Source organism: Lacerta agilis, chromosome 7 (assembly GCF_009819535.1).
Source record: "Lacerta agilis isolate rLacAgi1 chromosome 7, rLacAgi1.pri, whole genome shotgun sequence".
Lineage (NCBI taxonomy): Eukaryota > Metazoa > Chordata > Lepidosauria > Squamata > Lacertidae > Lacerta > Lacerta agilis.
This window is the reverse complement of record NC_046318.1, coordinates 43,911,035-44,055,213: the sequence shown is the minus strand read 5'-3', so window position 1 is coordinate 44,055,213 and position 144,179 is coordinate 43,911,035. Positions and strand designations below refer to the sequence as shown.

At 42.2% G+C, this 144,179-nt stretch overlaps 1 protein-coding gene across 6 annotated transcripts; it reads left to right on the top strand.

Moving 5' to 3' along the window:
- The first annotated feature begins 51,625 nt into the window (after positions 1-51,625).
- KCTD1 (potassium channel tetramerization domain containing 1) lies at positions 51,626-126,660 on the top strand. 6 transcript variants are annotated; one of them, XM_033155078.1, is made up of 6 exons: positions 79,570-80,410; positions 80,546-81,930; positions 105,803-105,981; positions 117,322-117,466; positions 122,411-122,716; positions 125,463-126,660. In XM_033155078.1, exons 1-6 carry the CDS (start codon positions 79,960-79,962, stop codon positions 125,619-125,621), a joined length of 2,625 nt encoding a protein of 874 aa, XP_033010969.1. In that variant the 5' UTR covers positions 79,570-79,959; the 3' UTR covers positions 125,622-126,660. The 6 variants fall into 6 exon arrangements, with proteins under 6 accessions (XP_033010966.1, XP_033010968.1, XP_033010967.1 ...); XM_033155075.1 differs by lacking the exons at positions 79,570-80,410; positions 80,546-81,930 and adding an exon at positions 51,626-51,772; XM_033155077.1 differs by lacking the exons at positions 79,570-80,410; positions 80,546-81,930 and adding an exon at positions 78,621-79,051.
- The last annotated feature ends 17,519 nt before the right edge of the window (positions 126,661-144,179 follow it).

Here is a 144,179-nt window from a genome sequence, read left to right as displayed (position 1 = left end):
GTGTTTTTTGTGGATGCTGGAAGAATGTAAATATGTATAGAAGTCAGTGAGTTTACTATATAAGGTGATGTTTAAATGTCCATTACGGAGTTGCACAGTAGCATCCAGAAACTGAACTTTTTGTGTGGGCTGGTCTAGGCTGAGGTTGATGGTGGGACGAATATTCTTGCAGTCTTGGTGGAACTACACAAGCATTTCTGTCTGAGTACAGATGTTAGAGATGTCATCAGTGTGTCTTGGACAGAAAAAAAGGGTTTGGGGGTTAGGAACTGGGAAAGCATTGTTCCGAGTAAGTGATGAAGATGTTGGAGTGATGTGGAGCCATGGAAATACATGTACTATCTGTTGTAAAGAATGTACATTATGTGAATAAAAAAAATTGGTAATTTACACTATAAAAATATAATAATAAAGTGTTCTAGATCTTGCTATAAAAAAGGGAAGTGCATGTACTACCCAAAACTGAATTAATTATGGATAATTACAAAGTGACAGAGTTTGAAGCCAGATGCACTGTATAGTTCCATCAGGGATGATATTTCTGAATACTTGTAATCCATCCTTGTGGACCTCAAAGTCTCTAACACAGACAGTTATCTATTAGTTAAAACAAACAAACCACAATCATATGCCAACATCAATAATGCAAAACATTAGAGGCTCTCTGTTCCCACAAAATGGCTTCCCAACTCCAGAACAATCAAACATGAGTGCCTACCCTTATAATGAGCAAACTCTTGAGCTTCATGAGGGTTGAGTCTTCCATAGTGACCTGCTCATCACATATTTTCCCAGAGTAATATCAGCCCTGTTTTTGTTTTTAATTGTGTTCTGTGACCATGTCATTGATTCTGTGACTGAGTCAAGGTGACCTCCCCCAGGGTTTCTCTCCTTCATTTAGACTAAACATGGAAATCACATATCCTTGCTCCTTGCTTTGCTTATTTTAACCCTGCTGTGACTATGAATTTGAGGCATCCAATTCCACTCTTGACCCCAGAATAGCTCAAGTAAGATCAGGGTAAAGATATCACTAACATCAATAAATATTTCTGTGACCTTTAAGATACTCAAGGGAAATTAGATATTGATTTCTTTGAGAATGGGTGTGAAGATGGCTCAGGGGGCTGGCAATGGAAGATGGGTGGTGGTTGCTCTTTGTCATCAGTCCAAATACCTGTCTGGTCAGGAGTGAATGACCAAAATCCATGTCTGAATGCTGTTTTGTTAAGGCACTGTTTGAAAAGACGACACTCCATTTGGTCTCAATAAGGAACGCAAGTTTGTTTAAACTGTATGTTGCGTGTATTTGTGCAGCTGACAACTGGGTTAATCGGTTGGGTTTTTTTGCTATTAGTTCCTTTGTCCATGTTACATATAGAACCACAACATGTCAAAACAGAAACGCCTGCAAATGAATTTGAAAACTTTATTTTGAAAATCTGAGCTTTAAGTGTTAATTGAAGTCATGAGACATTTTTCTTCCATGCAGCTGAGTTTTACAGACATGTTCTATAGAACGGCACTGAGGTTTGGGAAATACAAATCACTCAGCAAGTACAGTGGTACCTCAAGTTACAAATGCCTCAGGTTACAAATGCCTCAGGTTACAAACTCCGCTAACCTAGAAGACTCACCTCGAGTTGAGAACTTTGCCCCAGGATGAGAATGGAAATTGTGTGCCGGCGGCGCAGCAACAGCAAGAGGCCCCATTAGTGAAAGCACACCTCTAGTTAAGAACAGTTTCAGATTAAGAACGGACCTCCGGAATGAATTAATTTCATACCTAGAGATACAACTGTACATTCAAGTGCATAACCTCAGCGTATCTGCACCATGTGTGCTGCTTTCTATCATGCAAATCACATGTAAGATCTTTGAAGCTTACAGCTGCTTGTTTCTGATGACTTACATTTGGCAGAAATTAGTTTGGAAATTTTATTGCCTTTAAAAATGTACAATGAAGAGAATAGAATCTTTGAACTGTTGCATTCTGCACGGAATTGTCTGGATTAAGAAACACACAAGTTTTCCTTTCGTTACATCAAATACCAGGTCTTGGAATGCTGTAGACTTGCATTATTTTAATTGTGCTGGATCAGACCACAAGTCCAACTAGTCCAACATTCTCTTCTCACAATGAACAACTAGATGCCAATGGGAATCCTGCAAGCAGGACATGAGCACAAGAACATTCTGAAGTGGGTTATTATATTAGTATATAATATAAGCTCCACAGATGGGGTTAAAGCATGTTAGCTATTACAGTCTTTCTTAGAGCTTTGTGCTCCTTTAAAGTTTTTGAAGAAATATTTAACATTCAGCTACCACTACACATACAGCAATCACAAACAGTAAAATGCATATTGTACCGAGATAGGATACTAAAAACAAAAGGAAACAATTGTTTTTAAGGTGACAAACAACAGTTCACCTCCCTGACCAGCAGGAGGAGGAAGAGCTCATTTAATGTTCCGTTCTGTACCTCTTCAGCTGAAGTTGTACACTTTATTAGCACTCGGACAAGCTCAGACTGTTCCACTGAAACTCTGTACTCTACTCAAATTGTAATTGAGAAATCAAACGTTGCTTCACGCATTAAACTGTTCTGACTCAGAGCTTAGAGCCTGCAAAGTGTGCAGTGCAATCGTCGTCTTGTCACAATGCCACATGAGCAAAATAAACCTTGTTGCCCTCACCCAACTAATCAGAAGTTCTGGTATACCAATGCAAGACAAGTTCTGCCTATCATCCTGCTCTTAAACACACAGGAGCCTTGCCAGAATAATAGGTGGTAGGATAGGTAATGGTATTATTAGAGAACAAGGTGGAAATATGGGGTAATTTGGAAGCCAAAAGGGAACAGATGTGTTGCCAAATGACCCCTGACCCTTGTGGTTTTCATCAGGGTTGCCATATTTCAAGAAGTAGAAAACCAGGACACCCTGAAAGTTTTTTTAGGAAACCCCCAAAATTCTTGAAGAACAAAAGGCTGCCTTTCGGAAATTCCCCCAGATGTCAATTCTGCCTTTGAAATCCTGATGTTGACTTTATTCCATTTTTTTTAAAAAAAAGCAAAATCCAAAGCCTTCTCATTGCTACCAAAGTCAACTGAGGCCCTCCCCATGCACACAGCTGCATTTCCTCAATCTGGAATAGCAAGTGTAATATGTGGATGTCCTGTAACGCGTTGAAGTGACTGAGGATACACCCCTCTGCATACCTATTGGGGGAGTAACCCCATTGAGCATAGTGAGATGACTTTTTAGTAAACATGTATAGGATTGGACTGCAGGAGCTGGGCTGGCCACTGTTACCAGTTCCAAAGTCAATGGTCTTTGTTTTTCTGTTGACATCAGAATCTTTATTGTATTTGTATACAGAACAGCAGGCAGGTGCCCAAGGGCTGGTTTGCGTCAGTAGACACAGCTCTGAGCAAAGCGGGTGGTATGCAAGCTATGCAACCAAGAGGTATTCTGCCTGAGAGGCAACTTCCCTCCTGCTCTCTGTCTCCTGATCTATGATACTATCACTTGGCATTATAACTTTGTCTGCAAGAGCAGTAAATTACCAAAACATCCCACTTTGCGAGCTCGGCTAATTTAAGCCATTCACCTTCACTGACCTCAGACGATCTTCAGGTTTGCAGTGTGAATCTTTTCAGCTTCATACACAACACCCATGCAGTAAAACATACAGTTGGATCCTGACAGGCAGAGCAGTCCTAAGAGGGGGCAGGGAGTTCCTGCTGATGAGGGTAGATGGTGGTCTTCTTCTTTGCTGTATCACCTCCAGGCTGCTACAGCAGATCAGATTAGGATTCAGTAGATTCATGCACCCACACCTGTAATTCCCCTCTGCAGCACTCTCTAGGTAACTTCTCAACCACTTGTTTCTGGTGGGTGCAGCAGGGACCTCTGCAGTGGTAGATCTCCCCCAGTGGAGAGACACCCACACCTAATCATTTCTCCCTCCATCAGAGGAACTTCTTGAGTTAGTGATGATTAATGTTTCCCATTGACTTCAGTGGGACTTAAGTGTGGCTAAGAGTACAATCCTACATGCGTCTACTTGGAAGTAAGTCCCATTGCACTCAGAGCAACCTACTTCCAAGGTTAGTGTGCAAAGAACTGCAGCCTTAGCCTTGTTGTTATTGTTTAGGCATTTAGTCATGTCCAACTCTTCGTGACCCCATGGACGCCAGGCACTCCTGTCTTCCACTGCCTCCTGCAGTTTGGTCAAACTCATGTTGGTAGCTTTGAGAACATTGTCCAACCATCTCATCCTCTGTTGTCCCCTTCTTCTTCTGCCCTCAATCTTTCCCAACGTCAGGGTCTTTTCCAGGGAATCTTCTCTTTTCATGAGGTCGCCAAAGTATTGGCCTTAGCCTTAGCCAGGATCCAGTCCATAACTGGTAAGTAATGAGGAATACCTATCAATGTCCTCTAAAGGCCTGCTCTTGGACTGACTCTACCTTGAGCCATTTTTACAACACTTTGCAAATTCTAGACTTCTCTCATTCCTTGGCTTGTTTATCTACAATAGATCACAGGCACCTCATGATCCATAACCAGTCGTTGTTTCATCCTGGCCGGTTCAGCATCAAAAGACATTTCTTTCCATGTTGAGGTAGTGGTGTCATGATCATTCTTGCCTGGACGTGCCCAACCTCATTTTGGTGTACTTGCACAGGGTTTGACATGCTGCTGCCCCTGTATAAATGTTAAGCAGTTAAATGTTGCATCGCTATGTGGTACATGCATATTGATCATATACATAAATTGTACTACAGAAATGTTGTGAGGTGTCTCTGTTTATACACATATATTTAAGTCTACATGGGATAGCCCATAGCTCATTGGTGGAGCAGACAGCTGCATATTCCTGCATTGCAGAGGGTTGGACTAGATGATCCTCAGGATCTTTTCCAACTCTACAATTCTATGATTCTGCAAGTGGAAGGTCTCTGATTCAGTTTCTACTAGCATTACCTATTGAAGGATCTTGGCCAGCAGGGCTGAAGAAGACTCTTCTGAGGGGCAGAGATGAAAGTCACAGGTAGAGACCATGCTAGGCTACTTGGACCAGCAGCCTGACACAGTATAAAGCATATGTACGTATGATTTGCCCCTTCGTTTGCCCCTTCAGATTCTCTAGTGGCTTTGGACAGGTGGCAACACAATGTTTAGGTGCAGGGTCGCAGTGCTACACCCCCATGCTTTATGCATGCTGTGAGGAGTTGCCCAATCACGCAAAAGAGACTGATGGTAACTTTATATATTTCCCCCTAAACAAGACTGGAACAAAAACTACCCAAAAATATCCCTGCTTATTTCTCTTAAAATGTGGGCATCCCTGAACCTAACAGTTTGTGGCTCATTCTTTATGGAAGGTTTTATGCTTCATTATTTACAACATACAACAAAATACAACTGTTAACAGTGTTAAATAATAGCAGGGAGAGGGGAAATTAAGAGCTATAGGCAAGGGAGAAAAGATGCATTTTCTGATGAGATTTGAAAAGAAGTGGAAAGTCAATGAGGCAGGGAGATACAGAGAAGGCGATTCCGAAGGGGGAGGAAAGTAAAAGTCTCCAGTACCACCGTAGCCAGATGGTGCAAGTAGACTTAGAACAAATATATAGAGTTCATTTGAAAATCTGTCTGTGAATTTCATTCAGACAGTGTTTCATCCAGTGGACCATATCCTCTTCCCCATTAGCATACAATCCATTCATTCAGTGCCACAAACAAGGAGTCTAAAGTAAGCTGCTGCTTCAAAACTGAAGGACTCTGTATCTCTGTGATGTACTTTCTGTGAAGTTCTACAGAAACTTGCATTTAGAGGCACCATGCATTTGAATCTGAAGGTTTAATTTATCTATGATGCCTAATAGCTATTGATCCTCCATGAATTTGCCTTCCCCCCTTTAAAGCTATCTAGATTAATGGGCATCAACTTATTTGGTGGTGGCAAATTCTATACATTAATGGTGCATTGTGTGGGAAAGTGCATTCTTTTCTCCATCCTGAGCCTATTCCAAACAATCTCAATGAGTTCCAATGCTCTGAATCATCTTCTAACCACCACACCATGCATAATTTTCTAAACCCCAGTTACATTTTTCCTAAACCAGAAAGCCCCTAATGATTTCCTCATATAGATGTCCCAGCCCTTTAATCAATTTGGCTAACCCTTTTGGCATCTCTATCCATTTTTAGGTGGGGCAACTAGAACTGTACACAGCATTCCAAATATAGACATTCCATAAGCTTATATGATATGTGCATTGAGATACTGGCTATTTTATTTTCAACTGCTTTTCTAATAATTGCTTGCACTGAACTTGCCTTTATACACCCCTGCCACACCGCTGACTTGATGTTTCCTTGATCCCAAGCTCTCTTTGTAGGTTAATCTGCACCATCTCTGATCCTATCTGTTTATATGTCTTTCTCCCCTAAATTAATCATTACCGTTACTTAGATTGGGCTTTGTATGCTATTTTGCTGTACAGTTGGGATCTTGGGGGGGGGGAATCCTATTGGAGTTCTTTATAGTCCATTTGGCTTTTCACTATGCAACATAATTGGGTACCTTTTAATAACTTGGCCACTTCACTAGTCACTTAACTCCAGATTTATGAATATATCCAATAGCACTTGTCTCAGTGCGTTTCTTTGACAGACCCTGCTGCTTACTTCCTCCATTGGGTGAACTGCCCAATTTACTGGTATCTTCTGCTTCCAATGTTTTTACCAGTCTGCAAGACCACAGTCATCTTGTTCCATGATTGCTAAGTTTACTCAACAGCAGTGGGTGAGGGATATTTTCAAAAGTATATAATATGTACTGGATCATTCCTCTCTGCATACTGTTGACATTCTCTCAAGAATTCCCAAAGTCTGGTGAAGTGGGACCTCCCTTGGTAGAAACCATTTTGATTCCTCATCAGCTGAGCCAAGGCTGAATATATGAAGCATTCAAGGATAATTTATAGCCAGCCAGTCTTGTGACCATACTTAGAATTTCACACCAGTATGTTATGACTTTGGGGCAGTTCAGCCACATATGCAAATAGGTGTCTTTCAAGACATAGTTTTGCCAGCAGCAACCACAGCTAAGACCTGTGATTTTTCTCAGTCGCCAGGGGGTAAGATACCATTTAGACATCACTTTAAAGCAAGCTTTTCTCAAAGTTTCACAGGTGGAAAATATTAACCCTTCCTTCCTCACAAACATTGTAACAATCATCATCACCGAGTCTGTCTCTGAGCTCCCTCTCCTACTGAATGACTTAAAACTGACTTATTTGCCCCCATCTTACAGATTCTCAAAATGTCTCCCTCCCCTTCATCAAATCTTCTTCCAGAACCTGCTCATTAAAGGCTGTAGAATCTCTTAAGTCGTTTTTTAAAAAAACCAACTAAAAAAAAGTGCAATTGTCCATCTCATTTGCATTCCTATTTGGACATATAAGTTCATACAGGCAGGCCATACGCCAAACTAAGGACAGATGGTATATTTCAATTGTTAATGTCAGCTGACAATGTGGGTTTTTTCCTTCTCTGTTGTAATACACACACACACCTTTGATTATGATCAATGATCATACCTGCCATTTTGAAAAATGCTAAATGTTGCCTTCATTCAAATCTTTTATATAAATAACTCCCGCTGAAGGGAATGTAACATATAGAGTTTTGCATCTACATGAAAGTGCTCAGAAGATTGGAGTTTGATGTTATCTGTATGCCAATGACACTCAGATCTCTTATCTCCTTTTCCATCTCAGCCTAGGGAAGTCAAGGAAGATCAGGTTCACAATTGGGTCATTCTATAGAACCAAGTCTTGATGCTGGATTCTAACGTGACAGCTATGGCTAAGAGTATATTTGCCCAGCTTAAGCTGCTACACTAACAGTGCCCATTTCTGTACCTGCTGTGGGGAGAGGGCTGATGGACAATCAAACTAAGTGATGGTGAAATAGAAATACTGTAACAGTGATTTTAAAAAAAAAACATTTACACAAGCAATAGAGCAATGCATCTGTACTAAATTCTTTATCTGGTTTGGCTATTTAGATAAAACATGTGTGAATCTGAATAACTGATTTTGAGGGAAATCAATCAAGTTCCTACAACCCAAACAAGTCATTCAAGTAATGTTGTGATTCTGGCTGGATAGAAGCAATACTTTAAATAATTGACTTAGAGGACTGTATCCAACTAACATGTTCCATCAGCTCAAGAATTTCCTTGTGCACAGCGGAGCTTCTGCCCCACTATTCTCCCCATGTGCATTCCATACCCTCTCCAAATCTACTCCAAAGGGTTGGGGGAACCCCTAGAACAGATGTAGGGGTCCCAGGGGGCAGGGCAGGGGGCAGAGTTCCTTTGAGCAAGTGAAAATCCTCCCACTGATTGAACACATTATCTGGATATCAACCAAAGGCTATGTGATAGTTACATACTGAGCATACATACATTCCTCTCCCCTGCCCACCCAGTAATAAACTGATTGTGGAAGCACTGTACATAATGGGACAGAAAAGAAAACGAGTTTCTTTACCCACTTTCAATAACAGAACAGAGAAACAGCCCAGAAAACAGGCGCACAGAGGAAAAGAATAAATATGCTGTTAAGATTTTGCACTTGTTACAGATTCATGCAAAAATAATGTTAAGAGATATTCTACTGATGCTGGAACAACTTCCACCCAGCGTTTAAACAAAACCAGTTTCCATATTTCTGCTTGAGTGAAAAAGAGCTACATGTGGGTTTGCCATGCATCACATTTGCCACTTCCCCCACCCCGTCTCTCTGGCTCACATGTGTATTCGAATTCCTTATAAAGCAGGCAGTGTGTATTACTCTAACAAGTCTCAGAGCATGGATCTGTTCTAAAGATGTATTGCAGCAATACCCCAGCAAAGTGAGATGCCAATAACTGAGTGGGAGGACTCGGTGATCAACTTTATTATTCACAGCCAGATGCTCAAGAGAAAAGAGTGCAGGTGCAGCTGCAGTGGATATGATTTGGAGATGGAACTCTGGAATAATGCTTTGTCAGTAAACCATAGAAAACTGATATAAATAGGGAAACAGGACTTGGGGGGGGGGGCGTGCATCTGGCACATTGCTGCCAGAGCTTCCCTTTGTGTAATAAGGCTGGTGAAATAAAAAGCGTTAACTGTTACTTATACTATATTGCATTTATTAGTTGTTATTGAAAAACGATTCAGTTTCCTCACAACTGGGTTGTATATTAGACGCCTATTAAAATGGGCACCAGGACTAAATTCACAGATGTGGGCAAGGCAACTCTTCCACTCCTATTTCAAGGAACTTTGCTGAGTAGTTCCTGGGTTCTGCAACATTTTTAATTATGAGATCTTCACTTGCCACAGATTTGGGGCCAAACTGGACATGAGGTTATTCATGCAATTCTTAATGGCATGCATGCTTGTTCATTTTTTTTTAAAAAAATGTATAAAGTAAATAGCAGGCCTTGTCCCAAACCAGACTGGGACTGTAGGAGGGAGAAGAGGGCTTGTTGAAGCTTTTGTCCCTCCCATGAGATTGGGAGCCTCTGCAGCTGGTGTTTGAATGGGAAAGAAAACTCCCATTTGTACAAACTGCAGGCAGCGGGTGGGTGATCTTGGTTGGCACTGCAGCGTTGGCAGGGCAAAGAGTTAAAGCTCGCCCTCTCACCTTTGTGGTCCCAAGTTGGATCAAAGGACTGCATGGCTACTATTTACTTTAAAATAAACATTTGCCATAATTGCACAAAGAGAGCCAAAGGTTCTCTAGCCCTGCAATAGGTTCTTGAGAGATGTCAGCTGGGTTGTCTGCAAATACAGGAATCCTGGCAGCATGTTTCAGCAGCTGGGCATTTTGTTTCTGCCAGATCAATGTCAGGAGACGAGTGAAGAAAGGGAGTGAGTTTGTGAGATCCAAATGGGGATTGGTAAGATCTGGCAATTTTGGGTCTCTCAATTTCTCTTCTTTCCAATCTTATATTCGGTTATCTACCTTTCTGCAGCGATATGTGATGGTTTTTTATTTTTAAAAAAATCATGAAAATTCATAAGCATTTTAGTGCAAATTTCTACTAATAAACACATCTTTGAATGCATTTTAAACTAATGCACACATCAGAATCAAGCAACACAAATTTTGGATAAGGGAATTTTGAAGAATGGCCACGTATTTGTTCTCATATTGTTTCAGAAAATGAAAAACAGGAGATTCACCTTTGAATGCAAACTGAATTGAATTATTTGCCCGTCCCTAGCTGTGGAGGATATAAAGGATGCAGTTAGTTAGATAGGAGGAGGAGGAGCAGGAGGAAGCAGCAGGAAGTAGTGAGGGGTTGAAGAAGAGGCACAAATTGCCTTCCCCCCCCCCAGTAATTTCTTTTAGCACCTCACTTGTACAACCCTATTTGGAATATATAGATGTTGAGATCTGGCTCTTAGGAACCAATGCTGTCAGCTGCCTCTTTATTGCCTCCCTGAAGCAGGCATGTGTGAAGAAGCAAGGAATGGGCCAAATGAGCTGAGCCAGCATCACTGGGGGATGTTAGTAATTTACTGCTGGCAATTACTAAACCTTCCACACCCATAAGCAGGGAGATGGCTGAGCAGAAGTTGCCTTTGAGGCAACATGCCTCCCAGAGCAATTCCTGAGGTGGTATAAATTACACCCCACCTTCTCCTACAGCCTGTACCTTTACTCACCAACTCCCCAGCCCTTAGTAGAGTTTCTGCTGTTTACTCTCTCTCTCTCTTCCTCCCTCTCTCTCTCTCTCTCTCTCTCTTAAAAAAGGGCTATATCATCCATTTTTTCCCCAAAGGAAAAGAAGTATACTGTTTGTGTTTTCTCCTCCTTCGCTTGTGAAGAAAATGCGTGTTTCCAGTTTTAGCTGGAGCTTTGCGGCAAAAACACCACAGGTCACTCACACTGATGGAAGGATTCCTATCTGAAATGAAAGTATCCAAAATGGAGCGAGCCTGAGGGGTGTTTCTCTTATTCTTTTGAAGATGGAAACTTCCTCTTGGGTTAGCTTGTTAAAGTGAGGAGTATTTCTATTTTATTGTGTCCTTTAAGAAATCCAGTCTTGGGGCACATTCTGGTTTGTGCCCTCTACACCTCTGATGTAGCATGCCAGAAGCCTATGGCTACCCAACAGGGTCAGGCAAGGATTTTCTCCCAATGGATGTGTCTCTCTGTGTCTTGCCTTCTGAAGCCTCCAGCTTTAGGATCTAGAGGGTACGTGGAATATTTTAGAAGTTGCAGGCAGCGGTGAGTTATTCAGTTCAGTATCCCAGCTGAAAACTGTAGCCTATATAAATGGCGTGTGCTTGTCAGGGTCAAACAAGACATCACATGGGCAGATGGTGGGTAATGTTATCCTGACCAGCCTTTGTATAAGCAAAAAAATAAAATAAAAAATACTTCTGAAGAGGTGCTCAGGGTCAAAGAAGTAGCAGGGACAGGATTCCATGAGGAATGGCTTGAAGCAATCAGGGCTAGGCAGGCCCAGCCCAAGACATTTTGCTGCCTGAGGCAAAGGACAAAATGGCTCCCCCTCTCAGTTCCACATGCAGAAGCTTGACTGACTGGTAGTTGCGTTCAACACTGGTGATGGAATAGCACCCTCCACCACACCTAAGGCAGCAAGCCATATTAGAGGGGCCAGGAGAGCGTGTATGACAACAGAGTAGTCAGGAAGAATGGCCAGGAGATGCTACTCAGGAGATGCTACTACTTCACCTAAGCATCAGTGCTTGAGGCAGTTGCCTCAATCTGTCTAATGGTAGGGCCAGCCCAGGGGGTGGAGTGTTGACAGTAGTGGCACTCACGCTGTGGCAACCAATATATGAAAGAGTTCCATTGCTGCAGCACTTTAGGCAGCAAGTAAAAATGTAGGTGTTTGAAAAGTCCTTCAGTTGAATAGTTTCTTTTTTCTTGTTTATCCCAATAATTTCTTTCTAATGGCTGTTTGGAATTAGTTGTGGTGGATTTGGAATGGGTTTCTTATGTCAACATTTTGATCTTATGAATGGGGTTGGAGTGTGGTTGCTACATATCGTAATACTTTTGCGATGGTTGGAATTGTTAGCCACCTTGATTTTCTTTGGAAAATTAGGAAGGCTATAAAGATAATAAATGAATATTCCTTAATCCTTTTGCTGCATGCCACTTCTCAACTCCAGATCATTCCTTTCCTCTATTTTTCCATATTTGTAGTTCCACAGGAGCAAGTGAGTAGAGGATGCTGCCGGGGAGGGGGGGAGCAATTTGGAATACGAAAGTGAGCAAGTGGCGAAAGGCTTAAGCACCCACTTCCTCTCCCCCAGTTATTACAATTTCTAGAAATTGGACATGAAAACGGTGATACCATGGGCTTAATTTTATCATAACAGGCATATTATTCTACAATTTGCTTAAGTAGATGGTTCTTGAAGCACAACTTTCTAGGCATTCAGATTCAGGAAAGAGGCTATAAATCGAATGACACTTTCTAATAAGACATTTTCATCAATACGTGAGAATTAGGCCAAGTTCTCAATTTAATATACATTTAAGTAAGTGTGTGTTGGATTGTTGTGCAATTTTCACTTAAATTGGAGCCAAAATATGATGCCAGTAAATTACCCATATTTTATTTCGTTCAGTAGAATGTGTTATTGATTTCACCTAGAAAAGGCTGTGGTGTGTAATGTGACTATATCTTGAGACTGCTATGATTAGTGGCAGATCTCTAAGTGGAGACTGCTTCAGATCCAGGCTGTGCAATTTAACCCCACCTCCCGTGTTGTTGCCATCACTCAATGACGCTTCATTTGCTTGAGGACTGAGCAACACTTATTGCTTTTGACCTTCTGACCTTTCTCCCAGTCTCTCTGTTGTTGAGGATTACACACACACACACACACACACACACACACACACACACTTTCCAGTTGCTGAGACTCTATTACTGTGTTTGGTAAACATTATAACTTTATCAACAAGAAATAAATAGAAAAATTCCAAAAGTGACAGATAGTGTCTTATTGTATCTGTCATCTCCTGTTACTCTTGGTGACATGAGAGGAGAACACAATCCGACTGTGATGCATTGTGACATGACACATAACACTAGTTACTCAATTTGTACCTCATTAGAGGAAAACAGTAAAAGCAGGAGCCAGCAGTAAACCTCCTTTTACTGATCTCCTTGTTCCTTTTGCTATTGTCATTAAGCTCCCATGTAGACTATTTTTAACAGCGTCATTTTTATCATGTCATGAAGAAGATGATCTCGTGGCTTGAGCAGGCCACTTGCTCTTTCCTTTGTGGTTACAGCAGATGTTTGTTATATTTCTTGTACCCACTGAAAGACACCTGTTTTACCTGCTACTTTTACCATTAATTAAAAATAAATAAATCAAAATGCTTTGCCTAACTATGATTATGCCATTTCTTCAGACTTAGAAGTTTTTCCAGACTGAGAGGTTCCTTCTGGTTCCAGAAATGCAAATCAATGGGGACTGAATGGAAACCCTCTTAGTAGTGTCACCTTCCATTGAAATTGCATCTTGACATACTTCACTTCTTGATTTTCTAATAGGTTTCCCATAATTATTGGGTCACCACCTGATGTTTTAACATGCTGACTCCTATTAAAGGGATCTCGGTGGATGTCTCTGTCCAGAAGCCAGCATGGGCTGATGGCCCATAGGGCTTCCAGTGGATGCCTTAGTACGGCCACCTCAGTAGATGTTGGGGAGGCTGTAATCCTTGGCACAACCCAGAAGCAGTTCCAGCCTTTTGGCAGGAGGCTGGAATGGATATACACCCAATGCCTCAGCCAAAGTTCCACCTACACCGGCAATCAATACAGTTGTGGCCAATTTAATTCCAGATTGTTGTCTGCCTCAGTTTGTACTCTCACACTTCACCACAGAATTAGAGCAGGGGAAGTAAGCACTGCAACTGGCACCACCACAACAGGCCAGGCAAGGTCAAGTAATATATCCTGTTCTGTTCCCTATAAAGGCTTCCTCGTTGGTTTAAACAACTTGGGGGTGGCAGTTCTCTTACAACCCAGAGACCAGCTGCTTTATTTTGGACACTTCTCAATTCTCTCCTCAGTTCTACCTCCAATTACTTTAGAACAGTTGGAGGTGAGCTAGAAAGTGCTGCTGTGAGAAATTTCACCTTGTCAGTTTATTGTTTTTTTTTAATGTTTTACTATTAGCTAGAGATCATAGTTTACTGGGGAAATTGTTTGCATTTTGCGCACAGTGGAGTAAGGGAAATCACCTCTATTTCATTTCCAAGATATTTGCTTTCTGTGAAAATCTGCTTCCAGTTATGGATGTTCTGATACATATATATGTGCTTTTTGTCTTTAAAAATGTTTAGGGGTACTCTTTTTCCTACTCATATTGAAATACTGCCCCTCAATGAGGCCAAACTTATATTCACAAAATGTTTAGGGGTATGCGTACCCCTGTGTTCTCCCAGAAGAAGGCACTGCGCAATCACACACACACACACACACACACACACACACACACAGTGCAGACAGAGGTATCTGATATTGTAGCAACATATTCCCTGTTTCAGTATGAATGAATATTGCAGACAGCAGCCACAAGAAGAATTGCTGGGTTTTAGTTTACTTTTTGTTTTTTGTTGTTGTGCAGAAGTCTGATAATCAAGTATGCAGCATTTGAAAAAGTTTCAAACCGTGGCCAGGGGTCTTTGCTCTGGAGGCTCAATAGAGGTCCAAAAGATTTCACAACAATAGCACGTTAACAGCAGCTGAGGAAAGCAGGGAAGACGTGGTCAAGGCATTGTGCTTAAAGGATGTCCATGAGATACAGCTGTACAGTAACCAAGAGTGACATTCTTCATGTTGTATCAGTTTAAAAATCCAGATAGATCTAGATATAGATGTCAGCTACTAGGACAACCAGGCTTCCATCGCCCATGGACATCCACACAGCCAGCACCTGTCTACTCAGCAGGTTGTGTGCCTTGTAGTGAAGGAATCGGCATGATCTGCTTCCCCCAGCCCCCTCCTTCCTCTCCCTAGGCAGATGCACCAGCAACTCACAGCGGAAGGTGCACCTCCTACCAGTCTGCACTGGCACATGGAATTCAGTCAAGGAAGGCAATGGATAATTATTTGCTATGGATTGCAGATGGTCACTTCGTCTGCATTGCATTGGCTGGGTTTTTAATGTCCCTTCTTTGCTTTATAAGGTGGGGAGGGCAGAGAGAGGAATACACCAGCTCACAAGGAAAATGAATTTTAGGCTGTAGTCCTCAGAGGAGCCCCACTGAACACAGGGATGTTTACCTCTGAGTAAGCACAAATCAGGTTGTGCTGTTAATCGTGTCCATAAAAGTTATGCTTTAAGGTCTGATCTTGCAGATCATTGCTTTCCCCCCCGGACAATCTGTGGAGAAAGGTGCTAAAACAGGAACAGCACTTTCACACTGAAACAGCAACCAAAAATAAAAGAAGCCCCATCAGGAGCAAGTGAGACTATAGGAGATTTTCAGTTTGAGCCACCATGTATTAAAATGGCTATAAACAGTGACAGAGGCAGTCTTTTTCACTGTCTGTTCTGTTAATTGTTTTAACTAGACAAGATGGGTGTTTCTTTGGGAAGGGGGGGATAAGCTATTCATTTCAAAAGCGCAGCAGCTTTAAATGCCTTAGAATTAAGAGGCTGTGTGAATGTCCCCAAAAGAAATGATCAAAAAATAACAATAATGGAGTTAACTGGGGAAGCATTATGTTCACAGCCCAGCATTTATTTACTTATTAATTTCCTGTCTTCTTATTCATTGCTGCCTCCTGCATTTTTTCACCAGTCAAGTCAACATTACTGTCTTTTTAAAACAGCTGTAAATCTCTTTGATTGGGACTGGAGGCTGGAATCATTCATGTTGTGTTAAACTAAACTGTCTTATCTCCTTGAGTGCCATGAAGCCACTGGCATGTCCAGAGCTGCATCTGTACATGGCCTAGGGATGCCAACATTTGAAAGCTATTAGGAAAGACATTTGGGGAGGAAACAGAGACATGACTGCATCTCCTTCACTCTCTGTCTCTCTGACACACACACACACACACACACACACACACACACACACACACAATGCATTTCTAAGATACATCCTATACTAATAGAAAACCTGTTCTCCAAGTGCTGGTCCTCATGTAGCCAAAATTACACTATCCATGCATATGAGGGAGATATAAGCAGGGTTAGGGGAGCCCCAAGGTTTATAGAACTACAAAATATTTGGGCGGGGAAAGCCCTAAGAGGTGAGGAGAACAGCACAACAGCTCAATAAGGACTGAGCATGCTCAGTGGGCACAGAATACTGCCTGACAGTATGAGAAGAGGATGGAAAAGCAAAGGCAGGGGAAATGGAATGAAGCATTCTGGGAAAAGGCATAACTGGTAGGAACCCTTACAGGAGCACACCATACTGTCACATTTTGTTGCATTTCCTTTCTTGATCTATAGCTAGGCCTTCTCTCTTTCATATGAGCATTAGCCATGTAGGTCCTCTTGAGCTATTACACTTTTAACTGGTAGGAGTGTGGAAGGAAGACCTGTTAGAAAACTTTGGACCTCAGAGAGGCAGAGTCAAAGCCATCACATCACCACCACGGGATTCTGATGTTGATTCACTCCAGATGTTTCCAGTTCAGGACAACTTGAGAGAGCCGATTTGGAGGGAGGAATGTAGGGAAGTTGCCTCATATCAAGTCAGATGAATGTTCCATTGAGAGCATGATGATCCCACTGTTTTTAATACCTGCTTTGAAAGACAATGAAAGGGGGAATGTCAAGGATACAGAAGGCAACAATATACAGCCTGCTAACTTGTGACCAATCCAAATGCTTTCCACCAGCTTTGTGTTGTGGCCTTCCAGATCCTTGACATCTCCCTTGTTCTTGCCATTCCAAGTGGCAAAAACTGTAGGATTTTCAACTACTAGTGAGAAGTACAGTACATTTTATTTGCTTGGTGTTGCTCTACACCCAACCACTTGGCTGTTATTTCAGCTAGAGCAGGGTTGCCCAAATTCTCCAGTGGACAGAAGGCCTGTGATCAACACATCAGTTAAACTAAATTTATGGACAATTGAGATGATGTCTATAGCCATCCTAAACACATTTACTTGGAATCCCTATTGTTTTCAATTGGTCGTTATTCTCTGTCAATCACTTCAGGCACCTGAACATCATTGTGGTCAAAATGAGTAAAGAAATGGAGCTGGAACATGTGAGCTCATCCCACTTCTGTTCTGGAATTATGGGTGTAGTGTTTAGCTAGTCACTTTTTCTCTGTCTCTGTTCTCTACCGGTAAAATAAGAATAATGGTGACCTGTTTGATGGGGCTATCGAAAGAATATAAGAAGAACACTGCTGGATCAGGCCTATCCAGCACCCAATGTAACCAGTTGGATGCCTATAGGAATCCCAGAACAGGATATAAGCATAATAGTCCTCTCCTGTGCCTGATCCAAAGTATCTAGCATTCAGAAGCATGGTACTTCTGATCCAGGAGGTAATGCACAGCCATAACAACAACAACAACAACAATAAATTTATTATTTATACCCCAGCCACTCTGGGCGGCTTCCAACAGAATGTTAAAATACAATAATATATTAAACATTAAAAGCTTCCCTAAACATTAAAAATCTTCTAAAAGTCTGGTAGTTGGTTTCCTCTTTGACATCCGGTGGGAGGGTGTTCCATAGGGCGGGTGCCACTACCGCGAAGGCCACTTCCCTGTAACTTGGCTTCTCACAGCAAGGGAACCACCAGAAGGCCCTCGGCACTGGACCTCAGTGTCCGGGCAGAACGATGGGGGTGGAGACGCTCCTTCGGGTATACTGGACCGAGGGCATTTAGGGCTTTAAAGGTCAGCACCAACACTTTGAATTGTGCTTGGAAACATACTAGTTAGATATTACTAGTAGATATTGAATGCCTTATCCTCCAAGACTTTTTCCAATCCCCTTTGAAAGCCATATAAGATGGTGGCCATGACCATCTGTCCTGAATCTCCCACTCTTCATCTGTCCTGAATCTCCCACTCTTCAGCTTTGTTCAGTGATCTTGGGTTCTAGTATTATGGAAAAAAATGGGAAAACTTATATTGACTTTCTCCACACCAAGGTTGTAAGCAGCCTTGCAGCAGTTCTTTAAAGTGTTCTGTCAGATACACGTAGAGTGGACACTTATCCATCACCCCCCCCCCCAAAAAAGAGAGAAACTACATAGCAAAAAAAGAGAACATAACAGTGAAGAGGGCAGGACAGAGCAAGTTAGATAGATACTACTTTACAGACATGCATCTCACCATAGTAAGGAAGACTGTAAATGGGTTACTTGTGTGCCTGTTCTTCTGCCCAGTTGCTTACTGCGGGTGCACAGTTTCAAGGCCTCTGCTCTCCCTTGGGCTGCACATTCTTTCAATAGAGGATACCTTCAAATAGAAGATTGTCTCCTCAAAGCCCTTTAACCAGAGAACAGTGCTCTGTCAGTTAGGGGACAAGGCTACCCCATGTTTAAAAGGAAATAAAACCTTTATGCCATTCGGCTTCAGTGGAACTGAATTGGGTATAATCCAAATACACAGGCTCAAGTGATCTGTGGATTGTGTTGTGAAATGTTACAAATCCAAGATGCTCACTATTAATGGCAGGGTAATCCTTCTGTCCGAACATCTCAGCAATCTCAAAACAAGGGGAAATACATCCTTTGACAGATGAAAATGAAGTAGGGAAAACAAGATAATGTCATATATGTTTTTTTTCACCCTTCTCTTTCCAATTTATATTTCAAAAGAAAAACTTGAACATGTACTGTAAACAACCTCAGGGCCAATTCCTGCAGTCAGACAAAACTCCTTTTATAGGTCAGGTAGTTGGTGCTTTCACATAGGAAGCTGCTCAGAAAGGCTTTAGCTTTGATATAAAAACAGATACTCTAAATCAAAGGGGGAGAAACAGATGGCCTTCATTTTTAAGTCAAGGTATGGAATTATTTTGTTGTTGCTGCTACAGTCCAAGCACCATGTAAATCAAAGGCAAAGCCAAAACACACTTGCTTGGAAGTAGGAGCCATCAATTTCAGCAGAACAAAATTTAAAGTAAGGATGTTTGGATTGGGGAGGGGGCATGTTTTTTAATCAACAGTTTGGACTGTTACCCATTTTACAGATTCTCCATAATAAACAAACAACTTAGTAAGAGTGGACAGAGTGTGTACGTGTGCTTCATGAGGAAAGGGGTTTCCGGGGGGGGGGGATTTAAGGGGAAAGAATTCATAATGTGACAACTTACCATTTTTTCTCCACGCAGGGCACCTCCTGGTTCCTTCAGCATGCTAGAAACCTAAAGGATCTAGAAGACTTGTGGGGGGTGGATATCTGAAAGCAGGTAGCATTGACTATATCATCAACATTGTGTATATTGGAAAAAGTGTTCCCTATTAATTGTGGGTTGATTAAATTTAAGTCGGCTCTGGATACAGATTGAGATATTGTATTTTAACTGCATTCTGTTCTTATTAACTACTTCATTTGTTCTGATGAATTATTTAGAGGCATCCATTAAATATTTTTGAGCGCTTTCCGATAGTGTGAGTTCACCACCCACACTCACAGTTGTGGCAACAATAATGACAAGGCACACGGAGGAATGTGCAGAAATGGTAGCAAGCACTGGTCTTCTGGTTGCACAGTGGTGTGTGTGTGTGTGCTGCCTTCTTCTGCATAAGTAAATTCAGCAGCAAATGCCTGAGGGCACGTAACACATGTTCAGGTTTTGTGGCACACTAGAGGATAAAAGCAAGGATGGTAATATCCACTAATAGAACATTACAACCCATGAGGGACTTTCGTTTCTTTTGTGTCTCCTTTCCAGTATGTGGTCTGATCCTTTCACTGAAGAGAAAAAGCTCATTTCTGTAAGGTATAAACTTACCAGGGCACAGTCTGTGTCAGGTTGAAAATATTTCCTTCCCAATTAGCTGGCAGTTGGGTGCAGAGCCATGCTGCGTTCCGCTTTCAGTTGACACTCAAGGTCGTCTGCAGTGCAATCTGGTTAAAACACAAAGCACACCGCAGCAATCTGGTGCTGGCAGCCCAGCGCACAGTTAATAGGACTAGTTAAGGCAGAGTCCTTTGATTGTAAGCTGTAAGGCATGCTCAGTTGATGGATATTAGTCACTTAGATATTTACCCATTCACAAGAATTTGAAGAAAACGATGGAGCACTGATAAACTTGGAGATTCCATGGATGTATTCTTTTTCGGCTAACCTACTGCTCTAAAAGAGAACTTGAGCACCCAAGTCTTCCAGAGGCACAAGAACTACACTATTATCTGAGGCCTGAAAGCATTTGTGTTCTCATTATGCTGAGGGACTGCTGCCACTCAGGGACGAGCAACACATTACAGACTAACCCATGTGAAGTGCCTTGGCAACTTCTTTTTTAATTAATAATTTAAAAAAATTGTCAGGAGGAGAAAAATGATATTGGTTTGGTGGCAGAGGTAGATAAGCAGTTCCTCTCTATTTACCCAATACAATACATCCTCTGAGGCAGCCACATTGGGCAGCTGATTTTTTATTTTTATTTTTGGTGTCATGGAAGGGCAGCGAATTGTTTGTTTGTTGTTTTCATTGCTGCCAAGGGCAGAATAGCTGTTTGTTCAATTTTATTCTTGACCCCCCCCCCTTTAAGTGTCTTGGGTACCATGGACCTTAACCTGGGGAATTGCCATTTGCTGTTTTGCCTCAGGCAGAAAAAATGTCTGGGGTCCAACCCTGTTTAAAATGCGTGATTTGAAAACCAGTGTGGGGACCTGCTGGGGAAGATGGTGATTTGGAATGAAGAAACATCAGAGGTTTAACACCCCTCCCAGCCCCACCTCGCTCTAAATTTCTTCTTCCTTAAGTGTTTAAAAATGGTGTTAGGGCACTGGCAAACACTAGCATGTAAAATGTGTGTGGTAAAGGCACTCTGCACATAATGGAGGTTTCTCTCCAAAGTACTTGCAGGATAGTGGGGTTTAGCTGGGTGTTGCTAGAAAGATAGTACAGCAACTGCTAAAGTACTTTTGCATATCTTGCATGTTTTTTATTGAAATCATATTTTCCCTCTTCTGTTTATCTATATCGGTTGAGAATGTGGCAAATCAAACAAAGATGCTATGTAGAAATGTGTGTCTTGTAGCTTTTTGTAAATGTAGTCATGCTCTTCCATGCCAGTATTCAATATCTGACAGTGTATCGTCTTATTCATGAAGTTCCAGCATTCCAGAGGGATACACAAAAAGCCAGTGTTTGTAAAATGTTCTTAAAGTAAAACATTTCTTTGGGTGTCACCTAAGAGATGCATGTTTGGAGATAATTTGGAGAGCGAGTTCTTGGTTGCTAAGAGACCAAAATGGAGCCAAAATTTGCCTAAGGCTCTTTAAACCTCTTATGGGAGCTTTTCCCCCACCCTACGTGGAAAACTAAAGCGCAAGCCTCAGATTTTTTTTTGGGGGGGGGGAGATGTCACCTGCTTAGTAGGAAGTTTTGGGCCAAGTTCAGAAACTAGCGAGTCAAAAAGAAAGCAAACTGGAGGATGGTATTCCTGTAATATTGCACTTTGAAAATGGAATGATCTAAAATGTTGCATTCCTTTCTAAAGACACTCTGGTGACATAGTAATAGATTAGGGTGGTGCTTACCAGCCAGCAAATGCTAAAGAAAGGAACAAGGACAGCTGGCGAGAAGCCTGAAGCTGAGGACAAAGAATGTGTGTAAAATAAGAGAAAACTGTTCTCTACTAAAATAAAATACTTGGGAGGACAAAAAAAAATTCAAAAGGCCTACTATAGCTGAGATGTTTCAATAATAGTAGCCTATGTTCAGTGCTGCCACTACTGCTCAGGGCTAAGCAACTTATGAGCAATAGTATGTATTGAACCCAATGGAAAACTATATGCTTTGCTTTTGAAATGTATCTGTGGCCCCTGCCAGCAAATGTCCATTTGGGTGGGTAACGAATGCTGCACCAATAAACACTCACGCAGCCTATGTGAATAACAGGCTTCTCAACAGCTGCTAGTCACGATATCTAAATAAAACCCACCTCTTCAAGAGATGTCTACCTTTGACTATCACAGCAGGAAGCAGCAACCTTCACAACCAAGTTTGCAAGCTGCTGAGATCATGTGACTGGCCAACCAGAATATCTGTAGACTCTTACTTTTTCTCAGTTTTACTATAATAAGGTAAAAGGTAAAGTACCCCTGGATGGTTAAGTCCAGTCAAAGGCAACTATGGGGTTGCAGCGCTCATCTTGCTTTCAGACCAAGACAGTTGGTGTTTGTCCACAGACAGCTTTCTGGATCATGTGGCCAGCATGACTAAACCACTTCTGGCACAACAGAACACCGTGATGGAAACCAGAATGCACAGAAACTCCATTTACCTTCCCACCGCAGCAGTACCTATTTATCTACTTGCACTGACGTGCTTTCAAACTGCTAGGTTGGCAGGAGCTGGGAAAGAGCAACGGGAGCTCACCCCGTCGTGAGGATTTGAACCACCAACCTTCTGATCAGCAAACCCAAGAGGCCAAGTGGTTTAGACCACAGTGCCACCCGTGTCCCTATTTTACTATAATACTTTTTTGTGGGTTCAGGACACATTTTACAACAAAGCTCTACATAGAACCTAGGTGGAAATGAATTCAATGTGCTTCTTGGTTTACCAGGACTAACAACCAGGATAAACTAAAAAATAAGATGATCTGTCATCTGGCTGGCTAGCTGGCTAGCTGAATTCATATTCAGCAAATTTCAAAGAGCATGTCTCATTTGGGTCTATACTTCAGGGAGGTCACCTGACTCAATTTGTGCTGGAAAGGCTGATCATGCCCCTCCACCCTAAGAGGATAAAATATCTGCTGTGTGAATGAGAAGCTATTGTCCTGTTATACTCTCCCTATTACATCCAATACGTTCATTACTTTGTGAGGTAAGTGACATTAGATACTGCCTTTTCAATATTTTTATGTAGCCTTTCATTCTTTTCTGCTGCATAAACAACCCTCTCTTCTAGTCCAGGCTCACCAGCACTTCCACGGCGACACCCAAATTGTGGGAACGCTATACAAAATGGTACTCTCTTTCTTCTCAAAACTCGCCTTATGTGAAGAGAACTCTGTGTACCACACATAGATGAAAAGCTTCCCTTCCTTTGTGTCAGTGCTACAAAACCTTGTAGAAAATCTGGCATCATAGTAGCAGCAGCAGCTAATGCTGAGCCTTAGAAGTTAGCCCTTAATTCATAGGAAGAAAACCACCAGGATATGTGTGTTCTGTCTGAGTGCTGTGGAAGCTGGCTGCTATCTTAAAGGACACAGGTATTAATAAATGAGGCTGGAAATAATCAGCAGTTCCACAAATGTGCTCTGCCAAGCTTTCAACAGCAACACCATTATCAGATTTGCTGTTTGCTGAGAAAATGTCCCTAGTGCTTTCTCATTCATAGTAACCAGTACAGTGAAACCTCTAACTTTTGTCTCTTTGGGGAGGATTTGCTTAGAATAGCTCTTTTCTCTACCTCTTGTCTTTGTTTCCCATCAGGATCATGTGTCTGGCTTCCCGGTGGTTTGGGACCAGTTTAGGATGCTGACAATGTGCAAAGTGATTGCTGGTAGTCAACAAAGCTTCAGGGAAGCATTTATGGCTATGGTATACAAGTAGAGGGGGAAATTCGCTGCACTTGGAATCATAACACTGGGAGGGAACTCAAAATAAATTCTAGCCGATGAATTGTCATATCATCATCATCACTGGAAGACCACAAAAGGTGAAGCAACAAACATGTACAAATCAGGATAAGGCTAAAGAAAGACCTTCTGGAAATGTCTGTCAACCAGACCAGTTGCAAAAGTTGTTGCCTTTTTAATGAGGAATTAATTCCTATGTGGGGGGAAACCAGAACTGTGACAGAACATTGGATGGGATGGAGCTTCTGCACCCGCAGGTTCAAGTGTGTTCTGGATGAGAAGCAGCTAGTACAGACATACCCAAAGGGCGTCCAATTAATTAAGGACCTTTGATTTCTTTCAGGTCCAATAGATATTACAGTGGTACCTTGGTTTACGAACTTAATCCGTTCTGGAAGTCTGTTCTTAAACCAAAGCATTCTTAAACCAAGGCGTGCTTTCCCATAGCAACGGGAGACTCGATTTACAAATGGAACATACTCAACAAGGAAGCGAAACATGTTCTGCTTCCAAGGTGAAGTTCACAAACCAAAACACCTACTTCTGGGTTTGCAGCGTTCTTAATCCAAGTTGTTCAAAAACTAAGTTGTTCTTAAACCAAGGTACCACTGTATTCTAATGAGATCAGGACACCATACAATGAGTCCACTGAAACAACCTTCCTCCTGTGAAAAAACACCTTGAGGCCCACTTGTTGTACAAGTCCCATTGTGGAAGCTGCAGAGCACTCTGGGTTTCCTCCTTGGCAGGCTCTCTCTTGGGATTTGATTAGAATTTATATACAAGTGTGCAAAAAAGGATGAAGTGCACCAGCTTAGTGTTCCAGTTAGTCGACCCTCTTATAGAATACTCCAGGGGTGGCCAACTCCCAAGAGACTGCGATCTACTTACAGAGTTAAAAACTGGCAGTGATCTACCCCCTTTTTTGGAGTTCAGGTCAAAGTTGTTCAGTTTTTTGGGAGAGGAGGAAGGTCCGTTTTTTAGGCATTCAGATCAAAGCTGTTCACCTTTTTTTTTAGGGAGAAGGAAAGCCCCATTTTTTGGAGGTACAGGGCAAAAATATTGAGCTTTTTTGGGGGGGAGCCATAGTTGTTGAGCTTCTTTGTGGGGAGCCAGTGATCTACCACAGATGCCCAATGATCTACCAGTAGATCACGATCTACCTGTTGGACGTGCCTGGAATACTCCATTACTTTCCATACCACAGTTCCATACTCATTAAACTGCTTTTGGTATTCCCTCCCCACATTTAAGGTCTTCCCCAAAAAAGTTGTTTTGTACTTCTGCAAAACTTGGGTTTTTCCTAGTATTTCTGATACCTTCTCTTTTGTGTGGATGGCTACATAAGCACATAGGTGCATGACTTTTAGGGCAGAAATCCATGGCAGAATGAGCAGGAGGGCTCCCATATGCAGCGAGGCTGGCATACCACTTCTTGAAATAAAGTAATATGCATTACCATCTAAAGTGGTATGGAGGGTGGCGCATAAGAACATTAAGTCCAGAGTACAAAATTACTTAACTGCACTACTGCAAAAGCAGTGGCACTCTCCCCAAAACATCAGAAACAGAGAGGCTGATTATTTCCCACCCACCTTTTCAAAGCAAGGTTTTGCATTTTGCGATGTGATGCTGCAGAATGAGGCTTTGTGCTTTATTAAATGGACCTCAAATTAATCTGGGGCATGATAGCTTGAAGCTTTTGCTGCTTACACATAGACCATAAAGTGTCACAGACAAGATCAAGTAACTGAATCCCAAGACAAAGAGAAAAGAGAAGAAATGCTTTTGGTCCTGCCCTCCAGCTGCCAAGGAAAAGGAACCAGCACTTTCCTTCTCAGCCAAAGCTGTGGACTGTGTTCCATTTTGAAAATGCTCTTTTCTGTTGCTGTGGCACCTTAAAGACTAGCAGATTTCCTGTGGCACAAACATTCATTGGTTAGAGCTCATCAGATGCTATAATACGTCTGGTAGACTTTCAAGTACCACAAGATGAATACTGCTGCTACTACTTGTCAGATCATCATCATCATTGATTCAGGATGGTTCAGAGATAGAATTATTGTATGTGCAGTTGATACCCCACTGTTAAGCAGGATCATCTGCTTTCTTTCTATAGTGGGTATCTGTTTCGGGGATATATGTCTCCTAATCTTGGTCAACATATCAGAAGCCTCGGTACACCTGTACTAGTTTTTCAAACTGGAAACCAACAGGCTAAGTGAGAATTGTGTGTGTCTGTGCACATGAGAGAGTCTCATTAATAACATGTGAACCAGGTCATTATTACTTGAAGTAATATGTTATTAAATATAACTTACATTTGTTTGCTCCCACTGTTTTGCAAAAAACAACAACACCACAACAATGGAGGCTGAGATGACACCCTCCCCTCCAAATCAACATTTCACCCATTGCTGAAATGCACCAGCCTCTAGGCTGGAATGCAGCTGCTAATATTATTACACAGCAGAACTGTTGGAGAGGAACTGAAGACTCCTTTATCCAGCTGAGATTGCCAGGGGGATTTTCAGAAGGTATTACTTTTATTTCTTTCAGTTTGTTTCCCAAGTCTGATTGACTTTTCTATAAGATTACCAGGTAGAAAGTCTATTTTCTGTTGTGCTGGGCTGGCCCTTTATTTCACTTGATTTTTAGTTAGCTCTTGCCTAGCCAGTCAAGGTTCAATAAACTATTTATTACTTACATAAATTACGAGATACAGAAGATGTCATAGTTAAAGCTGTGTCTCTATTAGCTATTTGGCTATTTTTTCAGTGGGATTAACTGAAGCTCATCCAACACACGAGGACTAGACAGTGCTTTGGACACCTCTTGAGATTCAACTACTATAACAGTGGAGTCAAGGTCCTGGCAGATGCAAGTGCTTTTATCCTCAAAATGTTTTCTTGGTAATGGACTGGATGAAGGCCAGTAAACTGAAGCTTAATCCAAACAAGACTGAGGCACTGTTAGTAGGTGGTTCTCCCTAGACTGGATGGGTAGGGCATGGCCTGCTCTGGATGGGGTTACACTCCCTCTGAAGGTGCAGGTGTATCGTTTGGGCTGAGGCGGGGAAGAATTCTGGATTCCTGATTCTGGAGGGATTCTATAGGTGCTGCAAAATGCCTTCCATCAGCTTTGGCTGGTGGCCCAGCTATGCCCCTATCTAGACAAGAATAGCCTAACTTCTGTTGTTTGTGCTTTGGTATATATTACTACAATGTATTATATGTGGGACTACCTTTGAAAACTGTTCTTAAACTGCAGTTGGTGTAGAATTCAGAGGCCATATTGTTGACTGGAGTGAGATGGTCCGAATATATAACACCAATTTTAGCCTGGCTGCAGTGGCTACAATTTAGTTTCCAGGTCCAATTCAAGGTCCATTTCAGAGTTCTGGTTTTGACCTATAAAGCATCACCTTTGACTGGACTTAATAGTCCAGGGGTCCTTTAACTTTAACTTTTATCTTTATCTTTACCTCTACCTCTACCTCACAGATAACCTCTTCCCTCATGAATCAACCAAAATTGTATTGTTTTGATGAATTTATTGTTATTTGCTTTATGTTACTAGGTTTGATATTGTGATTATTAAGAGCCACTTTGAGTTCAGTATTTGTTGTTGTAAAAGTGAAATGGAAATATTAAACCAAAAACAAATTAAAAAAACTGTGTTCTTCATCTGAGGCCCTTATCTATGTGGCTTCTCCCAGGAAGATGAAGAGAGGTGGCAACACATGAATAGACCCTCTCAGGATTCTGTTTTAAGGTGCCAGATTAATACATTTTTATTCATTCAGACCTTGGGTTTAATTCTCTACATATTTTAGGAACAGGGGGTTAAATTGGACTTGTTCTTTTATTCTTATTAGCATGAATATTTTAGGTTGATTTTATTCTTGCTTAGTATCTTTGTTTTTTTAAGTCACATCTTTTTTTAGTGCATCTTTTGAAAAAGAAAAAAGTGACATAATAAGAATAAGAAATGTTTGGATTAAAAAGACCTCCATATTTCTTTAGTTTAGCTGCTTCAGGTTCAGATTCTCTTTTACTTTTAATAACTTTCATACATTGGTAAAGCATAGCTGCTAGAGGTGAGCCAGGAAAAACAGCCTTCCTTAATGAGAACCTCCTACTAAGGATCAATTAAGCGAACTCTCTGTTGACATTGCATCTCCAGCAGTTCTATAGCAAAAATTAAACAGTGGTAGGTTTCTCATCCTGCCTCTCAGTTTGTCAATCACATTTTCTGACTGAAGAGTGGATTCATCTCGGAGAATACCAGTGGTGGCATATAGTTACATGAGAGTCTAATTCTGTCCAGAATGGATTGTGGGACTGTTGTTTCATTAATACCATAGACTTCCAATACCGCCCTTTGTTGCCCTCAGGGACCCACTCAGAGTTTATGAAGAACTGCTCAGTCCCTCAGTTACATCCATGCAGAGAAATTGAAGCAGCCTTTCCTGGATGCTTTCTTTTCATTTGAGCTGCATGATCCGGAGACAGGCATGAAACGGAATGAAGCTGCTAAAGGCAGCCACATGTTGCAGTTATAAATGCCTCAATATTAATTACTTTCCCTACACTGAAATTTACTGTTAGGCCTATACATTTTGAGCAAGGGAGATGAATTTCATTTGAGTTTACTATTGAAACCTGGGTATTGAATTTACTTTGACCAGTATTACATCTTTAGATTCTCCTCTGGCTCTGCACAGTCACTGCCTCACCATGAGTTCTGGCACATGTTCAGGCAAGCAAACATTAGGGCTTGTTGATGGAAATGGTCCAAATGATTTTTAATACGCTTCAAAGTAGTAGGCTGTTATTAAAATATGCTCTGTGGGGAATCCACAACAAGCTAGCGTTCTAGGTCACAGACTGAACATTCTGATCTGGTTTATCGACAAAGAATGTAAGGCGTGAGCAAAGGAGCTTGCCTTGCCACAGATGAAGTGTGATCCTGTGCTTCAAAAGTAAAGCACAATTGGCTGGTGCCCTTCCTTTAAGATGAATGAGGAACCTGTGGCCCTCTAGATGTTTCTAGACTGCAACTCCCACCATCCCTGGCCATTGGCCATGCTGCCGGCTGGGGTTGGAGTCTAACAGCATGGAGAACACAGGTTCCTCAGTGCAGAACTTGACCTGAGAGGACCTGGAAAGCCTGGCAGAGTAGATTATACTGGACTAGATGTCAGTTGTAAATAAAAAATTAAAAAATGGCATGTACATCTCCATGGTTGAGTGATAACAGGGCTTGGAAGGAAGCATCAGAAAAACATTGCCAAAGCATGCTTTTGTGCCAGAATTAGATCCTCCTGCTAGTACGAAAGGATGAGTTCCTCTCTTGAGCTGGAGTTCACATGATAGATAGTAGGTCCTATAAATTGCTCTCTCAGTTAAGACTGGGCTTTAGGAGCCTCTAACCTCTTACATTTGGCCCCATCAAATGTTCATCCAACGCACAGTGGGGCACATCAGAGCTAGGCAGTTGTCTGATGCACAGTGTAGTAAGGAGCAGCCAGGAGTGGTGTCGGAGTAGGGATGTCTTCTGACACATCCCTTCCTATTTAGAGATGTACCCTTTGCATTGTATACTGTGAAGAATGAACATGCAAGACACTCTCTGGAGGCGATCCATTTTTCAAAGGGATGCATGAGAATTTGATATATGAATCCTATTATTTGTTAGGCTGTGTTCATATGGCCAGGCTATCCCTTGGGTTGTTGAGGACATGAGAGCTGCCATAGTGTATCAGGCTGCTGGTTCATTTAGCCAGCATCCTGTCATCTGCGGTGCCTAGCTACAGCCAGAAAAGAGGAGGCAATTACAGAAAGGAAGCTATCCTCGGCCCTGCACTCCCAACTTGTGGCTGCCAGCAGTTAGGAATTTGCACCAGCAGGGAAGAATTGCCCTCTATGTAAAAGCATGGATAAGTATAATTTCGACATCAAGGCTTCAATCCTGTGCATCAGGGATGATGTACCTGTTGCCCTAAAACATCCGGCGGGCCACAATTCCCATCATCCCAGAACATTGGCCATGCTAGGGTGGGCTGATGGGAGTTGGAGTCTAACAGTCGTTGGAGGATCACAGACGACTCATCCTTGCTATGCACCTAAGAGGCAGTTCAGTTACACTCACTGGAGATTACATCGGAGTAGACACAAATAAGATTTCACTGCACATACACAAAAATACAGAAATGAGTTGTGGGGAGACATTTCACTTCGCTCTGAGAACAGAGAGAACGCAGAACTGGAATTTGTTAAGAAACTTGAGTGTTTGTCAGGGTTTGAATGAGGACTATGAATGGCTTTTGTCATTTGGTGGTGTAGTATTGGCATCTTCAGTGCTTCGGTTATCAAGTATGTAGCTTTGTATTCCTCTTATTCTTCATTTTCCTGCCCTTTTAACTTAGTTTATTCTCCCATAACCATGTATACATTATATTAACCTATTTTACTTTTCTAATAAAAAATGAAACCAGTAAGAAGAATTTTAGAAACCAGGCCCCCACCCCACCCCCAAAAATGGAAACATAAGAAAAGCCCGTCTGGTTAAGTATCCTGTCCTAGACAGGCAGAACCTATGGGGGGATCAAGTCCCCCCCCAAAAAAAAATAGTGAAGGGGCTGAGCCCCCTCAAAGTTCCACGACTCTATATTTTAATGTCATATGGCAGGCATCCCCAACCTTCGGCCCTCCAGATGTTTTGGACTACAATTCCCATCATCCCTGACCACTGGTCCTGTTAGCTAGGGATCATGGGAGTTGTAGGCCAAAACACCTGGAGGGCCGCAAGTTGGGGGTGCCTGTCATATGGCATACCTAACACACACTGAAATGCTCATTGTTCGTTTGTGTTTAAGTCCCAGTGATACGTATGTCAACTCTTAGCATGCAACTACCTTGCCCTGAACTTAACCAGCCTGTCTGTGGCCAGAGGGGGTCACAATCCTACCACTGTGACACCAGGAAGATTAGCTACTCATTTCTGGACGGCACTTTCAGCCCCCTTTAAACAAGCCCATAGGGCTAGGTGGACAAAGGACCATAGCATCCATCATGTTTATGGGAGAATAAAATAAATACAGCTTGTCATACAGATGAACCCTTCACCGGTGTATAATAAACAGAGTCATTCTCTTGAACTCAGCCCTTTATGTGTTTACTTACAACTATCCTCTGTGGATGTGTGAAATGCCGCCTAGTTAGTAGAGCCCACTTCCTTTGTACAGGAGTAAATAACTGTGCCCAAGGCAGATTGAAATAAGGTTCAGCAATTCCTGCCTCACACAGCTCCATTAAAAACATCATATAACCCAGCACTGCTTGCAGATATTGCCCTAGCTGGCTTGCTCTGGAGGGCTTTTGTTTTGTTGAGATGGGGCGAGAGGGAGACAATGTGGATGCACAGAGTTAATGCTTTAACCTTGTGTATAATTTATACAATAAACAAAGTCACATGTTTCTCTAATAATTTAGATGTAAGCAAATGCTGATTTATTCAGCAAGGCTACTGCCAAGAGCCAAGCCTGCAGCAGTGAAATTTGAATTAAAGTAGGACAGAAGCAGGCTAGTCTATAATAACATTTGTATAATTTTATTTTTGCCCATGGCTCAGTTCATTTCCTTCTACAGTAGATGCATGAAATTGGTTCTTCAGCCACCTTTAGCTGATGCTCATTGATATCAGGAGTAGGCAGAGAAGCAAGAGAATGTAACCCTTTTTAGACTTTGTTTCTAATAGGAAAGCCATGAATTCCTAGGTCATTTTTAACAATGATTCCCACCCCCACCCCCACCGCCTGCACCGGTGAATCATGCTCTGTACAAGTATCTAACTAGGAAATATAGATTCTCCTCCCTCCCTCTCTCTCACTCCTCTTCTCAGTTTTTCCATGTGGGGGCTTAGACCCAAGACAGCTAAACAGATGCAAATACAGTGTTGTTATTTTATTTCTTTATTCAGCCCTCGGGGCATGAAATCTGACTTCTCCTACTCTGCTCTCAACACCAAGAAAGTTAAGGAGCAAATGCAGCACGCGGGGGGGGGGGCAATTAAGTGATGGTGAACAATAAGCACTAGTATAAAATTTGTGGAAATGCTGCTGAAACCAATCTGAACTTTAGGTTCCCATGCTGAGAGAAAAGAATGTTGACAGTTTCCATCACACACGACATCCAAGTAAGTTTCCAAATCATCCGTATCACTAGAATTCCACAATGAAATGCGTCTGTACCCTTTTTGTGTGCAAGTTGAGAGGGCACCATGGAGTACCAGGTGAAATATGTGTAAAAATCATATCCATTTTCTTAGCTTCCAGGGGCTGTGTGTGTGTGTGTTTTTAAAATATTCATTTGATAATTATTTATCATGCATAAATTAGACATCAGACAAAAAATAACCATCAACAATAATAACATTTCGTAATTACATCAAGAACTTAAAATTTATTTGCTGTATTTTTCTGAAAACATGTATCCCAGGAGTATTATTATTTTTTAATCCAACTTAAATCTGTTTTTTTTTAAATATATATATATCAACCAACCTTCCTTGCCCTTCTTGGCAATCATAGCAGAAGTGTGAGTTTTACCAAATGCAATTAGTTCCAAACCACAATCAGCCAAGGAAATGGGTGATGCTTTGCCCCCCAGTACGCATTGGGATTCAGGTATTATTCTTCAGTGTCACCCCACCCCTCCCTTCTGGCAAGGCAGCTTTCTGTTCTCATGAGAGGGGCCTCAAGCCATAGACCGGCCATTGTGATAGGACCCTCAGGGCCAGACTGGGAATGAAAGCTTAAACTGGGAGGGCTGGATGGGAGGAGGGGGCTCTTAATTGGTAGGCCTGGCAGTCTGATCTATGGAGCACAGTCTGCAGGATGCAGCAAGGGGACTATGGGCAACCAGTATGACAGAAAGCTGACTGAGTCAGAGACATACCCCTGGCTCCAATACAAGGCAGTACGAATTCCTCACATAAAAAGGAAAACACTTAGAAGGAAGTGTAAGCATCTCCTGGGGGAAACTGCAGGGAATCGGCTGATGGATTTTTTCGCTCTTTTCCTGTGAATTGATTGTCTAAACCCCACCCATCGTCAAACAGCCAACTGCTAGCTTGCTGTACATTTACAGCTGCACGTGTACCAAAAAGAACCAGGCTTGCCTTTGCATGGGAGGGACCTGGTTTTAAGCATTTGCAGGAAATCTGTTATTGTGTGTTTTATGGGATTGTGGCTGAAAACTATTTTACATTTCAGAACTCTACAAACCTTCTAAAAGCAAAGCTGCAATTGAACAGAGTTCTCATCCTCATTCTTCTCCAGTCAATATATGTTCTGACCTAGTAAGCCCTCTTAGGTGAGGGACCTTCAAGAAGGACTTAAGAGTTCTCTTCTGTTCCAGGGCTTTCCCTTGCATTGTAATAAAAGAGACAGAGGTTCGTGCATGGAGAAAACATCATTATCTGGAGCATAGAATGCAGGTAAACATCAGAGGGTACAGACTCTACAGATGACCTCTGGTCATTGTAGACATCCAGTTAGTGGTGAGCTGAGTGTTTCTAAGCTCAGGCAACCTCAGCTCCCAAACCAGAGACTACAAACTAGTAGGTCTCTGTGGCTAGAAGTGGCAGGTGGGATTTGCCACAGTTGTGACAACAGAAGGGCCATTTGTTTCAGGTTTGACAGGAATCATTCTTGCTTACTTTTAGATGTCTTTTAAAATTCACTGTTGGCAGTGAAGGACATTCCATTAGGAAGTGCATGTTTGAACCTCATTCCCTTTCTCCTTCTGGGCCTATTTCCCTATATCAGCTTGTGCTTGCTGGTGACACTGTACCACCAGTGCTCTGCTCCACGAGGAGGGAGGACCGCAAGGGATGGCAGCCTCCATTTTCTTCCCGTTCCTCCAACCCATGGGTAGGCAAACTAAGGCCTGGACCCTGGATCCAGCCCAATCGCCTTCTAAATGTGGGCTACGGACGGTCTGGGAATCAGCGTGTTTTTACATGAGTAGAATGTGTCCTTTTATTTAAAATGCATCTATGGGTTATTTGTGGGGCCTGCCTGGTGTTTTTACATGAGTAGAATGTGTGCCTTTATTTAAAATGCATCTCTAGGTTATTTGTGGGGCATAGGAATTCATTCATTATTTTTTTCAAAATATAGTCCGCCGCCCCATCCCCCACAAGGTCTATGGGACAGTGGACCGGCCCTCCGCTGAAAACGTTTGCTGACCCCTGCTCCAACCCATTTTTCTAACTACAGGGTTTTTCTTCTTATAGCCCTCAAGGGAGTTGCCAGGTGGGTGTGCACCCTCCAAAAGTGGAGGGGCACCCTTCTGCTGCTCCAATTTTGTCATTGATTGAAAGCAAAGAAACCTGTGTTGTAAATGAATTCAGTTGGTTTTAAAGGGAGAGAGTAACAGTTAACTTTAGCTGGGGGGGGTGCTATTGTCCTATCTTGAAAAACCTTCAGATGTTACTAAGCATGTTTGGAGTGAGGGGATTCAAAAAAGACTAGGAGGAAAGGGTTGGTAGGGGAGAACCATGATTGGGAAGAGCATTTTCGCCATCCACTAATTCTCGCCTTCAAGTGCTAACCACCTACCATATTAGCTATGTGAAGGAAGGTACATGTTTGAGGCACCCATGTTTCCCTTATCTAGTCTTGCTTTGCCCTGAGAACAGCCCTCTGTTAATCCAATCACTATTTTTTTATTATTATTATTATTTTATTTTACTATCATCATCATTAACAATGCCTTCCATCTTTATTTTTTTCCTCCTCCTTCGTCTTCCTTTTCTTAAAAGGCTCATAACTGAAGCATTCAAAGTCATAATCCATCACTCTGACATCAAATCAGCGGACTGTAACTTTTGTGACATCGGAGCAATTGATTATGACTCTTTTTATGTGACTCACCATGCAATTATTGCTCTCATCCATTTATTACCCACTAACCTCCTCAAACAGCTCTGAAGATTTTAAAGAAGGAAATTCTACAACCATGGAGGATAGTAGTTGCAAGACTGCCATAAAACTGTCATAAAAACTGTAAAATAAAAATGCCTTTGTGTATTGCCAGCTGTTTATTAATGATGCCTAGCAGACTGCCTTTAAGTGCATGTGTGTGTGGGGGGGGGGGGTGGAGATATCGTACACTCTTTAGGCAGATCCAGCTTCCATGAGCTTCAGTGTAATCCTCTAAGGTGCCACACAACTTTTTCTGCTGCTTTTGCTGAACAGCCATATTCTGAGCCCACGCCTGTTGTCCCTCCCATCCACACTGCTGGTAAGTGGGATCCTGAAGCCACTATAGGGGTAGCTATCTGCACACCAAGCATTCTAGCACAAGTGATGGTGACGTGGGTTCCTCAAACTGAGTTTATACCTTCCATCTTCAGGGTTATTGTGCTAAAACAGGAAATTCTAGGCAAATAGATGTGCCTGTTGATAGCATCCTGCTGTTTCTATATTTAGCTAATCCTAAATTAGCTCTTCCAAGAAGTCTGTGTGGTTTACAAGAGCAATAGGCCTTCTAGAATGTAATTTCAATGGTTGTTTAATGTGCTTTGTATAAGTCTAGCTTTCTTTCAAATAGAAGCAGCTCACCAAATAGGATGGTGCCACTATGCTAGCTGCAAATGGAATGCTGTTCCAGTATTGTTGTCTACAATCAGTATTGTCTACTACACTGGCTTGTCTACTACACTGACTGATGGAGCCAATCAGTATTGTCTACTACACTATTGTTGTCTACCAATCAGTATTGTCTATTACACTGACTGACCAATAGTTATCCAGGGTTTGAGACAGGAGTCTTTCCCAGGTTTACCTGCAAACATCAGAGATTGAACCTGGGATCTATAATTGCACTGAGTTGCAGCCCTTTCTGAAGAAGTGTGCATGCACGCGAAAGCTCATACCAAGAACAAACTTACCGGTAGTTGGTCCCTAAGGTGCTACTGGAAGGAATTTTTTATTTTTTATTTTGTTTAGCCCTTTCTCAAGTAAATCCTACTGAGTTCAGTGGGGCTACATTCAAGTAAGGGTGCAGAGGATAATGGCAGTAGCCATTAAGGTACATCAAAATAATAATAATAATAATAATAATAATAATAATAATAATAATAATATGCCACTCATCTGACTGGGTTGCCCCAGCCACTCTGGGAGGCTCCCAACAAAATATTTTAAACACAATAAAACTTCATACATTAAAAACTTCCCTATACAGAGCTGCCTTCAGTTGTCTTCTAAAGGTCATACAGTTCTTTACATCCTTGATATCTGATAGGAGGGTATACCACAGGGTGGGCACCACTACTGAGAAGGCCCTCTGCCTGGTTTCCTGTACCTTCACTTCTTGCAGTGAGGGAACTGCCAGAAAGCCCTTGGAGCTGGACCTCAGTGTCCAGGGTGAACGATGGGGGTGGAGATGCTCCTTCAGGTATACACGGCCAAGGCAGTTTAGGGCTTTCAAGGGCTATGTTCCACCAGCATGAACTTTCCTCACCTCCAAAAATATAGGCTTTCCCTCATAATTTAAAGGATTTAACTTTATGCACCAATGATAATAAGCTGAACCTACCCCTACTGTAAGGATGGGTATTTGTTAGCTAGAAAGAAGCCCCCCTTTCCAGCTCAAGGTTAGTTGTTGGATAATAGTAAAACACAATACTAAGGCACAATAACAGAGCCTAGCTTTGAAACCCACCTTTAACTTAGTCTCATTCATATGCAGTCCAAGCAGCACCATTATTGTTCAGCTGGGGGCATATTTAATTGCTGAATATTCTGCAGATGTCTTGCAGGCTGTACAGATAAAGGCAGTGAACTTGCTGGCTTACGACAACATGTCTTTCTTTTTGTAACAACATTCCTCTCTATTTAAGGACCTGTAATTTTTAGGCTGAAAAGTGCAGTGTTGTTTGTTCCAGGTATTTAAAGAGAATTTTAACAGTGTGGGACCTGTGAATATCACAATGACTTTTCATTTCAAAGATTAGCTTTGTTCATGCAGTTAAGCGGCATTTTTTTTCCCATTATTTAAAAATGAAAGAAAGAAAGAGAAAGAGAAGGTGACCCATTATTAAATGTTTCCATTCAGCATGTCCACACAAAATTGTATACAGATATTTTATAATAGTGTGCAGGTCCACTTAGGTAGGATTCTTATTCTGTGTCTTCTGCTATTGCAAAGTATCCAAGTATGTAATACTCCTGCAAGCGTTGCTTTTGGAGGGAATATAAAATCTGGACTGGGAAGTGGAAAGAGAGGTAGGGCTCATTTTATACTGATGACCATAGCTTCGTGTAACGTTAGGAACCAGAAAATGGGATCCATAGAAGATGTGGAACTGAATAGTAAAGGTATATTCTACCTTAGCTCCTTTGCATTTCATCTGGAAAATGTTCTGAAGTTTGAACAACCACGTTGTTTCACTGGATCCTACCCCATGGGGCACAAGATGATTTAGTCCAGTTGTTTTCAACTTTCTCAAGTTCAGGACTCACCTTAAACATGCATTTGGGGACCCATTTATTATTATTATTTACCATTTATTTGCATGGTGGTAGCACAGCTATTGTGACCCAATCTAGATCAAGCCATTGATTTAGTCCATCATGGTCTATTATTATTATTATTATTATTATTATTATTATTATTACTACTACTACTACTATTACTACTACTACTATCATCATCATCATCATCTTACAACTTGCCCTTTAGGCAACTCTTTACAAGTTGGCTTAAAGAATGGATAAGGAATAAAAAATACCACAAGCAGAGATGATCATAGGGTCAGCATGAGTTGCCAAATCTGCACAACTGTCCTCCCATGAGTATACAGGTGTCCCTGGTGCCATAAAGTGGCTGCCTTTCTCTGGGACACACCTTCATTCCCTTTTATGGTCTACTGCATTTAATCAAGAATACAAGAGGGGGAAATCAGGACCACTGAAAATCTTGCAATCACTGAAGATCACAAATGATTTGGCACCACAATGCCTAGCATTGGAAGACGTAAGGTAGGGATGTCTCACTTCAAATTTTATCTCAGCTGTGAGCTGACTGGGTGACCTTAGAGTCTACAAGCCACATTTTTCTCCGCTTCAGACCGACCCCTTCCTGAAATTTAGAGATGGCAATATAGGGATGTCTAACCTAGATGTCGTAAATATTCAGGAAGAGATTTGCCATTTGCTATATCATTCAAAACAATGCATTGTTATCACTTCTTTACTTTGCAGTTTTCCCATTAGGAATTTTCTATTGTCTCTTAACTTTAAAAAGGCATTTCCGCTCTGATCAGGTTTTGACAAATAAAGAGTAGCAACAGTAAATATTCACGGTAGTAGCAAGAGAACACCATTATTTCGGAGAACTGGCTTTGGTTTAAGGACACATAGCTGATGGCAATGTTTCTCTTTTCCCTTTATTTCCTTCCTTTCCATCCATCACATTCACATCAGGAGACTCCCATTATGGCGACTTAGGTGTCTGGAGATTTGTCAGAATGCTGGCCATATCTTAGGCAGAAAACTGGACTCCATTAAACAAAAAAAAAAGCACACATAAAAAGCTGGAAGGGAGACAACTTGATGTGGCATGGCTCCTGGCAATGAGGAAGCATGAGTGCATGCTGAAGCTTCGAAATAGAAAGTGATGTCCTCATAAAAATATGGCTCTAGGCTGGTGTGCCACTAGAAATTCTTCTGTCAGTTTAGAATATTTAGCTCTAAGGGATCTCTACTTTCAAATGTATCTTTTGATGCAAAATAGGCTGCACAGAGTGAGATAGTGTTCAAGATGGAAGAGAGGCATTTGCTCTCAATTGCCATTTGGTAAACTGAAAGGTATTTCTGTTTGGATCAAGAAGTGTCGAGAAGGCAGGTGGATTACCTTACTGGTGTTATATAGGTCTCCGGGCCTTTGCTGTATAGTAAAGTGTTACTGATATCAGGGCAGCTAAGTAATATCGAAAGCCTCAACACTGCTGGTTATCAGGGGAGCCTCTTAGCCTAATTTGAAAGCTCAGAGCTTCAGGCAATTTCACCCCCCCATCCTAGACTGTGTGTATGCGTGTGTGCCATTTCCATGCAGTATATCCAATCAATGTTGCAATATCACACACCGTGCCTCTTGCGTGGGTGTTTATCTCTCTTCCCCCCCCTTCCCTTTCCCCTTCTGCCACGTGTTTTATATTTGACTTGTTAAACTGCAAAAAGAGTTGGGGGAACCAAAAAGAAACAGAGAAGAAGAAGAAGAGAGGAGGTGGGGATGGGGGGGGTAGGAAAAACACCTCAGGTCCCTTGCTGCCAAAATTTCAAACAAGCAAACACACAAGCTTCAGCGCTCAGAGAGAAATGAAAACAGCGGAAAGCAGAAATGCATACATATGTATAGACTTTAACAAAAACACGAGCTGCCGTCATGGCAATCTGGGCTCTGATGTGCCAAACAAAAGGGGTTATTACTGCGAGCAATCTTTGTGCCGTAAATTTAGGGCATAACAAGGCTGAATTCTGATCATATTTGCAGATTTTGCTATAAAGCTGTACAGTAGCAGTCTAGTAGATTCAACTAGAGATTAGAACCAGGGCTTAAACAGTACACTTTCTCGTTTGGCCAGCAGTACAAAGGATGGAGTCTTTTGTTTTCAAATGAAAGCCATATATATATAAAACTGGCTGTTTTGCTCCTCTCTGGTTCCTCAAGAGTGAGGAATGAGTTCATTTACTACAGAGTATCCCCACTGAGTGTAAATAAGATCCTTCTGATCTTTCACTCAGATTCTGCTGAACATCGGGGCTTCTGCTATATCTCTCCAGACTCAAAATAAAGACATCCTGAAGGGACAAAATGAATATATATATAAAATTATTTGATGAGAACTCTTCTCCACTTCCAATGCTGAAATTGGCAGTGCGTTTTCTTTAAAGATTTGAGTCTTCCATTGAATTTATCACCAATATAAATGATCTGGCAAGTTTAAAAGAGAGGGGGAAAGTAAATGCCCATGGGTGACATACACAGCTGGCATAGACCAGCCTGTCTGAACTAATAATACCCATCAACTTCATGTTAATTATTGGTGGAAAAGGTGTTCTTCAGAATCTGCTCAGCCTGAGGATCAAGCAATGGGATGAATTAACCCTACATCCTAAATTCAGAAACAATAATCATTTGATATTTTGAGCGTAGGTGATCACGGCTCTAGCTTTGAGATTCTCCATCAAATTCATAAGCAGTAGATAAATGTAAAAGGTAATTTGGGGCTAAATTGTATTCTTGGTAGGAAACCACTTGTAGCAAGGAACTGCATCCCACTGCAAAGTCGAGAGATACAAATTGCTTCAGGCTGCAATCCTGTGTACTTGTCTCTGAATGCAGTGGGGCTTTCTTCTGAGTAGACACATATGGGATTGCAGTCCATCCTTATTTTTCTTGCCTCCATATTCTGCACAACATTGGTGCAATCCTATACATGTCTTCTTAGAAGTGTCACACAATAGTTTAGTAACAGTGGTAGTCATAGTGGTGACCTTACATTTTCAAATAATGTAAGCTGCTTCTGCAGGTGGGATTCAAGAGTAAATGTAGCCAGCCAGGTTGCATTTTTACATAAGATTGCCATGCTTTCAAACAATACCTGGCCAGCCCAATGAAAATAATGCAATACAGACTTTGGTAAAGAGAACAACAAAAAGCTCTCTATGATACTGTGTTACTGACAATTACAGATCATTTTTGTACCCCAAGGCCATTGCACTGCCTGGCAGATCACCATGGTATGGTTTCAATGATTACTTTTTTCTTTACAACTTTTCAAGCACCTCTGTTTTTGAAGAACGTTGGAATTTCTGGCATTTCGCCTGCAGGCTATATTCTTCCTGATGTTTGTTCACTACAACCACTGCAGTCCAGGAGGAATTAATATGTAAGCATTTTCACAGGGTTTGCCGCTATCCTCTTCATTATCTTTCATACAAGGAGCCATACTTGAATGGAATCCTTTGTGATAGCGACAAATGTAAGCTTCAGCTTTGATGGTGGTTATGTACAGGAAGGGGGAGAAATGGAAGGGCAGTACAATTAAGTCTACAGGAAATCAAGCAAGGCAATCAGCAACAGATCCCAAGAGCCATGAGAGTGAAAATAGATATGCCTAGGTCAGGGGTCAGCAAACTTTTTCAGCAGGGGTCTGGTCCACTGTCCCTCAGACCTTGTGGGGGGCTGGACTATATTTTTTTTTTGGGGGGGGGAATGAACGAATTCCTATGCCCCACAAATAACCCAGAGTTGCATTTTAAATAAAAGGACACATTCTACTCATGTAAAAACACACTGATTCCCAGACCATCCACGTGCCAGATTTAGAAGGTGATTGGGCCGGATCTGGCCCCCGGGCCTTAGTTTGTCTAGCCATGGCTTAGGACTTGGGGAGAGCTCAGTCCACAAACAAAAGGTAGTGTAGATGAAAAATGACCCCCTGAGCATGTCATAAAAGTCTCATCAAATTTCAGAAACAGGGGAGATGGAGAAGTAAAACCTACCTTATACCAAGTCCGACCATTGATCCATTTATTGTCTATCCTGATGGGCAGCAGCTCTCCGGAGTTTCATGCAGCAGCCTTTGCCAGCTCTATCTAGACAGCCAGTGTGGTGCAGTGGTTAGAGTGTTGGACTAGGACCCAAGAGACCAGGATTCAAATCCTACTCAGCCATGAAACTCACTGGGTGACCCTGGGCCAATCACAGCCTAACATACCTCACAGGGTTGTTGGGGGGAATAAAATGGGAAGAGAACTAGGTATGCCACCATGGGCCTACTGCTTCCTTCCCCGGGTCATCCTCCAGCACCCACACCTTGGCACCCTGTGAGTTCCTGACAGGTACCTGCAAAAGTAGGTGCTGTATTACTGAGCTATGACTGCTCCCTGTTTTTTCACCACCCATCTTCATTCTTGGTTTTCATTCTACTTACTTTGTGGAAAGTCTAAGTGGCTTGCAAAAGAAAAAGAAAAAGAATCATCAAATTGGAAAATACAGTTGAGCCTAAAGAGTGATATTCCAATGAGAAACCACTAACAACCAGACAGTCAGATCTCACTAAATGCCTGCTTGAATGAAAAAAACCCACACAGACCATCTGGAAGAGCAGCAAAGTTGGATTCTGGCAGTTTCGTGAGCAAATAATGGCAGCATTTAGCGTTTTTGCAGTACTTCTGATTTCCCAAACATGATATCGGCATATAGAATAGAATAGAATAGAATAGAATAGAATAGAACAGAACAGAATAGATCTTTATTGTCATTGTCCCCTTGCGGGAAACAACGAAATTCCTCGGTTGCTATATCAACTCAAATAAGGCACTCCACATAATTTAAAAATACTAATAAACACAGTACAATACAGGACAATGTAACAAATAAAATAAGATGACTTCAGAGTCCAGAGTTTCCATTTAAGGCCAAAATTGCTCTAAGAAAGAAACTGTTCTTGAGATAGCTCATTCTCGCCTTCATTGTTCTGTATCTCCGTCCCAATGGCAGAAGCTCAAAGAAACGGTGACCAGGTTGCGATGGGTCTCTTGATATGTCTAATGCCTTTCTGTGGCACCTGATGGTATAGATACGTTCTAAGGTAGAGAGTGAACAGCCAATAATACACTCTGCTGTTTTGATAATTCTTCACAACACAATCCTATCCTGAGAAGTGCAGCTTGCATACCACACACATAGATCATAAGTGAGCACGCTCTCAATGGCACAGTGATAGAAGGCAAGCAGCAGCTTTTGCGGAAGATTATTTTTCCTTAGAATTCTCAAAAAAAATACAGTCTGTGCTGCACCTTCTTCGCAATCCCCCCTATGGTGACACTCTAGGACAGATCCTCCTGTAACTCAGTGCCCAGAAATCTGAACGTTGTCACCCACTCCACACAGGTTCCATCAATCAAAAGCGGCTGGACATCGCTTTTCTGCTTCCTAAAGGTAAGGTATGTTATCTTGCACATGGAGTAGTGAGGCTTAGGGCAATTGGTTGGGAGTGGCTAGGAGTGCCCATCTCCAGCTCTGGCTGGTTCACCAACTACGACTCCTAAAATATACTGTTTTTCTATTTAAACTTTAGCTCTATTATCTATGCTTAATATATATCAATCTATGTAAATGTTTTTTTTTTTTCAAATTTCTATCCTCTTTAGTCCTCTCTTTTGGTGACACGTTTCATCTTATTTTTGAGAATAAGGGACACCAACCACAATATCACAACAAGGCTATTTTGCCCAGGACCTTACTACTAGACCACCACCAAGGCTTATGGGATGGCAAACCTCAAGTGCTACTGATCAGTTTATCACACCAGCGGTAACCAGGGAAGGGCATCAGGAGGACATTTCTGCTGTTTGTTCTCCACAGGGGGGAAAAATATGGCTACACTAACTTGGATAGGTAATTTTGAGAGGAAAAGCATCCAGAGAGGAAAAGGTTGGGCTCTGCCCCCCCCCCCAAACCTACACTCACATAACCAGCTTTTTGTTTTCAAAAGAAGTGAGCTTAAAAATACAGCATCGCTGTATAAAAACTGCTGAGGGGAAAAAATCGTCACTGATCTTACGGGGTTGAATGCAGGAATAAACTTTCATTAGCATCCAGAGGAATTTTGCCATGGAGCTCACAGAGTGAGTTCTGTGCCCTTAAAGATCAAGCTGTAGAAAGAACCAAATTAGTTAACAATCTCAAGGGCAAAGTTTTCTTGGGTGTTTTTTTTAAAAAAAAAAGTTAAATCCACACATTCTGCCCCCAGCTATTTAAGTGCACCATATTAAAGGAGCAGATGGTTGGTATACCTCTGCACAAAATAAAATATAACTAAAGAGTAAATCCCAAACTATAAATAGGGGGGGAGTCAGTTTATGTGAGAAATAAGAAAAATGCTTTACAAAATAGAGTAATAGCTTTGAGCAAAAAAAACCCAAAGGGTTATGGTTCAGTGTGTGCTTTATATGTTCCAGGATCATTTCTCAGCATCTCCAGTTAAATCAACTAGAGTAGCAGGACTGGTAAAGGCCACTGCCAGTCAGAAATATCACAATGGGATAGTTGGACCAATGGCATGAGCATATTTTTCTAGCTACTTCTGTTTTAATGCAATGGACCAAAGTCTGTCCATCCTGCCTTGTCCACATAAAGGACCATCAGATATATATGAACTTGGATTATAGGTGGTTTCAGTTTCCTGACTTGAATCAATATAGTTTGAACTTGAGCTGCCTCACTCCTCTTTCATTTATTCTATTGAGCTGTGTCCTCAGGTACAACAGAATGTTCTTTATTGGGATTCATATTGCCTAATCACTGCATTTGTGGCTAATTGTTCTGATGTCTCATGTTGGCTGCAGGAAGGGGGGGAAACAGTATTCCTTTCCATCCTTCCCATTGCTATATTTAAGAACATTAACAATGAAGTTACAATCTAATCAGGACTATGTTTTTAAATTTGTGGGTGGGTTTTATTCTGCACCGATATAAGATATTACATGGCAGTCGTTTTTATAGTAAGCTAAGCTGAGAGGTTCTAACACCCAAAGGATGCACAAAGAGATACACTTACATAAATTTATATAGTGCCCTGAAGGCACCTCTGGTGCATTATTGGGTATATCATGAACAGTTCTGGTTCAGGCAATAGGACAGTGAAGCAAAGCTAAGTGGTTCTATACCAGATGAACTGCAAACAAGACAGATTGTACTACAAATAGAACTGCCTTCAGATACAATATAGTTTCTTTTAATGCACTGGAATATGAAAAGGAGGGCACCAATAAAATATATAAATTACACACCCAGTCCTCTTTATTCACAATTATGCACACTCCTTTTTAGATTGCTGTAAATAGAGTTGGTGCTAATAGGAGAAAAAAGACCACTACTCCATGTTGTGAGCCTCTTAAGACTTTTTAGACCAAATCCATCATCATCGCCATCATTTCCAGGGCTGGGTTTTGGAACTAACAGGGGCCTAGCTCATAGCCTTTCTCCCAGGACTCACCCGTTTCTTCATTTCTCCTCCTTTTCCTGAAAAATAAGACTAGATCCTCCTTCCATTTGTTTTTGTTTTTTTTTAAAGCAAGAGGAAACTTCTGTTAGTGGTTATTTTGGGGGAAGTGACTTGTTAACTGAAGACACTCGGTGCATGGGGTCACCACTGCCAAGAGAAGCCATTTGAGTGTTGCTCCCTGGGAGGCCTCGGGGCAGCAGCAAAATTTATGTTGTCTGTAGTGCCAACTTCAAGAAGGCCGGCCCTGATTGCAGCCTCTAATTAGAACCATCTGTCACATAAATCCAAACTATGTATGTGCCTTTGAACCAGGCTTGAGACACACTAAACTCACACAGAATAGGGAGGTTAGGATTTCAATAAAGACCAGATTTTTCAAGGGTGGGTGGGGGAGGCCTGCTGTTTGGCAACATATACACATAAAATTGTCACCTGGCCAATTTTAAGCGAGCCTAACCAAGATTCATTTGGGATGGTTGTTTTAGGTTTTAATATTACCTTGGATAATTTGCTTACATTTACTTTAAAGTATTTTAAATGTACTTGAAAAGATGGAGCAACATCTTCCCCAGCTCCTAATGTGATAGAAAAATGCAATGAAATATTTACTGGTGTGTGTAGTGATGCACACCCCAAATTACAAGGTGACCCAGGTACTTGCATTTCTGAGCTGCATCTCATGGTTGACAAGGTGTCTCAAGGACCCTTCACAGCATTTTTTTTTCCTGAGGGGAAAAAAGCAAGGGAAATGACATGGGAAATGACCAGGGCTTGAGAGAGGGAAGAAGTTTCATTTTGACCTACAAGTCTAGCTTTTAATCGCAACAAATTATTTTCCAAGGCTATTCCAATCACAGTGTTGGGAATGTTGAACTAAATAATCAGAGTTGTTCTTCATGTGAGTTGTCATTCTCCTCCAAATTTTGGCTGTGAGAGCAGAGACAATTGAAATCACAGCTCGCTTGTGCTCTTTGTTTTCCCAGAGGGTACTTCCAGTTGGGGGGGGGGGCAAGGGAGCACCAAGAAAAATATTGTGATTTTCCCCAGGGTATTATTATTATTATTATTATTATTATTATTATAGCTAAGGTAACATCACCAAGCACAATAGTCCTGAGCTTTGTCTGAGCTTCGGCAGTTTTCTTACCCCAAGTTCCTGATTTTCAAACAGATTGCGTACAAAAACTAGGGGAGGGGAACCTGATTTCTGTCTTTCCATCCCAAAACAGTAAAATCTGCCTTTGCAGAAGAACAGCTGTAACTATCTTTCTGAAATTTGGCAGGCTCTGGTCACTTTGAAGGAGTGACCACACCATCCAATTCAGACAGCTAATTTAAAGACTAAATTAGGGAAATAAAATAAAATTGAAAGATCACCTGATTGAAAACCCCCCAGTGGCTCTGCCTGAAATTTGGCAGCCTTCATCCAGTCGGGAGGGATTCTGTTGTCAGCAAATTCCGTGTGAAATCACAGCTTTTTAAGAATCCCCCTTATAATCAATGGAGTGAAGCGCACTTTCAAATTGAGCAGATCAGATGGGGCTTCTCCTTCAGGGTATAACCTTTGATCTGGGCACTTCAGCTGGTGCAGAATATGGAAGCATGAGTCCAAACTGGCATCATGAATGCATTATGACAGTTCTTTCTTTCTTTCTTTCTTTCTTTCTTTCTTTCTTTCTTTCTTTCTTTCTTTCTTTCTTTCTTTCTTTTTTGGCTTCTGATCTGAACCTGGGCCCAAGTGCTGGTTTGGCTTGGGATCTAAAGGGACATCTCTTCCCAGAAGTATCTACCCAAAACTAAAGACTTTTCAGAAGCCTCTCCACCCGATTTTAACCACAGAGTGTGCCTATGAGAGGCCAGGCCTTTTCAGAGATGGCCCCCCCTCCCCAATTGCACAATGCAACCTAGAGAGACTGGCCCAGTGCTTACACTAATGTGCTTTTTGTGCCAAAGACTTTTATTCTCACAGTACTTGTTAACACCTCTTAACATAATTTAATGATTAACATTAATATTATTACCTCTGCTTTTTATGGGGGTGGTGGTTTTTGGCCCTCATGAAGTTGTTTTAGGCCTCTGCATTTGGGATATTTGACTGTGGTTGGCAGTGGAGGGTTTTTCAGGGGGTACTCAAAGGGTACGCAGTACAAGCACCTATTTTTGTTGTTGTTAAAAAGTGTGGCACTTACTGTAACAACTTCATAGTGAGTACCAACACCTATTTTTCTAGAAATAAAAGCACTGGTGGTTGGTATTATGTTTCACTCTCTTTACTGGTGCCGGATTGTAGGACTGTATTTGATTGTAGAATGCATAACTTATGTTTAAATTTGCTTTAAACTTCCATATTTTACATCGCCCTGAGATGTCCAATATGTTAGGGTGCAGCTAGCAAATACAAAAAACAACTGGTCCTCTTGCTTGCTAAAAGGCTTAGAGATAATTCAAAACACCCTTCAGTAAGTGGACTTCTGTGATCAGCATCCCTTGGACTATTTTCTTTTTCAAAAATCTGCCATTTTCCTGAATGTTAGCATTGACAATGATATGAGGGCACGGGAGGGGGGAGGGGAAGCAGCTGTCTTAGTTTTCCAGGAGCTAATTATAAACATATGAAGTTTGAGCAAAAGCTCAAAATCTGAATACCCCTCTCAGTCGGAACTCATTAAAGCCACTCTTCACTTTCCATCACATTCTGATTCTTCACAAGCACGATCCAGGATTACCGGTATATAAAAAATGTATTCCTCCCCCTACCAAGATAATTTTAAATAAAGTGTAATATAATGTAGTTCCAGTGAGTCACCCAAATAGAAAGTGTCCCTGCAACAACCTGAGAAAGTAATAAAGTGAAAGCACTGAGGTACAAAGTGGCCAAAAGTGAACCACTTCACTCTTCAGCAACAGCTCCTGTCTACTCAAGAAGCAGTCCAGGTACCCAACCAATTGTTTAAAAAAAAACACCAAAAACATATTTATTAAAACTATTTCCATGGGAGAAAAGCAATGACAAACCTAGACAGCATCTTAAAAAGCAAAGACATCACCTTGCCGACATAGGTCTGTTTAGTTAAAGCTATGGTTTTCCCAGTACAGTGGTACCTCGGGTTAAGAACTTAATTCGTTCTGGAGGTCTGTTCTTAACCTGAAACTGCTCTTAACCTGAAGCACCACTTTAGCTAATGGGACCTCCCGCTGCCGCTGCGCCACCAGAGCACAATTTCTGTTCTTATCCTGAAGCAAAGTTCTTAACCTGAAGCGTTATTTCTTGGTTAGCGGAGTATGTAACCTGAAGCGTATGTAACCTGAAGCGTATGTAAACCCGAGGTACCACTGTAGTGATGTATGGAAGTGAGAGCTGGACCATAAAGAAGGCTGATCGCCGAAGAATTGATGCTTTTGAATTATGGTGCTGGAGGAGACTCTTGAGAGTCCCATGGACTGCAAGAAGATCAAACCTATCCATTCTGAAGGAAATCAGCTCTGAGTGCTCACTGGAAGGACAGATCCTGAAGCTGAGGCTCCAATACTTTGGCCACCTCATGAGGAGAGAAAACTCCCTGGAAAAGACCCTGATGTTGGGAAAGATTGAGGGCACAAGGAGAAGGAGATGAAAGAGGATGAGATGGTTGGACAGTGTTCTCGAAGCTACCAACATGTCTGACCAAACTGCGGAAGGCAGTGGAAGACAGGAGTGCCTGGCGTGTTCTGGTCCATGGGGTCTCGAAGAGTCGAACACGACTAAATGACTAAACAACAACATTTCCATACTGCCTTTCATGTAATTACAATTACATCTTACAGAAGAAAATAAAGAAGCGGCTAACATTAGATCAAAGCGCACATACTAAGTTATTAGAGTCAAGTGGTCTCAATGTCCAACAAAGGTGAGAATAAATTCAGCAAACACAGAAATGCCATCAGTGTTGGCACCTGCCTTAATCTGAGAGGAGAAGTCAAATGGCTACCTGAAAGACTCTCTCCCTGGTTGCCACCAAATGGATTTCTACAGGTCATGGCACAATAAAAAAGGGCCTCATCAGGTGATCTTAGCAAACCTGACAGGTTGATACAGAAGAATCCTTTGAAAAAGAAAGTCTCTGGACCACCCTCGGGGTGATAAGTACCAGCTCATAATAGAACCAAAACATTTCTGCTTCCAAGTGCTGCTGGTTACAACAGGAACAAAAGAAGTTGCCTGACAGTAAGTCAGCCCCTTGGTCCTCAAGTTTAGTATTGTCTGCAGGTTGGCAGCAGCTCTGCAGAGCTTCAGGCAAGGCTCTAACTTTCCTAGCCCTTCCTAGAGATGCTGAGGGGTTAAACTTGGGACCTTTTGCATACAAGGCATGTGCCACTGAGCGGCAACAGCCCTCTCCTTACAATGGAATTTGCCACTCAATTGCTTTGAATGGGAATACAGTAAATCCTCTCCCTAATTCTTTTCTGGATATTTTGGTGAGCAGCTCTGCTGCTGAAAGCTGGTCCGTGTTACAAGAAATAGCAGTTTTTGTGTGGGTTTCTTACAAAGAGAGGCTATTGAAAAAGCAAAAGTAAGTTGCAATTCTTACATGCTGTGGGCTTTGGATTTGGTCAAATTTCACATTGTATCAAAGTTTAATATGGCCCCATTTGTAATGTCAACATGCATACAGTACATTGTATAAAATGGTAGGGAAAACAAGATACACTGTACACAAATGGATCAGGATTTTAAAAATGTAAATATCAATAGAGGATGGTGAAAGGGTATATGTGAATCATCAGCTTTTAACACCAGTATTGTTCAAATGGAGTTGGTGGTGTGGATTTATTGTATTGTTGTTGCATTATTACATTTATACCCCATCTTTCCTCCAAGGCATCAGGGTGGGCTACGTGGTTCCTTGTTCCCATTTTACCCTCACAACCACCTGTGAGGTAGGAGATGAAGACTGGCCCAATGTCATCCAGTGAGCTTAATGGCTCAGTAGGGATTTGAATGTGGGTCACCCAAGTCCCTCTCAGCTTCAGATTATAAACATATGGTGCCTGATTCTTTCGGGATTCCTGCTCCAACTCTTAATCTCATTATTTTAAAATAAAGATTGCATCCCTCCCTAAGCATACTGACCATGAGAAAATTCCAGTGAAATTAATTATATGAAATTCGAAGTAAATGCAGCTATGGACCCATTCATCTTAATTACTCATACTTTAGCTTCACTGGTTTGTTGGACAGCACCATCAATGGAGTAGGTTAACATATTATTGAGGCTGGGGGGGGGGGATCAGGTCCAACCATTCTGACAGCTTCTTGTTGATCACGCATCTCCTGTAATAGTTGAAGGGGAGAAGCATGTATGAAAACAGACAAGGAACATGCACCCTGGTGTCTCATGACAAGGTGCATGTTTCCCAAGACCACATAACACAATTTTCTCTTTCAGACATTACTGAAGGCATGTGATCAACAGGCTGTGAAAAGACTAGCATCCATTTTCCCCTGTGATGTGTGAAAACAGCAAGTCCATTTTCACATTTATTTGTGCCACATGTGAATGCTGTTAATGTAGGACAGAATGCAGCAGGGAACCATTTTTAATCAAAGATGTATATTCAAGCCACTGTGTGTTTAACATTCACCTACACACCTACAAACCCTTCCTGTCAAAACACATTAAAACTATTAGCACTGGAGTAGTCCTACTGAGATTAATAAGATTACTCCCGAGCAATAAGTGGAGGCTCCTGAGACAGAAAGCAGTTACAGACATACTGGTCTAGTAGCTTTGGTGCACACAGGAAAGGGCGATTTCATTTGGGAAAGTTAGCCACAATTGCAGACAGGGTCACATGATCCCCCATGGTAAATTCCTGGGTAGGTTTACAGGGATTTTTGTTTTCTTTTAATTTTGCTGTTTTAAAATAAAATAAAAAATGCTGTGGAACTCCTTCAATCTTTTTGCAATTCTGCATGGTTGAACATTTGAAATGAGTTTGTGTATCACCCCCAGGCACTGATTCAGACTTGATTGGGGCAAAGCAGACTCCATGTGCTTATTTTTATACACGTCATTTGGGAAGTTATATAGCCAAAGGAACAGAAAATGTGTTGGCTCCCTTGCCAAATTATCACGTATCCCTCGCTCAGAACAGATCAGGAGGGCATCCTAATCAACAAGTTGGGCGACCTTAGTGCATTGACAATGTCAGGTCAACTTGGGAAAGTGTAGAGGCAGATCTGAATACCATTTTTTAAAAGGAAAAGGAAACAACCAACAATCCTTATAATTATCATCATCTGCTGCTTTTCCCTCTTCTGGCAAAGAAACACGCCATCCATTTGCAGAAATCGCCTGCGGAAACGTTACATCAAAACTAATCACAACGATTAAAATCAGCTTTTCTGTGCAAGAGGAGAGTAAAAAGCAAGTTGGAGGCTGGAATGAGACTGTTTTTTCCACACACAAAAAATCTGGAAAAAAATTACATGCTATATAGATATATATTTGTATGAACGTTTTGAAGGAGATCAATTTTATGCCCGTGTGATCGGTTAATTTAATTTAACTTTTATTTTGGAGATTGATTTAGACTGGAGGTAGAGACATGAGCTAATTGTATCCTGATCCTTGCCTTGAGGGGTTTCAAAGCCCCTGGAGCAACTATTCTCTGTATTTTGTTCTGTCTACCTTAGCCAAGCTATTGCATTTCTCTCTGGTATAGCGAAGAGAGCAGATCGCTGCTGGGAGAGAGAAAAATCGGAAGTGGGGAGGCAAAAAAGAGAGAGTGGGAGCAAGAAAGAGAAAGGGACTTGGGGGGAAAAAGAGAGAGATACACGCACACTTTCCGGCTTCAATGTTTCAGGTAAGATCTGACTGGGTTTGTTATTATTTGCTAAGGAGGGGATGGCTGGGACTCTGGGCGCAACTCGCTTTTACGCATGTGCCAGGCAATGGGCGAGAGCGCGGCACACTCCGAGGAGCCCAGACAAGGCGATGCACGGGCGCTGGCAAATCTCCGGTCTCCCTGCAACTGGGGTGACTCGAGTTTGCAAGGCGAGGGAAAGGAGAGAGGGCTGGGCTGCAACCGGAACGTTCCTCCTGGCAAAGGCTCTCGAACCAAGCTTTGCGCGCAACCTCCTTGCCGACCGAGCGCGCAGCGTCCAAGCGGCTACTGATTTGGAAGCGATCCCTCCTTCCCTCCCCCCCCCACCCCGTCCCTCCTCGCCGCCCCTTTCCAAAGGGTGCAGCCAATCCACCCCGCCGCGCTGCGCCGCCATGAGCTGCCGCTTTCGCAATTAGCCAGGCTGCCGCGCGCCCGCCAATGGGCCCGGCCCCGACGACGCTATTTGTCCCCCCCCCCCCCGCCGCCGCCGGGCTGGGGGTTGTGTCTGCTTCTCTTTCTCTCTTTTCGCGCCTCGCTTCCCACATTCGTTTGTTTCCGAAGAGGGTGGGGAAAGAGGGGTCGCGAGTGGAGCCTGGGTTCGTGTATTGTTCGGCGCCTCTCGCTCTGCGTCCCCCCACCCTCACCCCCGCTGGCTGCGCAAGAGAGAGACGCCATTATTTGTGTGAGGGCGCGCGCGCCCGGGCTCCGCTTTTGCCCCGGGGGTCGTTCGCTCTCCCTGTTGCAGAAAGAGGCACCTTCCCCAGTGGGCGGGCTGGCGGGGGCGCGCCGGCGCCGACGCACGAGCAAGAGGGGGCTGCCCCCGCCCTAGCCGCTGGCCCCGCCCCCTCCACAAACACGCCCGCCCGCCGCGTCCCTTCCTGTGACTCTTCAGAGTTTGAAGCGGCAATGTCCGTCACTTTTAGGCTACTGAGAACTAGCTCGCAATGGCTGAAGAGTTCGCGCAGACGCTGGCTGCCTTGGAGGGACCACTGAGGCGCCTGCTGCTCCCCGCGCAGGATCCTGAAAGGCGCCAATTCGCGCTTCCCCCTTGGCGGGCTGCTCGCGGTCGCCCTCCCCTGGCCAGCTGCCTCTAAGCGCCGGCGGGCGCCATGGTACTCGAGCCCCTCGTGGGTCTGCCGTTGTCTGGCCTTAAAGGGCCAGAGCCTCCCCTTTGGAAACCGCGCGCCTGTCTTCCCAAATACTGAAATACTCGAGTGGCTTCGCTGCCGGGTCCTGCAGCTAGTAATGGGTTGTTGCCCTGTTCTCGTCGCTCCCTAAGGCAGGCATAGGCAAACTCGCCCGCCAGATGTTTTGGGACTACAACTCCCATCATCTCTAGCTAACAGGACCAAGGCGTCTCTGCTTACCGTAATATGCGAGGCCGAGACTGTCCAAATTCACGAAACCCTCGTTCGTGGGTGGAACTCGACCGGCTCGAGCACTTAAGGGATGAATACACCCAAGTAAAAGTGTTCAAAAGTTCATCTGTTTGTGAGCCAGGCTAGGTGAAGTGGTAATAGCAAAGTGAAGTGCTAATATGCAAAGTTGTCCCCACCAAGGTGGAGTTGTGTTTGTGCTCACGTCCTGTTGACAGGCTTCCCATCTGCTTAGCCACTGTGAGAACAGATGAGTAGGGCCCACCTGAGGTATTTTGCTACCTGATGCAAAGGACAAGAAGCCATCCCCTGCACAAGAGGCAGCTGGAGTGGCAGCCGACTGTTACCTGAAATCTGGTAATGAGACAGGCTCCTCCACTGCCTCTGAGGACAGCAGGCTACCTTAGGTCCTAAGCCAGAGGGGGCATATGCACAGAGAAAACGCTGCTATCCACTGCCACTCTGATGTTAGGGCCAGATTTCCTGATGCAGCAGGACTCTTCCTGTGTTCTTAAATCACCACCCCAGAAATGTGAGGTTGCAGGTAGGATTTAAGGATACAGGTGAGGCACCATGCAATTTGAGGCATGTGCCCCATGACGCCTTGCAGTGTCTCAAATGATGCCTAGAGGGATCAAGCTGGGCTGCCACTTGGGGCCATAAAATGACCTAGATTGGTCTCATCTGATTTGAGGTTTGCAGGTCCTCAAATTGAAAATGGAGGTTGTTGGATGGAGAAAGTAGAAGAGTAAAAAGTAAACAGAGCATCCTGTATCCCAGGGACAGAGAACATCAAGCCCAGAGATCAAATGCAGCTCTTCAAGCTTCTGTATCCAGCCCTCAGAACCACACTCCTCTCTGGATTTGCTTTGCATCCAGAGTATTTTGCCTAGTTGGAATATGTCCTTGAATGCTTATAATGCCCCTTACTTGAATGGATAAGGGGGAGAGATGTCTGAGGGTGTATAAATTTGCCTACTGTGCAAAAGGCAAATCTTACTTCCATTGCTCTCCCCACTTTGTTCTCTTGCTCTGCCCATTGCTGACATGTGGCCCTCAGAAGGTTGCCTAGAAGGAAGTATGGCCCTCAGGCTGAAAATGGTTCACTATCCCTGCTCTGTCTCTTGGCATTGGCTTCTCATTGCTCTCAGCAGCTCAGCACAGTTGCCAAGAAGTTAATTGATGTAAATACTGGTATAGCTGAAATGCTCTGCAACACTCTCTCTCCTCTGAATGTATGCAAACCAGCTACTTTCAAATAAGACTTTGCTTGTTTGACTTTTTTCCCCATTAGCTTCTCCTTTTCTGTTGAAAGAAAGAGAACAGTTTTAACATCACCATTCTCTAAGAAATGTTCGCCTTCTGGTTTCAATCAACGAAGCTGGCAGACACATACAAGTTTATTTGAGCATACCCTCTGGGTACCAAGCATGCTTGGATTGTTTGAGCAAATTAAAAATGAGGAAAATGGCTTTTACCTTCTCAGCAGTTAGACTCCTTAAGAGTCCTCCTACTTTGAAAGTGGAAAAACAAACAAAACATGGTGTGGGGGAGGAAAAGAGAAGGGGATTTCTTAATGTGCCCTAACTAAGCTTTTTCATAAATGAGTAACAAGCATTTGTCTACATTACTCTTATCCATGCCATGTATGATGGAGTAACTTTCAGCTGCATGATTAATTTAAAGTTGCAAACGTACCTAAAAGTAATCCCTATTAAGCTTAGTAGGACCTACTTCTGAGAAAATGTGCTTGGACTCAAACTGTGACTGCTACTCCACTAAAGCTGGCGGTTCGAATCCCTGCGGCGGGGTGAGCTCCTGTTGCTCCTGCTCCTGCCAACCTAGCAGTTCGAAAGCACGTCAAAGTGGAAGTAGATAAATAGGTACCACTCTGGTGGGAAGGTAAACGATGTTTCTGTGCACTGAAGCGGCTTAGTCATGCTGGCCACATGACCCGGAAGCTGTCTGTGGACAAACGCCGGCTCCCTTGGCCAGTAAAGCAAGATGAGCGCCACAACCCCACAGTCGTCCGCAATTGGACCTAACGGTCAGGGGTCCCTTTACCTTTACCTTTAAGCCTCAATAAATTCAATTGGACATGGGTAGGTTTGCCCTGTAAGAAGCTCAGCTCAGTTCTGCCATTTGTAACAGTGCTTGATTATAGGCCATTAATCTCTATTCCTATCTTAACTGTATGTTAAGTTTGTCTGTGTTGAGATGAAGTATTGGTTCATAAGCTAGAGCAAGTGACAGATGTATCTTATTTTACTTTAAAGCATTGGTGAGCAAATGCCATTTAATCAGGGTCAGGATTTTCTCCACTCCCCCCCCCCAATTGTCTGGGCAAGAGCAATTGCTGGAATAGTATGAGAAGCCTAGTGGCTATGCAACTGAACTATCCCTGGTCCAAATCTCATGGCTTCCATGAACTCTCCAGGTGGCTGTAGGCAAGTCATACCCTCCCAGCCTTGCTTCCTTCTCACCCCTGCAATTTGGGGCAATAATACTACCTTACAGGAATGTTGCATAAATTACTTTGGAATAATACAAGTTAAAGCACACTGCACAGCTGAAAACATTATTCAAATACTTAAAATTTTATTACACAGGACCAAAATGTTGTAGTGTATCCACAGCCCCTAACGTGTACTCCTTTTCAGGACTCCAGAGTCTACAGTAGGAACTCTGTAAAGTTGTTTAGACACTAATTTGATGTCTTAAATGCTCTCAACCATAGTCTTAATTCATAGACTCAACCATGGTTTGTGTTCAACTTTTACTCAGAATAGACCCATTGAAACCAATACCATAACTAACTTTGGCCCATTACCAGTAATTTCAATGGGTCTACTGTGAGTAAACTTTACTTGAATACAACCCCATGTCTTCTCAGAAGTACCTGTGTCCTATTGAACTCAGTGAGGCCTGCTAAATTAGCATTGCAGCCTCACACAATCTGCCTGGTTACCTTAAGCCAAGTGTAGGAAACCTCAGACCTGGGAGCCAGATGCAGCTCTTGAGACCTCTCTTTCTGGCCTGTAGGAAACACCCTCCCAAGCCAACTCCTCACCTGTCCTGCTTTGCACCTTCCTTTGAGTGCTTTTGCCTGGCTGGAAGTGTCCTTGAAAGGTAATAATGCTCCTTGCTCACTTGGATGGAGGTTAGAGAGGAATGTGTGAATGTGAAGAAACTAGCCTACAGTATTGTAAAAAGGTAAAATTAGTATTTATTGATTTCCTCATTTTGCCTCTGGTTCCACGTACCACTGGCATGTGGCCCCCATGAAGTTGCTTAAAAGGGAATGTGGCTCCTGGAATGAAAAATGCCCCCACTTAGGGTGCCTTTCAGCATCCTTCGTATATGTTCAAGTGCCATTGTTGTTGTTGTTGTTGTTCAGTTGTTCAGTCGTGTCCGACTCTTCGTGACCCCATGGACCAGAGTACGCCAGGCACGCCTATCCTTCACTGCCTCTCGCAGTTTGGCCAAACTCATGTTAGTAGCTTCAAGAACACTGTCCAACCATCTCATCCTCTGTCGTCCCCTTCTCCTTGTGCCCTCCATCTTTCCCAACATCAGGGTCTTTTCTAGGGATTCTTCTCTTCTCATGAGGTGGCCAAAGTACTGGAGCCTCAACTTCAGGATCTGTCCTTCTAGTGAGTACTCAGGGCTGATTTCTTTGAGAATGGATAGGTTTGATCTTCTTGCAGTCCACGGGACTCTCAAGAGTCTCCTCCAGCACCATAATTCAAAAGCATCAATTCTACGGCGATCAGCCTTCTTTATGGTCCAGCTCTCACTTCCGTACATTACTACTGGGAAAACCATAGCTTTAACTATACGGACCTTTGTCGGCAAGGTGATGTCTTTGCTTTTTAAGATGCTGTCTAGGTTTGTCATTGTTTTTCTCCCAAGAAGCAGGCGTCTTCTGATTTCGTGACTGCTGTCACCATCTGCAGTGATCATGGAACCCAAGAAAGTGAAATCTCTCACTGCCTCCATTTCTTCCCCTTCTATCTGCCAGGAGGTGATGGGACCAGTGGCCATGATCTTAGTTTTTTTGATGTTGAGCTTCAGACCATATTTTGCGCTCTCTTCTTTCACCCTCATTAAAAGGTTCTTCAATTCTTCCTCACTTTCTGCCATCAAGGTAGTATCATCAGCATATCTGAGGTTGTTGATATTTTTTCCGGCAATCTTAATTCCGGTTGGGGATTCATCCAGTCCAGCCTTTCGCATGATGTATTCTGCATATAAGTTAAATAAGCAGGGAGACAATATACAGCCTTGTCGTACTCCTTTCCCAATTTTGAACCAATCAGTTGTTCCATATCCAGTTCTAACTGTAGCTTCTTGTCCCACATAGAGATTTCTCAGGAGGCAAATGAGGTGATCCGGCACTCCCATTTCTTTAACAACTTGCCATAGTTTGCTGTGGTCAACACAGTCAAATGCTTTTGCATAATCAATGAAGCAGAAGTAGATGTTTTTCTGGAACTCTCTGGCTTTCTCCATAATCCAGCGCATGTTTGCAATTTGGTCTCTGGTTCCTCTGCCCCTTCGAAATCCAGCTTGCACTTCTGGGAGTTCTCGGTCCACATACTGCTTAAGCCTGCCTTGTAGAATTTTAAGCATAACCTTGCTAGCGTGTGAAATGAGTGCAATTGTGCGGTAGTTGGAGCATTCTTTGGCACTGCCCTTCTTTGGGATTGGGATGTAGACTGATCTTCTCCAATCCTCTGGCCACTGCTGAGTTTTCCAAACTTGCTGGCATATTGAGTGCAGCACCTTAACAGCATCCTCTTTTAAAATTTTAAATAGTTCAGCTGGAATATCATCACTTCCACTGGCCTTGTTGTTAGCAAGGCTTTCTAAGGCCCATTTGACTTCACTCTCCAGGATGTCTGGCTCAAGGTCAGCAACCACATTTCCTGGGGTGTATGAGACCTCCATATCTTTCTGGTATAATTCCTCTGTGTATTCTTGCCACCTCTTCTTGATGTCTTCTGCTTCTGTTAGGTCCTTTCCACTTTTGTCCTTAATTGTGGTAATCTTTGTACGAAATGTTCCTTTCATATCTCCAATTTTCTTGAATAAATCTCTGGTTTTTCCCATTCTGTTATTTTCCTCTATTTGCCATTAACAATCTGTAAATCCTGGCCCTTCATAGGTGCTTGTTAAACCACTTATAAAATATTATTTTTCTTGTAATGTTCACACTTGCTTGGGAAGTCCCATTAATATGTAAGAATCCATTCCATTATTTTTGGATAGTTCCATTTTGCTTCCAAACTGATATGCTCTTGGCACCTGAATTTGTAATTAGAGGAAAGGATGAAGATTGTTTCTGAATACTGTAAACATTTCTAACAGCCAGCCCTAAAATGATTGAAATTTGGGGCAGAAAGCTAACTTCCAGTCACTGCCTCTTTAATTTTAGAAACCACATGCTATTTACTGGCCCTCAAGTATATAAATAGTACAATTCTATATACGTTTACTCAGAAGTAAGTCTCATTAAATTAGATGGAGCAAACTCCCAGGTAAGTATCTTATCAGATTGCAGCCTAAAGAGGCTACTTGTTTCAAACCCTACTCCAAAGCACTCTGGAATAAATACTATAGCTTTGTAATTTGATTTATTTTTGACATTTTGATCTGGCTGGCATACAAGAAACTGTTAGGCAAATGCTTTGTGATCCTGGATGTAAAGGTTTGTACACAAGAATTAGAATGCTGGTGACCTTTTGATCATTCAGCTATAAAATCGAATCACCAAAACTGATCAGACATAATGCAGAAGCTTTGGAAATGAAGGCAAGTTCCTTTTTGCCCAGTTTCCACTCAGCTTCAAAAAAAACTGATGCCAATTGAGTTAAACCGCACACTTAGGAGGACAGTTAAAACTAATTCACTCTGAGAGACACTTACTGAAATTTAATATCACATATTCAAAACGACTGCAGTGATTTTGGTGTATTAATTATGCCTCGAGCACAACACAAAATGTTCTAGCACACACTAGAGGTCTCTCTTGTAGCTAAGATATATCTGTGTTTACAGTTCTTTCTAATCTGAGTTTGAGCATTGCCAGCTAGGACTGCAATCTAAAATAATATCATTGCCAGTGCTTATATATATATATATATATATATATATATATATATATATACATACATACATACTAGTGGGTGGAGAATCACACCTACAATTATCGATTCAGTGCACAAACATAATCATGAAATATAGCACTTTAAAAAAAATCTGTTGCAAACAAATTGCTAGGAATAACTCTTCTGAGTTAATACTGGGTGTTCAGGGTATCATAGTATGCATACTGACAAATCAATCAGTGTTGATCCAGCTATCCCTTAACAAGGGTTTAGCATCTTTTTGTGTATACAAAAGGAATGTATTTCCATTAAACTTGAAGATAGGTAATGGGTAGGTTTATTTATTTTCCTTCACTGCATATGTGCAATGAAGTAGTGATACTAATTCTTGTTAACACTAGTCAATATGGAACCAAAGGGGTGGCAATCATTCCAGATCAACTGAAAGGGTGGTAAGGTCCCCCTCGCATAAACCAATGACAATGCTCTGGCAAAGAGTGGCAAATGGATGCATTTATCCAGAGCTTATGGGCTTGGATTCTATGGTCATACAATAACAGGATTACAATTTAGTCACTGGTAGGATTGTCAACTTCACAATCCGCCCCGCTTTCTCGCCTTGACAGCAACCTCGTTAGCAGATGGTAAAAGTGTTCATGACAGCCCTTTCCATGCATACATTCCACACGTGAGATGGGACTATGCGCCTCCCCTCTGTATGACTGAAACATTCTGTTTCAGTGTAGATGTCTTGGAAAGCAGCAGTTTGATACAATGAAGGCTCCCATTCATTAACAGTATCCACATATGAGATGGAAAACTTGTATTATTGTACAAGAAAGAATGTAAGAGGAGGAAACTTCCTTTTCAAAAAGAAAGAGCTTCATGTACATTTGTGGTTGGAATTGAGTTGATTCCCATGACAATGAAATCTGAAGGGAAAGAGCCAGTGGTTCTTCATAGATGGACTATTTTAACAGGAGAAACTTTCACAATTACAAGTGATGCCATATTGTATCAACCTGGCCTTGCTGGTCTGGATTCCAAAACACCTTCAGTGCATAAGCATAGTAAAGTCCTTGAGATATGCACCTGTTTAAAATTTCCAAAGCTATTAAAAGTTTTTTTTTCAAGTGCAACTAAATTAGAAGCAAGAGAAATGCTCTCTTCTCCTATATCAACGGTGCTTTCTTTGCAACATGTTCAACTCCACCTCGCTTTTGAGGGGAGAAAGCTCAGTCAGAAAGAAAATTCCCTCTTAAGATGGCTGCTGTTACTTTTTTGGGATGGCCTTTGTTGCGGTTTTTATAGCGCCAAATTGGATTACCTTCGGGGAGGGGGGCAGTGTCATTGTTTTTACAGAGAAATGCAATTTTTAAAGTGTTTGGATATGACTTCTTTCTATCACACACTGGGCAGCAGTTTCTCTTCATGTTCTGTGTCTCATTCAGCCTTAATATAACACAGTTGCTAATACACCGAGAATTAATTTGCCTTACTCTATTAAAATGCATTATTCCCTTGTCCTACTTTTCATAGACTATAATCTCATTTTGCCTGTTTGGAAGGAATTAATCTAAAATGCACACTTTATTCTAACTTTGTCAGTTTACGTTAGGTATGCACAAACACAGAGCCACCCACCTTTGCTCTTAAGGAGCAAAAGATTGAGGAGTAATAAAAACTTGCATTGGTTTTGGAAATCTTATGTCTTTATTTTATGAAATGCTGCTCATATGTTTTGCATAATACTATATGTTAATATGAAACGTCTGAATTAACTAGCCTGAATTTTAATTGTTCTTAAGATCAGCATGCGGTTCTTCCTATCTTTTATTCAGCAGTCCAGTTGAATTCATCTGTTACACAATTGATCCAAAATGCTTATTAAAGTATACATATACTGTGGATCCATGGAGTCACTGAAGACAAGATTGTGGCTTTTAATAGCATTTCCTCTTGTTTCGTATACAAATGTATCTACTGAAAACAAAAGATGCAATCCACTGGGAAACAATGATTACTAAATGTTGTTGGACTGCACCACCAAATTCTTGGACTAGGGTCTCCAATGTGCCTACTGATGGCATGACACTACTAGACACCCCCTTCGGTGCCTGCCAGGTGCCAGTGGTAAGAATGGCTAGAAATAAAAGCCCAGGTCTGCAGCTGCCCTGCCCTCTGCCCATTCCCCAGAATGCCTCCAGACCCCTAGCAGAGGTATCTGGAGGCTGGTGCCTGGCTTTCCACTCCTGCAAAACTCCTCATGGAAGCAGGATGGGAGTGTTTTGTGTTTGAAGGGAGAACCTTTATGGGTTGCCTGCTTTTTGTTGTTTGTGGGTGGGTGTGTTTTGCCTGCTTCGGGGGCTCCTTAGGTGTTTTTCCATTTGGAGGTGTTTTTTCAGCTTTCTTGCTGCTTGGAAATGTTGTTGGGCAGTGTCTGGCCTGTTTTTGCTCTTTGGGGTTGTATTGCCTCCTTTTTATTATGCTTATTTTGCAAGATATTGGGTTTTTGGGGATGTTTAGTCTGTTTGATCCCCGCCCATTTTTCTTTTCTGAAAATGTTTTTTGTGTGTGACTGTGGCAGTTTCTTAGATTTTCCAAATGTACCCCCAGACCCAAAACAGATGGGGGGCTCTTTTCAAAGTTGTAGCTTTTATGTCTGGTTCCCTACTTGGTACATATTCCATGAACTCATGTAATGATGTTAAAAAAGAGAGTTCATATTACTATTTTCTGTAGATGATAGAAAATAAATCCATTGTCAATAAGCCATTTGTTATAATACTAGAGCAGGAAACAGAGGGCTGTCTATGTTTGGGGTAGGCATTTCTGCTGCCCCTCAGCCAGGCAGACCAAGAATTAGAAACCTGCAAACTGGTAGGGATTCAGTGGATCATAGAATCAAATCCCCTGCTCTAAAGCAGAACTTTTTCCATGATTGTGTAAATGAAATGCAGGCTTTCGAATTAAAGCAAGATCACATCTTGCTTGCTTTTGCAAGGAAAGGGAGAAGGAAGGGAATGAAGAAAAAATGAATATTGAAAAATTCAGATCTCATTCATGAACTCATTAGCTTTAAGCATTCCACTGTTCTCTTAGCCTAGCCCCATAAATGTAAAGGTAAAGGGACCCTGAACATTAGGTCCAGTCGCGGACGACTGGGGTTGCAGTGCTCATCTGGCTTTATTGGCCAAGGGAGCCAGCGTACAGCTTCTGGGTCATATGGCCAGCATGACTAAGCCGCTTCTGGCGAACCAGAGCAGCGCATGGAAACGCTGTTTACCTTCCCGCCGGAGCGGTACCATTTATCTACTTGCACTTTGACGTGCTTTCAAACTGCTAGGTTAGGAGGAGCAGGAACCGAGCAATGGGAGCTCACTCCGTCGCAGGGATTCGAACCACCAACCTTCTGATCAGCAAGCCCTAGGCTCTGTGGTTTAACCCACAGCGCCACCCGTGTCCCTATACTTATTCCATACTTAAAGTCAAATCTGCATTATGGGTATAATACAGGCTTGTATTCTAAAAATGTTGTATTACTGAACACATGTGAAGCACTTAGTATTTACAGATAGCATTTCTAGTATTCAATGTGTTACTGTTTTATTCAACTCTGCCCTCTGAGATTCTGAGGGTCACTTCACACAACACCTGCAGAAGCCATGAATGTTCTGATCTGCATGTATGCCTGAAATTGCCACCGCGCTACCTTATATGCCTTTATACTACACACTATAGTCCTACTGTGTGTGAAAGAGGCACACAGTAAGAATGCAAAGTATGAAGCAGTCCTAAGAGGAGGCAATTTGACTGAGTTGTTGAGCATTTGAGGGCAAGAGGAGTTTAGATCCCCTTATCACTTCCCTCCTGGCATTTTGACAAATCCTGCCACTCAGGAGTTCTTTCCGCTACAGGTGATGTTGCTGCAGGATAAAGCAGTCGCTGCAAATGAATGGATTCCCCTCAGATTTTCAGTTTACAAACAGGACTCTTTGGCCATCTTGCACCTTAGGTGACTGTGTGACTATTTCATAACTCTGGCAGTGGACTCGATTTGCTTTTCCACTCAAGGAGCGGTCCACATGCATATTTACCAGCGGTTTCCCGACATTAAGTTAGACGTCCTCCTTCACTGAAATTGGAGGAGTGGTGTTGGTCATTGCAATTCTCTTTCAGATCAGTTTAATGTCTTTTAAACATGCAATCAAGGGTTAGTTTTCTTGTGAGTGATAAGGCATAAAATTACTTTTACTACAAAAAAGTACATCACAGAATGTTTGCCATTTGAATACAGTTTTGCATCCTCTGCTTGTGGAATGCCCTCCCTAGTGAGGTGGGTCTGCCCTCCCTCCCTACTGATTTTCAGGACAAATTTTAAAACATTCCTCTTTTCCCAGGCATTTGATGGCTGAAATTTGTTCCTGTCAACCTTGAGATAGGCTGAGAGAATGTGGTGGTTTTTTAAAAAAACCTGTTTTTAGAACATTTTAAATGTTGCTTTAATGGTGTGTTTGCTGCTCTGGGCTCCTTTGGAAGAAGAATGAAATATAAATTGAAATAATAATAATAATAATAATAATAATAATAATAATAATAATATACCACCTACTTGCATAAATTATTTAAGATTTTTTTCGGTTCCTTTTTGGTACTTCTGTGATTGCAGGTGGCAGGTTATGCCTTTTACTTTAGAAACCCAAGCACTTAACAGAGCAATCCTATCCTGCTGGGGCTAAAATTATGCTGCTGCTGCACTAGCAAAATAGCTCACATATCCTGTATGGGAGAGAGAAACATGGGAGAGAGATACAGAGAGGGGAAAGAATAATTAAGAAATTGGCAGCAGCACTACTAGGATGTTGCAGAGACAATAGCACCACATTGCCCAGAAACAAAGGGTGACAACCCACACATGCCAATTAAGAGGTGGCCGTACCTTGGCACAATATTCACAGTGGTTCCACAGTACCCCAAAAAATGATCCCCAGCAGAACAGGCAGCAAGTATGCAGCTCTCTAGAGGTCTCAGGCAGCCTTTCAGGAAGGAGTCTAAGACATACACACACCCATACCATACCATACCATACTCTGTCCACAAGCAGGCCAGACTTAGGACCCAAGCAGCTTCCCTCAGAGCAGCCCGTGGAACCAATTTCCACCCATTTTTGCCAGTTCTGATGGGCCAGCTATTTATTTTTATTATTTTTTAAATCCCATTGAAGTGAATGGGAGGAAAAATCTTCAGTCCAGATTTGTGGCTGGTGGAAAGTTGTGCCATCGGTGAAGGCATCACACATCTTTCCCATCATGCTGTCCACTTCCCACACATGACTCACCCCCCACCCCACCCCATTTCAGCCATTCCTTGGGTGTATTGAAGAAACTTCACCAACATGTCCATATATTTGTAACTGTCCTACTGGTATGGCAAGGACACTTGCCAGATCCTAAAGCCCCTGAGCTGGTGTAACAATCTTGCGGGTTTTTTGCCCATCTCTGAAGGAACTGGTGTCAGGATCACTTTACACTGTTTCGTACCAGTTGAAGAAAATAGTGGTGCACATTGTTTGTGAGAGGGATCCCGTGGCATCAAAAGGAGAAGTATTTGCACTGAAATATTTGTATACTTGCTGAAAATGGCAATATTGGTCTGATGGAATGTTGTTGAAATGCCCATTGAACTTTTGGTGTGTGTGTATTTTTTAAAAGATATTCAGAATTGTAACTGATGGGAAAGAAATTCAGATTGGCACCTTGATCCTGGTAACTTGCTTTGGCATTGCAGGCAGTGTGTAACTGATGTGTCCTTGACATGCTGTACATACGCCCTCAGCTTAAGCACTGATTTGACGGCCCCACAGGTCTTGGGGCTAAACTGTCCCCTTTGGTAATGCTGACTGTCAGTCTTTAGTCTCCAGAACAAAGACCTCTTAGCTTGTAGTCCAATAAGAATGCATCCATCTCTTATCTGCTTGAACCCCTCTCAGTGATGGCCGTCACACTGAGAATTGATTCACCAAAATGTTCTGCAAGTAGCTGCTTGCTTAAGTAACTAATGTATACCATATGAGGTTTTTTGAGTAATAACCTAGTTTTGAGTGACCTAGAGTAGTGCCATCTTCAATTAAGCTAATAAGTCATACTTGAGATCAGTGGTGCTAGAACAAAGATCAGCAATTGCCAACCCCAATTGTCAATTCCAAAGACAAAGGAGGGGACTGGCAGTGGGGTGGCAGCTGTCTATTTTTGTGTGAGGAGTAGAGATGCATAACCTGTGGCCCAGGATCTCATGTAACCCCTGATTTCATTTTACAGAACCTCTGAAATCTCTTGAAATGACCCTATTCTTCCATTCCATCGCCCTTCCTTTTTCCCATTTGTTTTGTCCTTATTTTTCTGGACTTTCAAAGTGTTCCCCCTTTCCTATCTATTTAGTTTCAAAATATGTTGCCCCCTATATGCCTGCCAACCGAGAATAAGATTTAATGCACTGCATCAGCAGGGCCCACCCCAAAACATTTTGCTGCCTGAGCTGCAATGGTAAATTATTCCGTCCTTCAGCCCTGCAAGTCAAGGTGTATGATACCCAACATCAAACACATTTTTTGGCATCTTGAGGGACAGAATTTCACAAGCAGCTCTCCCCGGGAGTAACAGTGTGACAGCAACAAAGTATTACTGCCCTTTCTTAAAATCCAAAATTGGCTGCCTGAGGCAGTTCTTTCCACTCTCCCTAATTGTAGAGCTGGCTCTTCATGAAAGCTTATGTCATAAGTTGCCTATTTGGGAGCAAGCTCCACTGAACACAGCAATGCTTACTCTTTAGTAAACATGCATAGAAATACTTTGTAAATGTAACTGCTTTCTAACATGCCTAAACCTGTGAGGTCTTTGGATAGATCCAGAATTAAAGGAGTTGGGGTGTGTGTGTGTGTGTGTTTCAAAGCATTTCTTGAGAACTGCTTAGAGATTTTATTACAATCAAGGGGTATATACATTTTGTTGAATAAATAAATATACATACCCAAACAGCAACGACCACACCACATAAGACTTTTTTTTAATGAGTTAGAGAGGGATATAGGTTACTGCATTTTGGTATAGTAGAGTCACCATATATATATATATATATATATATATATATATATATATATATAGTCCAACAACTGCTTTGAACTTGGAGGCAGGGAAGAAGCAAAGGAGGAAATTAAACTCCTTCAACTCAGCATGGGACTTTTTATGTACTGGCATAATGAGTTGCAGAAGGTATGCATACTCCTGAACCAACAATGCAGCAGGAAGGCAAGAGCAAAATAAATAAATAAAATGAAAGGAAGGGAGCAAGTAACCTTCAGGAAATTGAATTCTAGCCTTGGTGAGACCAGTCTGAAAAGAAAAGGGGGGGGAGCCAGGGAAATCTTTAGATATTTGAAATCTGGAAAGGGAATGGATAAAAGGTTGTCAGTGCAGAGAGGTTCTGTGATGCAATACTACTAGGCAATGGATGCTGTGAATCCTGCCTTTACTTCCTTTTGCTGAGGAGGCCACAAACAGGAGTTATGCCTTCATTGGTGGCCACCCTTTGCTCCAACCCTCTTACTCAGCCTTCTCCTGTCTCTTGTGCTGTTTAGTCTGAAGCATTTGCTAGTGCCAAGACTGTTGTGATCCTCAGGTAGGCTGGATTCCACTATTTGGAAATCAATGATATAGTGGTGCTAGGTATGAGAAACAATTAGCAGTTAGTATTCTGGATGCCTGTTGATGTCTCTCCCCACCCCACCACCCTGGATCAAAGTAAATAACTTTCATTTACTTTTTTCTGTTGTGGGTGTATGATGTGTTAGGGGAGGTGCAGTATCTCTGGTGGGAGACATGTTGTGCTCTTTCTGGGTAGTTCGTCCATGAGTGGTTTCTCCCTCTGCAGCCAAGCTGGTGCCAAACATATTGCTCTGCTTTCATTTGGACCACAACAGTGAGGCTGTGAGGAGGGTCTTGCCATCTGGGCAGCCCAGAACCACCATACACACTGCCCAAGCTTGTGGCCCAGAGATGTAAATGTGGGCCTGGTTGCTGCATGGGGGGTTGGGGGGTTGGATAGAGAATTCACTGTTGTTAGTGGATGCTTCTTGAACAATAGGCTATGTGAATGAAAGCTGCCATAATAAAAGACAGAATTAGTAATATCCTAATGGGCAATGTTTGAAAAACCTTTTGCCTCCCAGAGAAGCAATTGCCCCCCATAGCAACTGCCATAGATGAACATGTTTTTAAGAAATGGCACATACCAACAGAATTGCCCAGTTCATCTTTCAAGCAATCCACTTTAGAAGATTATGAAACAAGGAGATACAATTCATTAGAGTGTCCAGTTCTGAAAAGTGGGTTTCTTTAGGGAAAGTGGAGAAGATGATTGAACAAAATAAGAAGGTAGATTAACATGGTTTCAGCAAAACAAAACAAAAATACACGTACACTTGCAGTTTAAAAATCTTAGCTGGGTTTTGGTTTTACTAAGGATGTTTATTCTTGAAAAGCTGCACAAAACATTGTTCACTGTAGATGTGAAAGGTGAAGAAATCTAGGCCAAGTAGGCTTTGTATTCTAGAGAGCAAACTAGAAAATTGACAGAAGCTGGTTCATTAGTTCTTCAGAAGTATTAGCTAAGACAAGGTGGAGAACTTTTTCAGCCTGAGGACTGCATTCCCTCCTGGGCAATTTCCTGGGCACCTTATGCCAGTAGTTGGTGGGGCCAGAGGAAAAAACGAGCAGAGCAATGCAAGCTAATTTAGATCACAATCTTGTGTGCCTTTCATTTTTGAATAAATATAGAGTGTTGTGAGTGTTGTGAGTGGATGAAATTGTCTGTTCTAAAGTGCAAGGAAAGGATCCACACCTCATCCCATCATCATTTAATATGTACCCTGTAAAATAGTATATACTTAATAGATAGACATCAAGGTTTTTGCAAGAGTTAAGGGCATAAACAGCTAAATCAACAAAAGACTCCTTAATTTATTTTTTAAAATTATTTGCAAATATAATAAATCAGTAGATTGCCAGTTATTCCATTGCAACTTTGTGATTAAGCTGCCCTTTCATTTAAGAAAGTTTCTCTCTCTATTTTTCCAGTTAATCACAGCCAATTTTTTAAAACCAACTCTTTGTTTTTCCTGAACCCTGATAACGTTTAACTGGAGATGTTGAGTACTAAGGCTAGGGCCGTATTCGTTATCTGCTAGGACCCACCCATTTGAAAGTGCCCCAGGTGGCAGAGGTTTTTTGAGGGGAGGGGATAATATTATAGAGCTCAGCTCATGTGGTATCATATAAAAAGGCTATAATCAAAGCCTAATATGCGTAGGAAAACTGTTACAGTCATACTACACATTTATTGCAAGAACTCCAATTGAATTTGGCTGAAGCCAATATTGAATACCTGCTGTTCATTGCTGTTATGTAGTTTGTTACAAATCACCTTCAGCACTATTTTGTTGTGGAAACATGATGTACAAATAAAGTGATTGATCTCATTGTTTGATTGAATAAATGGTGTCAGACCAACTTTAGACTTGCAAGGGAAGAAAAGCCAGAAATAAGTCTAGGAAATAGAAAAAAGGGTGCAATGCTAACCCCTGACTGGCAGCAGTGGGGCTTGATGGAACAGCACAAATTGCACCAGCTTGGGGAGGGGCTTTCCATTACCATGCCTGCTTCCAGACTGGAGCAGCAGAAAGGCCTTGTTCAGGCCTGTTATGGTCATGTGACAGAAGCAGTGAATCCAGTGCTGAGTCCCATTTCCCTCCCCTGAATTAACCAGTGTTGGGGTTTTTCTGCTAACCACTGCCAGCTGAGATGCTGCCAGAAGTAGCTTCTACCTGACATTTGGATGGACCAATTGGCAGGACAGGGGGGCATTCAGATCATAGGTACGAATCACTATAAAGTCCTTCAAAGGGCTAAATGCTCCCATGCCCTTCTCCCAGGTACCAGCCACCACCATACAGAGGCAGAGGCAGATTTAGGACAGAGCAACTGGTTCCACCATGCTGGTCACTGCGCCTAGGGGGCGCTGCTGGGTGTCACAACTGTTACGTAGTGAATTGAGCCGAACAGAAGGCGAGAGACAGGGCAGTGAATTTTGGCCTTGCACAGGGCACCGCTGAAATTTGAAAGACCAAAGTCTGCCCCTAATGGCAGGGGCCTATATTGTCCTTAGATGTAGTGTAGAATTCTTAGATGATTATTGAAGTATTCTGATTTCAGGTCATTTAGGGCTTTAAAGGTCAAAATGAGCACCTTGTATTCTGCATGCTGCCTGTGAAAATGTGGTTTATTTTTAAGTCTGCTCTTTCGTGTACTATGAAATACTGTAATAAAAATCCAACATCCATCTGAAAAGTGATAGTTGTCTAAATTTCATCTCTCCACAAGGAACATAGTTCTCCTCTATAATCAACTACAATTTCAGAGTATCTGCAGGCACCTGGTGTTCATAGGAGAAGCAGGGAGTGTCCAGTCACAAGTTCACGTCAAGTAGAGAACGTACAGGACCCTGGACAGCTCCAAGGGGCCCAAGACAGCTACAAGAGAAATTACACCTGTGGTAAGCTAGAGCCCACTAAGCCTTATGTAGGCTGACCCTGGACCTCAAGTGTGGTGGGTTCTGCCTCCCTGGGTGAGAGGACTGTCTTATTAAAGGAACCTTGCCATCTTTTGTAGACTCTGGCTTCTGCAAACCAGGAAGACAGGCAGTTTTACCTTTTGCCCTTTGAAGTATTGCCTGATGTTCTATGTTGCTCTCAATTCATTTGAAATAAATAAACCTGTTCCTTAGTTTTAACAGGAAATCTAAAAGTCAGAGGTTCAAGCCCGGTTCATGTAAGGAGAAATGGGATCATGTGATTGGTCCCATCTCTCACATACTTGCAACTCAAACTGAGCAACAAGTAAGTCCCATTATGTCCAATGAGGCATACTTCCATGTAAGAGTGCATGGGATTGCAACCTCTGTTAATTTTCGACAGCATCAGGATGGGTGCAGACGCTGGGGGACCCAAGAGGGCAGGCCCTGTCATTTCCTCTCTAGGAGGGAGGAAGCCAGCAGTGCCTCATGTTTGTGGAGGCAGCATTGTAGGGGTCTGCCAAGGAGGCAGCAGATCCAATCTCCAAGGAGAGTGCTGCAGCTGCCACTGGCACTGCAGCAGTGGCAGTGGGTCATGTATTCCTCAGAGGCCAGATCCTGCTGCCCAAGGCAGTTACCAAACCTGCATTTAAGCTTATGCTTAACACTCCCATTGAAATCAATGAAATTATCTTGGGCTAGATTATGCTTCTGCTTCTTTCAATTAATATTTTTATTTTATGAAAGGGCACATAATTACATTGCAAAATAGCTAACCAATTAACGAAGACAAATGTGGATAAGAATATTTAACAAAAATGAATTAAGTCATAACCCAAAAGACATAGAAGCGAGGTTACAACACAATTACTATCATAAATCAGGGAAAAGAGGAAGGTGTGTCCTCTGAGTAAGCAAACCTTAGATAATTTATTAAGAGCATTTTGCGTAAGCTTACACTGTCAGTTTTTAATTAATATTACTATGGGAATTGAATAGGTTGTTTTAAATAGCTACAACCTAACACCTAGCTCTGCCTGCTTCTTGGAAATCTCCAGGCTGGATTGCAGCCCCAAAATTCTCTCCCTGCCCCCCCCACCCCCATACCTACATTTCTCCCTGACTCATCCCCCAAAGTATTCAGAGCAACATATGTGAGATAGGCCGAGTCTTGCCTCTCAACTATCCAGTGATCTTTACCACTTGCTGAACAGGGAGTTGAACCTAGAGGCGTTGCACCACATGGAAGTTTTCAAATTCCTGTGTGTGTGTCCCCCCCAATAAAAACTAAGGCATTTTGTTTAGTGTAGATCTGAGGTTTCTAAACAATAATAGCCGAATGAGTGATGGGCAAACTCCCCCCCCCCCCAGCTCAATTTGAAATAGTTTCAGTATTTAAGAGCTTTCTTGGCAAGTCAAAAGAAAAAGCTCGTCAGTTTTCCAGCAATTCTCCCAGCTTTGTAATGTTGCTGCGTGCACACTGATTGTGCCATCCACATGAGCTAATGCACATATTCCCTTAGAAGCTGTAATTTCTGCACATACGTCTACATATCAACTGGCTTTATATGCCAGAGTTTCAATGAGAGTAAGTGGTTAAGACATTCTGTGTGGGCCTACAAAGAAGCTAGGTTTCAGTGTCCAGTGTTCTGAACACTGACCACACATATCCAGAATAACACTTCAAACAGGAGGAAGCCACATATTTCTGTATGAAACTGATAATCTGGATCCTTTTCAATCTGGTTCCAGAACCAGACTGCCTTGGTCACCCTGGTTGATGACCAACAATGAGTGATAGACAGATGGAATGCATCCTTGTTAGTTCTGCTGGAACTCTGGGAGCTTTTGACCCTAATGGTTATGCTATCCTCCTGGTCTGTTGATCTGGGGTTGGCCTTGAAGATGCCATTATATGGTATTTGCTGTCTTCTGTGGAGCAGAAGGTAGTGCTAAGAGATATCAGCTTATGGTACTGGGCAAATTCCAATTTTATCCCTGTTTGACATCATCATGAAACTCCTGGGGTGATCAACCAGAGATTGCACTTCACTGAGGAAATTCAGCTCCATCTCTCATTTTCTCTTATTCTACATATGCTGTGGAAGTTCTTTTCTCTTTTTAAGATTAATTCATAATTTTATTCTTGTGGCTGTGGCAGCTCTCAACTAGTGCCCAAGATAAGTGGAGGACTGCATATGAGCTATGAAACTGAAACTTAATGCAGACAATTCTAGTCAGTAGAGATGTGGATAAAAGAATAAGATTTTAGGCCTGTTTGGGTTCAGGTTTTATGCCTGAGTAGAATCAGGTTCACATTGTAGAAGTGCTCCCTGACCCAGCTTTGCTATTAGATGTTCAGGTGGCAGCTGTACTGTTGCCTATCTTAGACTGGTACACCAGCCACACCTGTCCTTAATACAGGGTGGATCAGGCCACAGCAGCATAAGCCTCAGTTACTTTCAAAACTAAACTACTAAAAAACAATGGGAGGGTGACATAGGATATGAGATCAACCCCATCCAATGGACCAGAATGTGGTCTAAACCCCCTTTAAATCCATATTAACAAAAAAGAAAAGAACTCACTCTGAAACTCACCTAACGCCAAGAAAATTAGTGCTAATACATGCAGGAACTTCAGCAAAATGCTGGAGAGGGTCACCTCCACAAGCACATACCTCCACGTAGTGGGAGTGCCCCAAAATCCAACTATTCTGGACAACAACCATACAAGAAATATGTAAAATAACCAAGCAAGTACTAGAAATCACCCCAGAATTGGCCTTACTAAACATCTTCCAAGACAATAATGCCCACTTACACCACAAAGAACTCATAACCCACCTACTTTCAGCAACCAGAAACATCATAACCAGACACTGGAGAGACCTGTCAGGAGTAAGCATGGACCAATGGTACCAAATAGTATGGGAAACAGCCTTACTAGAAAAAATAACCAATATGCTGGAAATGACACGGGGACAAATAGAAGAAGACGCCTTCACCTCGGTATAGCTCCCCTTTATCACATACACAGCCCAACAAGACAATGACAAAAATCTACCAACAGCATACAAATCAATATGGCTAACCTGATCCAAAACACCCACCCACCCCACTCACACATGAAAACAAAGACCATCACAGCCAATCACAAATGAACAACCACACCCTAGGCCAACCCCAACCTCTCCCACCACCAATGGAATACAAGCGAACAAAAGAGAACCTACACAAGCAACACTGACATCAAACCCTACATATACAGTGGTGCCCCGCTAGACGAAAATAATTCGTTCTGCGAATATTTTCGTCTAGTGGTTTTTTCATCTAGCGAAGTGGCAATGCAAACTGTGGTTTTCGCTAGACGAAGGCAGCCCCATAGACAAATTCGTCTTGCAGGGCAGCCTTCCACTAGATGAATGCCTTCGTCTAGCGAGTTTTTCGTCTAGCGAGGCATTCGTCTAGGGGGCACCACTGTATTAAGTAAAATAGAAACATCATCACCCGACCCCAACCCCACCCATCCTCCCCTGTCCACCGCTTCCCCCCTTTTTCTTCCCAATGTCTCAACAAATGAAAATGTAAATATGATGCATGTAAAAAATACGAGAGAGAGACATTGCACATACTTTTGTAAATCAAGAAATCTTTAATAAAAATACTTCAAAAAAAAAAAAGAAGACTAAATTATTGTAGTATGTTTCAGGTGGGGATGCCAGAATCTCCAGTTGGTACAAAATGCTGCAACAAAAATATTTTTTTCTTCTCTGGATCAGATTAGAATCCAAGCCAGATAACATATATCATGGCTGTCATGCTTGCTTCATATTCTGGGCAAGTATTACAAGCTGGCAAAATGTGTATTTCCAACAGGGAGTTTCAACAACTTCACTAAATAATTGTGAAGAGAAAGAAAATGCAGACACAAGAAATGCTTCTTTAAAAAAAACAAAAAACAATTAAAGGTGCTGAAGCCCTGCTCACCTTTGCAAAGTAATGTCTTGTAGTTTTCTTTTTTTTTTAAATCACACAGGTCTAGTGAAATAAGAACCCTTGAATGTTTGATAGGGAACCTTCTCTGTATTCCTAGATTAACAAACAACAAGGGAACTATAACTCCACAGTAGAGTGCACACTTGCAACCAGAAGTTCAGAGGTTCGGTCCCTTGAGAATCAAGATAGGGCTGAGAGACTCCAGCCGGACACCTAGAAATCTGCTGCCAGTTCAGTACTGAGTTAAATGGATCAGTGGTCTGATTTGGTTTAGGGCAGCATCCTGTGTAACAGGCTGAACTACAGAAAGGGTTAAATGCTTCAACAGATTGTAGCAAATGACTTGAAATAACCCGATACATCTTCTTCCAGGATGTGTTAATGGGTACAATGTGCACCTGCAATGTTTAATTGCAACACTGTGTTTTTCCAAGGCGGAGAGAGTGATAAGTGTTATTTGCTTGTTTTAACAACAGGCTTGCCGAGCATCTTCTTTGAACTAAAGACTTGCAATCAAATTATTCTACAACATATTTCAACCCAAACATTTGCCAAGTGAGAGCACCTTTCCCCACCCTCATACAGACAGTGTTACAGGATCAGAATTTATAAAAGGAGAGTGATGAAACTGTGGTGAGCCCCAATAATGTATTATTACAATTAAATATGTTTACATCCACCTTCCAATTTAAGTACAAACAGCAGTATATAAAAAAAGACAACGATAAAGTACAAAACTGACAGAGCAGCATACAAAATAAAATATCAAACTTCAAAATAACAACCAATGGAATAATCATCATCACAATAATAAAACGGAGAAAACAAAAGCAGCATAAAGCAAGATAGCAAACTGAATAGCATTAAAACGTGAGAAGCAACTATAAAAAAATAATAATATCATTGTTCAATTAAAAGACTTTCGTTGAAATTAACTGTTTTGACCTGAAACCCCAAACTAAGCAGAACTGACACTATGTTGGCCTACGGTGCCACCACAGAAAAGACGCTTTCCTCTGTACCTCTGAAACTGATCACTTTAGGTCAGGAAATCCAGTAATTGATCTGCTGTGTAACAAATTATTTGCACCAGCTACAAAAATAGTCATTTTCCTTACATGGCATTTAATACTGCCACTTCATGCCGACATAAATGGACTGTGCTAATAAAGAAACGGGACGTTTTAGACAGCAAAATAGTACCTTTATTGTGAGGTGGTTGTCATTTTTGAAAAATTGGAGGAAGTTTCATCAGATTCTAAATCCAAGGTTTTGTATTTTCTTATTTTGACAGAAGTATGTATTATTTGACTATGGAAAGTTGCCAGATGTTGCTAGACTCCAATTATTGTTAGGAATGATGGGAGGTGTAGTCCAAAATATATGGAGGGCACCAGTTTGCCTTCCAGACTGACAGATATTCAGATAGATAGAAAGACCACTGACATAGTAGCCAATGGCAGGGTGGGGCAGTGGCATTCATCTGATCGCTGGCCATCCATGTTGTTCCTCCATACTGGGATGGAGTGGGGAGGGGCTAAGGCAGCAACAAGGTCAGGTCAGTACAGTACAAACATACCAGTGGAGTCAATCTGACACTCCTGCTAGTTCATTTGCACCACACCAAGCTCACTAAGGGTGAAAGAGGAGAGCGCAAAATATGGTCTGAAGCTCAACATAAAAAAAACTAAGATCATGGCCACTGGTCCCATCACCTCCTGGCAAATAGAAGGGGAAGAAATGGAGGCAGTGAGAGATTTCACTTTTTTGGGTTCCACGATCACTGCAGATGGTGTCAGCAGTCACGAAATTAGAAGACGCCTGCTTCTTGGGAGAAAAGCAATGACAAACCTAGACAGCATCTTAAAAAGCAAAGACATCACCTTGCCGACAAAGGTCCGTATAGTTAAAGCTATGGTTTTCCCAGTAGTAATGTACGGAAGTGAGAGCTGGACCATAAAGAAGGCTGATCGCCGAAGAATTGATGCTTTTGAATTATGGTGCTGGAGGAGACTCTTGAGAGTCCCATGGACGGCAAGAAGATCAAACCTATCCATTCTCAAAGAAATCAGCCCTGAGTGCTCACTAGAAGGACAGATCCTGAAGTTGAGGCTCCAGTACTTTGGCCACCTCATGAGAAGAGAAGACTCCCTAGAAAAGACCCTGATGTTGGGAAAGATGGAGGGCACAAGGAGAAGGGGACAACAGAGGATGAGATGGTTGGACAGTGTTCTCGAAGCTACTAACATGAGTTTGGCCAAACTGCGAGAGGCAGTGAAGAATAGGCGTGCCTGGCGTGCTCTGGTCCATGGGGTCACGAAGAGTCGGACACGACTGAACAACAACAACAAAGCTCACTAACTGCCTCCCAGTATGTAGCAGCAATACAGACAACCAGACGTCACAGGAGTGCTTCCACTCACCATCCAATGGTGCATTGGATCAAGTTTATGATTATCCCAATATGGAAGCTATTGGCTGGCATTACAATGTAATTGCAGATGGACACTGAGATCCAGTGCCGAGGGCTTTCTGGCAGTTCCCTCACTGCGAGAAGCAAAGCTACAGGGAACCAGGCAGAGGGCCTTCTCGATAGTGGCGCCCGCCCTGTGGAACGCCCTCCCATCAGGGGTCAGAGAGATAAACAACTACTTGTCATTTAGAAAATACCTGAAGGCAGCCCTGTTTAGGGAGGTTTTTAATCTATGACATTTTAATTATTTAATATTTGTTGGAGGCCCCCCAGAGTGGCTGGGGATACCAGCCAGATGGACAGGGTACAATTAAATTATTATTATTATTATTATTATTATTATTATTATTATTATTATTGCCAACCAGTGCCCTCCAAATGTTCTGGAATAAGTTAACAACAAAGAGGTTCTTTCTCCTCACCCCACCCCACAAGAAAGCCAGCCTGTTTCCTGAGCAATACTTGGAGATCAAGTGTCATGGATATTTTTGCATCCTCCAAAACTACTCTCTCATTTTGAAAAGGTGGGGGGGGGGGTATTTGAAAGGGCATGCAAGTATTTGTGGAAGGAGAAAGTTTGACTCTGTTGCCTTAGCAACAAGGCTGACACTTCCTCTTTTGCCACACTGGCAGTGAAGCTACCAGTGGGTGAAAATGAGGAGCATCAAGCTGGCTTATTGAACATTGGAATGCACATAGGAGTACATGTATTAGTGTTGTTGATGGGATGCATGCTTAGATGTGTCATTCTACATCTCTATATTGTGGTATTGTTAGCATGTGTCTGGGCTCCAGAATCGGAGCAGTATGGCTTTCACCTCACTGACAATTACTGTACGACATAATTTAGGGATGGAGAACTTGTGGTAGGAAGATAATAGAGTATGACAATAATTTCTGAACCATTTAAAAAAAAAAACCCGTGGCAATACAGTGCTTTCTGCAAAATGTCACTTATTGCTGTTCATGGGTGGCAACTTGAATAAAATATTGCGGGGGGGGGGGACACACAGGTAAGCCCTGCCCCGCATAATCGATCACATGATGTGGTACATGGACACTTTTTGAATGTCCATCGAATTTGGGGGGCCTGGTTGGGGGTCAGAAAGAGCAAGATCCCATATGCTGGAATTATGAAGACTTCAGACATATAATACTGTGGTGGTGGTGTTTGAACCACTTTGAGTGACTGTCTTTCCCGAAATCAAAACAAAATAAAATAAAAAATTCCTTCCAGTAGCACCTTAGAGACCAACTAAGTTACCGGTAGTTCTTGGTTTCGTGTGCATGCACACTTCTTCAAAAAACAAACAAAACGGCGTGCACTTTGGTGCTGTCATATTACCTCCCTGCCCTTTTTCTTAGGGATCGGGACAACAGTAAACTGTCATCTCTGCCTTTATCTGTGAATCATATCTGGGATGTTGCGATGGCTCGTTGTGACTTGTCTGTAGCTTAGCAAGATTTCCCCAGAATTTTGTTCAGGGTAAAAGCACGATATTGAAAGAGGTGGGTGAGCAAAGAGAGAAAACGTACTCGTTCTCTTCAGAGGAGTGCCATGCCAAGACAAAGTGGCGTCAGTCTGGCACTGCCAAGTTTGCGAGAGCCGCCTGCTTTGTGTTCACCGAGAAAGCAACGTGTAGCGCCTAGGCAAGTTCAGACGTGCTTCTTCCCCCCAGCCCAGAACTGTCTGGCCGCCCCCAGCTGAAACCCGCCTTAGAAACATCTCCCTTTTGTTGTGGGTGTCGTGACTGCCAACCCTTCCCCCCCCCCCTGCGTCCCATCCTCTCCTTTTGAAATAAAAGCGGCAAAATGCTTAAGATCGAGGGCGCCGCTGCCGCGCAACAATCGCTTAAAGTTAGGGAAGGCTTTGTTGCAGCTGGAAGTGCAGGCGGAAATGAACTGTAGCGCGGCTGTGCGTGTGAATCGGTAACGGGATTCCAGCGGCTACTCAACTTGAGGGCGGCTTTTGGCAGCGCCAGGGCTTGCAAAGTCCCGTATTGCCCCCGGGGTGCGGTAGCGGCGAGGGGAGAGAGAGAGGGAGGGAGGGAGGAAAAGATGCCTGCTGGAAAACCTACAAATGGTTCGAGGATTGCGGGAAGCCAGAAGGGGGGGAGGTGGATCTGTGCGTGTATGTGAGAAAGAGAAATGTTGGTGGCTGAGCTCTGCAGGGCTAGGCTGTTCCTTCTCTCTCCCCCTCTCTCCCCCCTGTTCTCTCTCTCTCTCTCTCGTGTGTGTGTGAGCGCGCGAGTGTTGCAGCTGCCTGTCCCCGCAGGCTGGGAATAGCTCTGGATTTGCCTCTTGGCTGCGGACTGTGTGGGTTTTACTAGCCCTGGCGGCTTCCTCTCTGCTCCTCGCTGCTGGCTTCCTTCGGCTTATTAGCGCCAGGCAGGAAACAAGCGGGCTTCCTTCTTTGGTACACAGCCGGCCCGGCACCACTCGCAGGCTCCCCACATCGCCCCCCTAAGATCTGCAGCGGCTGCGGCGGCAGCGGCGAAGGGCACTCCTGGGACCCGATCTGGCTCCCCTGCTCGGTCTCTCTCTCGCTCGCTTTCGCTCTTTCCGGACTAGTCAGCTGCCTCCCCGCCAGCTTCGCCCTCTCCGATCCCAGCCGCAGCCCAACGTGTCTGGCTGGCTGAAGCCTGCTCGATGTCTTCGTCGTGAGATCGACGCGCCTGGTATGCAGCCAGAGTGGCCTCTTTCTCTCTCTCTCTCTCTCTCCCCCCCCCTTCCCCCTTTTGGATGGAGCGGCGGGGTGGGGGTGGTAGGTGGGATGGCCGGGGAGAGGAAGAGGGAGGGGTAGGAAGGAGGGAATGCCGCCGAGAAGTGCAGACGATCCGAGAAGTTTCTCCTCTACCGGAGTCAACTCCATGCTGCTGCTGCTGCTGCTGCCGCCGCCGCGTTTCCGCGCTTGGCTGCCAGGAATCCGTAGGGAGGAGCTGCCTTGTGCGAAAAGCCGCCTGCTTCCCCCCCCCCCTTCTCGCTTCGATCTCACCTGCCGCTGTTACTGCAGCTGCGCTCCCCCTCCCTACTTCTGACCCCCACCCCACCCCTCCAGTGGGCACCGCCAGTGGGTGGTGGTGGGGTAAATCGCCCCTTCCCCGCGTAAGCCATGAGAATGTGGGGGCTGCCGGGCTGCTCTTCGGGCATCACTTAGCGGACAGCAGCTGGCACCGCGCGCTAAGGCTGGGTGAGTGGATCTGTCAGTCCCAGCCTCCCCTTTTCCCGGGTGCATGCACGGGCCGATATAAAGTAACCCTTTGCATGGTGATAGCCTCGCGCGAAGCGCGACGCTGGGCGATGGAAGGCTTTCAAGCTGCTGCTGCTGCTGCTGCGCCTTGTTCGGTGGCGAGTCTCCCTCTCGGTCTCTCTCCCCCTCGTTCTTCCCCGTCCTCTCCTTCTCTCCGGTCCTGCTTCCCCACTCCATTCCTCGCACATCAGCCACAACCACTGGGAGCGCGCGGCCCCTTTAAGAGCCCAGCTTTGCCTCCCGGTAGCTGAAGGTCATTAAACACAAAAGCTCTCCAGCGCTGCGGTCCAATATAGCGCATGCGCCCTGCCCGAGGACTGGCAGGGAGACGGCAATATGGCGAGAATGCCTGGCAGCGGCGGCGCCGGCGGAGACTGGAGCACCGGGGGCGGCGGCGGCAGCGCAGGAGGAGGAGGAGGGGGCGGCGGTGCAGGTGGCGGCGGGGAGAACAATGCGGGGGACCGGCAGCCCGGCCGGGGCGGCCCCCACCGGCCCCTCCACTATTGCAGCGCTGGGGAGGACGAGGACGGGGAGGACGAGGATGAGATCCAGGAGGTGCAGATAACGGGGGACGAGGAGGGAGCCGAGGAAGGGATCCTGCTGCTCGACGACGACGAGGAAGAAGAGGAGGAGGAGGAGGAAGAGGAGGAGGAGATGATGATGATGGGGCTGGAGTGGGCCGCCTCGGAGGAGCCGGGCCATATGATCCGTATGGACCAGGGCACCGGAGTGCTGCTGGACTCGGCGGCGGCAGCGGCCGTCTGCGGCGTCCGGGGCCGCCTCGGAGGCGTCAAGGGAGTTGGCGGCGGCGGCAGCAGCGGTGGCGTCGGGGCTTCCGCGGGGGGCGCCCCCTCGGTGCCCGTGAGCGCCCGCGGCGCTGCCTCCGCCGCCTCTTCCCTGGCCGGCCACGCGCCCGCCGCAGGCACCGCCGACGACTCGGACCCGGAGGCTGATCTGCTGCTGCAGCGCCCCGAGCGGGCCCGCCTGAGCGAGAACACGCGGCTGGCCACCCGCTACGCGGTGCGCATCTTCCGCGAATACCTGAGCGAGAAGGCGCAGAGCCCGGACTTCGAGACCATGGACAAGGGGGCGCTGTGCCGGGTGCTGCGCTCCTTCTACGCCGAGGCGCGCTCCAAGAGCGGGCAGCTGTACTCCAAGTCGTCGCTCATCAGCATCCGCAGCTCGCTCAACCGCTACCTCAACGAGCCGCCTTACTGCCGCACCCTGGACCTCACCAAGGACCCCGAGCTGCGCGCCGCCAACCTGACGCTGGCCGCCGTCATCCGTAAGCTGGAGGAACAGGGCGCCGGCCCCGTGGTGCAGAAGCAGGCCATCACGCGCGCCGACCTGCGCAAGCTGTACACCTGCAGCGTGTTCAGCACGCAGAGCCCCTTCGGGCTCCTCAACAAGGTCTGGTTCGAGACGTGCATGTACTTCTGCACGCGCGGGCGCGAGAACCAGCGCGAGCTGGAGGAGGACTCCTTCGGGCTGGCCATGGACGAGGACGGTCGCAAGTTCGTCTACTTCAAGGCCCTGGGGCCTTACCACAAGTCGCGCTCGTCGTCGTGGAGCAAAAAGCGCGCCGAGAGCAGCGACGAGGAGAACCTGCCGCGCATGTACGAGACGGGCACGGAGTTCTGCCCCTACGCCAGCTTCGTCAAGTACTTGGCCAAGCGCAACCCGCTGTGCAAGGCCTTCTTCCAGCGCCCGCGGGACCACTGCAGCGAGGGCGACGTCACCTGGTACGAGAACAAGGCCATCGGCAAGAACCTGCTGGGCACCCGCATGCAGATGCTCTCCAAGGCCGCCAAGCTCTCCAAGACCTACACCAACCACTGCATCGGCGCCGTCTCCATCGCCACCCTCAACAGCATCGCCGGCATCGGCACCAAGCTTCCCTCGGGCGCGGCCGGAGGGGGCTGCTACGCCCACCACAACGGCAGGGCCCGCGCCGCGCCGCTTCCCGCCAACAACGGCGCCTACGTCCTCCCCAAAGACGGCGACGACCTCGCCGGCGTCAAGGCCGAAGCGGCGGCCGTCGTCGTTCCCGCCAAGCGCTCCCTCTATGAGGCGATGTACGCGGCGGGGGGCGGGGCCGCGGCGGGGGGAGACGCCTGCGGCCCCTCCTCGTCCCCCAAAAGACTCTGCCTGAGGCCGGCCGAGCCCCTGGACGCGGCGACGGCGGCGTCTGTGGTGGTGGTCTCAGTGAAACACGACCCCTTGCCACTCCTCATCCCCGAGGCCAATGGGCACAGAAGCACCAACTCTCCCACTGTCATGTCACCTGCTATGGTTTCCCCCACACAGGTAACAAGAAAAGAAAAGAAAAGAAAAAACTTTATCTCCCCCCCTCCCCCCATACACACCTTTTCCTTTTCCCAACTGCTCCTGTCAGCTTCAGGGAGTTCCAGGCCAAAAGGCTGGTGCATGTTGCAGCCCACTTCAGGCAGCCTCCTCCAGAGTTTAGATCTGTATTAGAAGCTCCGAGGAAGCTATCTTAGGGCAAGCTTGGTAACATGAGACAATACCTGTCCTGACTTTTAGCTTTGGTCCCTGGGAAATCTGGAGGAGAGGTGATTTGGGGAAAACTTTCCTGGTTTCCCCCACCTCTGCTTGGGTCAATAACTGTCCTGACTTGGATAGCTCAGTTAGAGCATGGTGCTGACAACACCAAGGTTGCAGGTTTGGACAGCTGCATATTCTTGCATTGCAGGGGGTTGGACTAGATGATCCTCAGGGTCCCTTCCCACTCTATGATTCTATGAGAGTTTTAGTTTTGGACTCTGGGAAATCTGGAGGGGAAGCATTTTTATTATTATTACATTCAACCCCCACCCACTATATACCAAATGACAGAATTTAGCTGCTGGAGAACCTAAGTTGGGTCAGACTTTCGGAAAGTGAGTCAAAAGTAATTTGAAAAGGTTCTGAGACTTTGTTTAAATGTTCGTATCCTTGACAATCTTAAGTAGCTTAAGTCCTCATCAGCAATGGGAGCAGGAGGGCTTCAGATTTCAGAAGTCCCTCCCACCTCCGTAAAATTGATTTCTCATGTCCACTCCTTTTGCCTTGTTAAATTGGGGCATAGGTGTTTTGTATTGTTTTTGAAAACCAGTTATGAGTAATTGGATCTTAATCACATATCATATCACTTCTCATATTGTCACTATATAAGGATCCTCGCTTTAAAAAAAAAAAAAAGCATCCTATAAAATACATTTGAGGCAACAATGTTATTACAAGCTGCTGCAATTGACTCTTAAACTTGGTCTCCAGCATTAACAATGAATTCAGTCTAAGCTTTGAAAGAGCTCTATTCTGTGGGTACAGGTATATGACATGCCTGAGCAATTTCCAAAGTGGAAATACCAGTTTTGTACAAACTGACCCTTTCAGAGGAGTTTGCCAGCTAATCAGCCAGCCTGAAGGCTAATTGAAGAATGGGCCTTTTTGTGAATGGCTGCATCAGCATCTGTCTTCTGTAAAATACATGTGACCTCTCTTTACTGTTTGGAGTTTGGGGCCACTTGAGTAGAGTATTGTACTTTGGTCTCCTGCTGCGTGTATCTTATGGCTGTGAATGACTAGAGATCTGCTGATGTGTGGATAATGTTTTTATTCTAGCTTGTTGATGAAAGAAACTACATCTTATATATAGTCGGCATGAGAGTACCAGAAGTTGGGATGGATGGTTGAAAACGTCTTTCAGAGTTGTGTTCTTATGTTTCCTGTCTGTGAGCAAAAAAATAAAAAAGACAATCCATCTTAAAAGAAGTATATTTGTATGCAAGTGTAGTAGTTCACCACCGTATGTTACTGCAGTTAGCAAGAGGAACTGCTCGTAAAGCTGCGAATACTTTTACCACATAATTTATAAAGCCCCTTTAACCAATAATTTATAATTGTGTTCCTCAAACTGCATAAGTAAGAAGCTTACCTGAGGTGAACTTAGTTTTTGTAGTTGTTTTAAATGCTGCTGACTGCTAAACCAGACATTTCAGATAAGAGGGGAAGCCAGACTGAAGATGAAATTGTATATGCGGTAGATAGAATAAAGACATCTGTTGTTTCTGTGTTTATATTTCCCCCCCAAGAAATGAGCATTCAGTGAGATTGGAAGATGTTAAAAGATACTTTAATAGTAATCCCCTATTTTATGTGTGTTTGGGGGTGTTCTAGATTAGGTAGAGTAATTGACTGTCCTCTCATTTCTACACAGGACTGGGGTAGGGAGAAATAATTTCATATGCTTTGTGCATGAAGAGTGTGGTGTTTTTTAAAGCAAAAGAAACAGTTTCAATAGGCTCTGTCTACTAACCATTCTATCTGCAGTTATTATTTTCCAAACAATTGCAGAATTCCCACCCCCTTTTTTCATGGCTGGCCCTGGAAGTTTAAGCAAAGCATTTGAAATATGGGAAAATAAATTTAGTCTGCAATCCTAACCCCATGTACCTGGGAGTAATCAGTAGGACTTACTATTGTGTAAACGTGAATTCAGTAGGGCTTACTTCTGAACAAAAAGGGACCAGGTGGCGCTGTGGGTTAAACCACAGAGCCTAGGGCTTGCTGATCAGAAGGTTGGCGGTTCGAATCCCTGCCACGGGGTGAGCTCCCGTTGCTCGGTCCCAGCTCCTGCCCACCTAGCAGTTCGAAAGCATTTCAAAGTGCAAGTAGATAAATAGGGACCGCTACGGCGGGAAGGTAAACGGCGTTTCCGTGCGCTGCTCTGGTTCACCAGAAGCAGCTTTGTCATGCTGGCCACATGACCCGGAAGCTGTCTGCGGACAAACGCCGGCTCCCTCGGCCTATAGAGCGAGATGAGCGCCGCAACCCCAGAGTCGGACACGACTGGACCTGATGGTCAGGGGTCCCTTTACCTTTACCTTACTTCTGAACATACATGGCTAGGGTTGCGCTCTAAGAGTCTTTCACTGCTGTCTCTTAAAATGAGAATAGCCATAATGATAAAGTCATAGAGTTGTTTGAAGAAATGGATGGCTGGGTGAATAAGCCCAAAGCACTACCTTGAGCCATCAAATGTTGTAGCTGGCCATTAATCTAGAGGAAATGACTTGACCCACAATAGTTATTGCTTAATTATAAACATAGACTTTCCAGGTCATTACTGAGTTGACTTCATCAAGTGGTATGCCACTGAATTCCATGGCTGACAAATATTGCTGCTTTCATGATAGCTTCAAGGTCTTGAAGGTCATAGACTGATAGTTTTATTGACTCTCAGTATTATAAAGATGTACACGCTGCCAGTAATATGAGTCTAAAAATAAATGGTGCACTCTAGTTTTAGGTGAAGACTAGAGGTAAAGTATTGATCTCCCTGAAATCAAGAAAGTTAAGGCTTCACCTAGAGTTACTTGATGAACATATTTGGTGCTGATATAATTTGTAATATTGGCATCCTGACACTAAGTATGCCTAGGCTCTGATATATGAAATGAAATATATATTCCTTTGAATCCAGTGACCAGCCACTATGATACTACAGTGGGCATGACCCCCACATCTGCATATGAAGGCTTCCTGTTCTCTTTTGAGAATGAAAACACACTGTGCAAGGATTACTCAGGTTGTACATTCCTTTGCTCATTGAATAGAATATCCGCTGGTTATGCTTCTATCCTACCCTTCCTCCATGGAGCTCAAAGTGGTATACTTGGGTCTGCAGATGGCTTCTCATCTAGTCAGGCCTAAAACTTTTGGCTTTTGTGATGAAACTATTTGAGACCATTCTTTGAGAACAGGAAAGCATGTGTGTGTTTCATGTGTGTGTGCATTCATTTGTGTGCATTTGACTTCTTGGATCATGTGTGTAATTAAGGGTGTATCCACACTTACTCTGTGTATACCAGTATAATACTGGAGATATCCAGAGCAAACATGTAAAATGTGGGTAACTTTTTGTTCACAGCTAGACACAGGAAATATTTCAGTTACGTTTGCGGCATAAAGTACTGACATACTTCCATAACATATTCAGATAACTTAATGTGCCAGTAGCTACCAGATGTAAATGTACTGGTATTTCAGGAATGCCAAGTTCAAGATTTTGATAACTGTTACTACATCCACCTTTCTCTTTCATACTAAGATATCTTTTCTTGTTCTATGGAGATATCTTTTAGTGTACGAGATACAGGGGCATTGTAGGATGCAGCAATGAAATGAGGAGAAGGCATGCTAAATGTTCCTTTGATCCAGCTATCGCTTTAGGTAGCAGGCACAGGAGGCATTACAGTATTTTAATCATACGTGGCTGAGCCTCCATGACCTTGACTTCAGTCTTTTTGCTTCTGAAGCGCAACAGTGATGCAATAACATAATTGGGACTGATGAATTAGGTTTTTTAATTGTCTATTGCATACTTGTGTATTCATTTTTCGTAAATGATCAAGATCTCTAATAGTGCAGTGCAACAGCTATTAAAAGGTATTTAATCAGTCCTTTTTGAGTTTACTTATTAGAGTTTAGAAATTATCATAAGAGACTAGATTGACATTAGTCAGGGCTGTAATGGGAACATGAGGCACATATTTCTGTTGCAGCTTAGATGTATTTGGATACAAAGGGTATTGCATGGATTACAATTCATTCATAGCTGCTGCTGGTCCTCTTGCAGTTAGAGAGAGCATAAGACTGGGTCGCCAGAGAGTGAGACCAGGGCTTAACCATGCTGTGTTGTGTATATAAGGAAGGAGAGTACGTGTGACTGAGGTCATGAATATCTTTGGGTTAATTTTCAACTTCATTTTTTTATCACTGTGGACCTGGAGATTGCTCAAGACAAGACCACTACATCAAAGGAATTCATCATATATAAAGAAAGACAAACGATTACAGTACAGTAATTATTAAAAATGACATACAGTAGCACCTTGCACTGTCAAGCCAAGGGTTTTATGTCCTGTTCTTAAACATCGTATTAGTCATTCTTATAGTCAGATGATTTGAATGCAAATAAGCATACCACAATCACATCCGCCCATGGCAGCCTCTGGGAGACAGCCACCCTGTGCTGACATTAAGCTGTATCAGTCAGGGGTGAAACAACTGTGGACATCCGCTGGTATAGACAGGATTTGGCTTTAGTCAGTGGCATATGAAAAGTCAAATCGGCTGAACCCCACACCTGACAGTAGATTCTGATGCCTGCTTTGTTGCTGGCTGATGTAGCTGAAAGTCCACACAAAGTTGCTGTTTTTCTGTGGCTGCCGCCTGCTGAGATGGCTATGATGACACCTGGGCCTAAGTTGTTAATATTTATCTTGCTAGTTTTCTACCAAGAGAGGCAAACAACATGATTATAATATTATATAATAAGCACAATTAACAATGTCTAAATGCAATACGAAACCAACACTTAGAAACAAAGCCTAACCACAAGTAGCAAGGGTTAAAGTTGTTATACATTAAATCTGGCAGCAATAAAACGTATGTGTTGCATATTGAAAACCAGTGGAATAAGAAGCACCTTTTATTTCTGGTGAAAGATGCACAAAGAGGGAACCTGTTGAACTTCAGTTGGGAGAGCAGTCCAAAATCATGTTGTCACCACAGAAAACATCCTGTTTCTTGTGGTCGTTCATCAGCTCTCCCAGGATTGCACCAAGTGCAAGGCTTCTGACAATAATCTAAACTTTTGTTCTAACCTGTATGAGACCAAGTACTCTTTAAGTTAACCTACTTTGAAAATGTTTGTTTGGGGCTTTGGAGGCTATACTGTCATTTTGAGTGAAGCTCGGAAGCAAATAGGAAGCCAGAACTAATATAATATCAAAGTTCTGTAGAGTGCCAGACAAAAGTCCAGCTTCCAGATTTTGGACCAGTTGCGTCTTCCTGGGTTTCAAATGCAACCCCATGTAGAAAGCATTACAATAATTCAGTCTGGAGGCAACTGAAGCATGGGTGAGATGAACCCATGACACATGCATTTATATGAGTTTTCATGCCAGCTTTTCTGGCCCTGCAACCCGTTTTTTTCCACTTAGGATTTGAACCCTGGTGTCACTGGTCCTAGTCCAATGTTCTTAATTCACTATACCACATCAGGTTGTAGTCAACTAAGTCCTACTCAAAGTAGACCCACTGAAATTAATCACCCTAAGTTAATCATACCCGTTAATTTCAATGGGTCTACTCTTGAGTAGGGATAGATTTGAATGCCACCCACTGACTTCAATACAGAATTTTAGGTTAGTTGGGAAGGCAAGAAGTTCCCATATTTTGGGGGTAACAAGTGCCTGTGTAATATCCTACCTCATTAATATTTTGTCATTTCACCTATGTGATGCCTCTCTTAAGTCCATTTCTTTGCACAATACTTGAATAAAACATTTACGTTTTCAAGCTGAGTGGTCTGTATGCAACAGTCATTAAAAAGCAAGCCAGAGAAGGTTTAATATTTTGTGTCTTGGCCAGACTTGATCAGTCTGCATGGGTGCCATCAGGAGAGGCAAGAAAATTATGACTGGAGAGCTGAAGTAACACCTCACACACACACAAAAAACCCTCTCCTCAGATAGTTAAATAATTCACTACCCTCAGTATATGAACATCAAAGTCCTAATGCACAAACTAGAATTGCAGGTGCCTGAAAGCATTTTCCCTATTAAATGAAGCTTCTGTGCTTTTGCTGTTGAAAGGGGCTCCTTTTTTGCTCACTTTTCTCCTTGCAGAGACCCAGAGATCAGAAAATGCTCATTTTTAATTGGTGAATCTGTATGACAGTGTGAGCTGACTTATTTTATGTATGGGCTAGAAATAAATGAGTGGTTAAACCCTTTGAAATGCGCCACTGCTGCAAAAGCCATGGGCTGTAATTAAATTGAATGTAGGGTTGTATTGTCTGCTGCCTTTAGCTATAAACTTGATAATAGACCCTAGTACACCAACTATTGTGTTAGAAGTTGGAACCTAATTAGTTATGTTGTAGATTTTTCAGCCACTTTGGAAGACCTGTCTTCTTCTCTCTCTCCCCTTTTTTTGGTGTGTCAGAAGCATGTGCCTCCCCCCCCCCGCCTGCCCTCTTCAAATGAAGAAAGCATTGAAGGTGGCTCTGAAATATCAGTGTGCCAGTTACTGCTTAATGGGCCATATGTTGTGAATTCTGGGGAAGTGATTTCAGTACAATTTGGATTCAGTGTCATTTGCAGAAACTTGTAAAGTACATGCCTAAGGGCAGCCTGTTATAAGCCCTGACTTTTGGGCACTGGTTTTCTAAAGGAAAATGGGTTGCTGTATCTAATACTTGCGTAGTCCAGCTGCAGTTTTTAAAAAAGGCTTTTGAAAATGGTTTGATAAATTAGGTTTTTGTTTTGTTTTTTTTAAAAAGATTTAAATATGAGCACTTTTGAAACAACTACCATCCATTCCAACTTCATTATGGTTTAGAAAATTCATGTTTAAAGGAAAAAGTATAGTGCCATGTCAGACATTAGACTCCAGGGTCATAATTGTATGAAACATTGCTTCTGTGCAACTTCAGTAGAGAGCCCAATGGAACATCCCACTGGCAGAAGGCAGGAAGGCCATTTTCTCAGCATTTTCCTCTGTCATCACAGACCCCATAACCCTCCAGGAAAGGTTGGGAAGGGGCAACACGAGGTACAGCAAGGTGATGAGGAGAAGTTTGCCATGCTGTGCTAAAATCCTCCATATCTTATTCATTCATTGCACTTACGTGCCATCTTCCTGCCCAAGGTGGTTTGCAATTTTAAAGGACTAAAAGAAATGGTGTACTATCACTCGACTAGGGGCTGCGAACATAGTGCCCTCCAGAGGTTAGACTACAACTCCTATCACCCCTGACCATTGTCCATACTGGCTGGTCCTGTTGGGAGTTGTAGTTCAATATCTGGAGGGCACCATGGTGGCTACCCATGCACTAGACCAGGGGTCAGCAACCATTTTCAGCCATGGGCTGGTTCACTGTCCCTCAGACCATGTTGTGGGCCAGACTATAATTTTTTTTTGGGGGGGGGGGTTGAACGAATTCCTATGCCCCGCAAATAACCCAGAGATGCATTTTAAATAACAGCACGCATTCTGCTCATGTAAAAACACGCTGATTCCCGGGCCGGATTGAGAAGGTGATTGGGCCGCATCTGGCCTACAGGCCTTAGGTTGCCTACCCCTGCACTAGACAAATGATTGTACTTACCATTTGGTTGTGAAACTGATGTGATCATGATAAAACCTCTGACTGAGACCTAATATATGACTTGATCCTGAACTACCATAACCAGCACTGGTTCAGTGACAGGGGTCAGCTTTAACTGCTGTTACAATACTAAAATATAAGGCACTAAGCTGGTATATACATATGATTAAACCTTTTTGCAGTAATTGGTAATTAATTGTTGAGCCATTTGTACTTCTCTCTCAACCTCTTTGCATCTGTCTCTTCTGAGAAGCCTCTGGCTTCTAGCCTTTAATCGATTAAAAACTCCATTAAATCGCACCAGCTAATATTAAGCCTCATATAGCAAGCAGATAAATATTATGAAGATTCATTATATCATTTTGTGTTTCATTATGCAAGAGTAATTGAGACATGTTTTTATTTATTGTTTGCAGTAAATCACACAACATGTATTAGCTGGTAGCTAAGTGTGAATGATGTCTGTGATAGCATAAGAACAGCATCACTATGTTCTGGAGAGAAACTAGAATGTCAATGGTAAAAGATCCAACTTGCCCTCTGTTTGCAGCTGAGGCACTGTTTGCATAGGCAAATTCGTGAAATCCAAACATGATAGGACAGAAACACTGGATCACTTTATTTATTCAATCAATCACTCAATTTGTGTTTTTGTATTTGAGCCTTTCTCCAATCTGGAACACATAAAGCTATGAAAGCAGCTAATTGCTACACACCCACACACCCACACACACCCTTTGGTTTGTGGAACTAGTAGCCTACTGTTACAGGTACCACATGATACACATTCCGCAGTTGTAAGAAATCAAATTTTTAGTGTTATGCCACCTACACTTCAGAACTCCCTGTCTAGTGACCAGGGTGGATTTGATTTAAATCAAATCTATTTAAATCATGATTTAAATCACTAGTCAGTAAGACTTTAATTAAAAATCTTTTTGTTGTTGTTGTTGTTACAGACAGACTCGTTCTTGCTGGTATAATCTTAATATTTACAACCAGATGAAGGTTTCATTTTTGGAATAATAAATTTTCAGAGTAGTTTTTACAGTTATATCAAAAATTACTGATTTGGTTATACTTTTAGAAATACACAGACAGATAATTATGACATTATTGTGAGATTTAATAATTTAACTGTTTATATTTGGACAACTTTTCTGCTGTACTTTATTGAAAGGAGAAAAATAATCATTTTCTTAAAAACAATTTAAACAATTTATTTAACTAAAACAATAATATTTGAGGGACGCGGGTGGCACTGTGGTCTAAACCACAGAGCCTAGGGCTTACCAATCAGAAGGTCGGCGGTTTGAATCTCCGCAACGGGGTGAGTCCCCGTTGCTCAGTCCCTGCTCCTGCCAACCTAGCAGTTTGAAAGCATGTCATAGTGCAAGTAGATAAATAGGTACCGCTCCAGCGGGAAGGTAAACGGTGTTTCCATGCACTGCTCTGGTTTGCCAGAAGCGGCTTAGTCATGCTGGCTTAGTCATGTACTCCCTCGGCCAATAAAATGAGATGAGCGCCGCAACCCCAGAGTCGTCTGCGACTGGACCTAACTGTCAGGGTTCCCTTTACCTTTACCTTAAAACAATAACATTATAGCATATGTATCCATGTTTGTTAACTGATGTGGTTAAACAGTTTAAAAAACAAAACTTAGACTGTGTTTTAGCACACATGAAAAACTTAAAACAAATCCTTATTTCCTGATGAATAGCCCTTGGACTATTATGTAACTTAAATAGAAAACTATCTTTAGAAAGATTTTTCCTCCAAAAGCATTCTATTTTTAAAAATCCACTTTAAATTTTTTAAAAATCCATTTTTTTTAAAAAAAATCCAGTTTAAATTAAAAAAAAAGGTTTTTATTTTTTAAAAAAAATCATTGATTTTTATCCACCCTGCTAGTGACACCACTTTAAATGTTTTAGTTCAGGCAAGTCACCCAGACACAAAGATGCTGACATCTTTCAAACTCAGATGATGATCACATGGTCTGGATCAGTTCATCTGGTAAGAGGCTGTCCTTGAGTTATTGTGGTCCTGAGCCATTTAAGGCTATATGGGTCAAAACCAGAGATTTGGATTGGGCCCGGAAATTAATTGGCAGCCAGTACAGCTGGACCAGGATCGGTGTAATATGCTCAAACCGTCTTGCCCCATTGAACAACCTGACCTCTGAATTCTGCACCAGCTGAAGTTTCTGAACCATCTTCAGAGGCAGCCCTATGTATAGCATGTTGCAGTAATCTAACCTAGAGGTTACTGGAGCATAGACAACAGACGTTTGGCTATCCCTGTCCAGATAGGGGCGTAGCTGGGCCAGCAGCCAAAGCTTATGGAAGGCACTCCATGCCACTGAGGCCACCTGAGCCTCAAGCCACAGGAAAGGATCCAGGAACACTCCCAAACTATGAACCTGCTCCTTCAGAGGAAGTGTAACCCCATCAAGAGCAGGCAATCTCCCACCCATCCAGTCTAGGGAACCACCCACTAACAGTGCCTCAATCTTACCTGGATTGAGCTTCAGTTTGTTGGCTCTCACCCAGTCCATTCCCAAGGCAAGACACTGGTCCAGCACATCCATAATTGATTTTTAGATGATGTGCTCTCTGTGATTGGGCACCGTTCCAATGATTTGGGCATTAGTTTCATTGAGCTATTTTCCTCTGAAGTCAGAGGAGGAACACAACCTTACTAAGAAATTGGTCCCATTGAATGAATGCCACAACAATCACAGGAAAATTTGGATTGACACTCTGAAGCATTGGCATGCAGGATGTCCTGCATCCCAGTCTTTTTTCTTTTCTTTTTTTAAAGCAGGGGACCATCCTGTGCGTATATATAGTAGGGAGCGGCAAGGTTGTGTTTGAAGTGGTCCACCAGCCATGGGAGAAATCACCTTATCTCAGCTGTACTGTTTGGAGAGGCTTAAGCTTTGTGTGCCTCTCTGTGTTCATCCTCCACGATCAGAGGCAACATGACTGAAGTGAATACCAGTTGCTGGGAGTCACAAGTGGGTAGAATGCTGTTGGGCCCGCATCCTGCTTCAGGCTTCCTACAGGCATCTGGCTGGCTACTGTGAAGATACTGGACTACAAGGGACATTGACCTGATCAAGCAAGCGCGCTCAATCTCTGTGTGTGTGTGTGTGATGTGTGTGTGTGATGTGCATCCACATGCAAATGGATGTGGTTTGTATGTTTGGTGCATGTTTGGAGATGACTTTTGCATGCAGTTTTTGAAGGGTTGGTCAACCCTGAATATGGTTCTTGTACCAATTTACTGCTCTCCCCTCCCCAGATATATATATATATATAACACATACTTATATAACATACTTATGATCATCAGAGGCTGATACAGCAGACTAGCATTCTCTTCTTACTTCTGTAAAATCTCTGGAATGCCTTGATTGATTTCAAATTCTGCCCTTTGTTTTGCTTCTTATATGATGCCTGCCCCCACCCTTTCCGATTCTTGCCTTAATTCTGTTCAGGGATTTGCTGTATGGATGCGGTACACTGTGCCAAAACTGCCTGTCCATTTTCTGGGGTGAGCAAAATATAACTCCATATATTTCTTGCCTTCAGAGAAGCTTCACCTGCTTTCACCTGTAGTCACTGTAGTTTATTTATAGCATTGCATTGGTCTGGCAGGATGAATTAAGCTGGTTCAGTTGCTTAGACAAAAATAGTTGCTTTTGAGATACTCTTGCATTATTACAGATAAACCACATTTACAGTTCACTGAAGCAAGAGAAACCCACGAAGGTCCTTGGGAGCATCTGTGCATTGTTTCAGATCTGATAGATATTTCATATTAAAAAGCATCTTAAATCAAATACAAAAAATCTGAATATTGGTGTGTGTTTCAGTGAATGCTATAAATCAGGCCGACACAAGCTATGGCCCGCCAATCCAAACACAGCTTACAAGCTATGCAATAGGCTCTGTAAATCTTCTGGTTTTGCTGCTTGCCTGGGTCTGCAAAAATAAGGAAGTTGTCAAGCATCTGGCAAGCCACAATATATGGCTGGTGGGCAGTTTCAGCTTGGTGGGTTGCAAGTTGCACTGGCTTGATATAAATCCCTATTGCCTGACTTGAGGAACTATCTCAAGGAACATTAAATAATCCCCTGAAACGTGTCTTGGCTCACTTGCTTTAGTCATCTGGAGCCATTTGATGTATACAAAGAAATGAAAGGAAAAGCCAACCCCCCCAAAGGTGGTTATAAATATCTGAAATGCAATTCCTCTTTAAACGTCCAGTACATTTCAAGCGCCCACAAGCTCTTCCTCGGGTAATTCTAAAAAGGCTACAAGGAGAGCTGGCTTCCTTTCTCTCTGCCATGAGTGGTGCTGACTGTTTACAAGCACCTTTGAGACTTCCCATATTGTGTAGCCAGCCATTGTTGTGCCCTTTGCTTTCCCAGAGTGTGTGCCGTCTGTTCTTTTGTTCTTTTGTTGTGTAATATAGTACACTGTTGTTGGTCTGGACTCTATAGTTGAAGGGTCCTGTGCTGTGTTAGAGCTGGAGGAGTTTTTTTTGGCTTCTTCCTGTTCTGTGAAATCTGCAAATAATTGCACTTGAAGCCTGGTGAAACATGATGGTATGTCATTTTCCAGCTCTACAATTCTATGATTCTACGTTTCTGTGATTTGGGGCTCAAACGGTGAGATTCCGCACCCCTCCCAAGTTACGGCAGCTATGATTGCTGATCGAGCCATAGCTAGGGGGAGGGGGGGTCTAGCTAGGGTTTCTGCCCTGGGTGAAGCCTCCAGAGGAGTGCCATTGAGGCTGCCAGCCTCTCAACACGGCTGTGAGAAAGATGAAAAAGTGAATGGCAGAACGAGTTCCACCCTTCCCCTTTCCCCATGAAGCTGAAGAAGGCTCATTTACAACATGATACAGGAAGAAAGAGAGTTGGAAAATCTGGAGAGGCTGCATGGCTCTCTCCAGTGCGGTGAATCAGAAGATAGGATCCCTGTGGGTTTGCTACTTTGTGAGAATGAAATTCTGGAGGAACGGAAGGAGGGGCGGGAAGTTGAGGAAGAGCATCAGTTGGACTACATGGTCCTTAGGATCCCTTTCAACTCTACAATTCTATGATCCCTTCAGAACTTTGAATGTGTTTAAATAGCTAACGTTGAGTCATTTTACAGACTGTACATGATCTACGCACAGAAAAGTAAGGGGTGTGTGAGCATTTTTCCTGCCAGAGGCAGTTTCCTGGCAAGCTCTGGTCAGCCCGGCTGCATTAGGATTGTAATGGAAGGGCACTTTCTACTTTAGACTTGCAAAAAAGCATTTCTTCACCTTACATGGAACCTTAAATGACTACAAAATTATCATTTCCTAAAATGAGTAATCAAAGAAAAATAAAATTGAAAGGAATCTTGTTGAAGCTTATTTGGGAGTAAATTTACATGTCAAAACTCATTGAAAAGGGTTTGCACAGAACCAAGGAGAGGGGTGGGTGGCAAAAAGCCACAAAGGGGGGCATTTTAAAAGGAAACCAGAGGGTATTGGCCGATCTTATGGAAATGCAGTCTTTTAATGATCCTGTGACCAAATAAATCAAATTCAAAACCTGACCTCAGATAGACAATTGCTGCATATGGAAGTTCTATTTTGACAAACAAGTTGCTTTTACTGGAAGGGATGCTCATTTTCCCTTTGGTCATACAGTCATAATACTTCTTAGGATTCCTTTGTATTCAAATGATATATTGCTTACCTTTTATGCCCTTTGCGAATAAATATGTTGAGGTGTGTGTTTATATGTATGTATGGGGATGGGGATGGGTGAAGCTAACTGACAAAAATGAGCAGAGGCACTTTATTGCTCTATTTCTGAGTTTTGGAATATTGGCAGGTAGGAAAGCGAGGGGCAGGGGAAATACTGGGTATCATAATCGTCCTACCTTCCTTTCTTGAAATATTATATAACAGAATATGAAAAAAGAAAAATACAGTTAATGTCCTTAGTATATATGGTACTTGGATGATTATTCACAACTTACAGAACAAATATTCATAAAGGATTTTACTAGGGAACACAATGCAGAGCAGTGGCAGCTCTGTGTCTTGTGTAATATCTAATTAGGCCCTGAAGATAAAGTAGCATTTCTCTTGTTTAGTAATTACAGTGGAAAGAAATGTTCTGGGGTTGCCACCATAACTGTGCCGTGGTATGCAATGTGATGCAGTTTTCAAGTGGCAAGGTTTTCTTTTTTTCTTTCATCTTCTAAAAAACCACTTTCTCAGACTAATGTGCTTCTGAAATGTTCTTTTGTTTGCAGTAGCAAATATACTCCTGTTGTAAAGAATTCAGCTGCAGGTCACCGTTTGGTACTGCAGAGTTCAGTGACCACATTTCGCTCCTGGCCATCCCAGCTGTGGCCCCTTCACACAAATCACTGGCAAGCTAACCCCATTCATTATTACTACTCCCACATGACTTGGCTCCTATTTAATGTAGAAATAAGAAGAAGAAGAAGAAGCTAATTAACAAAGTCTTCCAAACAAAACAGTATCATTTGGGGGGGGGAGTTGGTTTTTTTAAAAAAAACCAAAAACCAAAATCTTATTAAGGCAACCACCAGTTTCAGATAAATAGATTCAAGTGACTATAATACATGATTGATTAGTCTATGCACACATTATGGATCATGTTAAATGGTAGCTTAAACAAATAGATAATGCATGATAGATTGTGTGAAGCACAATCTACCTAGAGGTTTTCTTGTGCTGATCTCATTGAGGCTTGTGCAGGAGAACTTCCAGAATGCTTTGGCAGGAATAAATAGCACACATACCTACTTGGGGCAATCCCCTCCACCCCTGCAACTCCCTTACCAGGGATTGACGGGCAAGAGTGATAGGATTGGTGGGAGGCCTGATGTGTTGCCTCCTGTTGGTTTAAAGCGCTCTCCCAGTGTGCTTCTCTGGAACACCCTCCAAAGCATACAGTAGGAAAAAGTATTATTGGAACTGCAGGAGAGAATTCAGCTCTTTGCCTTTTCCTCAGTCCACATAGTTTGCTGCTCCAGAGGAGAAAAGAAGCCTGACAGAACCCCCCCCCCTCCACAATTCAAGCTTTCTGTTGCTTGGATCAGACCTGAAGCTTGGTTGACGTTCACCCAGAAGCCAGCTCTCTTTGAGCTTTGCAGCACTGCTACATTGAGTGAAACACAACTGCATGCCTTCTTATCCCACGAAACTGAGTGACCGGCATGGCCTTGTGCTTGCTCTCCTCTCAGCTTTACACCTACTGCCTGCGTGCCATCTTCCTCATGCACCATTTCCATGCTTCTGTAGCTTTTAGGATCTGAGGAGCAGTTCTTCTACAAAGACAGGTCTTTTACAACCTCCTAAGTCTGCTTTCCTGAATCCATATGGAAACAACTCTACATACCTCCGTGTCTGCATGTGATGTGTCGTGATTTCATTATGTTGAAACTAACCTTTATTTTAAATGGCATTTATGAACATCAAAAGGACATGACTTCCCTTCACATTATGTGCAAAATTCTAATCCTAGCAGGCTGCTTTTTTCTTTATGCAAGTTTGCATTTCCTTATGGAAGTTTAACTCATCATAGCTGCTATTTTCCTCCAGGGCTGCTGACAGGGGGAGGGGGTTACAGGAGGTACACATGTACCAGGCTATGACCCAGCAGGGACTCCTGCCTCTTGGTTTTCTTTTTTCTTTTACAAAACAAATCAATCAAATATACCTGAAGAAAGTTAGAAAGCAGAGGCAGCTTTGAGGGTGCAGCAATTAGCAGTCAGGGCTCTCTTTACCTTTACCTTTGCTAAGGATGCTTAATCACCATTGCTGAGCAATTAAAGAAAGGTGTGTCGACCACCCTCAACTGGTATTTGGGAGGAACTTCTCCCAGACCAGTATAAAAGAGTAGGAAAGACTGGTTCCTGTGATATGCAGGATGGAGGAAGATACTGAGGTATGTATGTTTAAGTGCTTTCCTCCATGTCCCCAATATTTTCTTCACCGCCAAATGGGCTGCCTTTACAGAGTAAAACATAATTTGCTGATTTTGATATGTTTTTCTCAAAAACAATTTCCTTGAAATAAATGAGGCTTCCTTCCTACTAGAAAAAAGTGCTGTTGTAAGCTTCCCACCCTGCTTTTTATATTTTCCACCCAGTCACTACTGTTCTGCTTGTCATCATTGGGCTGTTATTTATTAATATACAATCACAATAAACAAAAATGTGAAATGGATCTGCAAACACTTTGCAGCTGCAGCAAGGTTACTGTTCATCTAGGGAGTGTACCATAGTAACACAGTAGTAGTTCTGTTTGTTTATCAGAGTTGGCAAAATGTTTTGTGCGTGAGTTTTGCTGAGAGCTGTGAAACTGCACATACGGTATTTGTTGCCGCTTGTTGTATATTTGTATCTTGATTTTTCTCCTGGGAGCTCAAGGCTGTGTACCCTGTCTTTCCCTTCTCCCTACCCCATTTTTTATCTTAACCACAGCCCTGGAAGGTAGGCTAGGCCGAGAGTTGGTAGTTCAGACGCTAAATTTGTGAAACTGCACATACGTACCTGGGAGCACTTTTTTGCTTGTTTTTATTTATCAGGGTTGGCAAACTGTTTGTTTGTTTTGGTATTTTGCTGTGAATAGGAGGACTATGAAATGTTGCGATTAAATCAAGGGGGCTGTTGTGAATGACATATTTGTAACTTGCTTTTGCATTCAGGAACTCTGTTGTGTACATTACCTACCGCCCTTTTATCTTAGCAGTAGGAGCCACCCTCTTCCTGTAACTGTAATTTATTTTTAAACCATACAGTGATGGGCAGCTAAGAAATCAAATAAATATAAGGACTAGCAGCCCTGTGGGGTAGGCTAGCCTAAGTTAATACATGTGCATAAGCAGCATTTATTGCTAATAGATTGTGGAGTGGGGGTGGATATGAGGCCACAATTCACTGACAGTTCACCAGCCCACAAAATCCCGTTGGGATCCCTGGTGTTTCTTTCCATAATGGAGAGAAATGCATCTGTATTTAGTCTGTTTGCCTTTTCCAACCTTGCTCCCAATCCCTTAACCTTTTGTGTTGTTTGGTGAGGTTTGGGGGTTTTGTTTTGTTTTTAATTATGAGCCTGAGGGTAGGGATGGTGTTATTACTGATTATTGTGAGTTGGTCTGAAGTACAGGCAACACCTGATTTGCATGGGGGTTGCATTCCAAGTCACTGTGCGCTCCTGCAGAGCACGCATATGCCTGCCTGTTATATCCAGCCTCCATTGCGCCCTCTTCCAGTTCCAAAAATGACCCACACGTGCAAGGTTGCATGTTCTTTGAATGCATGCAAAACGGGGGTTGCCTGTACTTTTTGAGCTGAAGAGCAGGTTAAAAATACTTTTAATAAATGTGTGACGCACATGATCCTGCACTACCATACATATAGGCTTGTGTAAATAGGAAGCATTTGCAGTGTTAGTCAGGAAGATACCTATTCTTGCAGAACACAAGCTTTATTCACTAGTTAATACACTATGTCTCTGTAGGATACATGTATGTCTCTGTAGTATAGTATGTCTCTGTAGTATAGTATGTCTCTGTAGTATATGTGCATTATGTCAAGATGATAGTGCTGAATTTCTAAGTATTTTAGATGTTTGACTATGTATATTTTTAAAGCTGATAAAAGAAGAGGCTGGCAGATTCGAGGGGAGGGGTTGCTTTTATATCACTGGCCAACTTCTGATTCAAAAGAGCCACTGGATTGTCACCCCAGAGTGTCCAAACCTGCAACTTTCCCAGGATGAAATTATCTCTCTGCTCTCTCAGCAAAGATGGCAATTGGCAGTGTGTGGGTTTTTTCCCCCACTTCTGAGGGTGAAATTGCCAAGGGGAGAATAAACATCTAATGCGCCTTCCGAAAGTTTTGCAATGAGTGTTAGCTTCTCCTTGCTATTAGGTAGATGATCTGGAACAATCCCAAGGGAATGTGCTGCTGAAGTTCCAAAAGAAATAATTGAGTACTTCTGTGCTTCGTAAGTGCAGACAAAAGAAAACAATCACTTTTGTCAAAACCTGGAAGAGTGAACTACCTTGGCACAAGTCAAGAACAATCAGGTATTCGCTCTCTGACCCCACCCCTGCAAAGGAAGACATATTGTTTCCTGGAGCTGTGTCAAAACTTGGGGATCAAATATCCTGAATAATTTTGTGTCCTACACAACCACTTTCTTCATTGGGGGGGGGATATTTGAAAGGACGTGAAAGTGTTTGTGGAAGAAGGATGTTTGACCCTGTTGCAACAAAGATGAAAGTTCCTCTTTTGCTGCACTGCGGCAGTAAAACAACCTCAGCGCACAAAATTGAGAAGCGTCAGTCAGGCTTGTTGAATATTGCAGTGCGCATTTGAATGCATATAGGAGCACACATCTCACTGTTGTTGATGGAATGCATGCTTAAGATGTGTCATTCCATATCTCTGGAATCTGGCATGGCTAGAGTGGGCCTGGGATTCAGAATGAGGACGGTATGACTTTGCACACCCTGACAATTCCTATAGTGCAGGGATGGGTAACTTGTGGCCCTCGAGAGGTTGTTGCACTACAGTTCCCATCATCTCTGATCATAGGCCATTCTGGCCTGGGTTGTGGATGCGCCCGGCATTTTCCCATATGTGGCATTGCCAAATGTATGAGGTTGAAAATTTGGCCTAATTCTATTATTTCCCAAAGTAACTTTTCAAAGGATGTTGGCATTGATCGATGTTATTTTATTACAAATTTACAAAATAGAAAACATCAGTGGATGGTCATCTTAAAATACACACACACACACACATACATATATATATCCATCCACATTAGAGAACACAGCAGTTAAGAGTGCCAACTGTGTTGTCATATTACATGCAGTAAGTTATGGTTGTTATCCTAATATTGCATGAGTTTGTGTACAGAGGCATGCTACTTTGTATATTATCCCTTTGAAAAGTGTAAGAAAAAGTGCAAAAGCATTATAAGAGCCCTGCTGAATCAGACCCAAGGCCCATGTAGCCCAGCTTTGGCCAGATGCCTATGGGAAGCCTGCAAGCAGGATATGAATGTAAAAATGCTGTAGGTGTGGCAGGTTGCAGCAGTAATGTGCCAGGGACTCCATAATGATTATGGGCAGGACTGGGAGAAGTATCATATATAGCCAGTTCTTAAATATTTTGTTGACATCTCGGGGAGCATGTTTAAGATATATTTATTTAATTATATGTATAGATATTTTTTTCTAAGTTATAGGGATGGCATACAATATCTGTTTGCAGGATATTTAGGTTTCAATCTGCATACATAATTGAGAGTATTGTACGTATAGTGATTCTTAAGAAGAGCTTTTTCATGTACATTTTGTTCTAATAGGAACAGCTGTGGTGCAGTTTGGTTAGGAACAGTCATGATGTTAATTTGTATAAATAAGTGTTAGTACAAATGTATAAACCAAGTTGATTTGAAGCCAATCACATGGTTTTGCGATTGCTTCTGTTGTGTTCTATTAGTTTTTCACACACAGGGATAGGGAGAGAATTTGTCTAGGACCATTGCAATGTTTTTCTGCATTCTTACAGATGGATTCAGTTCATATTTTGATATCATATTATTTGACATCAAATGTATTTAATATTTGTTGGAAGCCACCCAGAGTGGCTGGGGGGGGACCCAGTCAGATGGGTAGGGTACAAATAGTAAAATAATAAATCATAATCATAATCATATTTGCAGTGATTCAGAGTTATTCATTCCTGAAAATGAGTTATTTCATAAGTTTGTGTGTGTAGGAGCAGTGGAGAGAACCATTTCATACATGGTACACAGGAAACAATGGAAGAAATGGTTACAGCAATTGACTCAGATTCTAGCATCATGTGAAGCTATAGAAAGTGAAGGATTAACTTTCCATTGTTTTAATTCATTTTTATTCTGTAGTGTTCATAAGAATCCTGCTGTTTCTAGCTTCCAAAATATAAATGATGATGGCCCTTGACTATCAGGCTCCTCTTCCCGTGTTTTCTCTCTCTGTCTCTCACACACCCCTGCAATATGGGGATAATAATATTGACAGGAATGTTGTAAGAATTAATTTGAAACTTAAATGGAAAGCAAAACACCACAATACAAATTAGTAGTATATGAGTTTTGGTAACATTTGGGCATTAAGGATTTTAAGAAACTAGCATCAGTAGAAAAGGAAATTTTGAGGTCACAAACACACATCCGTATGCGAAAAGACTTTTTGATTGGTAGATACAGTATTTGGCTCTGTTGGTACTGAAAAAAAACTAAAAAATAGTGGCTCAAAACCTTTCTGCTTAAATTACTGAGTATTGAATTGATTTCTCCTAGAAGATTCAGGGAAGTGATGAAATTCATCAGAAACTGCATTCATTACATAATACCTGCATGAGAGCACTGGATCTGGTCAGGTATATTTGCATATTTACCTGAGGGTCAGTGCAACATGGGATTTGAGGTATTTTAAGTTGTGAAAACACATTTATACATATTTTTGTGTGTGTGTCTATTTGATCAAGATCAAGATTGCATCACTTTTAGTGTTTTTAAGCTGGACAAATAATTGTAGTACATACTTATGTGCACACATACTTTAGAATCATTGCAAGAAAGAGAAATAGGTTCAGCTAGGACAGTATTTTAAAGTGTCTCAAAAGTGCAGAGTGAATGTTGCATCCACATTAAAACACACACACACACACACACACACACCAGAACTCCCAGGATGCATGTGCACAGTGGGTTACAATGAAAGCATTGCAGAATTTCAAAGCGCTCAGAATTTTGGGAATGATAATCAAGGTGAGGTGCTGTTTGTGAATTTATGTAGTAGTGCCATTCCTAAAGTATGCATTTTCCTATTAACTTAACACCATGTATAAAATGTCAGATGCATTATTTCATATTTCGTTAAGTTCTCATCCTTCACAGGGAACAAAAGTCTCCGCTTTTGCAAATGATACGCGCCTTGCATATTGCGCTAGCATGAGAAGAGCATTTACATGTACTGCTTCAATGGGAAAACCTTTCTAGATCAGTCTTTGTACAAAATGTTGCTTACTAGTAATGGTAGAATCATTGATGAGATTGTCATTTCGTTGGCTACATGGCTCTCCCCTTTTCTTGGAACTCCTGAAGTGGTATGGAGGTGAAATCGAGAGAGGCAGATATCTTAAATGGAAGATTTATTGCTACGTCTCAGGAGAGTGTTGCTTTGGCGCTCTCTCTCTCTCTCTCTCCCTCCCTCCCTCCCTCCCTCCCTCCCCCCCCCCCCCCATTTGAAGGGTTTAGTGTTCTGCATAGAAAGGTGGCTCATAGTACATGTTCAATACAATTATTGGGATCTCTCACCAACTGTTCTTTTGCTATAAGCCAGAGACAGGGAACCTGTGGCTCTCTGGTTGTTGTTAGGCTGTAACTCCCATCTTCCCCAGTCAGCATTGTCAATGATGGCAGAAGTTTTAGTTCAACAACATCTGAAGAGCCACAGGTTCCCCACCCCTGCTGTGAAATAAGCCCAACAAATATCAGCCAGACATATTTGCCAGGGAAATGAGTGCTTTCTAGGAAGGATTTATAGTAAACTTGAATGTTGTGAGTTATGTTTTAAAGTTGTGTTGTTTATTAAAGGTAGAGAGTCCACTTTCATGTCCTATAGTGAGCAATCTTGGGTTAGATTTTATTATATAGGATATACTGTACTTCTCCACTTGTGTCTGACCTTCAGTATTTAAAGAGTCATTTTTCAGAACTAACACCTGCTGTTCAAGTTCTAGTAAGGAACCTGAGAAAGATGATACATTAGAACATGCCAGATTTCCTTTATGAAAATATTTTCTTCAAAGTCTTTTTGACACTATAATATTCTAAATTATAATAGATTTGGGGGGAATTATAAAGAAAATCATACAGAGCTGTATGAAACTCAGAGTAAACCCATTAAAATTAATGGAACTGATTAGTTGTGCCTATTAGTTTCAACGGGTCTACTCTGAGTAGGACTAGCATTGGATACAACCCACAGTATGTTTCATATAGGCCACAAAGTTACTATTTTTTATATTTCCAAACTCTTCATTTTATTTATAGCCATCTTCTAAGCATTTTATTTTTCTTCTCTCTTTCCTAGCATTATGTTAAAAGAACATACAGTCTTCCCACTCAAGGTGGTTGTGGGATGTGCAGACCTGTTTTTGTTGTTCTCCAGGTAGGGCTTCCAGCCTTTCCAAATCCTAAGAACATAGCATTCTTCAAATAACAATGATAGAAGTCACATCTTAACTCCCTCTCTTTGCTTACATTATTGCTTTGTTTTCTGTCCTTTGGACCTAAATTGTCTGGCCAAATATCCAAGAAGCTTGAATGCATTCTGCAACTGTGACCCTTAAACCTAGTTTCAATTATAAAATCTCTCATGTTGTTAAGTTTGAGCTACTGTTTTGAAGGAATGTAGTAGATTTAAGTCCCCACCACCACCACCACTTAAGTGTTATCTTATGTTAGGCATACTTTAGTATGATCAGTTACATTGTCCAGTATATGCAGTTGCCTCTTTTCGCTTTGAATGATCCAAATGGTTCAGGCAGACTTAGGCAGACATCACAAATATTGAAAAATTTCCAACCATTTTAGTGAAAGAATATTTTAAATGGTCGGATACAGATTAATCTTTTAAAATGATGTGGTAGTACAATGTTTGGGCCTGCTACAAATGGAAATGTGTTAATAAGTATTATATTTGTTCTTCGCTGTGCAGAACTATAAATACTCTGGTGAAGATTATTATAATTTTATCAACCTCTTAGCCCCTTTATATGCAAAATGATTTACAATGCTTATCCCAATGGCCCAATAATCCTAATAACTCTGTGGGGTTGTTCTCATTTTACGATGGATAATTGGGATTAACAGTGCAACACTATGCCTGTGGGATTAGTTGAGTCCTCACAGGTTATTGCTGATAAGATGCATACAACCCTAAACAAAAAATCTGGGGAGTATTCTGTAGCCTATCCTCAGTCGGTATATCCCAGCTACATCCTTGAGTGAATATGTTAAGAGGAAGTGCCGTTGCCTTAGAAATGTGCCCAGGTTTTGTTTTGTTTACATTCCAGAATTTTGAAACTGGTCTGCCTTGCTGGCTTCAGCAAAATGCTTTGCTTCGCTCTGCCCCACCCTGACTCTGTGCACAGGGCTAGCGCATGCAGTTTACTGACATTACCATTCCAGTTTGACTGAGGCGTTTGTTTCATCTGCATCTGCTTGTGGTGCTCCCTTTTGGAGATTTCTTCGGGAAGCTGCTCTTGGGATAGCAGCCTCTTTGGGTGCAGAGGGGCATCTGTCACAACTTGTATAATATTTACTGTACATGGAAAATGTCTTTCTCAAAGGCTCTCGGTGCCCCATGTTTTACAGTACATGAACAGTTGGCTAGTCCAGGTGTTTCCTCTTCTGTTTGCGTGATATGTGAATTGGAAATTCAAGAGAAGAGTTGGCAGAATGGAAGAGCCGAGGGTTTGTATTTACCTATTTTAACTGCATAGCGCATAGGTGGGTTTGGGACATAGCAAAATCCTGCTTCTCTCCTCTCCCTTTGTATTTTTTTATCTTTGTCGTTATTATTGACTTAATCTAGCTCTGAAGTGTGAGCACTGAGCTGGTTTTCATTTTTAAACAGAAGCTTGAAAATACTGCTTTTTCCATAGTGTGCGTTCAAAGAACACTGTCTTTATTTATTTTTCCCCCAGCTTGCAATGTAACTAGATTTCAAGTTTAACTGACTTCTTCTTCTTCTTTTTTTAAGAGAGCTATATTTAAAGATGGAGACTGAGGTTTGGTGCTGGTGATGTTTTATTCAGTCTTAAACGTGAACTTAGCTGTGTTGTTGGCTTTTCTAAAATAGAAACTCATATTCCTAATGGTGTTTGTGTCTTTTCACAGGACAGTCGGCCCAATATGTCAAGACCTCTGATCACTAGGTCCCCTGCATCTCCTTTGAACAATCAAGGCATCCCCACGCCAGCCCAGCTCACAAAATCCAATGCACCGGTACATATTGATGTGGGTGGGCACATGTATACCAGCAGCTTGGCCACCCTTACTAAATATCCTGATTCAAGGTAATTCTAAGGACTATGTTGCATGTCTCTGGCAGCCTTGTTAATTTGCTCACTTCTATCCTCTGACCTCTGTAACCTTCTTATTTGGTGCAAAACCACTTGAAAGTGAATCCATACACATAAAGTTGTTGTTAGAAAGCATTTTGCTAAATGAAACACACCAGTGGATTTTGTTTCTCTACCCAGAACGCACAAGTAACTACATAACTCACATCACTCATAAACTAGATTCTTTTGCTGTTTTTCTTTGACACTTTCTGTTGGCATTTTGTCAGTCCTTCCACACAATATCACCTCAGAATGATGGGTTCCAACTTAGCATTTGAATCATCTGCTTTAGAAGAAGGGGGTTGGCTTTCTTTTGGACCTGGAAGAGGGAGGAATTTTCTGTCATCAGAATCTTGGATAGAGGGTTATCTGAACAATTAAAACATAAAATAATTACATATTTAGACAAATATTTGCTACATAATAAACATGTACGCAGTCCTGGACAAAAGCATTTACTTATACCTGAACAAATGATGCATCTTTGCTAATTTTAACGCTTTCTTTTTAAAGGAAATAAGTTACTTGGGTAACTGCAGATTTTATGTACTTACAGTACTCTAGTGAGTACTGTTGGGCTTGAGTAATAGGTTTTTAAAACCTTCAAATTATTTTTATATAGACTCAATGACTGAAATCGCAAACAGCGATTTGAGTATGCCAATCAGATGATCATCACTGTCATCTTTGACAGCACTAGTAATTTAGTCTGTGGGAGCGAAGCCTGGTTTCAGACCTCCCACATGCTTCCTGCAAGTAGTGATTGGTGACTACAATTATGTGTGCAATATCAATTGGCATTTCAGTTTCAGATTCAGCTGGGAGTCTGCATGTCAAAGTCACATTTTACTTTTGGATCCTCCTTGCTTAATCAGGTCCAACTGTTTGTTAGATGCCATGCATTCAGTGTAGTAGGCCTACCTAAGATTAAATAGGCACCCACCTTGCAAAAATTCAGGTGCATGGCAAAGACTCTCTTGTTTTAGCAGACATTTTAAGGCACCGTTTGAGTTTAAGTTAGATTTCATAATTATTTCTAAAGGTATTATTCTCTGTGTGTGTTATTTTTACATGTTCCACTAAGATATGCTGATGATTAAATAGTATATACAGACGTACCTTGGAAGTCAAACAGAATCTGTCCCGGAAGTCTGTTCAACTTCCAAAACATTCAATTTCCAAGACATGGCTTCCGATTGGCTGCAGGAAGCTCCTGCAGCCAATCAGAAGCTGCGTGGAAGCCCCACCAGACTTTTGGCTTCCAAAACAACATTTGAAAACTGGAACAATCAATTCCAGTTTTCGATCATTCGGGAGCCAAAACATTGGGCAACTAAGCCATTCAAATTCCAAGGTAAGACTGTACATGTCTTAAATAAATAAATCTCTTTCCTGGGTAAGAAGATTGCATTTAGTTATAACATGAAATAGTTATTATGTCATTACTGATATTGAGCAGGCATCTAGAAAGATTGATGCAACACTACCTGCTCGATTTAGTATATTAGCTCTTGGTGGTAGTGGTGGTGTCACTTCTGTTCGAACCACAACAAAAATCTACTGTGCCTGCTCACAGTCATTAAAATTTGCATAGCCAAATGAGCGGCTCTCATCAAGGAATGAATTCCACCCCCCACAAGTGTTTTTTCAGTTCACAGGTGATGCTATAGTGTATTGGTCCATTATTGGTACAGAATAACTACTTGTAAACTAACTGCAACAGTGTGTTCCCTTGTGTCAGCTTTCTTTTTTGTATAAATTAAGAAAAATCTATGGAAGCCAGACCTGTAGTATTTGTGATTTCAGGAGAGATTGAGATCTTTCTAGAATATGAGATGTTGCAACATGCCAGCATTTATTTATTTTTTACCAGTTTTAGTTGAGAGTACTAAATTACGAAGAGTGTGGTGGTAAATGACGAACAAAAATATAAGTTTTTCACAAGCAATCCAAAAAAACCCCTAGAACTCTGGCATCATAGAGGAGCAGTAATAGTCTGGTCTTCAGCTGGTGGGTTGGGACCAACTAATCTGTGGTGGGTCCAGCAGCAGCACTACCACCTGACAAATACATGATCAAAATTTAAGAAAAGCTCTGTGTCCAAGCATGAAGAAACGTAACAATTCATATAACTTACTTTTCTGAGAATTCATGATGTTAGCACCCCAGCTTCTGCTATGCTAGTCTCTCCTAAATTGCTATATGTTTTCAAAGCAGTTTAATATACTTCTTGTGTATAATTGCAGGACTAAACAGAGTCTGCTTGTAGCTTTACAGCCAACACCCATGGCCACCCACAGGGTATGTTTGAAGCTTCAGTTTATAGCTGCCAAGTTCTCTGCTGTTTCTTGCTGGCTTTGTTCCACTTTTTTGCTGGCTGTGCATTTGGAAAGCTTTGCCCCTTTTGAGATTTCCCAATGCTTTGTTAAAACACAGCCACGAAGTGAGGAAGAGCCTTTGGATCTGATGGCATTATTTTCAAACTGATGCTTTGGCCAATAAAATCTTACCTGTTCTTATGGCATGCATTATATGAAATCACACAAGGGAGAGAGGGCCACAAAATTTTACTTCCCCCTGTTATTGACACTCAGCATACCATCTCAAGCTATGTTTTTGCAATCAGAATTTTTCTTCTCTCTCTTTTCAAATTCTCATGTCTGCTGCTCTGATTTGTTGTTGGCTGAGGGCAAAACCAGAAGTTAGCTTAATTGCTTAGCTGTCTGTGTTTTTTTTCTCTTTATTTAATTACAGTCATAGGGACAATTTTTCCATTGGGACCACAAAGCGCAGAGAGGAGTTGTTTAACTCTTCCCTTCTAGCTGTGTTCCAAATGAAAACTGCCCCTGTGCAGGTAGAAGTCTTAGGGACAAAACACTTCCATTGTCATCACTGAAAACTTGTTTCTAAGCCTCATAACTGTGCGCGCGCTCTCTCTCTCGTGTGTGTGTGTGTGTGTGTGTGTGTGTGTTGGAATCACAGCTGGGGAGAAAAGAGTTAAATCCTCTTCCCCATACACTGTTGTCCCCAGGAACATGGCCAGTCCCACACCTGCAATTAAGTAAAGAAAAAAAACAAAGATAAAGTTGCCTGTTGTGCACTTACTGTAATGCTTTGTTTGACTTGGTTCTTTTGTGAGAGCATAAGCCGGTGGATGCTTAAATCCCATTGCTTATTTTTAATTTAATTCTACTCCATGTACAGGGCTCGTCAAAATTTACTTTCTACCATCTCCATTGCAAGCATCCTTTCCCTGTTTACAAAAATGAATAAACTGAGCATATGCGAGGCTCATCCTAGTAGTGATACTGGCACTTTCCCTACCTCCAAAGTTCAGCATGATGTCTGAGTTGCTGTCTCACCTCTGCTCAACTTGGAGGATGTTCAGGATCAGTGACAAGCACAAACCTTTGTTTGTCCTTGGTAGACAGCCAGCCTTGTGGCTCCTGCCCATGCATGTGTTCAGCTACAGTCTTGCTTTGTGACTACCCATCTTAGCTTTTTCAACAAGCCACATGTGATTTCGCTGTAGAGCAAGGGCAGGCAGCAGGATCTGACCAGCAAGCTGGGTGCTTATCTCCCCTACCCTGCCCTGCAGGCCACATCACTCTCTTGTCAGGTGACCTGGTTTTGCCCATGCAGTTTGAAATCAAACCATCTGGGCAAAGGTAGCGCGCTCTGCAAGCCCAGACAATCAGCTGACATTATAGAATCATGGAATTGTAGAGTCAGAAGGGACCCCAGGAGTCATCTGGTCCAACCCCTTGCAGTGCAGGTGTTGGGCAGCTAGGCATGGCTTGGCCAAAGTAACCTGACAGGCCAAATGGGGAAGACCTGGAGAAAGTGAAAATTAAAGTTTACAGTGCAGTGAAATGTAAAGCCACAGCATCAGTTAAATAATGAGCCACAACCTCTGCTGTCATGGTTGGGCAAAAAGATTCCTGCATTGCAAGCAGTTGCACGAGATGACCCCCCATGGTCCTTTCCAACTCTGCAATTTGATGATTATATGATTTGAACACCTGTAACAGCTTTTCATTTCATTGATAATCATGTAGTTCTGGTCATAGCTTGTTCCAGCACTTTTTCCTGCCATTTGCTCTTTGCTGATGACTTCTATATCTTCCTACCGCCACCCCAGTTTTTGTTCCAACATTCAGCCTTCCATAGAAACATTTCACAGTGAAGAGAGAATTAAAGAAAACATTTACACTATAAAGTTTCCTAACACCTCCTCCTAGCTCAGTGGACCCTCACAAACCCCCAAATCCTCTGGCATTTAATGAGGGTGTTCCGATTAGTCTCTCATTCCAGAAGTAGGAAGTTCAGAACAGGCTTTGTTTGCATGCTTATACAACGCATCTAAATATTTATTGTGGTAATCCTGTAAACCCCATTCTACAATCCAGGGAGTTAGCTCCACTCCCAGTAATCAAGTAAAGTAAGTTCTGGGTTTCAGGCCCTTTTTTTGTTACTGTATCAGTCACCCTTGAGTTCTGCTTTCTCTTTGAAGTTTCCTTTTTCTGTACAGATACGTTGGTAGCTGTGCCGCCTCTGAGCCAAGCTAATCTTCCCCTGTGCATTCTCCCTCTTTATGTGCTACCAAAGAAGAGGACAGCCTGTGTACCATTTTGCTACCAATTCCCAGCACTGATCTTGAGCAGCCTATGTTTACTCCCAGACAAATCAAGAACAATGCAGCGTTGAATAGTGTCAGCCTCTGTCTCCCTAACATGCATGGATTTTTTTTTTCAAACATTAAGATATAAATGCTATGAAGCCTATATTAATACCTGAATACATTTATAATGTGTATTTTTCAGCTGAGTTAATATATTCATTCTATATTTTTATGCTAGCATTTGCATCTGTCATGTTCATCCCAAGTAGTTAACACATTATTGCTCTTGTAATGACCACATCAAATTTTATTTTCACCAATTCAACCTCTGTTTTCAACCCCCAGAAATATATAATTGTACAATAAATTGGAATGAAATGAATCCCTTGTGAGACATAAATTTAAATAAATAAAGATTGTAGAATTTCTTTTTTTTTAAGGGAAATTAAGCTGCAGTGGACATTACCACTAAGCATACAGAACCCACACACATGAATGGGATAGGATGACTTTTAGCTGTTCATGTAATTTATTAACTACTTCTCCATTAAAAATGCTCCAAAGCTACAACCCTAATCCCACTTACCTGGGAGCAAGCCCCTTTGAATTCAGTACTTCTTACTTCTGATTAGACATGGTTAGGATTGTGTTTTGAGATAATGTGACATGTAAAAGTAACTGATTGACTGACTGACTTTTTATTCAAAGTATATATTTTGAACTTGGCAGTCAAGGTCCTGATTTTTAAAAAAGAAAGAAATTGAGAGAATAGAAATGTTCTTGTGTTCTTCAGTTGTATCCGGTAGGTAAAGGACAAGGCAGAGCAGACAGCAGTCTGTGCAAAAAAATTGCATGCTGTAGTAGTTGCATATGCTCCCTGCAGGTACAAGATTTCTGGATTTCTATTCCCATGAGTTTTGTCAAGACCTATTGTTACTAGTGTGGATGTGGTGGGTCCTTGCCTTGCTGCACTTGCAGGTCCCTGACCTGCAGATCTGTGAAATGTTCTCAGCTTCATTTGACATATTTTTTGAGTTGTCGAGCTCTTCTGTGCATGGGCGTACCCAGTGAAGAGCAGGGGGGGCAACTGCCCCCCCCAAAGCAAAAAAATATATTAAATGGTTATAAAGTGATGAAACGAAACAAAAATTAGGTAGGGCGATGGCGAATAATCAGTTGTTTACCACACTGAAATGGTGTAAAAACCGAGAAGTGTCAGCTAGCCAGTGGGATTCAAAGGAGGGAGAGGTCTCTAGCGGGCTCTAGCAGAGAGAAGAGGGAATCTTCTAGAGGGGTCTAGTGTGTTCCGCATCACTATATAAACTGAGCCACCTGCCGCTAGTTGATCAGTATTTTTAAGTGCTTTCCCGTCCGCCATGGCTACTGTTGAACGATCTTTCAGTACCCTTCGAAGGGTAAAGACCTGGCTCAGAAGTATAATGGGAGAGGACAGACTGACTGGGTTGTGTTTCATCAGCATCCATTGGAAATTCTTCAAGGAAAATCAGGACTGGATTGAAATGAAAGTTTTGAACAAGTTTTCTTCAAACCCAAGAAAAATGATATTAGTATAAGACATGTAACTAGAATAAAAATTAACTTTTTTTCAAGCAAATAATTGTAATAACTACTGTAATAAAACACTGCTATAATTATATATAATTTTCTTAAAATTTTGGTTTCATTTGCGTTTTCCGTGCTGAAATGTCACAACCTGAATGACCATGGCTTGCCCCCCCCCCTGTTTTGATCCTGGGTACGCCCCTGCTTCTGTGTTCCTTCTGTTAAAATACCCCTGCAGTAATTTACGGTATATTGGGCAGAATATCCTATCAGGAGAGCATAGATTTACTTGTGTCTTCCATATCCCCATAACACATAAACAGCTATAATTTCAAAGCAGAAGCTGTAACATTAAATTGAAATGGGCTTTTACCCAGTACAGTGATTTTTCACTAGGGGTGTGTGTGTGTGTGTGTAGTTACCTGAATATAATTGTGAGGAGATTATGTAACACAGTCACAAGGTACTGGTTTATACATAAACATAGAGATCTAGTTTGCATAGTAACTGCTCTCCCTTTTATCCTCATTAGTGGTAGCAATTAATTTACACTCTTGTGCAACTACATATTATGTCTCGGGTACTAAGACAGTAATTTATGGCTTTACTCAAGGAGCCAGAACCGCAAATTCTAAACAGTAGCAGCAAGCATTTCCAGGCCACAGCTCCTCTGCTGATAGTAGGTTCTAAACCTGTCTGGCCTTGTTTAAGGTTCAACTGAATGAGGTCCAGAACATGCTGCTCAAGTAAGTTCATTAAAACCCTTCTTAGCTTCCCTTTTATCCATCTGAAAATTGATTTCTTTTTAAACGGTTTAAGAAGATGCCTCAGGGCTTCAGAGCCTATATTAAAAAAATGAAATCTCTTCCTGTCTTGGAGCAACACAAATAGTCAATACAAAATTGACAAATGATCCTTTAAGGATATCCATTGAATCCATTATCTCCAGGCCCCTGTGTGAGACACTTCATCACAAACATCATCATCTTGATGATACATTGCAGAAGAAACAAGGTGAAAATCAGATAACTTCCCACCCCCAGTATTTATAGGCAGACTGCCACAATCATTGAAGTAAACCGGTATCAGCCAGAATAGGTTGGGATTGCTTTCCTTTCTTGAAAGTTAACTCGGTTATGTTTAACATATTTCAAATGGAAAGAAGCAAACTGTTTTATGTTGAAAGCATTTGTTGTAAGGGATAGATGATATGTTATACTGTATACCATACAACAAATCCTTTCAACAAAAGCCAATTTGTAAAAGGCTAGCAAACTTTTTAACAGGCTATCGTCGTAGGGAATGCCTCCCCCATATCATCCTGCCCAGTCACTCAGATCAGCTTAGTGATGCCCTCCTGGTTGTGTTGTCACCTGCAGAGGTCCATGTTGTGGCAACCAGAGGGAGGCTATTTAGTTGTGGCATCCCCTCTAGGGAACCATGCCCCATCTGAGTTGTGGTCGGTGTCCACATTGATGGGATTTTGACTCATTTATTCTTTATCTAGCCTCCCAGTCCTTAGTCTGTGTTTGGTTTCTATAGTTGTTGAATTACTACTACTACTACTACTACTACTACTACTAAAATTTCTATACTGCCCTTCATCCGAGGATCACAGGCAGTTTACAATATAAAAACAAAAAAATGCACACCATAGTAACAAACAAACAAATAACCCTGCACAGCGCTTAAAAGGCCATAGATTGTTTAATTAGCCAAACACCTAGAAGAAGAGGAACGTTTTTGTTTGGCACCTAAAGATATCTAACAAAGGCACCAGGTGAGCCTCTGGGGAAAGCATTAAATGAGGGGAGCCACCCTCCAAAAAGGCCTGTTATTGTATTGTGACTCTCCAGACATCTTGTAGAGAAGGCATATAAAGAAGGGCCCCATATGATTGCAGGGTCCAGTTTTATTCTAATTGTTACATACATCACTTTCTGGTTTTTAGTCGTGTAAAAATATTTTTAAATGAATCATTTAATTATATTAATTTTTCAAACGCATCTCCTGATGTTATTTAACAGATAACAGGGCTTCAGTGAGAGAATAACAGTATGCAGAGAAGATGACTAGTTGTCGAAGCGAACAGGAACCCAATGATAGGGTGGCATCAAGCCTGGGAATTCCTAGGAATCTAGAAAACAGGGAATGAAGGCAAACTCACGGGGACCCATGATTAAGGGGTCTTGTTCCCATCTGAGTCAATTCCAATAGACTTAGTCTGTAGTTTTTACACATAGAGTATGAGGCCTAGCCAGGGTTCAAACATCCTTGCCTTGGAGCAAGATTGGCTGGCACCAGCTGCTGAGCAGCTTCATATCTGTTCTCCTCTTGAATAAGGGTTGGCTCTGTCTTACTGAGTTGGCTAGCACAAACCTGTTTAGGAAAGAGAGGGAAGGAACTGGTCAAATTATGCAAGTGATTGCTTAACAGCAACCACAGATTGGATGGCTTTAAAAGTGGGTTAGACAACTTCGTGGTTTAGAAGGCTATGTTCTACCTCCGCTGTCAGAGGCAGTATGGCCCTGAATACCAAATGCTGGGTGTCACCAGTGGGTTCAGTGCTTCCCACCGTCCCCAAATCTTGCTTTCAGACTTCCAAAAGGTTGGCCACTGTGAGAACAGGATGCTGGACTAGATTGGTCATTGGCCGGGTCTGGCAGGGCTTTTCATATATTATGTTCTTAACTATTCAGTTAATTTCTTCAATTTCTCTCACAGATTTTACTCTTAAGTCCATTTTTACATTGTTCATATTGTCAGTCATTTTCAATACAATACGAATATCACTCAGGAGAAAAGATGTCAGGGTTGTTTTTTTTAGAAGCAAAACTACATGAATGTTGACAAATGTCTGGGGAACCAGTCAAACCCGCTCCATTTTGAAACATTTCTCAACCCTTTATTTGTTCATTTTTCTATTTATTTATTTACTTTCTTCAAAGACAACTTTCCCAATATAAATCTTCGATCTTGTTAAATCTGTGAACAGTTCATTTGCCTCTCAGGTTGCATTTTGAGTTTGTACAGCTGCTTTCTGCCTTGGGCCACAGTGAGTCTGACAAAAATTATCAGTTTCATCGGGTTGCTACTTGGAAGTTCAGAAGCAAATATTAAACCAATTCAGACATGTGTGAGAGACTGACCTTCTGGATAGGAGGATGAGGTGCATAGGCGAGCACAGCGGGTGGGCGGTAGGGATAATGGCAGGAAGAAGCATCAACTTGCGTTTTAAACTACCTTATCCTGTAAGTGGCTTTATAGTGGAAATAGTGGACCTATAAAGGAGAAGAAAACATTGTGAGGTCTTTAAAGGTGACATAAAAGTAACAGGCATTTGTTCTAATGAAAAACATTGGTAAGAATAGTCTTGACACCCACATCCCATTTTATTGACATTCTTTAAAGCTTGGGTCACTAGTGTCTGCTTGCTTTGATATATGACTAATTATAATGAGAACAACAAACCTGTTGCCTAATGGGGGCTGTCCAAAGTCATGACCCATGTGATCCTGCTGAATGTTTTCTGCCTTCCAGGCAAGAGAAGTCTTGTTCTAAGTGGTCAGTTTACTTTGTAAATTGGAAAAGAAATAAAGTCCTAAAATTAGGGTCTTTGGGCACTTTAATATGTAATCTGAATGGGCTGTTCCTGACAGTCAGTGGAAGATCAGTGATTTCACAGAGTGAAAATGGATGGTTTAAAAGTACAAATTACTAAATTGTATGCAGATTTAATAGGACTCGACCTTAGCTGAGTTGCATTTCTCTGTGGCATGTTGTTGTTCACGTAAATTTAGATAAATTGATGAATGTTGAGGGTAGATCAGCAACATAAAGAATACAGAATGTGATATAAATTGGAGACATGTATGGCGTTTCTCTGAACATCAGCAAGAGATACCACTAGGCTTAAAATCTTGTATGGTGGAACTGAGAGTGGTCCTCTGTCCAAAGCTTTTAATGTCTACTCTGGTGTTAGCAACCTCACTGGCTCCACCCTGATGGACATTCACTCACAGAAGGTCATTATGTATTTTATTTTGAAAATAAATCCAATGGGAGAAAAGAGGGGACAACCAATATCAAATTGCTGCTCATCTGGAATCTGGATGGCTTAGGCTGCAATCCAAAACCCATTTGCCCCTCCTCCAAGCCCTGCCAGTCCTTGCTGACTTCCACCCATAGAACAATGGCAGCATCATTCTGCCAGCACAGAGATGCTGGCATTGCTCTGTGCTGGCAGAGTGATACTTGCATCATTCCATCGGTGGAAATCAGCACGGAACTCCCTGTTCCACCTGCAAAATGGGTGGGTGGGCAGAAGGGCCAGTGGCAGAATCCCTGTTGGTAACAGCTGATGGAAAACCTCAAAATGAGGCATTCCAGTAATAGAGAGGAGCTAAGCTAGCCCAGGATATGTTGGATTCAAAACCAGCCCCTTTGCCTCCACTTGACAGGAAGTGGAAATGATGGATGAAAAATGAAAGGCTAATGGCATCATAAGTAAAATGAAATGCTGGAAATGGTTCTCTTCTGATTTAGAATTGTAACCTGATGTCTTTCACACGTGGGGGAGGAACACAACCCTAAGAATGAAAACATGAAATATTTAGAATATTAGAATCAAAAGAGAGTGATTACCAGATTTCACATGCTTAGATTATTTTGGTTTAGAGCCAAATACCACAAAAAGTCTTAGCCCTGAAGGTTTATGTTGCAATAAGTTTTAAATAGAAGAAAATTATGTGCATGGGTAAAAGTACTTCTAATGGGCATGCCTTCTTCATTCAGCATCACTTTCAAAGATGTTTTAAGAAATTATTGAAATGGAAATGCATTCCGTATTGCCCTATTTTCATTGTAAATATCTGAGGAGACAAGTCCTCTCATTAATATTAAGTTCAAAATTGATTCAAAAATTCACATTGATAAATATATCACTGTGTCATGTCCATTGCCATAATACTGTTTTCACCATGAAATGTAACTATCACTGAGCTTGATTAATGCAAAGACATGGATTCAAGAAATTCCAGTGACCAAGGTCAGTGACTCCTAGTGACTTAAAGATGCTGACTGCAAATTGACTTTTCTCTCATTTTCAGAATTGGGAGGCTTTTTGATGGCACAGAGCCAATTGTTTTGGACAGCCTGAAGCAGCACTACTTCATTGACAGAGATGGCCAAATGTTCAGATATATCCTGAATTTTCTACGAACATCAAAGCTCCTCATACCAGATGATTTCAAGGTGAAATTTTATGCATCATCATCATCCTATTTGAAATGTTTAGAAAGGAGGTAGCTTGAGTAATCAGAACTGCCAAGTGCCAGGAGCAAGGCTTGTGGGTTGCATTGATGGATGCTGGCAAATAATAGATATCTGAAATGAATATTTGAAAATATTGAGCATACAGTTTTACAAGCAAATTATAAAACATATTTCATATCATGGGAGGAGTCTGTGTGTAAAGCAAACTTTCACCTGATATTTCCTGAACACATGAACAGGGAGGCAGTGCCAATGAATACAAGAAAGTATGAGTTGAACCATCAGACACTCTTAAACTGTAGACATCCATACCTTTGAATGTCTCCCATGCAGTTTGGTTGCCATTTGTATCATAGAGGCTTAACCTATGATCATAAGCCACCATAAGGGTAAGATTGTCAGCTGTACTCTGATTGAAGATTGCTATCTTTCCATTTTGAGTCCCTGAGAGGCACATGGAAGGTAGGTCTGTAAACAGCTACCAGTCTAATAGTTAAATGGAGTCTCCAAATGGAGAACAATGTGCCCCTGAATACCAGCTGCCAGTGAACAGCAGCAGGGAAGGGCCACTGCCCACCCAACCCACAGCCTCGTTTCCCCTGCTTCCCCCAGCAGAATGGCTATTGTTGGGAACAAGATGGACTGTTGTCTAATCCAACAGGACTCTTAACATTCTTACGAGTGCAGTCAAAACCTTGGTCACTCAACCTGTTTATTGTGTATTCATCTTTATTCATTTGCAGAAGGTTTGCAAAGAGGTTAGATAATGGTCCCTGTTGACTGAGTGTTCATTCTGATTTGTTCAGAGCTTGTGTATCATGCTAAGTAATTGTTGTCCCTCACTTTCCTTACTTGTAAAAAGTTCAGGTTGTATTTTGGAAGCAGGTTGGTTGTGCAAGAGCACCAGATCCACTTTAACTGCACAACCTACACAGTTGAATCCTACTCGCAGAATACAGCAACAGCCTCAGGGCAGCCCCCATGCAGAATCTTGACTTGAACCAGATATTTGTAGGTTATTCATATAAATGATCTACTTGAATGAGCAATGTAACCTGTGATCAAGGAGCTCATGTTTTATTTATTTTTATTTGCTGCATTTGTACTCAAGTTCCCTTACAGGAGATCAAGGTGGTATGCATGCTCTCTTCTCTCTTTCTCTTCCCTGTTTATTCTCAAAATAATCCCGTGATGTAGTGTTGACTAAGGGAGAATAACTGGTCCAAATCACTCAGTGAGCTTCATGACTAAGTAGAGATTTGAACCTGGGTTTCCCCAGTCAGTCCCACTACTTTTCTATGGGACTTACTTGAACTTAAGTGTATTTAGGATTGCAGTTCTGAAGTATGAAATTATCCAGTACAAGGATGCAGCCTGTTTAAACTAAGATAGACAGATAGGACCCACATTTTCACTATCATCTATCAGCAAAAATAATACACTTCCATACATGCACAGAAAAAACTTTTTTAAAACACAAGTTTAAATGAGCATCTTTAGTTTAATTCATAAAACCTATTCTTACTTTAAACAGCAGACTTTTAAAACTATACACCTCCGTGTGCCATCATAATTAAAATTTTCTTGCCCTCTTTTTTTAAATCGGCACCTTAGTATGATGTGCCCTAACATGGCATTTGTTTGCATTCAGATGGGTTTTCCCCCCCTCTTATTCAGATTTGATTGGGGAGGAACCGTGAAAAGAGGTGAAGAATTTCAAGATACTGTGTAATTGTTTTATCCCTCTTGCTTGAGGGGCTGTATTTTCACCCAAAAAAAAAGGGTTTTGTGTGAGCACTCTTAAAAACCCAGCCTCAGGTTATTGGAAACATCTGGCCCCACTTATCTGCTCAGTAGGAAAATCAAAACGTGTTTGACTGATGAAATGAGCTCTAGCTCTAGCCACAGAGCTAAACTGCAGTCTTTACAAAACCCCGTAGTACCAACTTGCCCTTCGCAAGCATTCTTAGGGCACACCACTCTTTAAACGGCACTGTCTAAAAATAGCCTTTAAGCGCATATGTCCACATGAGACTCAGCATCTGCCTCTACACTGTCCCTAATGGTTCTTTCCTGAAGGTAGGTCAGTCATTTAAAGGGGGGGGCGATGTTGCCCTTGTTGTTCACTATTCATATTTGTTTTCAGTGTAGGTAAAAACAGAATTAAAACCTAGCCACTTTGAATTGTTACGATGTCACTGTCCATTCTGTTTTGATACATAAAATAACCAAGTCCAATTTTGAAGAGATATTCAAGGTCACCTAGTCCAAAGTTGTGCCATGGGCAGGATTCTTTAGACAGAAGGTATCTCTGACACATTCTTCCTTTTAGAAGAAGTCTAGAGAGTCAGTGTGGTGTACAGTGGTACCTCGGGTTACATACGCTTCAGGTTACATACTCCGCTAACCCAGAAATAACACTTCAGGTTAAGAACTTTGCTTCAGGATAAGAACAGAAATCGTGCTCTGGTGGCGCAGCAGCAGCGGGAGGTCCCATTAACTAAAGTGGTGCTTCAGGTTAAGAACAGTTTCAGGTTAAGAATGGACCTCCGGAACGAATTAAGTACTTAACCAGAGGTACCACTGTAGTGGTGGTGGACTCGTAATCTGGTGAACCGGGTTCACGTCCCCACTCCTCCACATGCAGCTGCTGGGTGACCTTGGACAATTCTCTGAAGTCTTTCAGCCTCACTCACATCACAGTGTTTGTTGTGGGGGAGGAAGGGAAAGGAGATTGTTAGCCGCTGGGTTTTTATCCCTTGCTGATTTTGATTTCTCTCTAGCTTTTGCTGGAATTTTTAAACTGGACATTATGATCCTGGTAAGGCCTACTTTGTGGGCTTTATACGTCATGGGCCAATTCAGATATATTTGGGTGTATCTTAAATACTTTTCGGGTGGGGTCCAGACAGCTGCAGGCCGTACCTCTCTGATCCTCCATCTACCTTGCAGGTACTTAGTGGCCAGGCTAGCTAGTCATTTCCCTGACTCTTATGATGATTTAGAAATGTGCTGGTTTGTTTTCTGGTTTGGGGCAGGGGGACGTTACTGTTTCTGGTATTGTAGACTTTTAGCTTCATTGTTTTGCATAAACACACACATTTACTGTTATTTTTTTTGTAAACAGCATAGCTTTTATGGTATGTTTTCAAATGTAAGCTTTTTGGAGACTTTTTAGGTAACCAATAAGTCCTAAAAATTATTTTGGTATTAAGTGTTATGTACAAATATGAAAACAGGACCAAACATCAAAACTAATGGAGAAGATATTTGGGGATGTGGCCAGGTATCTACATGTATCAGGTTTGCCATAATCTGTCTTATCCCAGAATGTACATTATTTCTGGCCATTGCATCAAGACTTGGGGGGGGGCATGTTGTTGTTTTTCTGTTATTATGCTTTTCTGTTTTTATATTGTAAACCACCCTGTGATCTTTGGATGGAGGGTGGTAAAGAAATTTAAAGGGGACAAAATTGTTTCTAGAGTTGCCTAGCCTCATCCAGATGTGTGTATGATTCGGGATGCCATTGCCTCATACCATTTACAATGAGGTCAAAATGCATTTTTTCCTTTTTTTAAAGCAACACAAAACAGCATCATATTGATGACCTTTACTGCTTAGTTCAGAGGTGAGCCAGTTATTCAGCACTTGGAAATATCTCATATTTTGAAGAAAATATTGAATCTTATTAATAATTATTATTTCTGTATGTGTAGATGGTCTGGTCTAGAGGCCAGTCTGTGTTCAGCACCAGCTTTCTCTTCTTTGCATTTATTTTCTACTGTACAATAAACTGGAAACTAGCATGGCAATTGCCCTGCGTCTAGTCCCCATCTGCAGATTTAGTTGTATCCTGATGTCATGCATGCTTTCCTCAAACTTGCTCAGCATCAGTTGTCATTGGCAGGGGCAACAAAATGCATAAGAACATAGGAGGCTACCCTATCATGAATCATGCCAGGCTTAGTCTCTCTAGTTCAGTACTGTCAGTACAGCCTTACTTACAGATGCGAGGGACATGGGTGGCGCTGTGGTCTAAACCACTAAGGCTCTTGGGCTTGCCAATCGGAAGGTTGGTGGTTCAAATCCCCATGACGGGGTGAGCTCCCATTGCTCTGTCCCAGCTCCTGCCAACCTAGCAGTTTGAAAGCATGCCAGTGCAAGTAGATAAATAGGTACTGCTACAGTGGGAAGGTAAATGGCGTTTCCGTGCACTCACAGTGCCCCGTTGCGCCAGAAGCGGTTTAGTCATGCTGGCCACATGATCCAGAAGGCTGTCTGTGAACAAACGCCGGCTCCCTCAGCCAGAAAGCGAGATGAGCGCCGCAACCCCATAGTTGCCTTTGCCTGGACTTAACCGCCATGGGGTCCTTTTACCTTTTACCTTACTTAGAGATGCAGGGAATTGAACCTGGGATCATCTTCAGGCAAACAATGCATGCTACAAATGAGCCATAGTCCTCCCACCCACCCCAGCCCCACCCCCAACAAACAGTATGGTGACTGCCTGGATATGGGTAAGCTTACTACTCACAGGGGAGCAGAAAAATATAATGCAAGGCAGCAGCATACCTATTTAATGTTGTGTGTATTTCTTCCATAGGCCCTTCTTAGTTGGAGAAGGTGAGCAGTTTCTATCCATGTGCTGAAGTGAATTCAATATTGAGTTTATTTTTCTTATATACTGTAGATGTAGGGTGAGAGCCAATGTTGCACCAGTAGGTATGTCCCCCCTACAGTCCCTCTGCCCCTCAACCTTCCCATAGCAGTTTTTGGGTGGCGAACAAGAAAGAGGCTGCAGTGGAAAGGAAATGATGAGGAAGTCTGTTCCACAATCAAGTTGACAATGTTGGATTGTCATTCGTACCCTATAGCGGCATGTATGTTTCTCGTTGGCAATGAAAATTATGTGTCTTTCAGGATTACAGCTTGTTATATGAAGAAGCAAAGTATTTTCAGCTTCAGCCCATGCTAGGGGAGATGGAAAGGTGGAAGCAGGATCGGGAGACATGCCGGTTTTCAAAATCCTGCGAGTGTTTGGTTGTGCGAGTTGCTCCGGATCTTGGAGAGAGGATTACCTTGAGTGGCGACAAGTCTTTGATAGAAGAGGTTTTCCCAGAAATTGGTGATGTGATGTGCAATTCAGTCAACGCAGGTTGGAATCATGACTCAACACATGTCATCAGATTTCCTTTAAATGGCTATTGTCATCTCAATTCAGTTCAGGTATGTATGTATGTACATCAGTTTTTGGGCAACCTGGTAAATATGTGAACCAGAGTGAGATTTAAAAAACAAACAAACAAAAACATTTAAAGTAAATCAGTCCAAGCCCTTCCTTAGAGGATCAGTTGTATTCTTTTTCTTATTATTTATGAAATTTGTATACCATCCTTCATTTGTAGATCTCAGGGCAGTTTACAACATAAAAATACAATATAAAAAACACAAAATACATAATTAAATTAAGAACAAAAACAAGCCAATGATTCCCCCCTCCCAACATATTTTGCTTGATTCACTGGGTCTATTGGCTTGTGCTGAACCTATTCAGTAGATGGAGCATGCAGATGCTTCTGAGAACAAGGTGGTTTCCATGTTCTCGGAAGCATCTGCATATGACATAATGAGAAGAGCCATGTACTGTCACTTAAATGAATTGGATTAGTGAAAAAAATATGTTGCAGAACTCATCCTGGAAGGTATTGTTGAATATCTACGGGGAAGATTCATAGGAGGCTAACCATTTCTTGAACAACCTGTGGTGGCTTATGAGATTTCTCTCCACTCCATGGTATCATGTTTTAGGATCTATTTTCAACAACCATTGCAGATTCAAGAACATTTTGTGTAGCTGCCAGAATTTAAAAATATCTGAATATTCTACATGATTGACACAAGACCTGTCGTTAGTAGATCAATCAACTAGTACGGTACTTCTACCCCTTTATCCTACACTGCTTTACCCTACACTTTCCTAGTGTGGGGAAACAGTTGAAGTTTGAATATTATGCCTTCTCAGTCTATACACACACACACAGAGAGAGAACAATGCAGTGAAAAATTCCTGAAGAATAAGGTCTGGTCATATCTGATTAATTCTCAACACCTGCATTCTAAGCAGTATTTGAAAGACCTTGCCTTGAACATTTGTTTTGTTCTGTTTTAATCAATGTCTTTTAATTTACATTGAACATTCAAGATTAAAACAAATCCCTACAGCTATAGTTTAAAGATACCAGCTGCATCCTGTCCCAGATCATATTAACTTTGGCTTCTAAATACTGAGTCAAATGAAGAACTTCTGAGATCACAGAAGTACTAGAGGATTGGAGAATATGAGCACGTTTACATCTGAACTTTCTTCCATCATTAAGTGTTCCTAAATGGTCTCCCTTCCTAGATGGTCTCCCATCCAGACTCAAACCACCTTAGCTTCAGCAATATGGGTCCATTATGTACCCTCAGAACATGCTCCTGGAGTTTCAAAAGCATGGAGCATTTATCAGGAAAACCTTTGTGTGCCCATGTCATAGGCATTTAGAATAATCAAGAGGATGGTTACATTAATCTTAGTGAGCACATTAGGTGAGGGGTTTTTTTTTTAGTTTTCCAGTGAGAGTTTGAAAGGGAGCCTAGGTGTTAATGGAGTTGTACTCCTACACCACAATCTTCGGCATGTCTACTCAGGAGTAAGCCCCATTGAGTTAAAGGTGCTTATTCATCAATTGAGCAGTAAGTCAGATCAAAGGGAACGACCTTGAAATTAGCAGACTTTTCATGTACTGTGGTACCTCAGGTTACAGACACTTCAGGTTAAAGACGCTTCAGGTTACAGACTACGCTAACCCAGAAATAACGCTTCTGGTTAAGAACAGAGATCGTGCTCTGGTGGTGCAGCGGCAGTGGGAGGTCCCATTAGCTAAAGTGGTACTTCAGGTTAAGAACAGTTTCAGGTTAAGAACAGACCTCCAGAACGAATTAAGTTTTTAACCCGAGGTACCACTGTACTTCCTTCCAATTTAGATATTTCCATACAGATGTTGGGTATGTCTCATCTCTCAGTACACGTGTTAATGGACTTAGCATAGGGCCCTACAGATATCCTTTATATTGTGCATTCATGAAAAGTTATTCTCATGATAGTATTGTAGCGATTATAGGCAACTTCACTTTCAATTCCATTTGCTCCTGCAAAGGTTTTGGGGCAAACATACTACTTAGTTTCCAGCAGTTGCATATCCCATAGTTTGCCACTAAAAATCCTATAACTTTCCATACCACAAAAGTTCACAGGGGGAGGGGGGTTGTCCTGCTTTGGTTGTGCCATAGCAGAAGTGTCTTTCCAGGTGGCAAAAACATAGCATCTTTAGGGAAGCATCACAGAACTCCTGATAAAGTGGAACGATGTATAAAGTGGTCCAGTATAAATCCACCACTACTGCACTATTATTGCATCAATGACTTGTTGGAGTATCCAAAATAAAGCCCAGTATGGAAGGCTCATAAGACACTGTACCTCTTATCAGTTCACTTGTTATTGTCATCACCACTGACATCAACTGGTGGCCAGTTGGCCATGGATTGGGAGAAATGGTTCTCATGCCAAATTGAACCCCCTGGTGAGCCAAGATTGGCCCATGGGCTGGAAGTTTCTCACTCCCGCACTAATGGGACAACGGCATTGGATGTTGCCCTACATTTTTTTAGAAATCATGCAAAGGTGAATGGAATGAAGAGGTTCAAATTTCAATATTTATTTAGCTGCAGTAGCTGCTGTTAATGTCTTGAAATCTACCAGTAATTATCATTGAGGAGGGAGTTTATGTTGCATAAATATAAAGTAGTTAATCATATAATTAAAAAGTACGTGAAAACAGATTTTTTTTTTCACAATTACATTGCTGTTGTGTGTGTGTTTTTTTTTAAATCTTTTGTTCTTACCCAGTCTTTTCCTTGTCCTATTTTGTAGGTACTTGAGAGGTTGCAACAAAGAGGCTTTGAAATTGTTGGCTCCTGTGGAGGAGGGGTGGACTCGTCCCAGTTCAGTGAATATGTACTTAGGCGAGAACTCAGAAGGACATCTCGTTCATCCTCTGTCATTCGAATAAAGCAAGAGCCTCTGGACTAAGGACATATTTTTTTTTCTTATGCGACAACAAAAAAGGGGACCTTTTTCCATGCGCAGTTGGAACACCAAAAGAGCTCCGGAATGAAACATTGAATAAAGACACATTTATATCAAATATAGAGACCATACCTGTATTGATACAGGAACATTTGGATTAGTAATAATAACCTCAAGGTGTAAAATATGTACATGTAAAAAGTTAGAAATGCAAAAAGAAAGAAAAACCCCTTAAAATAGTAGGTGAGATTGGTGCTGTGAGGGCCATTAAGTGTCCTAGGCCATAGCCAGGCCTGATTTACAATAAAGAAGCCATTGCCAGAAGGGGAGGCTCACAGCTCCCTTCCATTTTCCATTGCCAAATGGCGATCTGTTTTTCAGCGTGTACATCATGAATCAAGTTTCCAGGTGTTTGTGTTAGAGATGACTGGGCACAACTCTAGAAAGCATCCATCCATTACAAAACAGAGGTCATGAACAGGAAGTCACACACTTCTGTTCGCCTGACAGATGTGAACCATCTTATTTTTTATCAGATGGAGTCAGAATTGCTCTGGTTTGACTCCAGTGCGTTCCTTTTTATTATTTTTAGTCAAATAACGTACACTAAATTCTGTTAATGTCCTGATTTAAGTCAACAATAGTAAAGAAAAAATGAAAAATGTTTAAAAATCAAGATGAGCATTTGCTTTTAACTTGCTCTATTATGCATCTGATACATTCGTTGGACAGTAAGTGGTGCTGAATTCTTTGCACAAACAACAATATGAAGGCACAAATACGTTACTTAAAGAAAGGCAATGTGCTTTATCTTTAGTTCATAGTGGCAAACTGTTCTGGTGCACCTCAGGGTGCTGCTTTCTCTCCATCATTGAGACAAGTGACCTAATGTTGGTTAGTACGATCTTTTCAGTCCTGGGCAATTATGTTGTAAAGTCATTAAATGCAGGCCTGTACGACTGCTTTTACGTCTATCTAATGCTAACATCCCTTTGTAGTATAATTTCACCACTGCCCATAAAGTCACAAGTATTGTTTTCCTTTCTGAGTAGTATAATTCTGCACAGTTTGCCGAAGATGTTGTTTTAAGGAGAAGGGCAAGCCCTCCAGCCACTGAGTAACAATACAGGCAAGTCTCCACATATGTTTGTTTGACTTGCATGTGACTGTGTATATGTGCAGCGCCAATAAATAATGATGGGAGAGACCTGGAAAGTCAAGGGTAGACAGAAAGTCGATCTGGATCTACTAGCAGATCTCTGGGTGATTTGCTGTGATTTCTGACTCCCCAAAGCAACAAACAAATGACCCATGTCTGCCCCATATTATACTGTAATGATGAAAACTTGGGCTAACCAAGAATGTGTTTTTTGTGTGGAAGGGCTGTACACAACATCCAGTTCTGGTACTCCTAGAATCAGAATTAGTTAATCTTAAATTTATATCTTTTACAGCAGACTGGCTGGTAGATCCTGAAGTCTGCCTACCCCTGATCAAAATAAGCAATTGCAAAGCCAGTTGAGGTTCCACAGGGAGAGGTATGAATACTGCTCTGTTGGTGGAGCACAAGATCCACTGGCAGGACAAAACTCATAAAATACATTGAACTGCAGACAAAACGATCCTTAATACAAAACCTAGTGACCAAAATCAGATAAGGAGAAGCCTGTATTTTTAAAAAGGACCAAAAATACAGTAAAAATAACTATCAGATAACTAACTACAATAGTAAGTCCATAATATCCCATCATAAGCCAAACACACTTTGACACAGAGGTCTTAATCAGTAGCCTTAATATAGAAAGAAACATAGTGTAACCATTCTATAGGCTTTAGCTCTCGACTTTGGCTTCAAATCTCTTTTCTTAACAACCAACCAGATTATTTTTCATTTTTCTTTCCATCAATGTAAACTTTCCCAGGATACGACTATACAGATTTACCTTCTTTCCAATTTGGTTGGTTGTTAATCAAGGAAGTTTACTTCTCCTTTGAAGGTCTCATATACGATAAAGCCAGTTGAATTGTTCTGCTTTGTTTGTTATATTTAGACCACCTCTGTCAAAATGTGTTTGGCTTAAGCTGTAATATCCTATGTGATAACACTACTGGTAAATGATTTGGCCTGTTACAGATTTATTATTCAAACATGTATCTGGTAGTTAGTGTGATAACTTTTCTTTCCATTTTCTTTCTTTCTTTTTAGGAACACATTCCTGGCACCTGAGAGCCCCTAGTATGTGACATAGATATCCCAGTGGTGGTGTTTCACAAGTTATGGGGGCCAGGACAGTACGGGGGGGTGTCTCTAGGTCCTTCAGGGTCCTAAACCCCCTTGTTCCCCTGACACCTCACCAAAATGGGCCTTAAACTGTGGATCCGGTCTAGTTGATTCCCTGCCATTGACCACAATAGGAAGGAAATATAAACATTTTTTGTTTTCTTAACACTAACAGGGGAAGGGATCTGCTTCCTAATTCTCACCCTGCACACAGGGATCCAGCAGGACTTTGACCATTCTGGTCACTCTCCCATGGAAACTACCAGCAGCAGCAGCAACAAGAACAGCAGCAACAACATGAGTGCTTTGCCCACCTCCTCCGGATTTGCTCATATAAAGGTTATCTCATTTTTCTTTAGGTCTCCTCTCTTCCTTGTAAGGGAGGGACAATTTGAATAATGGCTGGCATATATTTTTCAAAAGGACAGTGGGCATTGAGTTTTATTTTTTACAAATATTTTTGCTCCCCGTCTAACTTGGAGCATCCTTTGAATTTTTACACTTGGCAAAATTTAAACTACTTAGTATGCGAAGTGCTTACTGAATCACCATTTAAGTCTAATGTATTGCAGCCAGCGCTTCTCCTAGCCTCTCGACTGAAACAATTTTCTTTCCTCCCTTGCCCTCTTCTTGTGTTTTTTTTTAAACCCAAACAGCACTCTTCCTCTGACTTTACAAACCCAGAAAACAGTTATGTAGTAATTCTTTAAAAAAACTCAAAAGCCAGAACATTGCTTTGGGGTTTGTTTTTAAGGTTTTTTTAAGTTTTTAATTTGGTCCTTATAAAGGTCTGATGTTGTTGCTATTTGGGTTTTTTCTAAGAACCAACATTTATTTTATTGTCTTAAGTTATTCTACTTGCTTAATTGGTTTTGGCTTGTCTCAACAGATATTATAAGGTATACAACAGAAAGCCCATACTGTTCCCTCTTTTGCATAAGACTCACCAATCACCACATTTATCCTTACCCAAAGTACCTTTTTATATGCAATACTGTATATTAAGTAAGCTATGACTACAAACTCCTCCTCCTTATGGAACAGTGAACTGAAACAATGGTGCAAACATTCCATTTTATTTTATTTTATTGTGAGACTTGAAGCTCTGAATTCAAGCTTTTCCCAAACCAAACGAAAAGGGTCTATCCTAGTATATCTCAAACCATCAGAAGCTAAAGGAGTTCTTCTGGGTTTTATAAAATAAGGGCAGGTAGTCTTGCAACTCCCAGAGGGTATGGCAGTGGAACTTAAATTGATCATGCCAGGAAATAAGTGGGAGGATAAATCCCATACATAAATGTTCAGTACACTGATGGCAAAACTCAGAGTTGCCCTACAAGTATAAGCTTGTAACATAAAATACAACTTTGCTTTTCCAGTGTGGTGTATATCTAAAGCAGATAAGCTTAAAAATACTGGATAAAATGGCAAATGATATTAACATAGAGTTGCACTGAGAAGGTAGATTGAGTAAATTTCTGGATTCAGATTTGTAAATTTGGACAATAGCAGTTCTATTGTATTGCTGTTTCTGGATCATTGTTAAATGTTTTGGTTTTTTAATGATGGCAGTTAGTCTTAATGAAATAAATGTATGTGCATTTTTTTATTTAACTTTTTTTTTGCACTGAGGTGAAATGGAAGGAATATGAACTCTGGTACATTCACATTTTTAAAACTGTTCTTAACCAGTAGAATAATCTGTAAACATGTAGGGAGAGTACTTATTAAGTACCCTATATGTACTTGGAATATTTTGCATGTTCACTCCGCATAACTTTGAAAGAAAACAGTGGAGACTCTAGATTTGAGGAGTGGGACTATGTGAAAATTGTCTCTTGCCCAAAATGTAGCATAATTGACAGGCACCAACAGACTATACATGGTTTTGGATTCTGTGTTTTGGTATTTTGAAAGAAATACTATCACACAGGAGTTACTCTTCCACCTTACAAATGCTGCAGCTTAATGTTTCTGTTTCTGGGCTGCACTTGATACAATCTGAGGCCCTTATCATTCATCATACTTGTCCAGTTTTCTGAAGCAAACATTAACATCTCGCTCCTTTCTAAATCTTTGAATAGTCAGATAAACACTGCATTGAATGTTATTTTTTTGAACTGAATCACAAATTGTGGAGGTCTGGTATGTTAATGGCACTGTACTCTAGGTCACAGACATGGACTCCAAGGTCATGAACTGAATAAAAATAATGCAACAAGGGTAAACAATATGTAGACTTGTAGGTGACACTGATTAGCCCTATACAAAGAAAGCAGACTCTTTTAACAATCTGTCAAATGTCATTTATTAAATCAGATCAATAGATACAAGCAATAAATATATTGAATAAGGAAAAAACCAGTGATGGCAACCAGCTCTCTTTTTACAGGTTAATAACATTGTGATGCACTGTAGTTGTAATTTAGCTACTTTTTAAAATTAATAATAATGATGAAAATAATTGCATTTGATGCCATCAGCAAGTGCTGTATTTTTGCTGTAATGCATGGAAAAAGGGAAAGGAACATCAGCTGCCAACATTGTGTGTTCTGTCAACATGATTAAGTGGTAGCAGAGGGACTGCTGGGAACTTACACTGGAAATGCCACACAACGTGACCTTCCTCAGAGTAAAAATGTGGCTGGAGGTGGAAATGAAACTAGGTTCCAAAGGCAAATTGAAGGCACTGTTGCTTATATCAATGATCAATGCATTTTTACCAATACAAATACCTCTTTCTAGTTCCTTATTGTGTGTTCTGATTATTTCCTAAAAGCATCATCAGACCACTATGTCAAATATAGAAATGGGGGGGGGGGGGTGATCATAGTTCAAAAAAGGTGAGCTTAATTGTATGATGATGTCCAGATTTGTTTATTAAGTAAATACTAGTGTGGTGTAGTGGTTAAGAGCGGTAGTCTCGTAATCTCCACATGCAGCTCCTGGTTGACCTTTGGGCTAGTCACACTTCTTTGAAGTGTCTCAGCCTCACTCACCTCACAGGGTGTTTGTTGTGGGGGAGGAAGGGAAAGGAGAATGTTAGCCACTTTGAGACTCCTTCGGGTAGTGATAAAGCGGGATATCAAATTCAAACTCCTCCTCTTCTATATAGTACACGACGAATGCTGGGGAAACACAAGGAAGCAATGTGCAGAGTTGTATCAGATGTTTTGTCTATTTGATCTAGCTTAGTATTGCCCATACTTTGACTTCCAGTGACTCTCCAGGATCTCAGGCAGAGGTATTTCCTATCATCTGCTACATCAGGTGTCAGTAACCTTTGGTCCTACAGATGTGACATCAATGGCTACCAGCCACAATGACTACATCCTGCTTCCAGTATGTCAGATTCTCCTTCCAATATCTCAGATGTACCTTTAAGTACCAGCTTCTGGTAATCACAAGTGGGTAGAGTGTTGTCACCCTCCGGTTCTGCTCAAGGGCACCCAGTAGGCTTCTGGATGGCCATTGCAAGAAAAGGATTCTGGGTTAAGTAGGCCTTTGGTTGCTACTATTATGTTATGCTAGAAGCATGCTGGGTCTTGTTTGATGCTACTGATGCCAGTGGGTCAAGCAGCAATAATCACTTGGATGTGCTGTTAAGGGTGAGTGTGTGTTCTGCCAAGGGGCAGGGTTCTTTTTGGGATCTGGATCCAATGAAACACACCAATGGAAGAAGAACAAATATGCTTTTATTCCTAGATACAATCAGCAGCAGACAAATGTAGCATACCTGATAAAAGCCCAAGCACAATCTCCTCTTCTGCCGCCCGGGGCCCCAAGGGAGCAGCAGGAGAGACCCCTCATGCCAGGAAACCCACAGCCCCCGGTACCTGGTCTGTGGCGAAGCCCAATCAGTCCCTTCCATTCCTTCGTTTATATAATAGGTTTGATTGTTTCCACCTAGCTATCAGGTACCATTCCCGACTGGTCAGGGAATCAGGCACCTGGGTGTGGCTTGGCTAAGGTCATTGGCAGCTGATGGTGTTCTCAACTAATTGTATCTTCCTCACCAGCAACTTTATTTGCTAATTTCAAGACTGAGGATGGAAAAGGGAGGAGGATATGCAACCTAACTCCTCGTGATTACAAAGATCTTCCGCGAGTTTCCACTACAGTGTGTCAATGCAGAAAGTGGAGATTATAATAGGTTGAAGCTTGGAAGATGAAGTGAGGAGCCTCTAACGAGTTTTACTAACGCGCAAGCAGTAAACTTGTCCATGCAGGGTTGTTACCTGACGGGTCTAGTAGTTGGGAGGAAGCACCAACTGCACATGAAACCAACAGATGGAACCAGCATTCACTGCTGAAGTTGTACCAAAGAACAGCTTAATTCTTCAAGGAAATGTAGTTATTACTGGTCTCATTTTAATGTTATACTAAGTTTGGTTTTGCATTTGCAACCAGATGCTAAATAGTTTTGAAAACACCTTCTTAAAACTTGTCTTTGTGGTTTCATTTCAATATATTTTTCTCTAATGATGACCAGTTTGCCAGAGAGAGTGTATGCTTTGAATTGGATTAAATGGGGGGAAGAGACCCCCACGACTCTGCAATAATATTGACAATTGTTCAAATTATATTTTTGTTTTTGTTTAGAAACTAAAACCAATTACTTCATTCTGTCATTCCTGTCCTGGAGAATTCTATATTATGAATTATTTCTATTGGACAACTGGTATTTGAATGCAGACATTCTTGCTGCCTGGGGTTTATTTACAGTGGAAATGAAACCAAGAAACCTTCAAGGCCCTCAGGCCACTTGATTTTCTCAGACTTCAATGTGAGTGGTTTATTATTTCTTGAGGGACTGGAGGGATCACCAGTACCAAGATCAATACTTTGCATTAAGGTTTTCTGTTATCTTTGGCTATTTCCTCACTGATCTGGTTACCCAGGCCTCAAAAAACAAACAAGCACAAACCTGGACATGTTGGATCAGATGTTCTGTATTTAAGGCTGAAACTGTTTCTGCTTCAAATACAGTCTCATTCTTGCATTTGCGATGCAAGTTGTCATGGGAAGAGGTGGGGAAGCTGGCTGGCTTGTTGTTTGTAAGGGAAGGGAACCCATAGCCCAGGGCACAGCATCTATCTACATTTTCCTACAAACTAACAACTAGCCTTTGTTGATTTGTATGCTAGCTATTATTTAACATCAGGTTGCATAATTGTATTGTGTGACTTTTGCAGGGACCATGTGTGCTCTTCAACAAAAGGGAGAGTGGATGGTTGTGTGTAAGTACTCTTGGACTTGCAATCAGGAATCAAAAAGTATGGGATATTGAATGCCACACTGAGTACTCTCTGGCATTTAAGGTAGAACTATGTTTTATATGGGAACAGAGGAAGCTGCCTTATAGACTCAAGAGAAGCGAAACAAAATTAAAAAAAAATCCTTCCAGTAGCACCTTAGAGACCAAGTTTGTTATTGGTATGAGCTTTTGTGTGCAGGCACACATCTTCAGATACACTGAAGTGTATCTGTGCATGCACACTGAAGAAGTGTGCATGCACACGAAAGCTCATACCAATATCAAACTTAGTTGGTCTCTAAGGTGCTACTGGAAGGATATTTTTTTTATTTTGTTTCGACTATGGCAGACCAACACGGCTACCTACCTGAATCAAGACAAACAGTTTATCTAGTTTGGTATTGTCTACACTGACTGGCTGTGGTCCTCCATGCCAGGAATTGAACTTAGGTTCTTTCGTGTGCAAAGTTTACCCTCTTCCTCCTTAAAATCTAGTTCACCTTACTTGTGCCTTGACCTCATAAAGGTTTTTATTTCCCTGCCCCTGCTTCTTAGCATTGTCCTACTGCCTACAGGAAAATGCATACCATGAATAGTGTCAAGGCTAAGTTGAACTAGACTGGAGGAAGGGAAATTCTCTGCAAGGCTGCTGTCCAGGATGCCAGCTCATCTCTTTGCAGTGTGTAGTTGTGCCACATGTGTCCCTAAGATTTAATGTAATGACTTGTGGTGTATAGCGGCATTGTTTTTACCATCCCAAATTTCAGAAACTAGTGCTGTATTCGAAATTTTTTCTCTTAAAAGATGGACTACATGCTCAGTATACTTGGTTGGAAAGAAACTTCAGTGGGTCTAGTCTCTATGCATCATAAATATTGCATTCTTGAGACCACTCTTGTTTGGGGGCTTGCGCTAGGGTGGAAAATTTGTCCTGAAGATTTATCATAACAGGGGTGAGTTCTTGTCTGCAAGCACCAAGCCAGTGGGCAACTATATTAGTTGCTATCCTGAGCAGATGGTGGACTGGAGCAAGAGAGCTATGTTTTGTTTTTTGTTTTTTTAAAAAAGTCTCTGTAGTCTGAGCCAGGGAAGATGACAAATGAGCTACCCTGTAATACAAAAAGGGTACTCTATTATGTTGTTTGTCAGCATTAGTTTTCCAGAGGAAAATCTGCACTGTTGGGATGCCTGGTCTTGACTAGTCACTGGTACAAACAGCCTGTGATTTATAGGCTTACAACATGTTAATTGTCTTTCCTAGCACATTCCGCATGTGGCCAGTGGTTCATTTAAAGCCGAGCTGGGCACATCAATTCTGTGCATCCACTCATTTTTGGTTGTGTTTGATTTGAGCAATATGTTTTCCTTAGTGTGGTTGATAAAGCAGAATTGAACGTGATGCAAGAATAGCTATCTGGTGGGGTTCCTTCTTTCCCAAAGATCTGCATCTGCTACAATCCTTCCTAATATTTATTTGACTTTATTGCGCAAAATAGAACAAACTGGAGTGACTCTGCACACGCATGCCCATGTTATCACTGGATGTGTTATGCAGCTTCCTGATTGTGTCTTAATAAATACACTGATCTACAGACCATTGCTTTGCATTTTGAAAGGGCTGTGGAAACAGTGGCTTTAACTGAAGTACTGCAGCTCCTTAGTGAGGCAGGTAAGCAATACCACATAGAACGTGAACCAAAGACTGAAATCCAAGTGCCTCTCCTAAGGCTGCCGAGATTGTCATAGCAGTGTCTGGATTAGAGCCTGGCATGCTACTTGGCTGCTTTGATTGCTTTTGGGAAGCATGTGTTAGTACATTTGCTCCTGTTTTACTCCCATCTCAGCATGGTTTATTTTGAAACAGGTGGCATTTGCAGATCCAAGTCAAAAGATCAAGAAATGGTAACACAAAGGAAGTTGCTTCATAATTAGCATTAATACAAGTGCATTTTTGCACAACAGAAATTTAGAAAAGTAATGTCATTCCATGGGTGTGTGGTTTAATCTTGGTGCGTGAGGGGATGTGTCGAGTGCAATATGTTTTGTTCTTTAGATATTTGATTCTGCAAATCCATATTCAAGTTGCACTCTTAGAAGGTATCTATTACTCCTGTGCTGGGAGTATTATCATTTCAAGGCCAACCAGTGAATATTTTGCTTAGTATTTTTTTTTAATAGATGTAGTTTACATGACCCACATTAAAAGACAATTCAAGAAGCAAACCATTTTTGTCTTAGAGACAAGACTACTGCCACACACAAACAAAAATACCCTCTGCTGGTGCATTATTGATCATTAAAAGTTAAAGCCACAAAGCTTGCAGCGTTATCAAGCAATATCTACTAAATCCTGGAAGCATGGAAGATAACTGAAATGTAATCTACTGCAAAGCAGCTCCACTAGTGATGGATAGCGAAACAGAAGCAGGACTAATGAAAAATTAATGAAAACAGTTAGTTCCATAAGAAAAATGATCTGTTTTCTCCCACCTTTGTATCGATTTTAACTGCCCCTGTAATTGGAAGTGTATAATTTTGTCCTAAGGAAAATATGAAAGGGGTTGGAGTGGGGGTGTTAGGTGAGCCTATCATTCTGGATGCATTGCTGACATACTTTCAGCTAGAAAAACAAAGCATTTTCCTTAGGATGTTGAGGCCTCATGTGACTTGAGTCTTCAAGCGCCTCCCCCCCCCCCCGCCGCCCCTGTTCAGGCAAACTGCCATGTGTTTGCCTGAAGCCACTTACTGCTTGATCAGTGGACTCTGAACATTTTGCGAGTATGTAGAAAAATATTTCGCAGAAATCTATTCCATGTAATGTTTGTGTGTCTGTGTCCAACATGTCTCGTGCATTGCAGGGGAGGGGGGGGGGGGTTGGTTTCCAATTGATCTTCATAATGCTGCAAATGTTCCCTCAAGTCATGTTTACATTTCAAAATGTTGCACAAGATGGATGAATGTAAATAAACAGGTCGCAGAAAGACATGGGGACCTAGAAAAGACTTGCAGTAGCTCAGAACCTTTGCTGAAGTATAGAAAGAATCCTAGGGTGAGGGCAGAATCTTGGCCATGTCAATTTTCAGCGGTGGACTTGGGTGATATAGCATCCTGAGCAAGGACAAAAGTGACTTCTGGTTCCCCCCCCCAACTGTGGTTCCTAAATTCCTTTTCACTGTGCACTTAATTTTATCTCTCCTAGATTCTCTATCATTTTTGTTCTGTAACAATCTCTTGTTTTCAAGCAGAAACTCAATCCAAGCCTGCCAATGAATTGGTAATATTACAATGTTAATTTAAGTAGTCTGTATAAATATTCTACTCTCTGTTAGTATTTGATCTGTATGGTCTCGGAATCTTGCTAGTTCAGCATATTCTGACATTTTACTTTGCCAATCTAGCTTTGTGGGCGTGGAGTCCCCTTTCCATATTTTAGCAATAATGATCCTAGCTGCTACTACCACATACATAAATATTTTCCTTAATCTTTTTGGGATTTCAATTCATTACAGTGGTACCTCGGGTTCCATACGCTTCAGGTTACAGACTCCGCTAACCCAGAAATAACGCTTCAGGTTAAGAACTTTGCTTCAGGACAAGAACAGAAATCTGGTGGTGCTTCAGGTTAAGAACAGTTTCAGGTTAAGAAAGGACCTCCAGAACGAATTAAGTATGTAACCAGGGTTACCACTGTATCCCTAGTAGGAAGGTTTCAGTCTCCGAGGAGCTTGAATGTGTGACCTGTTTCAGGACGCAGCTAAACCAGAAGTCCGAAACTGTCTTTTAGTTTCACACTCCACCCTAATATTTCTTATTTTCATCCCCCCTTACTTGCTGCAACTCAATTGCCCATCTGACTGGGGCCTAACATTGAGTAGGTACCTGTAAATAGGGTTTAAAAACTTATTATTTTGTGCCCCCTTGGGGCACAAACCACCTTCACTGTTCTAAATCCAGCACTGCCATATTCCATAGAATGCTGCTATAATCCATATATTGCTTCATCTTTATTTATAAGATCACTTTTGAGAGTAGATGGTCTTAATGAACATCAGCCATTTGGGGGGGGGGATTGCACACCATGGCTCAAATTGTGTTTCCTGTTTGAAAAATGAGATTATCCAGCACATATTTTCTTACGGCTTCTTAAATGTAGAGCGCAAAACTTTGCTAGCCTCACACAAAGCCATATAACTTAATGACTAACGTTACATTCCAATTTATTAAAACATACTCTGGGAATGAGGGTCTATGGATTTAAAAGGGGGCAAATAACTTTTTTCCATTTGTAATATTCCATTTAGCTTCATCCTGGGTGCTTTTTGATATTTGGTTTAAATACTATCTCAGTCTATGCAAGAGTACCTTGTAGCTTTGCAAGGAGAACCATTTCTTAATCTTAAAAATGAATTGCCTCAATTTGGCAATTTGACACAAATTGTTTTACCAGAATGCTACCAGCACCGAATATCCCTTCCTGGGGAGAGGCTTGATGAAAATCCAGTTAAAACGCACACTAAATCGGTGAGTAATTAATTCATTAATCACACAAGACAATTAGTGCTTTCACCCCGAGTATATGCTTATTCTTTGCAAGCCCAGGAAGGAACAAGACGGATGCATCTACAGCTGGAGGTATGTGACATGTCTCTAAACTATGGTCTAAACCTGTGGCCTTATTTACACTTCTGTTTTAATTCAATCATGAGTTGTTTCCCTAATCATGCTGCTTTGTCAAAAGTTTGTTTGCTTTTCCAAATGTCATCACGCTTAAGGCTAGTCAGTAGGTGGAGGCTTTGCTGAAACACTGGCATACCCTGGATACAGCTGTGCCTCAAACTCCTGCAAGCTACTCCACCTGTTCTTGAGAGCCCTCCCTAACTTCTCTGTTAAGTGAGGGGTGGGCGCCTGCACCTTGAGATGGATGACACCACAGGTTTATTCCTACTCAGTGTCAATTTTTCTCGGGTGCTTTTATGAGTCTCTTCTGTCCTGTTTCTGCATTAGTTTTCAGATCCATTTTTTTTTTTAAAGTACTTAGATAAAATACATTTAGGAGTTTGGCCAAACTGCGAGAGGCAGTGAAGGATAGGCGTGCCTGGCGAGTCGGACCCAACTGAACAACTGAACAACAACAACAACAACATGTTATTTCAAAATACACATTTTTACATATGCTTCCCACCCGCCTTAGTTTAGTACTGTATTGGAAAATTTGGAAACTGAAGGATAGTTGTGTTCTATTCGATGCAACAATCTGAAAGATGTGGATTAGTTTATTTGCTTAAAAATGCAGACTGAACTAATTTTTCTTCCATTCCTACCTCTGCTATGGAGACTCCTCTAATTCCAGGGCTAGCGTGATGTAATTCCAGGGCTAGCGTGATGTAACAGGTCTTCCCTAATTACTACATTTGGGGTGATGTTGGGCCTGTCACTATGTATCAATGCTATTGTGAAGATAAAGGAGGCAGGGGGAGAGAGATGTCCTGTGATCCTTGGAGGAAGAATGGGATCTCCATCCATGAGGGCCTGTGATTTCTCATTGAGGTGTGGCATCAGCTTCCTCTCCAAACTCTTTTTTTTTTTTAAAGCGTACGTGACTCCCGCTCTCACCTTCATCTCCACCCTGCATGCATCTCTGCCATCTCCCAGTCATTGCAGCTCTCTCTCCTCCTTTTTCCTGCCTCTCTCTCTCTCTCTTCCCACTCTTGCCTTTGGGCTCTTTTTCCACACCACTCCCATTGCGTGGAATGACCTGCCTGTCTTGCTCCACTAAGCTTCCCTTCCTCAATCACTCCTAAGGCATCTCTCCCAGCCTTCTTTGCCCCCATCTGCTTCTATATCTTCATGGCTGCTCAACCTCTTCCTTAAAAAAAAAGGGGGGGGGGATCCCAAAGATTTTCTTTTAATGAGAACCATGTTTTGCTTGCTACATAAATGAAGGCCCAGGATTTCATTTACTGGGTACATTTCTTTGTTGACAGATTGCAGATGTAACCCAGACTTCGTGGTCTGGGTTGTTGTATTTGAAATATATTGTAAGCCACTGCAAGGGTACAAATTCTCCCATCAAATAATGCAGGGCTCAGTAGTCTTGGCTTCTAGGTATCAATGGCAACTTGAGCCACATCTGCAGCTTCTACTTAAAGTACTTTTATGGCACTTTAACTGTTAGAGAATTCTGGGAGCTGTAGTTCCTTAAGCGTCAAGACTTTTTCTGCGTGTAAGGGAATTAAAAAAGAAGAAGAAAGAAGTAAAAACAGCAAAGATCTCTACAATTAAGCGGCATATAAAGTTTATTAAATAAAAAAAATCAAATGGCAAACAAAGGTTTGCAGAGGCAAAAACAAGTTGGGATTCTAGATTTCATTAGATTGTGTTGGCATCAAAGCATTGTCCTTATGGGCTGGCTATGGCTCCTCTAGGGTTGCAGCCAGCCTTCCTCAGCCTGAACAGAGATTGATCTTGGGACCTCGGTGTGCAAAAGAGATTCTCTATTCCTCAGCTACAACCCTGCCACCTCAAAGAGGACTTTGGCTCCATGTCTAACATACTGTTGTTGTTGTTGTTGTTGTTGTTCAGTCGTTCAGTCGTGTCCGACTCTTCGTGACCCCATGGACCAGAGCACGCCAGGCACGCCTATCCTTCACTGCCTCTCGCAGTTTGGCCAAACTCATGTTAGTAGCTTCGAGAACACTGTCCAACCATCTCATCCTTTGTCGTCCCCTTCTCCTTGTGCCCTCCATCTTTCCCAACATCAGGGTCTTTTCCAGGGTGTCTTCTCATGAGGTGGCCAAAGTACTGGAGCCTCAACTTCAGGATCTGCCCTTCTAGTGAACACTCAGGGCTAATTTCTTTGAGAATGGATAGGTTTGATCTTTTTGCAGTCCATGGGACTCTCAAGAGTCTCCTCCAGCACCATAATTCAAAAGCATCAAGTCTAACATACTACATAATACAAAATAAATCAGATGTTTTTTCTTTCAGTGTAAGAAATATGGATTGTTTGTGGTTCATGGTCTTCTGAAAATTTGAATATATGTAGGGCTTAAAAAAAAGCCATAATTTGCTGGAACTCGGGTCTGGCACCTCTCAGGTGCGTGCCATTGCCATGATAAGAGAACAAGGGAAGCGTTCAAAGCGAGTTCCGGCACCTCTTTTTCTAGAGAAATAGCACTGAGTATACTGTGTCTTTTCTTAAGTAAAGGCAGCTGTGTTGGGTTCTCAGAAAACAATCCACAAAGTTGCTATAATTGGCACCATACCTTGTTCAGGGCATTCACAAGAGTGTGCCAGCTTTGGCACTCTCCAGGACTCTTCCTTGTCTAGATGAGAAACAAAGGAGGGGGTTGATTGTGGGGCAACAGGGACAGAAAACCTGGTGTCCAAATATGGATCTCATAATAGTCTTAAGATAGAATGTGGGTGGAGGCAGCAGACATTCAAATAAGGCCCTTTTTACATGCTCTGCAGGTATCAGCTTGCACCAAGGCCTACTGGGAAGCAGCACAGCTGATGGTTCTTGCAGAGCACTTTATCCGTTATGTTGGGAAAAGTAATATTAAACGAGTTAGCAGCATCTGCGTTTTCTCCATCTGGCTTTCCACAGAGCAAAGCAGACTGAATTGACCCCTGTGTGGAAAACTTGCAGCCTGACATGCTTCCTGGCCAGGGCTTGGTCTCCATGCCAATTATTGTAGCAGTTCCTTTAGGCTAGGCTTGTTTCATCTCTTTAAAAGGCCCTCGTTGCACAAACAAAGCAGTGCTCCTGTTCCCGGATCATTTTGAAACATCTAACAGTACGTCTGAAATAATCCAGGAACACCAATTTGCTGCAGAGCTGAGAATTTGCATCTTGCTAATAAAACATTTACAGTGGGGGGGGGGCCGAACAAACAAACAAACAAGCGGCTGGAGAAGGGGAGGTTTGGAGAGAGGAGCGGGAGAATATATCAGCCTGAGATAAGAAATCTGGGGCAGAAAAGGACACACACCAATTACTGCAGCTTGCACATGCATCTGCCAGCTGAAACCGGTTTCACTGGCAGATGCCCAAGGACAAACGCCACAGGGCTGCTGACTCTCTGATGCCCTTTGGTGGTATGCCTGGGTAAACCAGACCTTTAAAAAAAACACACAAAAGGGGGGTTTGGCATGAAGGGAAGATAGAGCTGTGCTCTTTAATGCCAGCTTCAGATCCTTGTGTTCTCCAAGCATCAATTAAAAATGCCTGAGTCTTGTTCTGCCTGCTTGCCAGAGGACAGGGTGGAATTTGCTTTCTTTCCATAACTCCTCAGATTGCTTTTTACAAGAGCAAAAGTTAGCATTTGCCTGCAGCATGGAAGAGAGAGGGAAAGAAAGGGGGGGACCCTGTTTTCCCTCGTTCTTTCAGGCTATTTACCCCCCCCTCTCTGTTTCTCCTTACAGAGAAGTAAAGGTATTTGATGTGTTGGCTTGGAGAGGCACTGCAAAGGGCGGGAAGTGTGGTTAATTTGCAGTGTTTTTCTCAACAGCACCAGCTCTTTCCCGGGGAGTTTACTCTAATAGCTGAGGCATGTCTGTGGGAATCATGCTGAAGCTGTGAACTAAAGTGTAGGTGTGGGGTGTGGGGGCCTTTTCCAACCTGCCCTCAAAAATCCTATCTCATTAACCGTGCCTAACAGAGGAAGCTCTACACTGCCGTCATTTTACATATTTTGGGCTACAGCTGCCTGAGGCAAAAGTTTTTAGGCTATTTCATAAAGATGTCAGGCCAACATGCCTGCTTTTGTTTGAAGGAGGAATGCAAAAATAATCTCTGGTGCATCTCTATTTTGCTAAAGGAGGGGGGGGGAAGCAGGGAGGCAAAAGAACATCATGCTTAAAAAAAAAGTTGCTTAAAAAGGTTGTCAGTATTTTGGTTCTGTGAATTAAACCATACATTTGTGGTATCCCCAGCTCAGTAAGCCTGGCCTCAAGAGTTTTTTACACACACACACTGTCTGTCTGTCTGTCTCTCCCTCTCTCTGTGTGTGTGTGTGTGTTGTCCATATCTCTTTTCTGCTTCACGCCATGACATCTGCATTCACAGTGTAAAAAGTGAGGAGGGACATAGGGACATTTAGTATTATTTAGGAAAGAGAAAATGGTTTGCTATTAACAATGCACACAAGTATATTCCTCAAGTTTCTTCTGCTTAGCACAGGTCAGTTATTCCCACTCCTAGGCTCACCACAGCTCTTGTTACTAAGTGGTTACACTAGAAGAAGGTAGGCCAATGTGTAGCCGAAGGGCTGCATGTAGCTTTCAAGGTCTTTTGGGCGCCCCTCAGCAACATGTGACATACCCTCATGCAGCCTTCCGAAAGCTAGTTGGATACACAAGATGAAGGCACCTCAGGTTGCTTAGGAAGGACCTGAGGGAGGAGTAGACTTAGAGAGCTGTGGGAAGGCAGGGACTTTCAGTCTTCGCAACTGCCAGATGGGGAGAGTTACTGTACTCACTAGGCCTGAGTGGTTTTGTTTCTTTGAATAAACACCTTGTAAGTTTTTCCTGACCTCCTGATACCTGTCCTGACATGAACATACCTAATTTGATTTTTCTGGTAAACAAAACAAAACAAAACGTCAACAGTAACAGCCATCTTTCAAAATTCACACTTCTCCAAATGCAATTCTCCAGCCCCGAATGCATTAAAATAGAAATGCACTGCACTGGGCAAAATTGCATACAAATGTATTTATATTAGGAGGAATTTGCAGTAAAATTCTGATGAATTTTCATGAGGACTCAGGTTAAAAAAAAAAAAAACCTGATATGAAAATATGAAGACCTGAAATTACATTTGGAAAAATAAGCAAAATGGGCAGTTGCCCATTCCAGGCTACAAAATAACACTTATCACAAAGGTTTTCAGGGAGGTGAGTAAGAAAATAGATTTGATGGAAAAGAGCATGGAGCTTTTGAAGAGGAAGGTTTAAAAGACCTAACAATGGTAATAACCTCAGGGTTTTATTATAAGGAGTGGGGCCTACCTACAACAAAATGTTGCTTTGTGGAGTTGTCTTGGTTTAGAATGCCAGCCAGCCAGCCATGCTCACTCCCAGTCTTCTCCATTACAATTCCTGTTATTTGTTTTCACCTCTCTGGCTGGCTCTGCATACTCATTGGCCTGTTTAATTCTAACCCCCTTCCCAAAGGTGGTGTTTTAGTCAGTCAGTCAGTCAGTTTTTGGTACTTCTGCAAAACCCTGATCCCCACCTCCCAAAAAAAACCTCCCTCTTCTGTATGGGTGGTGCCATTTTGGCTCCATGAATGGTCCACACTCAATGCAAGTGTGCTATTCATGTGCGGCAAGGCTAGGCAGCACAGGGTGCTCCAGCAAGCTGTTGAACTACCAGTATAGGCTCCTCATTCCTGAGGGAAAGGATTGAACCTTACTGCTTGCTTAAGAGGGAAACTGGCATGTTAAGAGTTTGCAGGTTGCTTACCATTTTTTTATGATAGCTGAGCCAGGATCACTCTTTCCTCTTCCGAGTTCTCACACCCTGCATCCTCAACTGGATTGTGCTGGCTCTTCCCCACGACTGGTTCCCAGCAAGGCTTAGGGCTACCCTGTGTTCCTGCTTGCTGTCCTTTTCTGTCTGATGGGTTGCAAAGATGAGTGGGCCCAGGGGGCTTGCCTCGGGCTTTCCTTCTTAGGGGAAACAGCTCCTACCACTTTAATGATAGCTTTCTACCTTACAGCTCTTCTCTCTCCCACCCCACACCCCGCTTTGAAGTTGCACATCATGCACAACCATTTAAATTAGCTGAAGGCAGAGCTGAAACGATTCAATATTTTAGGGCCTTGCAGACAATTCATGGTTCTGTTGGGCTTGTGGGTATTAGCACTGGTGCCAACCTCTGAACATCTACTAAGTGTTATGTCTGCTATGAAGAGGGACCTTTAGCCACTGCTCACAAAGACAGGACTAGTAGAGGGACATGGAACATCCCACCCTCTGGATGTCACTGGGATTAAACCTGCCATTGGCCGTGCTGG

Bases quoted from the DNA above. Each gene is read 5' to 3' on its own strand.
- KCTD1 (XM_033155078.1), top strand. From the start codon at position 79,960: ATGGCGAGAATGCCTGGCAGCGGCGGCGCCGGCGGAGACTGGAGCACC. The intron at 80,411-80,545 runs GCGTCAAGGGAG...CGCCCGCCGCAG, and splicing joins CGTCCGGGGCCGCCTCGGAG to GCACCGCCGACGACTCGGAC. The intron at 81,931-105,802 runs GTAACAAGAAAA...GTCTTTTCACAG, and splicing joins CTATGGTTTCCCCCACACAG to GACAGTCGGCCCAATATGTC.